General features: G+C 34.8%; 5 protein-coding genes and 2 long non-coding RNA genes across 16 annotated transcripts; 5 read left to right on the top strand and 2 right to left on the bottom strand.

Annotated features, from left to right (window-relative positions):
• The first annotated feature begins 812 nt into the window (after positions 1 to 812).
• LOC130048818 (uncharacterized) lies at positions 813 to 1,541 on the top strand. The gene has a single exon (XM_056145891.1). The coding sequence runs from the start codon at positions 813 to 815 to the stop codon at positions 1,539 to 1,541; it is 729 nt and encodes a 242-aa protein (XP_056001866.1).
• Positions 1,542 to 12,499: 10,958 nt separating this feature from the next.
• Positions 12,500 to 42,136, bottom strand: LOC125653397 (glutamine--tRNA ligase-like). The gene is made up of 22 exons (XM_048882837.2): positions 41,968 to 42,136; positions 40,916 to 41,069; positions 40,272 to 40,381; positions 39,545 to 39,620; positions 38,653 to 38,777; positions 37,190 to 37,259; positions 36,878 to 36,949; positions 35,115 to 35,200; positions 34,512 to 34,598; positions 34,081 to 34,180; positions 33,742 to 33,929; positions 33,384 to 33,514; positions 27,652 to 27,744; positions 25,468 to 25,605; positions 22,123 to 22,210; positions 21,640 to 21,725; positions 20,438 to 20,600; positions 19,380 to 19,472; positions 19,095 to 19,222; positions 15,084 to 15,150; positions 14,321 to 14,446; positions 12,500 to 12,738 (listed from the first exon to the last, which is right to left on the bottom strand). The coding sequence occupies exons 1-22, from the start codon at positions 42,079 to 42,081 to the stop codon at positions 12,688 to 12,690; spliced, it is 2,346 nt and encodes a 781-aa protein (XP_048738794.2). The 5' UTR covers positions 42,082 to 42,136; the 3' UTR covers positions 12,500 to 12,687.
• A 5,282-nt stretch (positions 42,137 to 47,418) lies between these two features.
• On the top strand, positions 47,419 to 48,126 carry LOC125653422 (uncharacterized). The gene is made up of 2 exons (XR_007361897.2): positions 47,419 to 47,587; positions 47,990 to 48,126. It is a non-coding gene; the product is annotated as an uncharacterized LOC125653422 (long non-coding RNA).
• Positions 48,127 to 50,099: 1,973 nt separating this feature from the next.
• LOC125653438 (uncharacterized) lies at positions 50,100 to 51,165 on the top strand. The gene is made up of 4 exons (XR_007361914.2): positions 50,100 to 50,225; positions 50,387 to 50,428; positions 50,697 to 50,729; positions 50,972 to 51,165. It is a non-coding gene; the product is annotated as an uncharacterized LOC125653438 (long non-coding RNA).
• Positions 51,166 to 55,825: 4,660 nt separating this feature from the next.
• On the top strand, positions 55,826 to 67,619 carry LOC125653404 (uncharacterized). 10 transcript variants are annotated; one of them, XM_056142856.1, is made up of 13 exons: positions 55,826 to 56,184; positions 57,606 to 57,849; positions 58,353 to 58,414; positions 58,840 to 58,974; positions 59,576 to 59,630; positions 59,719 to 59,780; positions 60,359 to 60,490; positions 61,304 to 61,962; positions 63,149 to 63,725; positions 64,380 to 64,478; positions 65,745 to 65,781; positions 66,677 to 66,797; positions 67,130 to 67,619. In XM_056142856.1, the coding sequence occupies exons 2-9, from the start codon at positions 57,818 to 57,820 to the stop codon at positions 63,230 to 63,232; spliced, it is 1,221 nt and encodes a 406-aa protein (XP_055998831.1). In that variant the 5' UTR covers positions 55,826 to 56,184; positions 57,606 to 57,817; the 3' UTR covers positions 63,233 to 63,725; positions 64,380 to 64,478; positions 65,745 to 65,781; positions 66,677 to 66,797; positions 67,130 to 67,619. The 10 variants fall into 10 exon arrangements, with proteins under 10 accessions (XP_055998831.1, XP_048738802.2, XP_055998834.1 ...); XM_056142859.1 differs by lacking the exons at positions 55,826 to 56,184; positions 57,606 to 57,849 and adding an exon at positions 58,153 to 58,260 and having other exon boundaries at positions 61,304 to 61,435; positions 61,724 to 61,962; XM_056142858.1 differs by lacking the exons at positions 55,826 to 56,184; positions 57,606 to 57,849 and adding an exon at positions 58,153 to 58,260 and having other exon boundaries at positions 61,304 to 61,435; positions 61,577 to 61,962.
• A 6,712-nt stretch (positions 67,620 to 74,331) lies between these two features.
• On the bottom strand, positions 74,332 to 75,768 carry LOC130048817 (uncharacterized). Its single transcript, XM_056145890.1, has 2 exons — positions 75,271 to 75,768; positions 74,332 to 74,403 (listed from the first exon to the last, which is right to left on the bottom strand). The coding sequence occupies exons 1-2, from the start codon at positions 75,766 to 75,768 to the stop codon at positions 74,332 to 74,334; spliced, it is 570 nt and encodes a 189-aa protein (XP_056001865.1).
• Positions 75,769 to 107,100: 31,332 nt separating this feature from the next.
• LOC125653408 (fibrinogen-like protein A) lies at positions 107,101 to 119,974 on the top strand. Its single transcript, XM_048882865.2, has 5 exons — positions 107,101 to 107,807; positions 108,405 to 108,547; positions 110,525 to 110,621; positions 114,180 to 114,341; positions 119,314 to 119,974. The coding sequence occupies exons 1-5, from the start codon at positions 107,507 to 107,509 to the stop codon at positions 119,559 to 119,561; spliced, it is 951 nt and encodes a 316-aa protein (XP_048738822.2). The 5' UTR covers positions 107,101 to 107,506; the 3' UTR covers positions 119,562 to 119,974.
• Positions 119,975 to 124,652: the final 4,678 nt, after the last annotated feature.

Here is a 124,652-nt window from a genome sequence, read left to right as displayed (position 1 = left end):
ACAGCACCGCTCGAGAGCTTTCCGTGTAATAAACCATATTCTTTTGAGACGAGGAACCTGATTCGACTACCGGTATTTTCAGCTCTGCGCAGAAACCTGCGCATGTACTCAAAATATGGCTGCTCTGGCAACTCATTCGACGTATCTTTAAGTATCCTTTCAAATCTTTTCACTTCAAATTATTTTCCCAACATCACTCGGATGAGACACATAAGAAATGGAGAGGGCGTTCTAAGTTTTAAAAAATTTGTTGTAAGCATCTTAACAATAAGATATGTTCAAACCAAGAATTGTCGAAATTTATGAAGCTGACTTTTTCAGAGAGACGTTTCGACAAAATGAGAAGTTTATTTTTGCTCCTGGTCCTATCTGTCTTCCTTGTTGAAGCCCTGGCGGCGCGTCGTAAGTATGACTTCAGAAAGGGGAGAGAAATGTCACGCTTTACTGCAATTTTGCCTTCTTTCTTGTTTGTATTATATCACTTTTTAAGAAATTCTGCTCATATTGCATTATGATTTAATTTCTTTGTGGGTTGATCATCATGGACTGTCAACATTGTTGTGTGCATGAAGGTCATTTTGCGGATCTAAGATTTGTATACAAATCTTAGATCCGCAAAATGACCTTACATAGAATCATTATAAAAAAAAATTGTATTTCTTGGACACTTGAGGTTACCCATATCATTCACGAAATTCACGCTTCCGACATCGATCTTTTGATCTCGCCCCTAACAAGTGTACTATGATGCATTTTGGCTTTTTATGCCAAGTCAAATATTTGAGAATCTGTTATAGTCTTTAAATGTTTTAATGCTTCCAAATGCAGGGGAGACAGGCTATAGAGGAAAATACGGAAGTACAAGAGGTTACGGAGAAGACAGGTATAGTGGGAAGCTATTTGGAAAAGGGTCAAACTTCCGGCCCAATGGTGGATCTGGAAGCGGGGAGAATGGAGATCACTCTGATGAGTACGGGAGTGGTGGGTCAGAGAGTAGCGAGGAGTCCGGGAGTGGAAAGGGTAAAAGGAGAAGAAATGTAGAGCGTTCTGATGAGTACGGAAGTGGTGATTCTGAAAGTAGCGAGGAGTCCGGAAGTGGGAAGGTTAAAACGAGGAAAAATGGAGAGGGATCTGATGAGAACGGAAGTGATGGGTCTGCAAGTAGCGAGGAGCCCAGAATTAGTGGGAAGGGTAAAAGGAGGAAAAATGGAAAAGGCTCTGGTAAGTACGGAAGCGGTGGTTCTAACAGTGTCAAGGAATCCGGAAGTGGGAAGGGTAAAAGGAGAAACCAATATGATTACGGATTAAGTTATTACTTCAACGACTTTGGTGTACCGGTATATGGGGACTACGGAGAGGGCGGCAATAGCGATAAATATGGCTTAGAGAACAGTTACGGAAATATATACGGTGACATTTACAATAATGCAAACGACTATGGCGAGGATGAATGGGCTAATTATGGATACGGTTATAATGAAAAGAGATACGGAGAGACTCGCAAAACCTTGAATGATGCCAACCTCTTGATCTATTCTTAAAACGGGGTAGGCTTGCTCCTGACTTTCTAGATGGATGTGCATTTATACTATAGGATTAAACATTCTTTTTGAAGAATTTATCGATGTGTAAACTCTGGACATTTTACTCACAAACTGAATAAAAGTGCGAAGCACTTTTATGTTAAGTTTGTGAGTAAAATGTCCGGAGTTTTACACATTGATAAATTCTTCTAAAAGAATGTTTAATTCTTATAATTCCAATTTATTCACTTTATTAACGATTGCAAAAATTTGAATAGTTTCCCTTCACTATGTTATTTGTTTTCAGGCGTGTATGAATACATCGCATTTTCGGATTTATTGATGTATAAACTCTTGTTCAGTTTTATTTTTGTCCAATCAATACAATTGTAATAAACAAAATTGGAATTATACTAAGATGAACAGCAACGGTGCCAAGTGGTATTACTGACCTATGCATCGGAAAATGTTATTTAAACTAATATTACAAATGTAAAATAAAAAAACCTATGTAGACACATCAAATAAAGGTACTGGATTATATATATTCTAGCAGTGTTTTTTTTTTTAGGGAGGGGGGGGTCTAATTGCTTTTTTTGTTGTTGGAAAGTTGAAATATTCCGCAAAAAAATATGGGTGAAACAACCGCTACTGCAGCTTAATTATCAGTTAATGTAGCGTGGAGACTGTGCCAGGGCCTTGTACATATGTAAACAATCATTCTCATTAAACATTTATAATTCTATTCTAATTTTATATGTACTCTTTCTGCTGTCCATAACCGTAATGTTCGATGAAGAAAAGAGTAATTTGTAATAAAAATGGAAATGGAAGCTTTTTATGCCTAGTTTTACAAGAACGAAGACACAGCACTACAAAGATTCGGCACCCGCGAGGAAACACCATCGTATTGAATGAGACGGATATCACATCCAGTCTCCGGTTCCTTAAAATATATTCCGGAATTTATGTTATCAAGAAATGTACTATAATTACACAATGTTTTTTCTATAGATCACATCTTGTAACTGTTTCATTTACACCAAAGTGTAACATTTTGCTAAATGAAAACCATGTTGTAAGAACAAACGACAACATGAAACTAAGAGAGAACCTTACAAAAGATGAAATATGAACGTTTAAACGCATAACGAAGGAAAGAAAGTAGTAAAGTAGTTGATATATTAATTCATTAATTGATTGGTTAACGTCCCTCTCGATATTTTTTCACTCATATTGAGACGTCACCATTGCCGGTGAAGGGCTGCAAAATTTATTCCTATGCTCGGCGCTTACGGTCTTTGAGCAGATAAGGATCTATATCGTGCCACACCTGCTGTGACGCGGAGCCTCGGTTTTTGCGGTATCCTCCGAAGGACCGCCTATTTAGTCGCCTCTTACGACTAGCAAAGGGGGGTACTGAGGACTTATTCTAACCCGGATCCCCACAGGATGAAAGAAAGTAGTAAGATATATCTACACTACGCAACAGAGACACATTAAGTTGACAAAGCAAACTTTCATTTGAAAGGCATTAAAAGCATAAAACATTTTTACAAAAACAAAATTGAGTGAGATATTCTTTTCTAGATACCACACATACTTAGTGCTGAGCGGGAAAACGATACGTTGTACATGAATACACATGTATCTAGTCACGTCGTTACATGTATAACATACATTCTGTATGATTTCAAAATTAATTCAATTACAATATGTATAAATGCTGTTTGATAACTCAAGTTTAATTTCTCTGACAGAAAATTAGATGTATATATAAATTGGATAACGACTACATGGCGGGGCTGTGATAGATCAAGTCCGCATGCATTCCCTTGATTTATATCCATGGAGATAGAGTGATGGCAGCTGAATTAATGGAATTTCTTATAATGAGAAAATTGTTCCGTCTCGGCGACGATTTCCTAGAAACTCATACGAACACCTGGTTACCTGTACACACTTTGTAATGAGAAAAAGAATGCATATAATTTTATAAATGTCCCTGTGTTCCGTGTAGTCCCTCTCGTTCCTTTGTTTGTTTGTTTATTAACTTGGTATAATATTATGCAGGAAACAAATTTACTTTGTGTACATTCCGACAATCTTATCACCTCGCACGCTAACTGATTGATTGATTGATTGATTTGCTGTTTTCCGCCAAACTGAACAATTGTTTAGTTATCTGGTGGCGCCCAGTTTTTATTGGTGGAAGGGAGAACCCAGATACAATGTACCCGGGAAGAGACCATCGACCTTTCAATCAATCAATTCTTTATTCTCCTTACCAATAGTACAAAGGTATTGAGAAATAGCAGAGGGTAAATTATAAGTATAGGCGTGTACCTGCACACAGTAATCTCGGTGGAGATTCGGCTTGGCTGGATATTTGGACTGACGCCTTCACCGAATCTCGGAGCAGTGCTTCATAATTCATGTCTGGAAATTTACTTTCAGCTTCGGTTGGTTCTAGCAATTAAAGTGCACTTAGGTGACACTGCTGTTCGTTTTAAATAAGTTAGTTGACTATTAAACCAAATCTGTATCACTATCAAGGCTGCATTACTTACCGTCTAAGTATCTAAATTCCATAAAATAAACTATCACTAAATATTTCGTTCAAATTATGACTTCCATGACGCAATAGTTTATCTCCCGAAATTGAAGAGTTCCTATAGTTTTTTTAAAGCTATGTACAAGTATGTGGAGATACTATGTATCAATAATTTGATAAAACATACTATAGGAACTCTTCAATTTCAGGAGATAAGATAAAAACGGAAAACTTAGTGACTGTTTTCATTTTGGGATTCTTATGCCTAAAAGTAAGCAATGCAAAATTAATAGTGATAGAGATTCATGTGAAATTTGACCTTCTTAAAAACAAAATTGTGCTGTTCTACACAACATTCCAGAATAAGCGGGAAATCACCAGTAAGTATATAGTACGACCATTTTCTCAGTGTAAAGGAGATACTGAAATTTACTGCCACACATGTGAACATGATCTGTGTACACGGTGTAAAGAGAAGCATATAACTGATATAGACACTCTAACTCACGATGTTGTAATTCATTGTGAAAAATCCAAATATCAGTTAATTGAAGAGCCCTGTATAAAGCATCGAAACAAGAAATACGAAAAGTTTTGTGACGATTGTAGCATTGCATTGTGTAAGAGATGTAGAGGTCACAGAACACATCACTTATTCGATCTTCAGTAAGTATATAGTACGACCATTTTCTCAGTGTAAAGGAGATACTGAAATTTACTGCCACACATGTGAACATGATCTGTGTACACGGTGTAAAGAGAAGCATATAACTGATATAGACACTCTAACTCACGATGTTGTAATTCATTGTGAAAAATCCAAATATCAGTTAATTGAAGAGCCCTGTATAAAGCATCGAAACAAGAAATACGAAAAGTTTTGTGACGATTGTAGCATTGCTTTGTGTAAGAGATGTAGAGGTCACAGAACACATCACTTATTCGATCTTAGAACAGCATACCTGAGAGAGCGGGAACGATACCGAGAAATCGTTCACAAAATTAGAAGCCAGACTATATACAGCAGCCAAGTTTTTCTGGCAGGAATCAAATCCGATATGAAATCTTGTCCGACAGAAATTCCCAGCTATCAGTGAAAAGTCAAGAAAGTAAAAGACTTCATGGAAACAGCCTTGTCAGAAAAGATACAACACATACATTATATTCACTTGCAACTGAAATCGTTAGCACGACAAGCGTCAAAACTCCTGGAGAAACGCATTGGATTTTTAGAAAAACTTGAACACAATTGTGAACAATTCACATGCAGGTTGACACAATATCTTATGTTTATAAAAAAGATCAAGAATATTCCCACCATTTGTGTCAAACTTCCGTTCCCACCATCTCCATTTCTAACTAATTAAAATCGTAGAGTTTATAATGTGGTTGATTTTTTGACACAAATCACGGGGGAAAGAAAATTACCTAATTGAACGTTTGCCTAGAGCGGTTTTGTGCACATCGTTTAGAGTGAGCGGTGTTGGGTCTGTTCGTCACATTTCGTGTGCCACCCCAGACCAAATCTGGGTCAGTGATTATAAGAGTCTTGTCCTGACAAACCAAATAGGCGATTTCATAAATGGAATACGAGATGTAAATAGTGTTTTGTGGGTACACTCAGTGAACAAAGATGGAAACGTTATATATATAGACAGGAATCTTATGGATAAGATTTTTTGTTCCGTTTTTGTTATTTCAAAAACCTTTCCGTAATATGCTTGGTGTAATGGAGGTATAAATTTTTCATGGCAAAGAAAATCTTATCCATAAGAGACAGAAGTATATCAGAATTTAATTATAAATTGTTAAATAATCTATTGTGTAACAGAGAATTGCTGAAGAAATGGAAGATAGTAGAAAATGATTTTTGTGTCTTTTGCAGATATGCTAAAGAAAACAATGAACATCTTATCTTAAAATGTAAAAATGTTTCTCATATATGGGACATTGTTAAACAAATTTTAAAATTTGATATATCGTGGAAAACAATTGTGATAGGATTTTACTATGAAAACAATGAAAAGACACTCTTTTTGAATAGCATAATATCTCTTATTGCCTGTAAAATATACAAGTATAAAATGTATTGTAGATTAGATAACAAAGACGAAAAACCTCAAGAAATATGTAATCACATAAAAAGTAAATTGAATTTTTATACAGAAGTGTACACAAAAATTCAGGATAAAAAATATGCTAAAGTTATGAAAGCAATTAAAGACAAATTGTAATTTATACACCTTTGCAGGTATGACTTTTTATAATATGAAACCTCTGACAAATATCTGTCTATGCACATTTTAACTATGCTTCAATGTGAGTTTATTTTGAACAATTTGAATTGATTACAAACAACTATATTTCTATATCAAATAAAATTTTGTAATAAACCTTTTATATATTGGTATTTTGCAAAAAGTTCCCACTATGAGGAGGGGTCCTGTCCTCCTATAGTGCTGCCATGGGGGTTGTGATATGAACTTTTGAATTGTTAACCCCGCATATGGCAGTTTCAGGTTCTTTATGTACATAATTGTATTGTTGTGTTGTTGGTTTTTCCGTAAAAATAATGAACCTTTTTTGCCATAACATGTTAATAAATTTTGTTATATAACAGTATATTATATGTGTGTGTGTTTGTATGTATGCATATATGTTTGTGTTTTCTATATGTAGAAATTTATATGTAGAAATTTATATATATGTATATGTATGCCTATATACATCTAATCCAAGGGGCCCCTGGCACCCTAGGTAAAGATTATAAGGGGGTCTCTGCGGAGACTTTACCCCGAAATAGTAATGTATTTTGGAATTAAAGACTGATATATGTGAAAAAAAAAATGAAAAAAATATAGACAGGAATCATATTCGTAAACTTAAACCAAGCACACAGGAAACAAGGAATTCGGTACATTTCCCATACAAAAAACCGAAAATTCCGCTGATGCCGGAAGCAGGAACATGGACACCTCGCTGCATTGACTGCTCCCTCTTGACTGAAGATCTGCTGGTAGGGATGTGGAACGATAAAAAGGGCAAGATAATCCAGTACGACAGCTTAGGACAAAAAGTCCAAACCATCCAACACACCAACGCAGGTCAGGAACTGTACAGTCGACTTAATTACATCACGGAGAATCGGAATGGTGATGTCATAGTGTCCGACATTCCTGGTATCCTCCATGGCACTGTAGTGGCGACAGACCGTGCTGGACATCATCGTTTCTCTTACAGGGGAGCACCATCTGAACGAGCATTAATACCAACGGTCACTCAGTACAGATGATAGATAAGAACGGTAACTTCCTCTCACTACTGCTCACGGAACAACAAGGGATAAAAGATCCGTGGAGTTTGGGCTACGATAATGTAAGACTCCTTCTTTGGGTCGGATCATGGAAATCCAACACCGTGTCGGTATAGAGATACATCAAGAGGAAGGGCTATACAATGACGGGTAATTGTAACTAAATGTTTATTACTTGCTATTATTTTTCTTTCTAGATACTAAGATTCACTCATTTAATACCGCATGGTAAAGAACAATTGATAATCCAAATGTTTTGTGCTGCATTTAACTTGGAGTTGTATAGGGTGATAGGTTATGAGCATGTCTGTTTTCCTCCTGTTCAAATTTACAAAGAGGATTTTAAAGAGGATTCATGACTTAGATCATCTGAGTAAACTCAGGTGACTTATTGCAATTGGTCTGCGTCCGTCGTCGTGGGTTAACAATTGAACAATTTTAACTTCTTTTTAATGACTATCATTCCCATTCTTTTAAGATTTGGCAAGAAACATCTTTGATACAAGGTGGAATTAATTTGTAAATTTCAGGACTCCTGCACCCCTGGGGCGTTAGGAGCTGAATAAAAACTGTCAGAAATTAACCCATTTTCACAAATCGTCTATACTATGCTATGCACATGTGTAAGAAAAAATAAATGAATAGTGATGTAGATCGGGAAGGCCTCTACTAAAATTGTAAATTTCATGATCCCTGGGGTAGTGTTTCTGATCCCAGGTTTGGGCCAAACTTGGTATATAGTGTTTTTTATGCCCCCGAAATCGAATATCGGGTAGCATATTGTTTCTGTCCTGTCTGTCATTTTGTAATTCCATCATTCTTTCTGAAACTTTAACTTTGCTAATGACTTTTGAACAGTAAGTGCTAGAGCTTTGATATTTCGCATGAGTATTCCTTGTGACAAGGCCTTTTCATGGGTACTAAATCTTTTGACCTTGACATATGCATTTTACCTACTTTTAAAAAAATGACATTGGTCATAACTTCTAAATGGTAAATATTAGAGCTTCCATATTGCACATGAGCATTTCTTGTGACAAAATCTTTCTACTGGTACCAAGATTTTTGTCCTTGTGACCTTGGTCATCTTTGGAATAGACCATTATAGTAAATTTTTGCCCCATCCCTAAAGCCCTGGGGGTGTAAGAGTCCTGAAATTTACGATTCATGTCTTCCTTGTCCCAAAGATGCTTCATACTTTTGAAAGGAATTGGAATAATTATCAAGAAGTTAAAACAGTTCTATTTTTCACACATTTAATAACTGACCATCCTGGCACCAAACCCCCACCCCTGGGATCATTAGATTTACATTTTGGTAAAGACTACCTATTCTTTCTAAATATTCATTTAGTATCAATAAAACTAAAGAGGGTGTTATGTTTTACACATCAACACTATATACCAAGTTTGATCCTAAGGATCGTGAAATTTACAATTTTCGTAGAGGCCTTCCTGTTCTACATCACTATTCATTTAGTTTTTCTTACACATATGTGGTTGTAGAGAAGATGATTTTTGAAAACTGGTCAATTTTTAGCAGTCCCTCTAGTCCCAAAGATGCACCATACCAAATTTGGGAAAAATTGGAATGGTAGTTATCAAGAAGTTAAAACTTCTCAATTGTTAACGCACGATGGACGACGCAAGTTGACGGACTCAGTCTAATTGTCATGAGTTTACTCAGGTGACCTAAGATGTGCAACATCTGTAATCTACCTATAAACATATTGACTTCTACATGTACAGCCATCTTGATCACCAGAGACATGTTATTTATACATATTGACCCACAGAGAGATGTTATTTATACATATTGACCTACAGAGACATGTTATTTATACATATTGACCCACAGAGACATGTTATTTATACATATTGACCTACAGAAACATGTTATTTATACATATTGACCCACAGAGACATGTTATTTATATATATTGACCCACAGAGACATGTTATTTACACATATTGACCCACAGAGACATGTTATTTATACATATTGACCTACAGAAACATGTTATTTATACATATTGACCCACAGAGACATGTTATTTATATATATTGACCCACAGAGACATGTTATTTACACATATTGACCCACAGAGACATGTTATTTATACATATATTGACCCACAGAGACATGCTATTTATACATATTGACCCACAGAGACATGTTATTTATACAGATTGACATGTTATTTATACATATTGACTTACAGAGACATGTTATTTATACATATTGACCTACAGAGACATGTTATTTATGCATATTGACCTGAGAGAAATCGGAATAGGTATCTATATTACGTAGAATAAGTATTGATTGTAACGCTACTTTCGTTTTATTTATGTTTTGATTATGATTGTCTTGATGTAGAAATTAACTATAAAGGATGAACCCCGTAAAAATACAATTTACCTTACAAGTTTGGCGATGATAAATTAAAATTCAAAACGTGCCTCTATTCAAAAGATTCATATCAAACAAGGGATACATAAAAAATAAATCGTCGGAGTGAACGCCAAACGCTGACGTGAACTTGATGTTTTAAAAATAGAACTCTCTCTCTCTGAATTTCAAGCAGCACTGTTAATGCTGACACTTTCTGTATACTGTAAATCTGATGTTCTTTTATAGAATCATCGTGTTCAGATCACTCAGACAGTGATGATGACGGGAAAGCGGAGCCTGAATGTGAAGAAAATGTTCCGTTACATGTATTGGGTGCAGCAGACGTGTATGAAGAATATCAGTCACGAGGAGAAAGCGAAGATGAATATCTCTATGCAGACGACACCATTTGCGATTTTGATTCAAGAGGAGAAAGCGAAGATGAATATCTCAATGTAGACGAAACCAATGGCGATTTTGATGCCAAAGAAAGCGAGCATGAAAATATCCATGAAGACGAAACCACTGGCGACTCTGATGCAAGAAGGGGAAGCCAAGATGAATACCTCTATGTAGCCGAAGCCATTCACGATGAATGTTGGTACAGGAATCTACCTGTATCTGCAGATGAAACCGATGAAGATTTTTATGTAGGAGATGAAGATGAATACTTTTATGCATTCAAAACCATTCGAGAAAGGAAAAAGCGAAAGCGAATGCATTGAAGATTTTGATTTGACAAGAGAAGGAAGCGATGGGAACCTTTGATCGATCTGATTCAAGAGAAGAGAGCGCTGAGGATCTCTATGTAGAAGGCATTATTTAATATCAACGAGTCTTAGACTCGCCCTGAATTATAGAATGTCTTGTTTTATTCGTGGTTATCATTGGTCCGTCTCAGGAGCCCATTCCTTTCTTCTGTCGTTCTTATTGAAATGAACATTACCCTTGCTTCTAAGATTCATGACGTCACACGATGGTGATTCAGATGTTTTGTGAGATTACTTGTATCGATCTATTTGTAGGTATATCTACGTAACTCTGTGGATGAAGACACAGGGGCTAAGCCCGTTTTGTGCCCGAATTCTGTGATACCATAAATGTATTTATAGTGTCACAAAGTTCGGACCCAAAACGGTCTTAAATATATTTATGGTATCACAGAGTTCGGGCCCAAAACAGGCTCAAATATATTTATGGTATCGCAAAGTTCGGGTCCAAAACGGGCTTAAATATATTTATAATATCAGAGTTCGGGTCCAAAACGGGCTTATCCCCTGTGTTTTTTGGTATCACAGAGTTTGGGCACAAAACGGGCTTACCCCTGTGGGTAAAGGTATCAGGTTACTGAACCGCAGATCCTGAGTTCACACCATCCAGTGTCTTGTTTTTATTATCAAAATAGTTTTTATAAATAATGTCTCCTTCTCCAATACTTAAAAAAGTTCTCATCTGGTTTTCGTTACAAGTCCCGACAAACCCTTGGTTCAGCTATCAGTCAGTGCCTCAGAGGTCTACCTAAATCAGTGTACCGTGACGCATTTCCGAAATGGATTCAGAGATCGAAATTATGTATTTCAAACCGCGGAGAATACTTTCAAGGAATGTAATGTTCATTTCAATATTTGAGTCGAATGCTTTTGAGACATCGTACAATACACATTATTTATCGAACAGCCCTCGTAGTGCCAGGGGCCCGCTAAAATTCGACAAAAAAATAATACGCATTTTTCCAAATTTATATCAGCATATCTTGGGAAGAATACGGAATTTCGGGATGAACTTTGGTAGTAATGTAGATTGATTGTGTATGGATATATTAGAATACAGAGTAGAATTCTATATCATTTGTTTTATTGGTTTTACGTCAGCGTACTTAGGTACCCTATATTTAGAAATATATAATACCTTTACTCTTTAATAGTAAATACAAACCCAAGCGATATAATTGCCTGTGGCCAAGATGACTCAGTTGAGAGATGTGACCCATGAGACTCTTGTTTAAATTTCCAGGAGACACAAGACTTGCCGAGTTTCTTAAACAATTACAAACCAGGGTCAACTCGCCCACTTTATTGGACCTGTTTCTTCCACAGGATTTGTTTGTTTGCATTCCTTCTTCTTCAGTGGATGTCAACCCTTTTATGTATCAGACAGATCTGTCTAAATGAAATATACAGGGGAAAAGTTCGAAAAACAATCCATCAGAATCAACCCAGGTCTTTCAGAACATGTTAGTAAAACCAAACAAAATGGCTATACTCCAAGATCATGGAGTCGACAATTTCGGTAAAAAAAAAAAAAAGGTCTTATCACAAGGAATACACAAGTGAAATATGAAAGCCCTATCACACCCATTCTCAAGGTATGCCCAAGGTTTTTTGCAAACAGACAGACAGACTAAAAACTAGATGCCCTCAGATCTCTGATTACGGGGGTGTAAAAAGAACAAGTGTACCAGAGTGATGAAATGAAGTTGATAATGAGAGAAGGGATCTTACATTTCACTCCCCTGTAGATCACAGTCTACTACACTGATTGGTTAATGTCCATCTTTCAGTTTATTTCGGATCTTGTAAATCCCATGAACTTATTTTCTGTAGTTGTAAATAATGAAACTACATGTACATATCATCTCGCTGTTCTTAAAAACCGAAGTGTGAAAGACATACCTCTCTTCACAGTACTTCACAACAAGTTTGAAATAAACAATTCTTTTTCATCCCCTCAGTGATATTTATTCCTCACTTGAATATACAGCTCTAGGACATTATCTGAATGTAATTGTCAATAAAAATAGAATGTGTGGAGTCCCCTCATTAAATCTCATTGTCAGCCTCTGTACGTGCGTATTACTGTCTCTAATTCTCATTGTCAGCCTCTGTACGTGCGTATAATAGTCTCTAATTCTTTCCAGGATCCTCTTTCAGAGTAACAGTCCTGTTGAATATCACCTGGAAAAAATTGCAAATTAGATAAATATACGTGTACATTATCACCCTATTAGTGAGTTTATATGTACAGTTAACAAATCACTGCATCATAATACACACAGATTTAGAAATATTTGATGGATGTCTGTGATAGAACCAGAGAGGTGAAACAAAGCTGACCGTAAAAAGTACAATACAACATTCAAACATTACACATATACTTTAACAAGGTATAGTAACCATAATCTTTAAAAATATGGCTATCATCAGCAAGACATGAAATAATGTCAACAAGAGATGTTTGTAAAACACATATGCCCCCCATGGTGCAAAATTGAAAAGGGTTATACACATGCATCATTTCATTGAGGTACATGTATCATCAATTCAAAATATTGAGCAGATGGTACTTTCCTATGTCAAGAGTGGATTGACCATGTGACCTAAAAATCAATAGGAGTCATCTACTCCTTATGCTGATGTTAATCAAGCAATAACATCCAAACATATAGAAGATAATATATCACCCTGTCCAGTTTAACCCTTGACCTTTGACCACATGACCTGCAAATCAGTAGGGGTCATCTACTTCTTAAGATGTACTAGTGTACCAAGTTTGATGTCTGTGGAGCAAAGGGTTTTCAAGATATTGAGATGATAGTATCTTCCTATGTCCAGTTTGACCCTTGACCTTTGACCTCAAAATCAATAGGGGTAATCTTCCCCAAAAGATGTACCAGTGTACCTAGCATGATGCTTGTAAAGCCAAAGGGTTCTCTAGCTATTGAGCGGTCAGTATATTACTATGTCCAGTTTGACCCTTGACCTTTGACTATGTGACCTCAAAATCTATAAGGGGAATCTACGCCTCACAATCAGTGTACCAAGTTTAGTATCTGTCAAGGAAAAGATTCTCAAGATATTGAGCGGACAGTATCTTTCTATGTCCAGAGTGGATTGACCCTTGATCTTTTGACCTGAAAAAAGATAGGGGTTCTCTTCTACTCATAACCAACCCACATATGAAATGTCATTACGATCAAGTGAATGGATCTATTGACCTGCAAAAAAGTCAGGGGTCATCTTTTACTCATAACCAACCCACATATGAAATATCATTACGATCAAGTGAATGGTTCTCAAGATATTGAGCAGACAACATGTGGTCTACCGACCTACCGATACCTACTGACCGACAGGTGCAAAGTAATAAATTGCCCCTCTTCTTTGAAGGGGGGCATAAAAATTAATTAGTTCAACCTGTCATAGTAAATCTGGAGTTATTTTTTACCTTGGTGGGACTGGAGACCTTGTCTTATCTGTAAATCTTGAGTTATTTTTACCTGGGTGGGACTGGAAACCTAGTCTTATCTGTAAATCTGGAGTTATTTTTACCTTGGTAGGGTTGGAGTCCCTGTCTTATCAGTAAATCTGGAGTTATATTTACCTTGGTAGGGTTGGAGTCCCTGTCTTATCAGTAAATCTGGAGTTATATTTACCTTGGTGGGACTGGAGTCCTTGTCTTATCTGTAAATCTGGAGTTATATTTACCTTGGTGGGGTTGGAGTCCCTGTCTTATCAGTAAATCTGGAGTTATATTTACCTTGGTGGGGTTGGAGTCTCTGTCTACGGTGAAGAATCCTAACCTCTCGAACTGGAACTGGTCACGGACTTTAGCGTCTTTAATGGTGGAGTCCACGTAAGCCTGGGGGATTATCTTCAAGGATTCCTGTTACATAAGACAGAAGACAACTGTCACAAAGTGAGGATTTTCCAGTCAGTCAGGATGACACATCAGTGTAGCACTGAATGTGAGGTTTTCCCAGTCACTCGGGACGACACATCGTTGTAGCACTGAATGCGAGGATTTCCCAGTCACTCGGGACGACACATCGTTGTAGCACTGAATGCGAGGATTTCCCAGTCACTCGGGTCCCAGTCACTCGGGACGACACATCAGTGTAGCACTGAATGTGAGGATTTCCCAGTCACTCGGGACGACACATCAGTGTAGCACTGAATGTGAGGATTTCCCAGTCACTCGGGACGACACATCAGTGTAGCACTGAATGTGAGGATTTCCCAGTCACTCGGGACGACACATCAGTGTAGCACTGAATGTGAGGATTTCCCAGTCACTCGGGACGACACATCAGTGTAGCACTGAATGTGAGGATTTCCCAGTCACTCGGGACGACACATCAGTGTAGCACTGAATGTGAGGATTTCCTAGTCACTCGGGACGACACATCAGTGTAGCACTGAATGGTGTACTATGATGGTGTCTCAGTATTTGGAATTTTCAGTGAAATATGCACATGTGGTAAATAATTTGATAACTACTGATGTCTCCATAGTGTACCTACCGGGTTTACATCCGATAAAAATCCACCGGGAACCTCCGAAGGATCTTCAGGGCTTTTGTGGAAAAATCTGCAAAATATCAAAATGAATAGAAAAACATGTATCATGACCAGATATCAAATTAGAATTAATTAAAATCATTGCTAAAATTAGACAGTTGTTCCAAGAATACAGACGTTACAACTTCATTATCACAACACTGTACACACAACACTGTACACACAACACTGTACACACAACACTGTACACACAACACTGTACACACAACACTGTACATACAACACTGTACACACAACACTGTACACACAACACTGTACACACAACACTGTACACACAACACTGTACACACAACACTGTACACACAACACTGTACACACAACACTGTACACACAACACTGTACACACAACACTGTACATACAATACTGTACACACAACACTGTACACACAACACTGTACATACAACACTGTACACACAACACTGTACATACAACACTGTACACACAATACTGTACATACAACACTGTACACACAATACTGTACACACAACACTGTACACACAACACTGTACATACAACACTGTACATACAACACTGTACACACAATACTGTACATACAATACTGTACACACAATACTGTACATACAACACTGTACACACAACACTGTACACACAACACTGTACATACAACACTGTACATACAATACTGTACATACAATACAACACTGTACATACAACACTGTACACACAACACTGTACACACAACACTGTACATACAACACTGTACATACAACACTGTACATACAATACTGTACATACAATACTGTACATACAATACTGTACATACAACACTGTACATACAATACTGTACATACAACACTGTACATACAACACTGTACACACAACACTGTACATACAACACTGTACATACAACACTGTACATACAATACTGTACATACAACACTGTACACACAATACTGTACACACAATACTGTACATACAACACTGTACACACAACACTGTACACACAATACTGTACATACAATACTGTACATACAACACTGTACATACAACACTGTACATACAATACTGTACATACAATACTGCCTACGTAATTGATTTATTTCTTGTCATATGAATAAAATTCATTATATTTGAATCAATACAGCCATTGCTTTATTACTTATCACTGATAGACAAACCAAAACTTCTCTCCCTGATTGTTGCATACCTGCCTATCTTGATGTTTATATTTTGTCAAAACACTCACTTACTCTGATCAATCCTGTCAATAGACCCACCTACTCCTGTCAGTCACTATCAATAGACTCACCTACTCCTGTCAGTCACTATTAATAGACCCACCTACTCTTGTCAGTCACTGTCAATAGACCCACCTACTCCTGTCAGTCACTATCAATAGACCCACCTACTCCTGTCAGTCACTGTCAATAGACTCACGTACTCCTGTCAGTCACTGTCAATAGACCCACCTACTCCTGTCAGTCACTGTCAATAGACCCACCTACTCCTGTCAGTCACTGTTAATAGCCCCATCTACTCCTGTCAGTAGACTCACCTACTCCTGTCAGTCACTGTCAATAGACTCACCTACTCCTGTCAGTCACTGTCAATAGACCCATCTACTCCTGTCAGTCACTATCAATAGACTTACCTACTCCTGTCAGTCACTGTCAATAAACTTACCTACTCCTGTCAGTCACTGTCAATAGACCCACCTACTCCTGTCAGTCACTGTTAATAGCCCCATCTACTCCTGTCAGTAGACTCACCTACTCCTGTCAGTCACTGTCAATAGACTCACCTACTCCTGTCAGTCACTGTTAATAGACCCACCTACTCCTGTCAGTAGACTCACCTACTCTTGTCAGTCACTGTCAATAAACTTACCTACTCCTATCAGTCACTGTCAGTAAACTCACCTACTCCTGTCAGTCACTGTCAATAAACTTACCTACTCCTGCCAGTCACTATCAATAGACTCACCTACTCCTGTCAGTAGACTCACCTACTCTTGTCAGTCAGTGTCAATAAACTTACCTACTCCTATCAGTCACTGTCAGTAAACTCACCTACTCCTGTCAGTCACTATCAATAGACCCATCTACTCCTGTCAGTCACTGTCAATAAACTTACCTACTCCTATCAGTCACTGTCAGTAAACTCACCTACTCCTGTCAGTCACTATCAATAGACCCATCTACTCCTGTCAGTCACTGTCAATAAACTTACCTACTCCTGTCAGTCACTGTCAATAAACTTACCTACTCCTATCAATCACTGTCAGTAAACTCACCTACTCCTGTCAGTCACTGTCAATAAACTTACCTACTCCTGTCAGTCACTGTCAATAGACCCACCTACTCCTGTCAGTCACTATCAATAGACTCACCTACTCCTGTCAGTCACTGTCAATAGACTTACCTACTCCTGTCAGTCACTGTCAATAGACCCACCTACTCCTGTCAGTCACTATCAATAGACTCACCTACTCCTGTCAGTCACTATCAATAGACCCATCTACTCCTGTCAGTCACTGTCAATAAACCTACCTACTCCTATCAATCACTGTCAGTAAACTCACCTACTCTTGTCAGTCACTGTCAATAAACTTACCTACTCCTGTCAGTCACTGTCAATAAACTTACCTACTCCTATCAATCACTGTCAGTAAACTCACCTATTCCTGTCAGTCACTGTCAATAAACTTACCTACTCCTGTCAGTCACTGTCAATAGACCCACCTACTCCTGTCAGTCACTATCAATAGACTCACCTACTCCTGTCAGTCACTATCAATAGACTCACCTACTCCTGTCAGTCACTGTCAATAGACTTACCTACTCCTGTCAGTAGACTCACCTACTCCTGTCAGTCACTATCAATAGACTCATCTACTCCTGTCAGTCACAGTCAATGTATACCTGTCTACATTTGTCAGTTACTGTTGGTCAGGAGAACTAATTGCCCCCTTGGATTACTATCTGATGTTTTCCTCACTTCACAGACTATCTTAGTTTGGTCTATGACTCACAATCTTGCATACAGCATGAATTTGCAGACTTATTGTTTTTATATATTACTCACAGGGTGACTTCAGAATTTTTGTGTTTTTTTTTTCATATTACTCACAACCATTCATAGAGCCAGACTATACAGACATTTCTCACATTATCACCAGTGTGAGATCGACTTTACCCATGCGAGACAGCCATGTGAGATTTCTCTGTCTCACACTGTTGTGACGTCTTTTGATTGTGACGTCATATATTTTCTATGATTTACGTTACACGGTGAATATTTACGTTACACGGTGAAGTAAAATATTTTGCATTGTTTTCTTTAAATTTTAATGTAGTATACTTTCTGATGGACAACCTTGGGTTTTTTAGTTTACACTTACAGTGTAAACCATTTTCGGGTATGATCTTTCTGCCTATCTAATTAGTTTTTGCATTGAAGTTCAAATGAGGATTTTCATAATTTAAAATTTTCTCATAGCTCATAAATCTACGCACTAAACTGTAGGTAAAATGTGAGAAAAATAATCCTTCATTATTTACTTGTGTGGGATAGGGAAATCCCACCTCTGGAACAAGATTTGCCATCTAGGACTCGGCACAGCTTCGTCCTAGACTGCGAATCTTGTCCCCTCGGTGGGATTTCCCTATCCCACACTCGTACTAATGAAGGATTCTATTATTCTCGTTTTAAGTTGTAATCGCAATCTTTCGTAGAGCCAGACTTCAGACTTTTTTTGTTTGAAATGATACTCACAATCTATCGTACCGCCGGAATTCACAGACTTTTTATGTTTTATATATTACTCATGATCTTTCGTAGAGCCAGAGTTCAGACTATATATTTTGTTTGATTTATAACTCACGATCTTTCGTAGAGCCAGAGTTCAGACTATATATTTTGTTTGATCTATTACTCACGATCTTTTGTAGAGCTTGACTTCAGAGACTATTTTTGTTTTTTATGGTACTCACAATCTTTCGTAGAGTCGGACTTCGCAGACTTTAGGATCTGACACCCAGTGGATGAAGCCCTTGGGTTTTTCCTTTTCGCTCGTTTTCTTACAGGTCGCCATCACTTCAATGACGTTTCCACTGCTGTCCTGAAATTAGGGAACACAAAACTCAAAACTTATCTATTGATTTAGATTGCTCCTTATGTTCTTTCAAAATAAACACAAACAAAAAACAATGTCTGCCTACAACATGCTTCTGCAGAATTTCCCATGTCATTATTCAATCATCATCTCGTTTCATTACCTTAATGACCTTTTCCACAGTGAGGATGAAACCTGCGTGCCGTAAGCCCACTGGCTGGTTCTCTGCAAATCTCTTGTAATTCTTGTCAGCACTCTACATAAAAATAGTTTGTGCAATAAACATTTCAACAGAATAACAAGGTGTCAAGCCACTTTTGGTCTAAAAAATATAGGATTATAGGAATTTTTATTTGCAGTTTATAGGGCAAATATAGGGATTTTTACAGCAGATTTATAGGAATAAATTGAGTTTTTATTAAAGAATTTGTATAAAAGTTTATTGTTTCTGCATAAAAATCTAGTAAGCATAGTATCTTACTGGGGAAGAAATAACATCAAACATAAACAAAGACAAAATCCTTTCAGATGTGGACAGTTTTCCATCCAATAGACAGATGTGGACAGTTTTCCATCCAATAGACAGATGTGGACAGTTTTCCATCCAATAGACAGATGTGGACAGTTTTCCATCCAATAGACAGATGTGGACAGTTTTCCATCCAATAGACAGATGTATACAGTTTTCCATCCAATAGACAGATGTGGACAGTTTTCCATCCAATAGACAGATGTGGACAGTTTTCCATTCAGTTCTTGTATACAATCATCATAGTTATTCTTTTCATAACAATCCAATTACTGTACATATCAATCAGGCATCAGGTCCTGGATTTTGGGGGGTTTTATCTTCTTTTTTTTTATCATTTTCAAAAATAGGACTGTCTTTTGTTTTGGATATATAGGGCTTTATAGGGATTTTAATGACTTATAGGGAAGATATAAGAACCTTGAATTTTATAGGAAAATGAATAAATAGGAACTTAACACCCTGGAATAAAAAACTGGTCTAACTCAATATAAGAACCTTGAATTTTATAGGAAAATGAATAAATAGGAACTTAACACCCTGGAATAAAAAACTGGTCTAACTCAATATAAGAACCTTGAATTTTATAGGAAAATATAGGAATAAATAGGAACTTGACACCCTGGAATAAAAAACTGGTCTAACTCATCATTATCCCCGAGACAAAACTTTATAATATTAATCTAATATACCTCTCTGAAGTCTGATTTCTCTATGTAAAGCACCGGTTTGAAGCTGATGCTATGAGATCCACGCTTCTCGTCGGCGGGGAAGTTAGGGACGGTCAGAGACACGGGTTGGTCTGGTGGGAAGTTTGTGATTGTCACTTTCAGAGGGTCAAGGACAGCCATTGCTCTGTAAATAGCAGCAACACAAATGACAAGTGGACAGTCGATGGAGTTTTTACCATTAAGAAAAACATCACACGATAACGTCTTTGTGCAGAGCATTATATCACGAAAACCTTCAACATGATGTTTGACATAAAGCTTCAATAATTAATTCAGTGAAAGATTACAAGAATTTTTTTAGTTGTACAAGAGAAAAAGATATCACAAAACATTTCACAACCATATTGAACTTTACAAACAGGATATCACAGAATACGGTTAAAAATTCTCGAGTAGTCAGCACAGTACGAAAAAGTACTCCTATACAAAGTGACTGTACATTTCTTATTTTACACAAGTACTTAATGCAAAATGACTCGAAGAGATCAAATCGCGAGAATGTGACTTCGTGAGTGATCTCTTTATCAAAAGTTTTTAGATGTATTTCATCAATATAAATTCAAAAGCGAGTCATTTTATTTTGAGTGATGCTTCTCGCGAAAATAAATTGCTTGTGTATATTTAAGAATCTACAGTAGTGATGTAGAAAGTGACATTGTTACACCCCAAGGTTACTTATGTAGAAAGTGGCATTGTTACACCCCAAGGTTACTGATGTACAAAGTGACAATGTTACAGCCCAAGGTTACTGATGTACAAAGTGACATTGTTACACCCCAAGGTTACTGATGTACAAAGCAACATTGTTACACCCCAAGGTTACTGATGTACAGTGACATTGTTACACCCCAAGGTTACTGATGTACAAAGTGACATTGTTACACCCCAAGGTTACTGATGTACAGTGACATTGTTACACCCCAAGGTTACTGATGTAGAAAGTAACATTGAACACACCTCTGACACATGATTGATATAGTGATGTACTGCCTTTAACACAGGACTGATATAGTGATGTACTGCCTCTGACACATGATTGAAATAATGATGTACTGCCTCTACCACAGGACTGATATAGTGATGTAATGCCTCTGTTTACACCCCTAGATGACTCTTTAATGCACAAAACTGATAAAGCTGCTTTGCACCCGTAGTTGACTGACCTTGGAGCAGTGACATTGAGCACATCCCTGACACAGGATTCCAACATGGAGGGATCGATGACAGTCTGTGCCATGGTAACGCCTACCTGTAACAGCCAATCAAAATCAAGATTGAATTATATGTAAGCAAGATCTATAAAAGTTTATCATCATAGGGTTGCCGCAAATAACATGTAGATAATAAGAAAATAATTGCAGTAATTGTACGAAACTGTCTCTGACCTACATGTATGTCTGTGATGAGAGATAGCCATGTTCATGGCTGTTTATTTAACATGTAGAATTCTTGAAGTCTGTTTAACATGCAGAATCATAGGTGTATCTTGTAAGACTGTGCCGGTATTGTGATCATTCATTTAAATTGTCAATATTGACACTTAAGTATTGCAACATTTTGTCTCTCCATTTACATACCTATTCCTCACATTTTGACACTTAAAGACATCAGTACTCGTGTAATCAAGAAAACTACATTACAAGTACCTTGGCACAGAAGAGGTTAATGGCTTCTGGGGGGAATCCCCTCCTCCTCAGGGCGGTCAATGTAAACAAACGAGGATCATCCCAGTCCCTGAAACACAACAAGGCAAACTATTCACGTGACATTTCTATGCAATTGAAATACATGAATGGTATCCTGAAACACACAAACCATCTGTTTGATAAACTATTGCCCCGGTCTCTGAAACATGAATTATTCATAAATTTATATTCATATCACTAAGTACCTACATACATGCCAACTTTCCCGATTTAGGCGGGATCTTCCCGATTTTACCCTCCGGTCCCGCTTTCCCGATCGGGAAAGCAAAATTACCCTAAAATCCCGATTTGAAATTTTTTCCGACCAAAATTTCCGATTTCATGATTGAAAACGAGTTTGAAAGCGGGATAATCGTGAAATCTCGTGACCAGAATTGGAAATCCCGCGTCATTTCTGAACTGGCCAATCAGAAATCGGGACAATAGTCAGCCATTGCTGTTTACCTGTGTCGCATGGTGTCGGGTTGGTCTGCCTGTGTCGGGGTGTTTATTGGACAGTACGAAGCATGTTTTGATAGTAATTAATCGGGAAGACAGATTTCAAATTGACCTATCCTTTACACAAACGTGAATGACAACGATGCTAGTGTCACCACCAAACAATCGGACATTCCGCCTCTCGCTGAAAGCATCCAAAATTTGCAATAAGGTACGTCAAGTATATATTTTTTCCAACTATAATAATATAGGCTATCCAAATCTATCCGTCTATAGCGATGTATTATATAGTCTATATAGTGTAGTATTCATTAAATATACTTTGTGATGCGTAATTCGCACAAGTCTGTACTGAATTTTTTATTTAGCAAGTAGCCTTAATTTACAAGTAAAACGGAATATGTTGATGTGGTTTTTTTTTCCTGGTAATTATTTCAGATGTCATGGGTGCAAAGGTTTTGTTCGAAAACTTCATAGCAAGGCAGATCACTCCTTTTTTGGTTGCAATGCAGATTATTCCACCAGTCTCTGCAAGCCCATGTTTACAGACAAGCAAGATCGCCTTTGCAGTTGTACCTAAATGCATGTGCTTTAATTTAAATTTTGATATATAGACCGGTCAATGTTTATTGTATGGTGTAAAAGGATGCAACCTTAAATATTATTTGATATTATGTATGTGACTTGTTGGAGAAGATTTTTTGCTGAATAGATGATTTTAATAAAATATTAATGTACATCTTTCAAAGTTTTTTTTATATAGTTAATGGTCAAACACATTTGATGTTGTGTTAATATATGATACATTAACAATGATTTGATTGATATTTTATTTGAAAGGACAAATATTTATTTTCATGCTAAAATGTCGTGAATTTTGAGCTTGAAAAAAGGTCGTCGCGCGCAAAATCCCCCATGGGGATTTTTAAAAGTTGGCATGTATGTACCTATTAAAATAAATGAACCACACAAAAAGAATATGATTAACAATGTATAGTATATTTCATATACAGTGGAGCCTCGGTAATCCGGACGCCATTAATCCGGACGCTTCACCTTCCGGACGATTTTTCTAGGGACGAAATTTTTATACATTATTTTGCATCATTAATCCGGAAATTCGCGTTCCGGATCCGGATGGTCACTTTTTACTACAAAACGTTATAATGCATTGAAAATTGTACCGTTAATCCGGACGGTAATTTTTGTAGGCAAGATCTGTTTTAGCTAGGCGTAAATTATAAAGAAAACAAGCCACACTGTCTAATTGAAGCGATTACCTGTACCCTGTCAACACCTCCCTCCAATTAGGTGGTGTGTGATGATAAATCCGTTAGATAGCATGTGTCGATCGAGACATTGTATTGCCAATTTTTGCACATAAGATCTTTATTGTGTGTAGTGTTGAATTTTGTAAATAAATCTGTAGCATATTATTTTATAGTCTTGATCAATAGCCTAATAGTATTAATAAATTAAACATCATGCCGTAATGATAATTTTTTGAACTGCTACACATATCAGTTGTACTAATTCGTAAATTGATATCGGTTTATTCAACTCTAAAGAGTGTAGATTATACTTCTAGATTCTGGATTTTATACTGTTGATTGGCGTGAAATATACATGTATGTCCATACACATGCATATGTAGTATAAGGTTTTAACGTTTAGAATGTCACGCATGTAGAATGTACCTGTGTACGATTGATTCTTGTTACGATGTTGTAGAGCTTTATTGCTTTCGAATTTTTAAACTCTGGGTAGATGTGAGAAAATTACCATTTTAAGGAAAATGACAATTAAATTCTGTATGTACCTGTAATATTAGTTTCAGCCGAGTTTTGTTCTGTTATTATCGCATCATGAAAATAATAGGTGCGCGTGACTAGATCAAAGCAGTAGTTGGTCTTGATATTACGAGCTTAAATGATTTTGTTCTCCCGATATTGTCTTGGATAATTATAGAGTAAGAAACATAAACTCTGGCAGATTGAATTTTGGTTAAAGAATGTTGTCAACTGACATGATAATCACGAAAATCTTATATCAACTTTGGACGATGAAGATTGTTTTAACAGACCGCCGAACCCGTGAATCGCGACAGATGGAAATTACCGGTCTCTTTAAGAAGTAAAAGTGTGATGAAATGTTTGAAGTGTAAATGATTATGTTAGTTACTAATGATTTATTTACTTATAGTTACATAAAGTGCTTCATTATTTGTTTTAGTGCATACGGTACACAGTTTTCTATATTTATTTGTAAGGATCATATGTATGTCCAATGTAAGCACAGGCAAATACACCGAACACGTACATTAAATTTTAGTGCTTTGAAATGCATGTAAATGCTAACATTATCATAATTTATTTACTAATGCAAATGGTCAAATCCAATGATAGAATGTGTTTAATTCACTATGCATCAATAAAGTAGGCACATATTGGTTACTTATGTAAAGATAGAAAATATGCGATTCAATTATCCGGACGCTTCATTTATCCGGACGATTTTGCTGGGAACCAAAGTGTCCTTATTAACGAGGCTCCACTGTACCATACTTTTCCATGCCACTTTTTAAAACTCAAATCATATTGTCTAACATACCATGTATATAACACCCCACTCCATAATTAATGTTTATATCACTCTAATTCCTGAAGCACACATGTTATTTGTATGATAAATGCCTAAAATGTAACATTTTTCCATTTTATAAATGATAAAGCTATGTTCATTTCACACTGGAGCTTGTATTAAGATGTCAGGACAATACATTACAAAGAATATGGAGATATTTTTCTTTCAAGTTTCCCATCGAACCTCTTTCAATTTCTAACATACCTCACATATCCTTCATTGATGAGTTTAGCAATCTTCCTTTTGGACACAACTGCATAGTTGAGATTCAGACGGCCATATTCCCACTGGACTGGGCAGTAAAGGTCCAGAGCATTGCATAGCCAGTAATAGGATGATCGTCTAAAACAAAAAATAGAATCAGGTTGTTACACAATCAGTGATAGGACGATTATCTACAACAGATATAAAATCAGGTTGTTATACAGACAGTGATAGGACGATTGTCTACAACAGATATAAAATCAGGTTGTTATACAGACAGTGATAGGACAATTGTCTACAACAGAAATAAAATCAGGTTGTTTCACAGTCAGTATTAGAATGATCATCGACAATGGAGGAAAAATTAGGCCATCACACAGCTAGTATTACAAACATTTAATCAATTCAATCAAAATATACTGGGGGTGTAATTAAAATATGGAGGGATTTTCCTATTCTAGCACAGCCATATATTAGAACGCTTCCTTTACTGCCAAAAAAAAAAAACCGACTAAAATAAGAATCCCACTAAAATATGTGCATGCACAGTATTTACGGTAAATTACTGTAAACTTACATGTACTTTTGAGTGGATTTAAAAATACATGTACTTTCTTACACATCACCACTATCTCTTCAGAATAAAACATTTGTAAAACACACTCATCTACATACATTCTGCGTGGAACTCTCTATTGTTGTACCTTGATTGGAACTCTTTTGTACACAGTGAGTGAGTGATGTTTTCTATGGAGTCACACAAGCAGTGAGTGTAATCGTACCTTGATTGGAACTCTTTTGTACACAGTGAGTGGGTGATGTTCTCTATGGAGTCACACAAGCAGTGAGTGTAATCGTACCTTGATTGGAACTCTTTTGTACACAGTGAGTGGGTGATGTTCTCTATGGAGTCACACAGGCAGTGAGTGTAATCGTACCTTGATTGGAACTCTTTTGTACACAGTGAGTGGGTGATGTTCTCTATGGAGTCACACAGGCAGTGAGTGTAATCGTACCTTGATTGGAACTCTTTTGTACACAGTGAGTGAGTGATGTTTTCTATGGAGTCACACAGGCAGTGAGTGTAATCGTACCTTGATTGGAACTCTTTTGTACACAGTGAGTGAGTGATGTTCTCTATGGAGTCACACAGGCAGTGAGTGTAATCGTACCTTGATTGGAACTCTTTTGTACACAGTGAGTGGGTGATGTTTTCTATGGAGTCACACAGGCAGTGAGTGTAATCGTACCTTGATTGGAACTCTTTTGTACACAGTGAGTGAGTGATGTTCTCTATGGAGTCACACAGGCAGTGAGTGTAATCGTACCTTGATTGGAACTCTTTTGTACACAGTGAATGAGTGATGTTCTCTATGGAGTCACACAAGCAGTGAGTGTAATCGTACCTTGATTGGAACTCTTTTGTACACAGTGAGTGGGTGATGTTCTCTATGGAATCACACAAGCAGTGAGTGTAATCGTACCTTGATTGGAACTCTTTTGTACACAGTGAGTGGGTGATGTTCTCTATGGAGTCACACAAGCAGTGAGTGTAATCGTACCTTGATTGGAACTCTTTTGTACACAGTGAGTGAGTGATGTTCTCTATGGAGTCACACAGGCAGTGAGTGTAATCGTACCTTGATTGGAACTCTTTTGTACACAGTGAGTGAGTGATGTTCTCTATGGAGTCACACAGGCAGTGAGTGTAATCGTACCTTGATTGGAACTCTTTTGTACACAGTGAGTGGGTGATGTTTTCTATGGAGTCACACAGGCAGTGAGTGTAATCGTACCTTGATTGGAACTCTTTTGTACACAGTGAGTGAGTGATGTTCTCTATGGAGTCATACAGGCAGTGAGTGTAATCGTACCTTGATTGGAACTCTTTTGTACACAGTGAGTGAGTGATGTTCTCTATGGAGTCACACAAGCAGTGAGTGTAATCGTACCTTGATTGGAACTCTTTTGTACAGTGAGTGGGTGATGTTCTCTATGGAGTCACACAAGCAGTGAGTGTAATCGTACCTTGATTGGAACTCTTTTGTACACAGTGAGTGGGTGATGTTTTCTATGGAGTCACACAAGCAGTGAGTGTAATCGTACCTTGATTGGAACTCTTTTGTACACAGTGAGTGGGTGATGTTTTCTATGGAGTCACACAAGCAGTGAGTGTAATCGTACCTTGATTGGAACTCTTTTGTACACAGTGAGTGGGTGATGTTTTCTATGGAGTCACACAGGCAGTGAGTGTAATCGTAGGTTGGGTAGATGCACCTGGAAACAACAGTAAACCTTTCTCCATAATCTGATACAAATGCAAACACGAAAAAAGAAACTAGAATATATTTCATTCTCCAAATTTTGGTTGAGGTGGTAACACAGGTGAACAGGTGTACAATGGCGCTTGTGACAAGTTTGTACGAAAGATACAACTACGTTCTTCAGCACATTTTTTATCTTTATATACATTAAATCGTATACTGTACTTCTCATATTTATATACATTAAATCATATACTGTACTTCTCATATTTATATACATTACATCATATACTTCTCATATTTATTAGGGCTGTGCGGTGCACCGAAAATTTCGGTGCACCGCGATTCATACCATTCGATTCGATGCACCGATTACAAATTCCGGATTTCGGTTCGGTTCGGTTTAGATTTTACTTACACCAAAACAACAAATATGGCGTCCGAGTGATGTTGAAAACGTGGATTTTTATGCAACAGAGATTTAAATCACTACTGTGTTGAGAGTTAGTATTTTCACCACTCATATACCAACAGAATATGGTCCGTAAGATCATTGCAGTTTATCTTTACATGACATATAACATTTCTGTCAGTGGTGGAATGAAATCAACACCGTAGGTAATGAAACAGATTTGACAGTTAATATGAGAGAAGTAAATCAATAAAGGAGAGATTTTCAAAGACTCTCAATTCATAGAATTATTGAATTTTTGCATATCAATGAAAGCAATATCATATACATTTTAGATTCACTATAGATTTGTTTAATAATCCAAAACTTATGTAGCATATTGATATAACAAATTTTGATAGACTGTCAGTGTTTTCTTTTTTCTATCAAAGTTATAAAATGTCATTATGAATAGATATGATCTTTACAAATGACGACATATAGTTATATAACTTGAATCAAATCAAATCAAATATGCTACTCATTAAAATTGTTAATTTTTGTGGTGTCATTAGATAAATTGGACCTAACATGAACCGAATCGAAAATAACCGAACCGTGCTGTTCTGAATCGAAACCGAACCGAATCGAGCTAACCCTGAATCGTCCCAGCCCTAATATTTATATACATTAAATCATATATTTCTCATATTAATACATTAAATCATATACTTCTCATATTTATATACATTAAATCATATACTTCTCATATTTATATACATTACATCATATACTTCTCATATTTATATACATTAAATCATATACTTCTCATATTTATATACATTAAATCATATACTTCTCATATTTACTTTTTTTTTTATCTTTATATACATTACATCATATACTTCTCATATTTACGTGTACTTTTTTTTTATCTTTATATACATTAAATCATATACTTCTCCTATTTACGTGTACCTTTTTTTATCTTTATAAACATTAAATCATATACTTCTCATATTTACGTGTACCTTTTTTATCTTTATATACATTAAATCGTATACTTCTCATATTTACTTTTTTTTATCTTTATAAACATTAAATCGTATACTTCTCATATTTACTTTTTTTTATCTTTATATACATTAAATCGTATACTTCTCATATTTACGTGTACCTTTTTTTATCTTTATATACATTAAATCGTATACTTCTCATATTTACGTGTACTTCTTTTATCTTTATATACATTAAATCATATACTTCTCATATTTACTTTTTTTTATCTTTATATACATTAAATCATATACTTCTCATATTTATATACATTAAATCATATACTTCTCATATTTACGTGTACCTTTTTTATCTTTATATACATTAAATCGTATACTTCTCATATTTACTTTTTTTTATCTTTATATACATTAAATCATATACTTCTCATATTTACGTGTACCTTTTTTTATCTTTATATACTTTAAATCATATACTTCTCATATTTACGTGTACTTTTTTTTTATCTTTATATACATTAAATCATATACTTCTCCTATTTACGTGTACCTTTTTTTATCTTTATAAACATTAAATCATATACTTCTCATATTTACGTGTACCTTTTTTATCTTTATATACATTAAATCGTATACTTCTCATATTTACTTTTTTTATCTTTATAAACATTAAATCGTATACTTCTCATATTTACTTTTTTTTATCTTTATATACATTAAATCGTATACTTCTCATATTTACGTGTACCTTTTTTTATCTTTATATACATTAAATCGTATACTTCTCATATTTACGTGTACTTTTTTTATCTTTATATACATTAAATCATATACTTCTCATATTTACTTTTTTTTATCTTTATATACATTAAATCATATACTTCTCATATTTATATACATTAAATCATATACTTCTCATATTTACGTGTACCTTTTTTATCTTTATATACATTAAATCGTATACTTCTCATATTTACTTTTTTTTATCTTTATATACATTAAATCGTATACTTCTCATATTTACGTGTACCTTTTTTATCTTTATATACATTAAATCGTATACTTCTCATATTTACTTTTTTTTATCTTTATATACATTAAATCATATACTTCTCCTATTTACGTGTACCTTTTTTTATCTTTATAAACATTAAATCATATACTTCTCATATTTACGTGTACCTTTTTTATCTTTATATACATTAAATCGTATACTTCTCATATTTACTTTTTTTATCTTTATAAACAATAAATCGTATACTTCTCATATTTACTTTTTTTTATCTTTATATACATTAAATCGTATACTTCTCATATTTACGTGTACCTTTTTTTATCTTTATATACATTAAATCGTATACTTCTCATATTTACGTGTACTTTTTTTATCTTTATATACATTAAATCATATACTTCTCATATTTACTTTTTTTTATCTTTATATACATTAAATCATATACTTCTCATATTTATATACATTAAATCATATACTTCTCATATTTACGTGTACCTTTTTTATCTTTATATACATTAAATCGTATACTTCTCATATTTACTTTTTTTTATCTTTATATACATTAAATCATATACTTCTCATATTTACGTGTACCTTTTTTTATCTTTATATACATTAAATCATATACTTCTCATATTTACGTGTACCTTTTTTATCTTTATATACATTAAATCTTATACTTCTCATATTTACGTGTACCTTTTTTATCTTTATATACTTTAAATCTTATACTTCTCATATTTACGTGTACCTTTTTTTATCTTTATATACATTAAATCATATACTTCTCCTATTTACGTGTACCTTTTTTTTATCTTTATATACATTAAATCGTATACTTCTCATATTTACGTGTACCTTTTTTTATCTTTATATACATTAAATCATATACTTCTCATATTTACGTGTACCTTTTTTATCTTTATATACATTAAATCATATACTTCTCCTATTTACGTGTACTTTTTTTATCTTTATATACATTAAATCGTATACTTCTCCTATTTACGTGTACTTTTTTTATCTTTATATACATTAAATCGTATACTTCTCCTATTTACGTGTACTTTTTTTATCTTTATATACATTAAATCGTATACTTCTCATATTTACGTGTACTTTTTTTTATCTTTATATACATTAAATCATATACTTCTCCTATTTACGTGTACCTTTTTTATCTTTATATACTTTAAATCGTATACTTCTCATATTTACGTGTACTTTTTTTATCTTTATATACATTAAATCGTATACTTCTCCTATTTACGTGTACTTTTTTTATCTTTATATACATTAAATCGTATACTTCTCCTATTTACGTGTACTTTTTTATCTTTATATACATTAAATCGTATACTTCTCCTATTTACGTGTACTTTTTAGGCTGCTTTCTACTAACACAATACTGTGTGATATTACATTCACGTTATTGTTCGTATTCACGATTATCTATTTCATAACTGAATGATTCGGAGCTTTCGTGATCAAATTATGAAATCTTACCAGCGTACTCTAAAGTACTCTAGCGTACTCTGTTTAGTAGTACCCATCCAGCAGTAAAGAAAAATGGCTGACCAGGTATAATATCGTAAGCCTAGTAGCCAGATCAGATGTTTTAAATCATTCAATCAATACATAAAATAAAACAATTATGGACATTTTCTTGGTCAACATGATATTTTATCTGCCTGAGAAGTACAATATTCTCTGATCCTGGAGGGCAAGGGGAATATTACATTTCTAAGGTAGCTAAAGTGTCATATTGACTTCAAATATGTCAATAATTGTATATCATCGATAAATTCAAACAAACATACATTTAGCATGCCTTTTTATTTACATGTAATTTTGAGCAGTGAAGAATGAGGGAAAGATTCATGGAAGGTAATATTTCCCATCCAACTTTTGTTTTTCATTTCTGTACATGGTTAAATAGGATTTTCTTATACTGTAAAAGTGCTTATTTACGCTGGGGGTACGTGTTTTCCCTCATCCAACATTACGCGTGGGCGAAAATATGCTGTAACGGAACATCAATGAAAACATATCAAATATTTATAACTATACACGGGGAAATTTATGCGCTTATTACGTGACTGCATACCGTATATACTCGCCTGTAAGTTGGCTTTTTGGGAGTCAATTTTTGGTCCAAAACTCTATGTCCGACTTATAGGCGTGTCCTAAGAAGATTGGTATTTTTCTGGGCGGCGTAATGTGGTGTTTTTTTAAACAACTCCGACTACCACACAAATGATTATTGTTCGCAAATATCTAGACATATCGTTTATGTATTTCAAAATTATGTATACAGTACAAGTATTTACATACCGGTAACTAATATTCTTTCAATTCAGCTAATCGATCATTTATCGGTAAAATTGAATTACGAACCCGATTTAATATTGAAATATTCAAATGTATACCGGCTGAAATATATTTCATAAAAGATTGAATATTGTTAACAGATAATTTAGATCATCATTCTTGACTCTTAAAATTGTTGATACAATGAATTACACCGGAACCCCACAATAACAGTTTTCGCTAGGCGCGTGCCACTAAGTAAACACAGTGTCAGGTACTGGTAATTAGGAGACCATAATTGCTTTGATAAACAAGTGATCATTGCCCATAATAGATCAAGGGTTGTATTGAAACCCCAAGCAGATATGGCTTGGATATGGAGCACCTCATAATTATTAATTTCTCAAAATATTTTTTGAAACATAGGTAAAAACACTAGAGCATTGACTTGAAATTGTCAACCGATTCTGACAAAAATTTGTACCGACTTACAAGCGGGTCAATGGAAAATTCCTGCAAAATAACCTTAAAAATTACAACCGACTTATAGGCGGACCGATCTATAGGCGAGTACAGTATCTAAGTAGTTAGTGTAAATTCCCCAGTGTCTAAATAACCACTTTTACAGATGTTAAAACATCCAAACCCCACCCCTTCTAACCCAAACCACCCCTTCATCTCAAAGCCCCACCCCTCTTTTCAATGACCCACCCCCTCCTCTCACCAATTGTCTCCTGTGCGGTGGTGGGCGGTGAACTTTATCCTGTACTCACCACTTGTCTCCTGTGCGGTGGTGGGGGGTGAACTTGATCCTGTACTCACCACTTGTCTCCTGTGCGGTGGTGGGGGGTGAACTTTATCCTGTACTCACCACTTGTCTCCTGTGCGGTGGTGGGGGGTGAACTTGATCCTGTACTCACCACTTGTCTCCTGTGCGGTGGTGGGGGGTGAACTTGATCCTGTAGGCTACTGGGTCCTTCTTTCCTTCCTCCAGAGTCGTCTTCATCCTCAGGGTCGCTTCCCCCTCCCCAATTTTACCGTTCTTCATGTCCTGAAACAAAATCAAAAAATGTCTATTGTAAAGTTCTTTAATAGTACCACTACATGTAGCTCTGTGCTTAGAATGTTATAAAATAAAAAAGCCCTTACTCAGTTTACATACCAAACAACACACACTCATGGAAAAATAGACATAGCAAGTGATTTCCCTTTGCTTAATGTTAGAGGTGGTGCAGTACAATTAGACATAGTGCCACATCCCCTGTAGTCTAAACCTACTTCAAACAGCTGTAGAGACTCTTCCACTGGTCGATCTCGCCAAGGAGAGTCTGGTGTATCGAATCCCTTCAGGTCCTCCGACTTCATGTGACAAACGTATGCGTGACCTCGTTTAATCAGTTCCACGGCATTCTCGTAAAGCTTGTCGAAATTATCAGAGGCATGCGTCACTCGGAAGGGCTTGTATCCTGTTCCAGTGAGAAATTGAAATTTAACCAGAAAGACAATTTTGGACATGAAAAGCTGGTCTAATTCAGAAAAACGATTTTGTTGAATAAGCTTAATATCACTTAATACTCGTGTGCGTGCGTGTGTGCGTTATAGAGAGAGGACTCTTACCCAACCACTCCACCATCTCTCTGATTGCTGTGAAAAATTTCTCCTCTTCCTTCTCCGGATTAGTGTCATCGTACCTCAGATACGTGTTGCCATTGTGTTTCTGAAAAATTAATTTCAATAATTTAAATTCATGAATGAAGAACATGATCCAACTGTATCACTCACTGTCAAAATGAATATACCTCAGGACGTAGTTCCCACTGAGGACTGGATTTTTTTAAAATCATGAGTCACTCTTACACATAACGAATGACCATAGAGACATACATGTTAATTCTAACTAACAATGCTTCATTTAACAGTAACTGTCCTTGTAATGTATTCTCGTGATGTATTCATGTAAGTTTCTGCTATCATATCTTTGTAATGTACATGTATTCTGGTAAGGTATCCCTGTAATGAATACTTTGTCGTAATTGATTCATGCCTACCTTTGCATAACCAAAATTGAAATTGATGGCTTTAGCATGTCCAATGTGTAAAATTCCATTTGGTTCTGGAGGAAATCGAGTGTGAACCTGAAAAATTAAACACATAAAACTTACTCTCCAAGGAAACTCTTAGCAATACAGTGAGTGTTGGTTGTTTTGTTGTTTCACAACAACTATATTAAATTTACTTCCATTCACTATATATTTCACGTCATCAATTAAGGATGACATGTCATACAGAGTGGATCATCTTCTTTAATCACATGATCATGATGTTGGAATCCAAATCATGCATAAACTTTTTCGTATCAGCACTTAGGAACAGTACTAGGTGCCTGTGTGTTCTATAAAATTATCATGATTATATGCCATTGTATAAAGCAACAACAAGCCTATGTGAGCAAACTTGACCCCGTTTACCTAAGAGTGCTTCATGACAAGCATGCATGCTATAAATTCAGTCTTCTGTATCAAGTCCTCCAGGCTCTGTCCCACATTAGGTGTTGTAGGTTTAATTATAACAATGTACCTTCACTCCAATCTCCTGGAGACGTGAGTTTACTAACAAATCACTGTTCTTCCCTTATTTATATATCAATATACCTTCCCTCCGATCTCCTGGAGATGCTTTTTTAATAAGTTCATGGTGTTGGGTGTTATTACATATCCATCTGTTTTGTAGTTCTCTCCTACAAGTACACAAAGTCAATAATTACAACTAACGACTACAACACAAAGTCAATAATTACAACTAACGACTACAACACAAAGTCAATAATTACAACTAACGACTACAACACAGAGTCAATAATTACAACTAACGACTACAACACAAAGTCAATAATTACAACTAACGACTACAACACAAAGTCAATAATTACAACTAACGACTACAACACAGAGTCAATAATTACAACCAACGACTACAACACAAAGTCAATAATTACAACCAACGACTACAACACAAAGTTAATAATTACAACTAACGACTACAACACAAAGTCAATAATTACAACTAACGACTACAATAACAAAGTCAATAATTACGACTAACGACTACAATAACAAAGTCAATAATTACGACTAACGACTACAACACAAAGTCAATAATTACAACTAACGACTACAACACAGAGTCAATAATTACAACGACTACAACACACAGTCAATAATTACAACTAACGACTACAACACACAGTCAATAATTACAACTAACGACTACAACACAGAGTCAATAATTACAACTAACGACTACAACACAAAGTCAATAATTACAACTAACGACTACAACACAAAGTCAATAATTACAACTAATGACTACAATAACAAAGTCAATAATTACAACTAACGACTACAATAACAAAGTCAATAATTACGACTAACGACTACAATAACAAAGTCAATAATTACGACTAACGACTACAACACAAAGTCAATAATTACAACTAACGACTACAACACAGAGTCAATAATTACAACGACTACAACACACAGTCAATAATTACAACTAACGACTACAACACACAGTCAATAATTACAACTAACGACTACAACACAGAGTCAATAATTACAACTAACGACTACAACACAAAGTCAATAATTACAACTAACGACTACAACACAAAGTCAATAATTACAACTAACGACTACAATAACAAAGTCAATAATTACAACTAACGACTACAATAACAAAGTCAATAATTACAACTAACGACTACAATAACAAAGTCAATAATTACAACTAACGACTACAATAACAAAGTCAATAATTACAACTAACGACTACAACACAAAGTCAATAATTACAACTAACGACTACAATAACAAAGTCAATAATTACAACTAACGACTACAATAACAAAGTCAATAATTACAACTAACGACTACAATAACAAAGTCAATAATTACAACTAACGACTACAACACAAAGTCAATAATTACAACTAACGACTACAATAACAAAGTGTTTACTAACTGTTCACTAAAATTTTTCTTTCCTCGAACAAGAGTCTTTCTGAAGGAAAATAGACCTAATCTACAGTGTAGATGAGATTGTGTAGATGCTTATTCTCTACCAGGAAGTGTATTTCAAACCTGGATGTGTATTCTATACCTGGATGTGTACTCTATACCTGGATGTGTACTTTATACCTGGATGTGTAGTCTATACCAGGATGTGTACTCTATACCTGGATGTGTACTCAGTACCTGGATGTGTATACCTGGATGTGTACTCGATACCTGGATGTGTACTCAGTACCTGGATGTGTACTTTATACCTGGATGTGTATACCTGGATGTGTACTCTATACCTGGATGTGTAATTTTATACCTGAAGTGTATACCTGGATATGTAGCCTATATACCTGTTTTGTGGAATTTCATAGCCTGGCCCATGATCTCCATGAAGCTTTTCACTTCCCCGTCTTCACCCACAACTGTGAAATAAGACAGGACATTTAATGACACTACCAACACAGCACAAAATTACAGACAGAAAATAGAGGCATAATTAACTCACACAAACAGAAGACTTATGGATGGACTTAATATCACACACAGCTCTCTGTGGACAGTACTTTTACAATTGTAGATGACTAATTCAGACTAACCATCCTATTTAATTAATTAATGACTTAATTAATGATTTAATTAATGACTTAATTAATGACACATACAGCTCTCTGAGGATGGTGCTTCTTTTTTCTCCCCTTGTTTGGCCCCACTGTTGCTCTGGTCTTTGGCAGCCTTCAAATATAAAAAATGTGCATTGACACACACACACAAATTATGTAAGGGCTGTTCCAGAAATGATCAAATGGGGGGGTCGGGCGGCAAACGATATTTTTTTGTATGGGTGGTCGTATTTTTTCATATTTTAATTGGTCCGTGGTTGGACTGTTAAAAAAATATTTATTATGGGTAGTGGGTAGTTTCTATTGTTTTATTTTGTGCCACGTGGGTGTTGAGTTTTCAGAATATTTTTATTGTCGCTCTTGTTGTGTTGGTTACAAAACGGAGGGAAAATTGAAAACGTGCTTTCGAAATGCTGCTTTCGAAATCGGAAATCGGAAGTAACATAGAACTATTCGAGTTGTCGCTCTTTGCAGCGCATAACTTTCCATTACAGCACTCTTCAAATTAGAGGCGCGTTTAGTAGGGTCCCTTTGGACGTGATGGCGGCGAACTCTGTTCAGTAGATTATTACAGTTTACAGTGCATCGATTTTGGGAATATTTTGAAACCAATAGGTATTCTGTTTTCTAATAAAAATAGGCAAACCTTAGTTGATTTATACGAGGGTACCGATGCGTTATATTTATCAGTCGGTGTGATGGTGATATAGAGGCCTCTGGGCGCAGGCTCCATTAGAAGACGAACGATTCGTGGAAAAACATATCCATATCCATTTCATGATAATAGCATCGTTTGGACTCCCAATCTTTCCAACATTCCCGCCACAGATGCCTTTGATTGTTGATGTGACATCGTTTCTTCAGAACTACTGTGATACAATGTCGCACAGGCATTACCGCGTCATTGACTAGAAGATTTGTACCGTTTTTCATTTTTAAAAATATTTTTGTGGTGGGTCTGGTTAGTTTTTTTTTTTCATTAGATGGGTCATTGTAAAATGAGTTTATTAATTTGATGGGTCATGGGGTAATTTTTTATTTTTTTTTTATGGGTGCTTGGTATATACAAAAGGTGCCTCCCGACCCCCCCCCCCCCCCCCCCCCCCCCCCCTGTATTTATTTCTGGAATAGCCCTAACTTTATTGTTTATTTACTTCAAATTATCTTATTTTCTTTAATAATCAGCTTTGAATGGGTAATCCTCAAATATGAACGGAACCTTTTACATGTAGACTGCTTTTTATGATTGGATATTACGATTAATTTTCGAAAAATCTCCAAAATGTTTCTTCAACGGTTACTAAAAGGTCTGCCTAGGTTTTAAGGACCAGTATGTCTTTTACTGATTGTTTAACTAGTTCCCATATTGTTCATTTGGATGATTTTTCTTGTTCAACCTTCCTTTGAGGATCTAGTAGTTCTCATACTCAATGTTTATCTCATTTGCATACAAGTACCTATTGTTTGGCTGGTTCTCCTACCTTTTCCTTAGCTGGTTCTCCTACCTTTTGCTTGGCTGGTTTCTCCAGGTCAGCCTCTGTTTTAGGACCAAGTAGATCCAGAACCTGCATATCAACCTCATTCTTCACGATCTTGCCATCAGCAAATTTTAGTTTCGACCTTGCTTCTCCTGAAAACCATAACAAATTATCTGTAATACAATTCAGAGGTACTAGTTTTTGATATCCTTAAACTGTCACCAAACTTCAGAGGACCTGAATGGATTAAGTGTCTCTATCAGGATAGGTCTGCTATTGAGATGAAAAGAACATTTTTCATTTTATAGCTGGGGGAAAAACACAAAATGATATTGCCTCATTTTATCAATTCCAAGCATTGTTTCCACACCATTTTTACTGAATACTGACTCCATGATTGAGAATAGGCTAACTAAGAATTAAATATTGTATCCCTGACTTGTTAAACTGAGGATAGGCTAAGTAAGAATTAGATATTGTATCCCCGACTTGTTAAACTGAGGATAGGCTAACTAAGAATTAAATATTGTACCCCTGACTTGTTAAAATCACACACTTATACTTGACTGATATTCTGAATCACATTCAAAATTAAATCTCATTATGACTTTATTACTCAAAAACATCAATCTTCTATCAATGGATTATATCTATTTGAAAATTTGAATGATGTCTATTCTCGATCAGTTTACCAGGTCATGAAGCCTAGGATCTTCATAGCATGCAGAACAGAGAGACTACAGAGTGAACTAGCTGCAATAATGTAGCACTCTTCGATGTCATTTTATTCTGACATTTTCTGGAGGAGGAAAAAAGTCGTAGAGGGCTACATTATTGCAGCTACAGAGTTAATGTTTATTTGTTTGTATCAACTCTCCATCATGGTGCTATAGTGAGACAGACTCAAGCAAAGCCTTACCCATTAACATCCCCATGTTAAATCTGTACCTCTTCTCCAGCAATGAAGACTTGTATTTTGCTATCACTTCCTCTACCTGGAAAATACAAGAGGTATGTAAATTATCAATTAATTAATTAGTGAAAAACAAAGGTCACAACAGGCATGTAAATTATTAATTACTGATAAACAAAGGTTACAGGTACCCTTTAAATTCACTTACAACACACATATGTAAATTGATCATGTTGATACAATGAATTAGTAATCTAAATGGTGTGGTTTCGTCAGTTAGAATTATTCTATATTGAATAGGAGTGTTGCAGTCTACCTAATGATACACATCATATCATGATACAAACACGCTATATGATACGCATCACAGAAGCACTATACACTTTTCATGACTAATACTATTTCTTAGATTTGTTGTTTATTTTGTAGTGGTGGTATATTTAACATTATTTCCAAAATGAAATTACAGTATTAATATGTAGTTCATTAAATGTATTCAAGATAATTACTAGAGGAATAAAGATTAAAAATACCTCTAGACTTACACCACACTCAGAATTATTCCTGATTAATGACAGATCCATGTAAGTTACAACTGTATCATACTGTCGATACACATATCATACAGACTTGCAACTAACACAGTCGACGTATTGTTACCCCTCTAATACTGAACAAATCTACACCAACTATAAACACCCCACCCCCCCTTCCTGTAGGTACTGAGTCTCACCGCTGCCTCCACTTGATCTGGTGTAATGACTATGCCCACTCCACTCTCCTCCTCAAACTTCACCTTGTCTACTGGGGGAAGGGGGTGATGTAATAGATAGTCCAAGGCAGCTGCAATAAAAAAGTTTACAAATAACTACACTGTACATGCAGTTTACCAGTATTTGTCTACCAGGGATAATGGGTAGTGTTAAAGGTAGTCCAAGTACCAGAACACATATAAAGTATCTGTATTCCTGGGTGTTTTAGTTGTAAAAAAAAAACCCCACCAACATTGAGGTGTATATATCTGTACATATAACAAAAAAAAAAACCATTGAGATGTATTTCTGTAAAAACCAATAAGCTGCAGTGGTGGATTTAGGAATGGGGTACAGGAGTTGCATCCTTCCTTTGGTTAATTACTTTTTACAAAAATGGTCATTTTTGCCATTTTGACACCCCCCCCCCCCCCCCCCCCCCCCCCCCACACACACACACTCTTCCCTCCTTCTTGAAGAGAGTGGAAAAGGTTAAAGATACAAACTTTCATTCCTCCCCCCCCTACCCCGAAACTTTTCTGGATCCGCCAGTGAGCTATATATATATATATATATCTGTGCATGTACTAATTCATTGAGCTGTGATTCTGTAAATGTCATGCACCATTGAGCTGTATCTCCGTGGTGATCTTGCGTGCGACGACGTACTCCACTAACATAGGCTGGTGGTTCTTTATCTGGGCCTTCAGCTTGGTGGCAATGTTATACAGCAATTTCCCGACGTCTTTGTCCATTTTCCCCTGGGCCACCTTCTCTGCCTGAAACAAAAAATCGTTATCCATAACAAATGGTTACACTTTCATAATCCTCAAAACTGTCAACAGGCCACATTAACACTTGAAGCATAAATGAGGCTTCTATAAATTGTCAATTCCCTCTTTTCATCAGATGGGATGTAAATAGTAGGAAACAAACATACTGTGGGAATAAATAATCTCCATTTTACAAATTCACTCTGTCAGAACTGTGCATTAATTTAACGTAGTACAGTTTAACAGCTTGTGGAAGCTTAGTGGTTACGGCTCTCGTTTTGTAATAGAGATCTCTACTGAGGTCCATATTTGCTTCTCAATCCTAGCGCCATGTCAAACCTAAATTGTTTCACACAGGTAGTAACTGTTACTTCAGTGACCTTCACCTTCACCCAACATTAAAAGTGGAAGTAGTGGGACTTTTGGATATGAGCAAAACAGCACTAGGATCCTTGTCACTGTAGGCGTTTATCATGAACCTTCACTAGAACATCCTTGAGCACCACACATAGGCCAAAATTAGTGGCACTTTACCTAAATCTGGCGACGTCACTATAAATTATGTAAAACTGTTTTGAATGGTATGTAAAACATACAAACAGTACTGTACATCAGGGATACGTACCACTGCTAGTACTTATTCATTTTTTTAATCATTATTTTCTTTTGAAACAAACTATAAATAAATAGGCTGTCAAAAATATAGCAGATCTCAGTTTCAATTCTACGTTTAAAAGTGATTCATTTGTAGATGTTGTTTGGTACATGAAGACCACTGGTTTGGGTTTATTTTTGAAGTTATCGCACTTTCATTTTCAGCACTTTGATTGCCCCGGTGTTGCGTCATGGGCCAGTGATGAAAAGTATATTCTCGTTAAATCCGCTCTAGATAGAATTAACTTACCTGCTCGATAGCAGATTTTAGATTCTGTGTGACAGTCTCATTCTTTAGAGTTTCTTTTGCCTTCTGTTCGCTCAGGCCAATCGCCACAAACGACGAAACAAGATCTGTAGACATTACGTTTCAGTTTCCCAAAAACGTGTTCTGTAATGATGAAATCTTCAGAGTGACTTCCCCTTTTAAAAGTTTGGGTGGGTGTAAATGTAGTCCTCATGACGCGTGCATCGATTGATTACGTCGACTTCGTGTAACTTTGTGAGTTGATTATATCAACATACGAATTATTTTAGAGGTGCCAACATGCTGTTATATTTACATATGGGTTTATAAATGATCAATCATTGTTAGTTTATAGTTTCACTTCGGTTAAAGTATTTACAGATTTATAATTGAAAACTAATATATTTTACTTTATTAAAGTTTGATCTTTAAGGAAAGCATTTTCACTCGTGATCGCAGTTCTCAACTTTGACTCCTCTTTACTGTTTCACGGTGGCAGTGGGAATTGATTTCTACTTTTTAAGGTAAGTTTTTGTTATTGTGTTTCTTCGGTGTTTTTTTTTTTTTTTTTTTTTTTTTTTTTTTTTTATTAAATAAATTAAATTAAATATACTTGTAAAAGTTTCGTTTAAAGCAGATTTTTCAATTTACAAGTGAATTCTGGACACAATTATACCGTTTCTTGTGTTTGTCACATATATTATCATTTGTTTTAAACATGATATTTTTTATGAAGCAATCTATATGGCACGAGCCTTGTAAACTTACATGTACATAACAAGGAATTGCGAGTGCCGTATCTCACTTGTAACTCAACAAATGACATTCATTTTTTTTTTTTACCATTCGAAATACTTTACTTAATAAGCATTGTAAACATTAAAAATGTGTAAAATGAAATTTCAAGAATTCTTTAATTCAATTGTTGAGATATCTCTAATTAGATATGTACTCTATTTAAAATAATTACTGCGCGCATTAATTGAATTAATATCATTAATTGAAGAGAGCAATAATTCAATTATTGCACGCATGAATTGAATCATTGAATGGTAGCGTGCATCAATTCCATTGTTGATATCATCAATTTATTTGACGAGAGCAGCAATTCAGTAGAATAATTAATGCTATCACCAATTAATTTACATGTGCGCAATCATTCAGAATTGTAGACATCATTATTTGAAGATATCCTCAATTGAATTCTAGGCGGTCATCAAATGAATTGACATCTTATAAATAAAGATACCTTCAGTTATTTTAGTTAATTCTAATTGGGGTCCGGGGCTGCCCTGTTTCAGATTTTGTATTCTTTATAGGGTGATGAGATTGATCACTCGGGGTTTTTAGGGTCTTGATTTCAAGGGCCTGGGTCTTTCCAATTGGGAAAAATAGCGGCATTTCCATGAAATTGGGAAAAAATATTCCATGGATAAAAGAAGTTGGGAAAACCAAACCAGTGCATTCCTGGAATAATTAAACTGTTGGATGGTTGTAAATGAGCAGGGGACCTTAGGTCCTAGTTGAGCATACGTTTTATCCTTCTTCGACTGACTTGTATTTTGGTCAAAGCTTATCTCATTTAAATACGTAGAGGTCAAAAATAGGTTTACTTAACAATTTTTGAAGCAAAAATTATGATTTGTGAGCGTTTGGTGATTTATGAGCAATAAGGCTATTCTGCATTGATTTGTATTCGTTTGGGAATTCTAAATAAAAATTGCGAAAAATACCTACCTTTTAGCATTGGGAATGGGGCCTTATTTCGGCCCCCTACACTCTTAAAAAACCCGACACTGTTCATAGCCTGTCCCCTTATCGAGAGAGCGTTCGCCCCGCATGCGGAAGGTCGGGATTCGAATCCCTGCCGCGACAGACCTAAGTCGTTAAAACAGATAGTGACAGTTCCATCGCCAAACACTCGGCATCAGGTGTGAATGTCACGAGTCCTCGGAGATGACCTTAAAAATGGACATCCCATGTCACAGTAGGTGAGGCACGCTAAAGAACCCTCACTGCTCAATCGCCGTAAGCGCCGGGTATAGGCATAGTGTTATCATTTGGACGGAGGTTAGATTATGTGGAACATAAAAAACCTGGAACTTCAACAAAGTGTCTCGTTTGTATCTAGCAAATTCGACAGCGACACTAAGAAACTGGAAATGTTGTCATCCGACATAATATTCAGACCAAACAGGAACAATATTTGAGAAAGCAATTGGTGAAATCAGCACCCAGTTACGTTTACTGAAGGGTAGTTCATGGAATAAGGATGTTATGAGGCGTTACAATACCGAACTCGAACACCACTCTATACAATGATATAATTTATGTCCAAGATTGTCGAAAACATAAGACGCGATTGATAAAATTACGGACCTCCAGTGCAGATCCATGAATATACTGTCTTACCGATATGTTTTAATTATCTAATTAGAGCATATTTTTTTCTAGTATTGATGCACCTTTAATTAATTCTATATTAAATATAATTTATAACCATAGTATTTGATTCATCTCGCATATACATTGCATCAATTTATGAACAGTCATGCATACTTGTAGGTACATACATGTAAGAATTAACTCATCCAAACATATTGATATGATAAATGGAACTGTATAATTAGATTTCTAATAATTCAGCATTACATTTTGATTTGAGACACACATCTGAGGTCAAATAATGACAATACAGTTACCAATAATCATTTTGGGGACGTTTTACGTCTAGGACCTAAAGGGTGTAATATTGTATGTACTTTCCATGATTAAACTCAAATATCGCCATTCAAAGTAATAAAATTGTGTATATATCTTACATATAGTCATAACGAACATAAAATAATTTGATTTCAGCTTAGAATTAGAAAATTTGTAAACGTATTTGTAGAATACTTACACGATTTAACATATAGGCACGTTTATGGGGGTGGGGTGGGGAAGAAGTGGGCTAGTATTGTCGACAAGCCAAACAAAACTCTAACAGGTGATCATGTGTTGTATTGACAAAATCCGGGAAAAATTAGGGCTCACTAAATAGATCTTGTTTTCGTGTAAAAATAAATAACTGCATGTAAAAATAATATAAAATGAACGTCCTCAATAAGGGCCGCAGGACTCTTACGTGTAAGCGAAATATGTAAAGTTGTGCATGATATCGGTTCGAAGTATGTGAAGAAATTCAGTAACACATATGGAATTAACGGCCAATTTTCCAGGTTGCATAGCAACAAAGGTTGAAAACCGAAACACACTCTTTCATTTCCGCATATGTAAGTGAAGAATGCGGATTTTCACTCCCTGCAGTATCCTATGTCAAGTTACAGCCCAAACCCCAGGTATCTTGCCAGCATCCTCGTAAAGAAATGATTTTTCACAAGATACAATTCTGTCTGTGAGGGGTGGATCTGTCGTAAGTCATGTTTTCATGAATGATTATATTGGAAAAGTTCTACAAATTTTAAGGAGTGATTACTTAACCAATCCCTTTACAAAGATGTTAGATGTACATGTACATATGTAAACTTTTGTCTTACTCAATTTGAATAAAAATGTGAAGCGTAAACAGCACATAATCATACGCAACCGCTACGGTTATTTCTTTTTACTATTGCATGGCTGGTGGTTATCGTAATGTAAAACATAGTAACTATATTCATAGAGCAAAATATGAGAGAAGGGTGGGACTGTCAACAAACTCGTGTCTTCCTTACCTTAATATCGCTTTCCTGAGATCTGATGTTTGTCATAAATGTGGATATATTCGATGCCGCGTGGTGAACGGCTGTCTCAGAGGAGGAAAAACTTACTATAAACGTCTAATGAAAATTTCTGAAGGTACAATCACAAAGCAAAGTAAAAAAAAAAACAACTTCAAACGCTTCTAAAGACATTCAAATTACCGCACCATATGTGACTTTGCTGTATTTCGATTCAGTTTGAATGTTTTTTATTCGCATAATATTAATCTATTCGATGCCGCGCGGTGGCCGCTATTTCAGAGGAGGAAAACTGACTGTAAACGTTTAAATGGACATTTCTGAAGGTACAGTCACACACCAAAGTAAAAACTTCTTTAAACGCTTCAAAAGACATTCAAATTACCAAACCATATGTGACTTTACCGCACTATGTGTAGCGATAGTAGATGAGCGGATCATAGGATCTAATTTTAATTAGATTGCATTTCAATATGAATGTTTTTTATTCACATGACTTTTTCTTGATCTGAAAAAGGGTTTCCAAGTATTACAAAGGACATCTTGCATGATAACGAATTGTATGTTTTTCAAATTAAAATATATTCTTAGGGATATGGAGTTCTAGATATATAAATGTTTCTGTACCTCAACAGACGAACATGCAATTTACTATGAATGTGTAAACCCCGCTAGAGAGAACATCATGTACATGAATACTTGCGCCATTCGATGGATTGCCCCTCGAGCTCAAACCAACTGTCTCGGGTTCAGTACGCCTTTGAATTTCTTCCAAATATTCATACACACACCCATCATTCTAGACAAGAGGACATCTCTAGTTCACGTCACCCCCAAACAATTCACCTTTTCGGGGCATGTATGGAAGGAGAAGTAAAACCGTACACTCACTACCTTATTGATGAAGACTACAAGATCGGCGTTGATGGTTAAAATGCCGCCCCATGGCCCTAACACGGTTTTACTTCTGCCACATCGAGTGGATGTCATATCTATTTGCAATAGTTGCGCATGTTAAGATATACCGATGTATATTTAATTGCTGTGATAAAATTTACAAATTCATTTCAAAATTAAGGATGATCTCCCTCATGCATAGCTCTTGTCTTTGGCACTCTGGTTTTCTTTTTAGTTCTTACAAGGTTATTGTTATTTCGGATTTCCAATATTTCGGCTTTGGCATCACTGAAGAGACATTAAATGCGAAATCCGCAGCTGGTGCATCAAACTTGGTACCGTATGAGTTTTACATTTTCCATATCATCGATAAACGCATTTTGCAAATAGAACATATACATATTTGGTGTTGGATAACGCTCTTTTGCATTAAGATTGATTCTTTTATATATATATATATATAAATCGCTACACTATGCCTCACTTTTGTTGCCGCATTTTGTTCGTGCCGTATAGAGATTTTATCTGCCTGACCATGTAAAAAGTCTAGCAGATACTGGATTCTCGTACATATAAATGTATTAATCTCTCTCAACGGCAATAGTTTTAATGCTTTATTTAGCCTGTCTTCTTTTATGAGTGTCTATAACGAATAGCTGAACAAAATTGAAATATAGTTTACATTTGGGACAATTATTCTCTTTCACACCGGTGTAGAAGTGAAAAGCACGGCGTAGTCGTCGTTGACAGAGCGTTCCTGCCGTGGTGTCACATTTACAGTGTTACATGTTTGTACAGAATGTTTTCAGTTGTCCTGTAGAGGACCCCTCTAGTCAAACACCCTTCATAGAACCCCTCGATACCTGTATTTATTCACCTGAGTTTAGGATTTCACTCTCTTCGGACCGTGTTCCACGAAATACAGTAGCACGAGTTCCTTCAAATTCTCTTTTTGTCAAATTCCTAAGTTAAAGTTAGAAATTCGTACAGACACGACTTCTGAGGTGAGTGAAGCATTTTACTTTTACATTTTCTCTTGTTAATTTTACGGTCCTGGGATAACTGTTGTTTCAAAGTGTTTAATGTTTGATAACTTATTTTGTTTGTATGGTGTGTATTTATTTAGGAAATAGTAGTGAGTGGAACGTATTCGTATGGCTCTCGTATTTTTAGTATCATAATGTGAATGTAATTCATACTGATTCTAAAGTGTGTAAGTTACAGTTAATGCAGTTTAGTTCGAGTGAACTAAGAGTGTAATTTGTGAAAAAAGCATCTTATGCAAGTTTAAGTAATGCAGCGCTGCCACGTGTAATTGCATAAGTTCCCCTAAGTATGGTAGACTATGCGAGTAATGACTTGTATTGATGTGTGTGTAACTTAATGTGTATTTATTGTGTATGTAGGTCGAGGTGTAATGAATCATGGTACTTGGTGTTCAACGTAAACTGGACCAAATGTGAACATTGTTAGTAACGAATACCCGAGCCCGCAGTGGAGAATGACTATGTACAATATATCTGTAATATAAAGTGAAATCTTCTGGTTTTTGATTGTCAAACCTGGAAGCCAACCCGGTCAACCTGTAACACGTGGGACTAGAATACTTTTGTTTCTGAAGAGTTTTGTCATCTGGCAGGTATTTTGAAGTATCATCATAATTATATTAATTTTATTGCAATGAATTCCGCTGTGATTTTTGTCAATGAAACGTCTGCTGATGACGAAAAGTTCATTACATTGTGTCGTGATTCAACTGTTGATTCATTCTCCAGGAGACTGCCTCGGGTTTTTGCTAAAAGGCTAAATAACTATATAGGCCTACATCTGATATTATACAAAATTGATTTAAGCAATGAACTTATAACTCATAAGACAAAAATATTTGTACCGTGAAGTAAGATCATTTGTAAATGACCCAGTCAAAAATGCACCATGCCTCGTTCTGACTGAGGAATGAATTGTCGCCGAGATGGAAGAGGGTCGTACATATTGGCCGTGATTTGCGACGATGGTATTGTCGCTGAACTATATTTATTTACTATTTATCCTTAACTCTATTCATTCATGCATGTATAATTGTGTTGAAAGTGAATTCTAAATATATAATATGTAAAATGATTGCGTAGATGTGAACTTAATCTGGAATGGTAAATTTGATGCTGTGTCATTTTCGTGCGAATTTACCAGTGTTCAGATTGTTTGAAATTGAAATGTTAACCATTTCTATAAAATGTATCTTTTTTTTCAACAATACAAGATCAAATATTTGTGTTTTAAATAAATATATGACAGTAATTGATTTCTTGGCGCGCAATATTCTCAACATATCTTATGTGATCTGATGCTACAATTTCATATCGCTGGCATATGTCAACCATGTCTGGATTCATCGCAGAAACTGGAAGCAGATCTTGCAGCTTGAGTAACAAGAACAAATGTAAAAAGTCTGCAACGAATGAGTTCTTTGTCATATTAAGAAAACAAGGTCTTCAACTTCCTAAAGATGCAAGAACTCTTTTAAAAACACCAAGAACAGTGGAAGTTGTTGAAAAGCGTGGTGGGAAGTATTTGTTTATGGGATTGGAAAGTGGCATTTCGAAGTTGATTCATCAGATTCAACAAATGAACAACTATATAACCTATTTCATTTAGTGTCCAGGACTTTGAACCTTTTGTTGTTTCAATTTTCTGTGGTAATCGTAAAACTAATTCTGTTGAGAAATATCTGAATGATTTCATTTTGAAACTGAATGAAATTATGCAAAATGGTATACAAGTACAGTGTATATGAAAACATTTACCAAGTTGAGGTATTTGTATTTGTTTGTGATGCACCTGCCAGAGCATTTGCGAAATGCATTAAAGGATATTACAGCTGTGAAAGATGTGTGGTGAAAGGAACTTGGAATGGTCGTGTCGTGTTCAATGGTGACATCACTGAGGCACCATGTACCGATGACAGATTTCAGAATTCGGAGTATGAAAATCACCAAATAGGAAGATCTCCCCCTTATTGATATTGGACAGTCATGGATGAAATTATTTCCATTAGACTGTATGCATCTTGTATCCTTAGGAGTTATCAAAAGAATGTTAACTATCTTGAAGCAAGGACCAAGGGAATGCAGACTATCACAACAACAGAGCACACTCCCAAACAATTTGTTGAATTTGAATGACAAGATGTCCAGAGAATTTGCAAGACAACCAAAATCTATTGAATATCTAAACAGGTGTAAAGCTACGGCATTACATTAATGTCTAAATACTGGACCAACAGTTTTGAAAATGCTACACATTCTTTTTCCTGATCATAAAACCACTTTCGGTTGTATTTTCTTAAACTTATTCAGCTGTTTGTCTGTCTGTCCAAAAGCCAGTGTTACGATTTTGTCTCAACAGTAAACCTTCGTATTTAGTGAACTAATCCCTATGATAGAAACATATTGATAAATCTTTAATGTGATTCATCATTCACGCAGAACTTGTCGTACACGTGTCTTTGTTTCCTTTGCAGCAAAGAAAAGAGTGTGAAAAATACGATTTAACTATAACAGTGGAGTTCACGTCAAGTGAGGAGGAGGATGAACCAGCAGGGCGTGTCTAGGAAGAGGAAGAATTTTGATGATTTTGTGACAGGTTAGATGTAATTGATTTATCAGAACTATTTTCATTTTGAACTTGGAACCAAGCTGGGGGGACATTTTAATCTTTAATCTTTGAGGAATATGTTAGACTCCTGGAATTGAATATACATATTGCAATAACATCTATTTATGAGCTTTTTGTTTTTCCTGTAGGGTGTGGTCTGGAACAGTTGAGTGGGAGGTATGCTAATGAAGGTATATTTTGTAAATCTGACTATTGGTATAATGTGCTGTGAGATGTGTGATTGAAATCTGAATATTGGTATAATGTGCTGTGAGAGGTGTGATTGAAATCTGAATATTGGTATAATGTGCTGTGAGATGTGTGATTGAAATCTGAATATTGGTATAATGTGCTGTGAGATGTGTGATGTAAATCTGACTATTGGTATAATGTATTGTGAAATGTGTAATTGAATTTCTTTCAAAGGCTGATCCGTTTCTGTACTGTTTTCATTTATAGAAAATTAAACCCAGAGGAAAACCCAAGCCGCAGGTACATTCATTTCTATTTAAAAAACCCAAACAATTTTCCTTTTTTTAAAGCAACACATGTTTAAATTCTATGATTTCAGTATGAAAAGGTATGGGTGAAATTAAATTTTTTATGAACATAAAACTCAGATTGATTATAAAGAATGTTATTTGAAAAATGTCATTTTCTGATTATACATTGATTATCTCTACAATTTTAATAATTATAACATGATAAATGATTCTAAAGATTATATTGCTAAGTTCGCGAGAAATCTCAAAACGACCACAACCACCCAAGAGAAGATTGACCCTGTCAACTGACATTGATGGAGGTGATGCCTACATTATTATACCCCCCGCAACAAGTTGTGGGGGGTATACTGGAATCGAGTTGTCCGTCTGTCTGTCTGTCTGTCTGTCTGTCCGTCCGTCTGTAGACGCAATGGTTTCCGGGCTCTAAAGCGTTATCCTTTCCACCTACAGTCACCATATCATACATAATTATGGACTACCCATGGGATGAAGATGTTCCCTATCAATTTTGGGGTCAAAAGGTCAAAGGTAACGCGCACTGGACATCGAAGTAGCAATATGGTTTCCATTTAAATTCTTTAACGGCTTTTTTCATCACATGGAAATGCTGTGTTCCTAGATAATCCATTTCTCCCTACAAACGAGAATACCCAAGGTTTGTCATGCCATTTGTTTTTTACACTCGGAAAAGAGATATTTTATACCTATTACCAACACCCTTTGGGAGATTGGGGTAAGCGGGGGGGGGGGGGGGGGGTATTCTTAGTGAGCATTGCTCACAGTACCTCTTGTTTTATTCTAAATTTTCTTTCATAAGTATTTAACAAATGTCGGAATACATTTTAATTTTCCAGGAATTTTCCATATGTAAAACTTATACGGTACCAATTTTGATGCACCAGATGCGCATTTCGACAAATAATGTCACCAGTGATGCTCAACCGAAATGTTTGAAATCCGAAATAACTATGAAGTTTTAGAGCTAAATATAGCCAAAAACAGCGTGCCAAAAAGTGGAGCCAAATTCGTCCAAGGATAAAATCTATGTATATATATATTCTAGTCCTCACGTTTTTAAAAAGTGTCAAAAATGTTCTTTTCTAGTAAATAAAATTTGAATAAATCTGAAATGAATTTTTTGAAAAATAATATTTTTCCTTTATGCATATGTTCTCACGTCATTTTAGAACATATGAACCAAAATAAAATGATATTCATCTTCTATTTCGGTACATGTGATTAGGAGAGCGATGTGATAATAAAAGACGATGGTAATGTTATATCACACCATATGTCTATACTATTTACTTTATTCATTATGTATTATTACATCACGGACATTGAAAATAATTATTTATCTATGTATGTGTTAAGGAAGCATTCTAAACAAACCCAGTCATTTACATTATAAACAAAAACAACAAGAATTTGAACAAACAACTTTCACAAACACTTGACTGAACTTGAGTTGTTTGTTGTATAAATGCAATTTGGAATTGACCATTGACATCTGCAAAATGTATGTATCCTTATATTGAGGGAAAACTAATACACGATTATTCACTTGAAATTTATATTTAGAAAGCATATGAACGAATCTATAAATCTAATCAAATCATCATACTATGATTCATTTTGTAATAATTAATTAATAAAAGCTTTATTGCAAACAAACTTGATATCATCATTATATATAACCACGTATTTACGGAAATGCATGTAAAATATTTCATATTTCCTCGAAATATGTCAAAAATTGATAAACATCAGTAATTGCTTCAATGAATGTAAAACAAACATCTGGACATAGAATGTTTTTGCTATTTTGTACTCCAGAATCTTTTTAACATCAATATTGATATACATGTATCTTATTAACATATTCTTAATATAATAACTTTTAATAGTAATGGGTTGATTAATTTTGACTATGGATAAAGATATAGGACTTACGGTGGGTGTGACCGATCCACAAGGATGCTTACTCCTCCCGGGTACCTGATCCCACCTCTGGTGTATTCAGAAATCCGTGTTTGCCCAACTCTTTATTTTGTATTGCTTAAGGGAGTTATGGGATTGATCACTATTCGTTATCTTCATCTTTCATCAAACTAATAAATGAATTTTTCATTTTCAAAAAGCAACTGTTTCTGGTGTCAAAACAGTCTTTAGTTTGCCATGACGAATGTTCATGTAAAGTGTTTAAAAATTATACATTTTGATTTTGTTGATTTCAGAAAAGTTTTGTGGTTTTAAATTTACCAAAAGGTTTTTAGTACCCACATTCGATTTACACCACTTCTGGTATTTGTTGTTGCACAGTACGTTTGAAGTTTCTCCTTCACAGCAGTTGATATTTTTGTTCCCATCGAGCGTCAAGACTAAACTGAACTAATCAGTCCTACGCTGGATCAAGTCAAAAACAAAGAACGAGTTAACTAATCAGTATGCTTCAGCCGTATGTTAACTCGTTCTAATGACATATCGGTCCAGTGAGTATTATGGTCAATAATGTGGAGAAAAAAAAACCAAGGAGAAATTCTGGATGCATAGATTGGGGTCATTCCGGCCCCAATGGAATGAATAAACCCAATAACTTCACCAGAATTAATGTGGCCTAGCTTCCCCTAGTTATTACTCACTTACACTTTTGCCGTCTTTTTGTCACGGCTTCATCAACAATACAGGGTGTCCGTAGTCCATGTTTACGCCTGAAAGTTCCATTGCAACCTATTGTCTAGATACACAATTTAGCAATACAAACATATGGTACTCTGAAGTTAAAATAAAAAGTATGATGGAGTTCCTCATAGACAATATCTTCGTGGTCTTTGGTGATCAGGTCTTCAAACAGTCTGTTGGAATCCCCAATGGGCACGAAGTGTGCTCCTTTGTTGGCCGACCTGTTTTTATATTCCTATGAAGCAGATTGGGGTTTTTTAAATGTGAGAAGACAAAAATCTCTTGCTGTGGCCTTCAATTCGATATTCAGATGTATCGAAGATGTATTATCTATTAACGATAGTAATTTTCATTCATATGTCGATTCAATATTTCCCAGTGAACTTGAAATAAGACATCAGTGTCGTCCACTTCTGCTTCATATTTGGATATCTTATTGAAAGTAAATATTAATGGCAAACTAACAACTCAACTTTATGACAAACAGGATGATTTCAACTTCTCCATCGCCAACTTCCCATATTTATGTAGCAATATTCCATTACCACCTGCATATGGTGTTTAGATCTCTCAACTGATTCGATAAGCAAGAGCTTGTTCTTCATATGATCAGTTTTTAAATCGAAGCAGGCTACTAACAAACAAGTTGAGGGCGTAGGGGTTCCAACAGTCGCGTTTAAAATAAGCATTTCGCAAATTCTATGGTTGTTATAACGATTTAGTTTGTCAATACAACCTATCATGGGGTCAAATGTTCTCTGACGTGTTTCATGCCGATTGCTAGGCCGTTCGTGGCACACTGATTGTGATTACGGATAACTCCATTTACCTGATCAAGATATAGGGCTCATTGGGGGTGTGACTGGTCGACAGGGAATGCTTATTCCTCCTAGCCACCTGATCCCACCTCTGGTATATCCAGGGGTCCGTGTATGCCCAACTCTCTTTTCTGTATTGCTTATAGGAGTTATGAGATTGATCACTGTTCGTTATCTTCGCCTTTCATACGTAAAAGAGAAATTTATATATGTTTTTTTTTTTTTATACTTTTCATAGTACAGTTCGTCAATACAACCTCGCATTGGGTCAAATGCTGTCTGACGTGTTTCATACCGATTGTTAAGCCGTTCTTGACACACTAATTTTGACTGCGGATAACTCCGTTTACCTGATCAGGATATGGGGCTCACGTCGGGTGTGACCGGTCAACAGGGGATGCTTACTCCTCCTAGGCACCTGATCCCACCTCTGGTGTGTCCAGGGGTCCGTGTTTGCCCAACTATCTATTTTGTATTGTTTGTAGGAGTTATGAGATTGATCACTGTTCGTTATCTTCACCTTGCATGTTACTCATTCTCACCGTCAAATATAGGTGTAATCTTGGCTTGGTGTGATAAATAACCCTTGTAGGTGCTTGGATAAAGTATCCCACCATCATATTTACACGCACTATCATTTTCATTACTCTATTTTTAACTGTACAGATGAGACATTTATATTTGTGATATACTAAAACATATACTAATGGGATTTATGAGATTAATCAATCCAGCAAAATGTGACCCGTAAGGCGTTTATAAGCTCATCATTTCGCGCGTTCACATATAGACACCCGATACCATTTGTGTTTTTTCAGGAGTTCTTGTTTGTTCTACTCTCAGTTTTGTATACTGTAAAGTTTTCATGGGATTGATCACTATTCGATGCCTTCAGTTGTCATGTAAAGAAATACAAATCTATCAAATCGTTGAAACGATAGAAATATATCGTAGAAATGATTGGTCAATCGTATGAACAATTGAATCCTACAAAGGATATCGTATGATGGAGTGAAAATGTCATTTAATCAAATGACGTAAAAAGACAACATATAAAACAAAATCTAAAAATAATAATTGGCTGAGATATACAGGCAAGCAAACAAGGTAAAATCTGACTAGATTCGATGAGAAACATAATGACTAACAATTATAAAAATTACAGCCAAAAAAATGGTGCAAAAAAGAGCCACAAGCAAACATACGTGCTGATTAAAGTATGTGTGCTGCTGCACCACCCAAGAATTGCCAGCAAAAAGACAAATTGTATGGAGTAATTGACTCATTTTCTAATGTGACTCTCTATAAATCAGAGATTAACAATTGAATGATTTGTGATTAACGAAGAAACATGTATGCAAGGTGAAGATAACGAACAGTGATCAATCTCATAACTCATAACTCCTACAAGCAATACAAAATAGATAGTTGAGCAAACACGGACCCCTGGACACACCAGAGGTGGGATCAGGTGCCTAGGAGGAGTAAGCATCCCCTGTTGACCGGTCACACCCGCCATGAGGAATGGTAAAACAAATATCATCGAAGTATTAGAAAACATGAACACTTTTTTGCTACAATTTTTATAATTATGATTGGTAAAAATTATTTTCAGTTAATGTAGTTAGTTTTCTTGAAATTGTATTGGCTGGGATATCTTCTGTATGACTTGTCATTATGTTTCTCATTCAATCTAGTCACATTTTACCTTGTTTGCTTGCCTGTATATCTCAGCCAATTATTATTTTTAGATTTTCTTTTATATGTTGTCTTTTTACGTCATTTATTTGATTAAATGACATTTTCACTCATATAATGTTGTTCCTCTTATTTTATGATATATGAGATCCAGCAAAAAACTAGCTGCGAATCGTCAGTTTTGACATGAGTTGCACTTAACAAAATTTGTGGATATGAATGGTATGATGGACTGACAATATGGTAAGAACGATACATTCTTAGTTTTTTCTATTATATTCGTATCAATATATGATTTTGAAGATACCATTTTAGAAAACTGCGTTATGTTAATGAGTCATTAATATTTAATGCTCACAGTTCATCCCATTCGTTAAAATAATTCTTATCATTTCATACGATCAATTATAAATTTATATCGAATATTTAACACAGCAGACTGTAGTATGATAATCATCAGCCTGGCGTTACACGTTATGTGGCACGACTAAAACGTCGTTTTATTTTATCCTAAGTAGAGCTCTCAATCTTTTCCATTGCGTTGGTAGAAATATTACTCCGTTTACCTGATCAAGATATAGAGCTCACGATGGATGTGACCGGTCAACGAGGAATGCTTACTCCTCCTATGCACATCAACCCACCTCTGAAATAGCATGGGGTTGTCCTCAGTACCACTTGTTTGTCGTAAGAGGCGACTAAATGGGGCGGTCCTTCGGATGAGACTACAAAAAATAAACGAGGCCCCATGTCACAGCAGATGTGGTACGATAACGATCCCTTTCTGCTCAAAGGGCGTAAGCGCCGAGCATAGACCTAAATTGTGCAGCCCTTCATTGCCAATTGTGACGTCTCCATATAAGTGAAAACTTTTTGAGCGGGATGTTAAACAATGTCCTATCGATCAATCAATCTAACAGCGATTTCTCGTTGTAACGTCATAACATTGGTTGATCGAACATTACATCAGAGAATTGGAAATGCATAGAATTCTCGGAGATTTTATAATGATGTATCAACTCGTATTGTGTTGGTTTATGTAGCAGTCACAAGCATACATACATGCACTGAATACTTCTATACATGTATATCAATACATATCTAACAATCTTCAAAGCAAATAGTATATACATTATTTAGTGTATGTTTTATTTGAAAAAGTTGCACATTAAGCAGTACATACATGCAAGGTGAAGATAACGAACAGTGATCAATCTCATAACTCCTACATACATGTGTCATTGAGTGTATGTTTGGAGAATTCCACACGTGTAGTAGATATATTAAATGTATGATAGTAGAACGGGCTAACATATATATTTTTTTATCTTTTCACAAATTTATAGATGAAACTTGAATAATCATCTAATTATTGTACTTTCTACCTGTTAATTAGTATCTCGCATGGCGTATTGTGATATTTTAGGAGAGGAAATAGTAAGTGGTTAGAAATTTTTTCCAGTCCTTTTGAGTTGATCAAAATGGTATGTTCAAAACAAGAAATATCTATTAAACGTATGTTTGGATGTTGGTAAAGTAGATATAATAAGTGTATGTTTGGATAATTTTTCGAATTATGTTAAATCAATATGCAATATATACTTTAGTATGTTAATCCGAGTCACCTGTAACTAAATCTAATGTGATCTGATCTTTTATTTTAGATCTTACTGGCATAATTGAAACAACAAAACAAAGGTGTAATTAACATTACATGTACATAAAAAGGTGCATGGATAGCGTAATGCACTCGCTTCTCACCTCTGCGACCCGCGTTCAATCCCAGTAATCGGCAGTGGTTGTATGATTACATGCGTCATGATCGCCCGCTCGGACACGAGGGTTTCCTTTAGGTACTACGGTTTCCTCCCACAATATGACCCCTAGCGCCAACATCCGCGCAAGTAGGTAAATAGTTGTAAATAGTAATAATTGAATACACGTAGATGGGTTTCACTGTTATTAGTATTTCCGACTTAAAAATAAGGACTTTAAAAATATAAAGATAAAGGTACATGTTATTGATTGATAGGTTTCTCTTACATATGTTATTTTTTCCCTTTACTGCCTCACTTGTTTGCCACAACTTATCATACTTTTATACTAATCAATTAACACGGAAGAGAGTACACACAAATCATAAAATCAAGTCAATACATATATAGTGTGTATTTGCTGCATGCGTGATACAGTTCTAATTGCTTTCACGAACAATTCACTACGTTGTCCATTCGTAATGCATTTTCAGCAAACTGGAACTTTATTTGCGATTGTGATCATTGCATTAAAGCTATCTGCTTACAGCGCCTGTTCCACAGGGTAGGTCATCGTTATGTATCCACACCTGTATACTGTATAATTGTATTCTGATTATAAAGAAAATATTTTGGACATTGCCTTTAATTTTGAAGGGTTATAAATGGATATGAAAGATGCTGCACAAACTACATCAAAGTTGGTTCCACCTGTCAAGGTGATTGTTATTTTATGATATAAATGAGAACACAGTAATCAGAATTTGAATTTTATATTGGAAGATGGAAGAAGGATTTTGGATACTAAAGTCTATTTTGAAATATGAAATGATTTACACTGGCTGTTTTATTGCTAAACCACATGCATGCTCAACTTGAAGCTATCCGATATTCTGACATTCAATGAAAAGCTGAAGTATTGTTCTATTCCCACTTTCGTTATATGATGCAGGTATTTTTCTCTCCCTTGATTTTGTGTGAATCCACCAATGTTAATGCAATAGGATAAATAAGGTACAATAGCAAAAGATGGATAGAAAAATTCGGAGTGTTGCGCAATTCAGAGGTTTCTCTCTCTAAGTTTCTCTTGCTCTCTCCCCTCTCTCTATAAATATGCTACATTCATGCATTGTGCATATTTTAGTTTGTCCATCTGGATATTTCGGAGAAAACTGTTCATCGCCATGCAACTATCCTGCCTTTGGATTCCGTTGCTTAAGTAATTGCCCATGTTCACCTACCAACTGCAACCATGTAACTGGATGTGTTTTTACTACAGGTATATACTTATGTACGCTGTTGAAATTTACATTTATCCTATGCATATGGTAAAATTTGCAAATTCAAGTATGATTTCCGTAACAATTTACAGAACAAATAATAAACTACTTGTTTCCTAACTTTTGTTGGAAAACCGAGCAAATATATCTTTTCTTGATACGTGAATAAATATTGTCAGTATTTAATGTTCATCATTGCCATGTATCAATCTTGACAAAGCTCCATATTTGGTAATGCTTATGCTGACAGGTGGTACTAAAAAACGGATCAAACTAGTTTGTAACAAACATGTATTCATTTTGTATGACGAAAGCAATATCAATTAAAAAATGTATAAGAGGAATGTTTCAGTGAATGTAAATATTGCTCGTTAAAATGAGAGACTTCAAGACAATCGAAATATATAGGAGAAAATTTTGGTAAAGTTATCATCGGTATTATTGTGTAAATTGTCATCAAAAACAAAGAAATCAATGCATTGGTATGCATCATCAATAATAACAAGTTCGAAACAATAAGCCTGTTTGCAGTGAGAGAGATGAAGATCGTGAACGAAATTGTCTTAGATTTAATGAATCGATTTGGAATTTCTTTGATAGAGTATCCTCTACGACGACGAACCAAGACAAAATCACCAAATGACTGCGCAACTGGGTAAGTCCCTGCTGGTTTGATATACATAAACCGCAGAAACGATTAATGTATTGATCTAAAGACATTTTTCGTTGAATGTTGATTAAAGGGAGACAAGTGAACATGGAAAATGCTGCACAAACTACTACAGAACAAAGAATGTATGCCTAGGTAATGTATTATTTTGCATCGGAAATTAAAAAGGTACGTTCATTAAACAATGTACATGTATCAATTAACTTAAATATGTACTAATAAGATATCAATTTGTAGATAATCCACCTTCGCTGTTTGGCATTGGCACAACTGGAAATTGTAATAATTCAATCAAATTCAATAATATGCTCTCTTGATATCTCAATTAATTTAAATCTGTGAGAGACGACAGAATGAATTTCAAATATATTCGCTGAACATATTAATGATAAAGAGTGGGGATAACGACCAATCTCGTAATTTCTATTAGTAATACAAAATAGAGACTTGGGTAAACACGGACAGAGGTGATGTTAGGAGGAGTAATCACCCCTTGTGAACCTGTCCAACCCATGATGGGTCCTATATCTCGACCAGAGAAACGGGGTAATCGGTAATTGAAGTCGGTGCGTAAAGTACAACCTAACAATTGTCATGAAACGCGTCTTCCTAATGTCAGGTTGCAATTACAAATAAGATCATTTTAACTACCATAGTATTTGCGAAATGCTGCACAGTCATATATATATGGTGTCGATTACATAATATTTCAGAATGCCCTCTCGGACATTTTGGTGATAATTGCTCATCCACCTGCATCTATCCATCGTTTGGATTCACTTGTCGAGAGCAGTGCAATTGTTCAATTAATAAGTGCAATTACAGATACGGCTGTGGGGCAACGGGTAATTAGTTATTTTGTAATTGAGAAGTATTTATACAAAATGAATACAAGCTTCCATGATATCAATTGATTACTGATTGCTTCTCTCTTCTGACTTTGGACATACATGTATTCGAAAACTAATGCCATTTGGGTTTTTCCCTCAATTTTGATTCAATAATTAGAATGACTTAATATCGTCATACTGAACCATCATGTTGGCACTGATAAACCAATTACATTACAGAGAGTAACCGTGGATCTTTTAAAGCCTCAATCTTTTGTCTGACGAGGGCAGATATTTTTAAGCCTTAAAACGGAATAAAAATTTTAATTCAATTTTATAAACGAATTTAGATTGAAATACCCGAGTACTTGCTAACTTTCATCTTTTATCAGTGCTCTTTTGCATAATATTAGACTTTTAAGAGTATTTAAATGTACGTTTCTGGCGAATTGACGTTGAATAGTGATCACAACATATAAAGTATTCGAAGGGTAGAAAGAATTTACGGGATGCAATTATAGCTAGATCATTTCAGCTGTGAATCAGCTATAAAAGATGTATGTAAATTAATTCATGAAAGCTCTCTGGATTTTTGAAATTTAGAACTGATTAAAATTTAGATGTTAATGTTATTGTGATGTCCTGGAATTGCATTAAAATGTAAATGCACTCTGCATTAACATTGCCTCTGCTGCAAATAAATAAAGCAGGGTTCAAAAAAGGAATATAAGGCACTTTTAATGAAAATGTATAAAAGTTAGAACATCTTGGGGATCGGCATTCAAGGAAGTAACACTTTGAATTTAATCACTTTTTGTGCATTTCAAGAGAGACCGGAAGTATGGCCGACAACTGGATCAACACCGGAATACAAATCAACACCGAAGTACAAATCAACACCGGAATACAATCAACAGCCTGGAACCGAAATTGTACAAATCCTTGTACCATCTGAAAGTGGTAACAGTGCTACAAATATTGATTCAAGTTCTAATAATTTACCTATAGTCATAGGAATAGGGTCGCTGATAGTATGTGTCATAGTTATGATCATTATACACGCATTATTGAAATATCTAAGACGTATCGTTACTGTTCAAGATGATACTGAAGCTTCAGTTGATGTCTATATGGAAATCTCTGATAATATGGTCTTAGGGCAGGGGGGTGTTTCTAACGCAGCAAATGTTCGCGAAGCTCTTGAAATACCTGTTATTGAACAGTCTGGGCCTTCTAATAATGGTCTAGCATCTGTGGTCATTGCGGATGAAGATATGAAAGACTACGTCTACAGCGAAGTGAAAAAGAAACCGAAGCACGAAGTGACATGTGACAACAAGCCCATTGAAAGCGAGGAACAGGATATGAACCTCATTGACATTCATGACACGTACTGCAACGTTCAGGAAATGGACGAGTGTGACGAAAATGGCTTCCACGATGCACCACTTGTCCAAGGCGTAGATGGAGAGGAAACATCACAGGGAGTAACTATTAGCAATGAGTAATAATATCTTCTCCATGTTGGAGTTTTATTTTAAACATATTTTCAAAATTGACTCTCCTCCCGAAAGGGGACCAACAATGAAAATTTCTCTCTCTCTCTCTCTCTCTCTCTCTCTCTCTCTCTCTCTCTCTCTCAAGAAAGTGAGTGAATTGTTGGTGTGTGTCTATAAAAATAGTGTAAATACTAATCATTTTAAATTGCACTACTCTATATGTATACATATTTACGAATGTTGTCATTTCGCGTCTTAGATTTTATAGCAATGTTTGGGGATTGTGTAAATATGAAAGGCATATTATCTGACGCTTTTACGTCGGGTTTCTGTCTAAATTTGAAAATTGCTGTAAATAAAGTATGTGATTAATTGAAATACTTTGAGGCGACATTAAATAACGCACGGGTTGCCTGTTTAGAAGAATTATTTCCAGGATGTGAACTGTTAACACTAAATATTTGGTTGATTGCCAAATGATTCAGGAGATGTCCATTTCCCTATTTTAAGCCACTAACATTCAATATCTGGTATTAAACCTGTGTGAATGCCTCGAAGTTGAAGATTGTTTGTAAATCCGAAATCACACATTGAATATAATATGTGACTAATAATGTACAATATTGAAAACCAACACTGTACTTTTTATATGTAATTTCTGATTCACTATGGAAACATTACAAAATAGAAATTACTCCCAATCTTCGTCCTCGACACATGACGTTTAATTGACCAAAATTGTTCGAGAGTGGTTATGCACGCAGTTCATTTATTAAATGATATTATTAGAAGGACTGTATTAGAAAACTACTGAGTCACAATGAAAATCGATACATGTAGTTTACTTGTAAAATATTTCGGTGACACATACCCTCGAACGGTAGATTCCCGGTTATCATTACCCAGTGATACAACCACATTTGTTCGCTACATTTGCGATGTCGAGACCTGTAGACATTAATCTACTTCACACGTCATGCGAATTTTGAATCGGTGAAACATAGTTAGGGAGAAATATGAATTCCCTTGAAACGTACGGTCTAAAATGACGGTAATAGTTCATGTGCTACAATGAGTTGTTGAATCGTCGTAGGACTAGTTATGGGAATTTGGATACAACGTCACTAGCGATATTGATAGGTTGGTCCAATATATTCGTTTCAACCTTGACTAGAGTTTGCTAAAAGACGACAGTGGATGTCTTACTCAATGCCAGATCCATGCAGATTCGAAGGCGGGAATGTCATGGAATAGGTAGGGGTATGTAGAATAGAACGATCCCAGTTGGTATTCCTAAGGTTTCAATGATAACGAATTATATATATGTGATTCTATAGCCTGTAATGATGTTCTAGCTACATAATAACGATCATTATTTAAACTGCCTGTTACAAGCAAACGTGCTTATATATATATGATGAACGAATGTCTGGAAACCGTCATCTATATGTATATCTATAGGTACTTGCAAGAGCAGGTAAGAATAATATTTGTTGATTTTATTTAGCAACGATCGCATGCATTTCGATCACTCAAATTCATTGCAATAAACTTTATTTCGCAATAATCATAAAATTTAAGAACATAGTCTGGCTTATAATATTAGTACTTAGTGATTTGACTTGTTAAGATAAATCAGACATGAAGATAAAATGATGAATGAAAACCAGAATGTAGCAAACTACTTAATCAACATATAATTTGAATCTTACAGCTTACGGAAAACTCGATATATAAAAGGAGCACTTAAGGTAAATATATGTTTTCAAACATATGATTAACATTTGTTTATAGTATGAATAGCATATGTTTGTATCACTTTATGATAAACATACATTTTGTTCATATGATATTCACATATTCTCCTTATCATTTTCATATTATCTACATGCAAACTTTTAACACTATGTTTATATCACTCATATGTTTAACATGCATTACACACAATTATAATATTTAACACGCATTGAACATATAACTAGGATACGTTAAACATATATTCAAAATGTTTTGAAACCCGACAATCGTGACGAGACACACAACATATATGTTTTTGAACATTTGTTTAGTATATCTGCTGATAATACACAGTAGATAAAATGTTGGTATTACTCCGTTATAAATAAATATGTATTTTGTTTACATGATTTTCATTTTTTTTTATATATACATGGAGAGTTATGAGATTGATCACTGTTCGTTATCTTCACTTTGCATGCAATCAACGTTTACCCTCTTTTGGTCATACAGGCGATTTCGAAGTACCTTTCCAGAAAAAAGAAAACAATTCATGTCGAAATGAACTAGCAGTTATTTATGTCTCCGAGTACACACTTATTATTCAGTTTGCGCTGCACCTGAAATGAAAGCAGGGACAATCAATACTTTTTTTTTTACAAACACAGACCCTGGATATACCAGTGATGGGGTCAGGTGCCTAGGACGGAACTTGCATCTCCTGTTGATCGGTCAACATGTCATGAACCCTATATCTTTATCAACTGGTAAATGGAGTAATTCATAGTAAAGTTTAGAATATAAAGAACGACTAAATATTTGTACGAAACAAGTCAGACAACATGCGACCAAATGACCGGTTTTGTTTGTAAAATGACCATAGAAATTGTAAAATGCTGACTTTTTAAACGAGAATGTTGGAACCCATATAAAATCAACTTATTGATCATCAGCCTCGATTTAAAAACTGGTTATACGCGTAGAGCATGCCTTTGTGTAACAAATCAATTGAAAGACATAACCACCATATGCAAGTGATGTGTTGTGTTATGTTCCACTTTATATATATATATATATATATATATATATATATATATATATATATATATATATATGCAAGATGAAGATAACGAACAGTGATCAATCTCATAACTCCTACAAGCAATACAAAATAGATAGTTGGGCAAACACGGACCCCTGGACACACCAGAGGTGGGATCAGGTGCCTAGGAGGATTAAGCATCCCCTGTTGACCGGTCACACCCGCCGTGAGCCCCATATCCTGATCAGGTAAACGGAGGTATCCGCAGTCAAAATCAGTGTGTCAAGAACGGCCTAACAATCGGTATGAAACACGTCAGACAGCATTTGACTCAATGCGAGGTTGTATTGACGAACTAGATCGTTATAACGACCATAGAATTTGCGAAATGCTGACTTCAATCGAGACTGTTGAAATCCCTGTACCATCAACTTGTTTGTCAGTAGCTTACCTCGATTTAAAAACTGACTATACCCAGAACAAGCTCTTGCATATCGAATCAGTTGAGATATATAAACACCATATGCAGGTGATAATGGAATATTGCTCCATAAATATGGGAAGTTGACGATGGAGAAGCTGAAATCATCCCGTTTGTCATACAGTTGAGTTGTCAGTTTGCCGTTAATGTCTACTTTCAATAAAATATCTAAGCATGAAGCAGAAGTGGACGACTCTGTGGTGTCCTTTATTTCGAGCTCACAGGGATATATTAAATCGACATATGAATGAAAGCTATCATTGTTAATAGACAAAACGTCATCGATATATCTAAAAGTCGAATTGAAGGTCCCAGCGAGAGATTTTTTCTTCTCATGTAGAAGTTTTTGAATAAATTCTGCTTCATATGAATATAAAAACAGGTCAGCTAACAAAGGAGCACAATTCGTGCCCATGGGAATTCCATCAGACTGTTGGAAGACCTGATCACCAAAGACCACGAAGATATTGTCATTGAGGAACTCTAGCATATTTCTTATTTCAACTTCAGAGTACTTGTGCGTGGAATCAGAGTGGTGTTTAACAAAGTAAGTTTTTGAATGACTGATCACCAGATATGAATATTTCCGTTTTCCGTTTTTGTTGAAGAAGCAACTGTCTATGATGTCAAAAAGTTTAGTCTTTAATTTATGATGAGGAATGGTCGTGTATAGTGTTGAAAAGTCATAGGTTGTAATGCTATTGATTTGGGAAAAAATCTGTAATTTCAAGTTTACTAAACGTTCTTAAGAATTTTTTAGAATCCACATTTGATTAACACCACTTCTGGTATATGTAGTCGCACAGTAAGTTTGAAGTTTCTCCTTCACAGCTGTTAACATTTTAGTGAGGGGCAAAGGTAGGGGCTTGGTAGAGCACTTACTGGATCCAGCAATGTATCTTCGTTTGTATGGGTTTTTATGTAGTTTAGGAATCCAGTATAGGTACGGTAACTCATATTCATTCGACCCATGGACTGGAATATCAAATTTGTCTAAAACTGAAGCATAGTTTTGAAGAATTTCATCTTTTGAAAGGGCAGTTGGAGTATAAGTATGATTACCAAAAGTGGAATTAATGCCAAGTTCGTTTGAAATACAGTTGTAATAATGAGCCTTACAAACAAAGACAATGTTGTTACTAGCTTTGTCAGCTGGAACCAAAACATATTCCTCATGTAACCTATCTAATTATTTTATTCCTTCTGGTTTACTAAACACAGAAGGATAGGTGGTACGTACTTTTGTTTTCATGCAAACCGATCAAAGGTACAAGTAATCATAATTGAAATTAAATTTATCATTTTAATTTTACAAAGTTCAGCTTAGTCAGTGAAATATCTTTCTGTTCATGAAAAGGAAGCAGGTATCTACTAAATCAATTTATTGTGCAACCATTTGAAATATAATGTGTTTAATTTATTTCATATGATACAATTTTTAGAGAGCGTCATCATTCAGAGACACCGTGATACCACACAAAGAAAGATATATGATGAAATGGGACGTATTCTAAAGTATGCACCTGAAAGTATTGGTGGAGGTGGAAGAGGAAAGGAATAATGGTAAATGAATATGTAATCAAATATCATGATATTTGTGATCAGTGTGATTTGTTTGAATAATTTTCATTTGAATATCAGGTATCTTGATATCAGAAATGGGTATGTATCCATGGACACTTTCTTAAGTGAATTTATTATTTGAATAGATACATGTATTTTCATTCGCTTTTCTTCTGAGCTATAAGGTCACTAAAATGAAATCTTGTTTATATTGCAATTTTGCCTTTCTTGCGAAAGTTAACCAAATATGAAATAAAGTTGATTTAAATCAGTACCATACATCATACAGATAAACATTGGAAATGTCTCAGATATTTTATCTTTTTTTACAGTTGCAATTTTACAGGATTTGGATGAAGGGAAACTTCTTCTTTTGGAATTTCGATACCGGATCAAGATATAGGGCTCACGGCGAGTGTGACAAGTCGACAGGGGATGATTTCTACTCCTAGGCACCTGATCCCGCCTCTGGTATATCCAGGGGTCCGTGTTTGCCCAACTCTTTATTTTGTATTGCTTATAGGTGTTAAGAGATTGATCACTGTTCGTTAGATTCACCTTTCATAAGGAGAAAACGTTTCTTGTGAAGTTTGTTTTATCCATTTCAACTTTTATTTCTTCATCTTATAAACAATCTTCTCGAGACCAGCAGTAACCAATCAGTTGTGCGGACTTGTGGATAAATCAATGGTTTATTTTGCCTTTAATAAGGACATACATGTACATGTAGTTTGCAATGTGAAAGATGCTTTTGTTACACATATCGGTTTGTCTTTATAACATGATTAATTCTTGAATAAATGTAATTGCTATTGATCTCAATTTTGTGTAATATTATGATTCCCATGGTATTTTGATTTGGTTAATAGTCACATTACAATATTTGTTCACCTATCTTGCCAGAAAGTTATTTCATTGATTGGAAGTGTAGGAGAATGTATTTAAACATTTGACATCAAGTAATTCATTTTCAATCATGAATGCAATGATATTTTGTGAAGTTTTCTTCAATCATTTAATGTCTTATTATATGATAAGGTTAAAATTCAATGTATTTTCAGCCAGTTAACAATGTTGCTTCAACCAAATATCAACGTCTATCAAGCTTTAAAAGGACGTCAAAATGTCATGTTGATTCAACTTTATGTGCAACCAATATTCAATGTTGGAGAGAAACGTTGATACCTGACATTGCGTAACCTGTCATACGCATTTAAAATTCAACGTAGAAGAGCAACGTTATCATGTGACGTTGAATCAACGTTGATATCTGACGTTGCTTCACATTTTATATGCAACCAAAATTCAACGTTGATTCAACGTTACAGAGTGAGGTTGTTTCAACGTTTAAGTGCCTGCCAGGTTAGTTCTGAATTTAACCTGAGAATAATAAATCTGTTTTATCTATATCTCTATCACAAAGATCTTCCTCCCCGTGTGTTACATTGTGTAGATATGTTTATGAAATAAACAGGAATTTCATTTACTTAGTTAAATTGTTAAAGACATTTAAAGGTGTGAATCCGTCCTTTAAAACACGAAATCAACTACTTTCTAAATTGTGTATCATAATATCCATAGATAAAGGGGCTGATAACGTGGTACAATAACACCATGTGGGGAACATATATCCATATCGGGCCTTCTGTTTTCGACAGCGTAATAAAATTAAAGTCTTCAATGCTGTAGGATAATATCATAAACACAAGGGGAGGAATGTATGCTATTATGTAAACAAAAACCAGTAAGAAAAACATCATCGTCAGTCTCCTGTGTACTGCTTCTCAGTTTGGTCTTATTTTTTACTCTAGTAAATGTATCATGTGAACACAGCCCCTGTGCATGAGAAGGATGATCGTATCACAAGTTTTCAGAGTATGAGACACTACGCACATGTTGGGTGAGACACTACGCACAGGTTGGGTAAGACACTACGCACAGGTTGGATGAGACACTACGCACAGGTTGGTCTTGTGATGCTTTCGGATCTGGAAGTTGAATGGCTGAAACATCAGTGGCCGCCAAATTCTTCATTTCTATCCGTTCAGAATTAGAGAGGGTCATAGATTTCATTTTTTGCGACCACCGTACCCGCCATCACAATGCCACAGACTGACGCAAACTATAATCCTTTCCGAAACAATGTCATTTTGGGTGCAAATGATTTGCAAACCAGTAGATATCTGTTTACGAATATATGAGAAGGAATGCAGCTGCCGAGATTCCCAGCAAAACAATCGTAGCATACAATATATTCGGCAAACAAATTCGCTCGGATAGTTATAATTGAAAGTATTGTCCATGACAAGGTTAGTCATGTCATGTAGAGGCAAATTTTGACTCCCATAGAATAATGACCAGGGGCCATTTTTCGACGTCGAAAAATGACCCCCTAGCCGTAGAAAAATTGGATGATTTTTTAGAAAGAAGACCCAGGGGTCATTATTTTGCGTGTCATACCTGAAAAATAATGACCCCCGTAGAAAAATGACCCCCTCCCTTTCTTAGCAGATTGATTTATTTTAAAGGAGTTGATACGGGTTTTCAGGTCATTATTTACCCAGAGTTATCGTTCCTGCTGCTCCTCTTATCAAATTTATTCCATGTGTATTTTTTTTTTCACGGTTAGTAGAATAAAAGTAAGAACTAGTTCATTAAATTTAAGGAAAACCCACTGTAGGTTCCATGACCAATTACAACTGGAAAAAACATATCACAGTACTATATCACAGCATATGATTCAATATCATGATATGATTAAATGGAATAGCATTATATGTATCAATATAACAATTTATTACAAATAACATTACATAATTTCATGCCATAATGGTATCATAAGATGTGCCATATATCCACAATCACATCAGCCAAGCAAGTGTGAATGAGATAGGATCAGTAGATCTTCCATATGCATAAACCGCTAAGAATAGTCTCGGAGAAAATCCAAAAACAGGTTACATGTAGCTCTATTCTATACATGGATATCCATAACAACATTAAGAATTCAAGTCTGATAAGAACTGTCCTTGACGAGTATTTGTTTGCATTCTTAGGCAAAGTCTTGACGAGTATTTGTCTGCATTCTTAAGCAAAGTCTGACATTTTGATATCATTCTCCATATTCTTTGTAAAATATTTATAGCTACATTGACTATATGCAATTCTGAATGGGTTAGCATAACGCTCTAACCTTAATAACACATGGGGACAAGGATTTCACAATTATGGTAGTAGCTACTCTGTGTATATCAAATCAATTACACACTCTGTTTGCATGTTATGGTCCTTAGCATAGATTAAACTAATGCATGTTTACAAATGTAACTATAGAGCCCCCTTCCACGCCTGAACCCATATTCCCTTTATGGCAAGACGATTGCATGTATCTCGATATAACTATGCATGTATTTACTCGTAATAACGAATATAACTCGTTGTGCCTAGACACTTATTTGGTACGAGTCACTATTTTGTTAAAACAAGTAAATTCTGATTTTTGAAACAAAATTACAATTCCTACTATGTTTTAATCTGGTTACGTTTCATATGAATGATAGATTTACTTATAATATGACAAAGTTGGACTACCTGCCTTAGGCATTACCAGAGAAATAATCTTTAATAAAATTTACAAGGGGTCATTATTCTACGGGGGTCATTTTTCTAAACGTGAAATGGACTGCTTTTTTTAAAAAGACATTTTTCTACGGGCAAAAGGGGTCATTATTCTATGGAAGTCAAAATTTGCCTCTACACCGGATTGAAATAACGATTTCCTCTATTTTTTATTCGGAAGAAGTAAAATGATATAATTGAAATGTTTCCGATCACACCAATGGTACTCACTATGACAATAAGCACTGTACAACCAAATGCAAGATTAAAGTAGGAATTTTGTAACAAGTATTCGTAATGCGTGGAGTTCTCCATTGCAAAGATATAAGCTATCAAATGCCCATGTACAGTGTATGTACAATTCAAGTGCACACACTGATAAAGAAAGGATAAAAACGAATTCTTATATAAATAAATCTTCCTGCTTCCTTTTTTGCTTCTTGTTTACGGAAACTATCGCAGAAAGAGAGATAAAAGATGTTTGTAGCCCAGTCTGATTAAAAACAAACCCCTCACTTTGCTCGATATAGGGAAGATAACTACGTGGGAGGGTAGAAGAAACCTCATGTGCGACACATGTGAATGACCGACTGATTAGCATAATGTCGCATTCTTTTCTAACCAATTGCGCGTGTATTAGATAATTATTGTTTTCCTAACAGAGTGTGTTTTCTTTTCAAAGAAAGATTTTTTTTATATATAAACATAGAAAAAGTCGTATCGAGGGGGGGGGGGGGTATGGCCTTGCGACAAAGCGTTGCGTCATATTTAGACAAAACCATCTTTCACTTTAAATGATTTTATTAATTTAATGGCTTTATTCACTTAACTGATTTTGATATAGTTGAAACATAGAGAAAATGTCCAAAAATATGATATATAGATCATATATCTTATGACCGTAGTTTCAAAGATTTAAAGGCACTCCTTTTGCGTTGTCCTGCTTTTACGCAACCGGTAGAGAAAGGGTTAAATTTAGTGATTGAAAGTAAATACTTCAACATTCGTATACATTGAACTCGGGGAGGACAAATGGGGCAGTACTTTTTCATAACATTTGTTATCTTAATGGTGTTGTTGCTTAGCGACCAAATATATTTGAATACAAAAAAAATCATTTTAGATTAACAATAAAATCTTTGTTTCAATGATGCAACATTTATTCTATTCTGTAGAACATAATGGCAAATCGTCATATCATATTATTAAAAAATGATGGACGTGTATATAAAGTACGAAATTTTCATTTTATGACCTTTGACCTTAATTCTCTCCATTATATTTTTTGTTAAAAATCTTTTTAAATGATTAAGATCTAGTTAAAAGATTATATTCTTAAAATAATGTGATCATGGATCTATCGGCCTAACTTAGGAAATGCCATGTTTCTTAAATTGGGAAGATTTCACGGACAATTTGATGGTATTTGGAACAAAATAACAAATTAAGTTATATTATGTTTCAAATTCAGGTTGATTTTTATTGGATTGCCATAAATTCATAGTATTATAAGAGTGAAATCAAAACGATTCAATTCATTTCATACTATTATTCTCGGAGTTTTCACAAGCAAACTGAGAGAAATGGGGCTATACTTATCCGGAATGTGGCCTTTTTGGGCCTCTGAGAAGCCGTACTGATAAAACCCCTGTTAAAGGAGGACATATAGTGACAGAGCAATCTGATATTTATAATAAACATATATATGAACACATAACACATTTATATATAGATCTCGAGTTTGCTATTACATGTATGTAAACTTGCATATTTAGAAGATCCTTGAATCATGTAACTGCCATGTGCCCCATGATACCATCGCCGATGATACGATGATGCAATTGTACGATAGTAGAATCGTACCGGAGCATCGTAGTGATGATACAATGCAGAACAATTAAAGCAGCAACTGGATTCCATTAAAGATAAACCAAAAGTGAAAGTACATATACGTCAAAGTAGTGAATGCACATGTACAGGCCTGAGGTCAATTATATAGCAATGTAATGCATTACATTACCATTACTTTAGAAAATATGACATTACCATTACCCATTTTTGAAATGTAATGCATTACATTACACATTACTATAAATATGTGCATTACAGTATGTGTATTACATTACCATAACTTGTAATGTAAAAATGGCCCATTACACATTACACCTCCATTACATTGAAATTGGCTGTCATTACATAACCATTTCTCCAGGCCTGCATATATAACAGCTGCAATAGATGGAAAGGTGAGGATAACAAACAGTGATCAATCTCATAACTAGGAATATAAATTAAGAATTGGGCAAACATGGACCCCTGGAGGTACCAGAGGTGGGATCAGGTGCCTGGGATTCCGATCATGTGTGATGTAGATATATGTAAAAATGATTTGCTCAATGATCAAGTTACTGTGTTCAATGACAACAATAATGAGAGTGATGGGTTTGATTCACTGTACACCGAATGTTGTGAGGGTTGTAGGGGCCGAAATAAGTCACACATTGAATTGTGAGTCACAAGGAGTCTAATGATGCCTTGATGCACTGGTTTAGTGTTTTACCTGTGTATGAAATGTTTCCCTAATTCTTCTTGCAAAACTTTAGCTATTAATTATAGTGTTTTATTTTGATAATTTTACAGATATAAGATCTTATGCCCTTTCATTTCATGTAATTGTGTTTTATCCCTCCCCCTCTAGGACAATACTGGTTAATGAATCATTATGAGATCATCACTTCGAGAGGCATTCCTCACAACACTCATTTAATGTAATTCAATGACTGATGTATCAAAACTGTATAATTACATTGTAAGAGAAATTGTTGAATGTACGAACTTTTACAGATATACCATGTATACGAAAACAAGCTTTCTAGGAGTATACATGTCCCCTCCTGATGTCACCTTTATGGACTAATGAAGTATTTGAGAGAATACATTTGCACATTTAATGTTATTTGACCCTGAACTGTGACCTAGAACTCACAATGTTTACCAGTATTGAATTAGCATAATCATGTTTCGTTGTTTATACAGTTGGCGTATAATTTTTATAATAGAACATAACACAAAAAAAGTCTGGATAACCAATGGGACAGACAGAGAAGAAAGCTATAGCCCCCTTCCGTTTTACAAACCGGTAGGGACTAATAAGAAACTTATAGTAAGAGGAAATGAAAAAAAGAAGTTATTTTGTCTACATCAGCATTATTTTATAGGTATAGGTGTCGTGGAACACAATTCCTTTACATGTATTCTATATGGACCTCCAAGAAATGTAGTTGATTTGATACAACCAATAGGTAGGATAGGAAGGGATGGTGAACAATTCATTACAATAAGGAATTATTCGAATAAAACAACGAAAATAATTCTCACTTCCCCATGTACGCCTTTTTACACATTCACCAATAGATTGCCGCTCCTGCGGTGATACTGTGCATTTCACATCAATCTAGACATGCAATGTCGTTGAAAGAATTCAATGAGCAATTCCAATTCTGACACAGATTTACTTGATAAATATATGAATGTTCATATTGGCTGTGACATAGATGTGCAAATGTTTTAGTGTTCTCTTTCTGCAATCCCGGGGGGATCCGGACTAGAATAGGTCCTCAGGAGCCCTTGCTTGTCATAAGAAGCAACTTAGTGGCCAAATGCCCCATCTGGCCACTAAGTTGCCTCTTCGGATGAGACCACAAAATCTGAGGCTCCGTGTCGCATCAGATATGGCAATATAAAGATCCCTCCCTGCTTAAAGGTCGTAAGCGCCGAGCATAGTCCTAAATTTTACAACCCTTTACCGGCAATGGTGACGTCTCTACATGAGTGAAAAATTCTCAAGAGGGCCGTTAAACAATATACAATTAATCAATCTTTTTTCTACAATTAGAAAAGTTGTGTAGCAATCCCGTTAGTTCCACTGTAGATTTTCCAATGGCAACTGCTTTGAACAGTGATAATGAAACTTGTAAACCTTTGCAGCCTGTGATGTAGAATAAGGTTAGTCTTTGTTACTATTCTGGAAATACCGGTATATTGTATACTATGGAATTCTTTGACCTGTGTTAATTTTTCTGCATTTTAACTTAAAAAAAAACCCAGTGTCATTTGAAATATATCTACTCGTATACAAGTCCAAGTTTTCTTCTATCTTGTTTCATTTAATTAAGAGAGCAAATTGGGCAACATAAGGACAAATCATATTACAGTATACATTACATTCATGCAAGGAACAAAAACGTGCATGTACACGCATAAACAAAAAAAACCCAAACAAACAATATTACTATTAGTTAAATATATCATTCTCGACATTATTTGTCGAAATGCGCATCTGGTGCATCAAAATTGGTACTGTACAAGTTTTACATTATGACCCCTGGGTCGAGGCCTCTGCTGGTGGACTGTTAGTCCCCGAGGGTCTCTACAGCCCAGTAGCTAAGTACTTCGTTACTAGCTTGAAAATACGGATGTATATTTAAATGCTGTTATAAAATTTAGAAATTCATTTCAAACTTAAGGATGATCTCCCTCATGCATAGCTCTTATCCTTGGACGAATTTGGCTCCACTTGTTTGGCACGCTGTTTTTGGCTATATTTAGCTCTAAAACTTCATAGTTATTTCGGACTTCAAACATTTCGGTTGAGCATCACTGAAGAGACATTATTTGTCGAAATGCGCATCTGGTGCATCAAAATTGGTACCGTATAAGTTTTACATCAGAAAGTTTTAATCCGTCCTTTAAAACAAGACATCAACGCCTCTCTAAATTTTGTATCATAATATCCATAGATAAATGGGTTGATCACGTGGTTTAAAAACACCAAACGAGGAACATATATCCATACCAGGGCTTCTGTTTTCGACAGCGTAATAAAATTAAAGTCTTCAATGCTGTACGTTAATATCAAAAACACAAGGGGAGGAATGTACGATATTATGTACGCCAGGATAAGGACGAAAAACATCACGGTCAGTCTCCTCTGTACAGAGCCTTGTTTTGGTTTGGCTCCCCCTTTGCTTTCGGTATTATTTTTATCTCCTGGTTTATCTTGGCCTCTTGGAGTTGTAGAATTTAAGGTCTCGGAGGATGAGGCATTGGTTTGCACAATATCAGCTTCTGAGGAATTCGCATGGGGAAGTTGAATTCTTGAAGCATTTGAAGCATCATTGACCCCCATGACCTTCATTTCTATCTCTTCAGATTTTGAGGTTACAACAGATTCTGTTTCTGTGACCGCTGTCTCCTCGCGTTCTCCCTCAATGTTCGGCAGCTTAGATCGAAAGGACCGGAAGGAAATCTTCACTTGTTTTAGAACCGGGATGTAAAAGGACGCTGTTGCCATGATATTACCGACAATGATGAGTGATAATATGCCAAAATAAACTGTAATTTTTAAGGAGGAATCTACGGAAAACTTACAAATATGCACTGTAATGTTGGTATTCATATATATTTCCCCAGAGGTTAAAATACCAGATGTTCCCAGGATTGGCGCAGAATACACCAACGTAATTCCACAGACTAACGCAAAAGATAACCGCTTCCAAAATAAAGTCATCTTAGGTCCAAAAGGTTTGCAGACCAATACATATCTTTGAATGGATATCAGGAGCAGTATATGTGCGGAGATCCCTGGTACACAAACTTGTAACATGCACAATAGTCGGCAAGCAACTTCGCTCGGATAGTTAAAGAAGTAAGTATTGTCCATGATATTGTACGCAGAACTTGTAACACAAGCCAACATATCCACGATGGCAAGTAACGGAATGAAATAGCGCTCTCCTCTATCTTTTAATCGAAAGAAGTAGAAGAAAATAATCAAAAAGTTTCCCATCACACCAATGATTGCCGCTATAACTATAAGCACTGTACAACCGAATGCAAGGTTAAAGTATGAATTTTGTAACAAGTATTCGTAATACGTGGCGTTTTCCATTGTAAATTATAAAAAATGCGATATGCATGTACATGTATATTTATATATACACACAAGTCGAATGAATACATTGATAAAGAAGGAAAACTATTGATCAATCTTCCTGTTTCTTGTGGAAACTGTGCAGCGGAAACAGTGATAGGATGTGTTTGTCCCGAATTTTGACTATACTTCAACGTTGCAAAATAATCCGAGGATAATTTATACAAACATGTATTTATATGCACATATTTAAAACATCTCTCCATATGGACGAACTATTCGCGAAATGGACATTAAACGGTATACAATAAATTAGCATACAAGTATATTCACAAATTGTCAATTGTTACGGTTAAGTTGAATCAATTCTATTATTACTACTTCGTACAGTGTGGATCAGCTCTTTGGACGAATGGGACATGTTCTAATTCGCTCCGTATTTAACATTGATTGGCAAGCCTAAAAACCAAAAACATGTAGTCTGCGGTGTAAAATATTTGTAGATTAGTGTACATGTAGTTGTAGTGCTATATGTATTTATATGTAGTTTATATTATGTTGTTTTTATTCTATGTTGATATTGGCCACATTATGTAGTTATTTTCGTTTGTCCTGAAGAAGGGAGCGGTCGTCTCGCAAAGACAATTTGGTTGTTAATTTCGTTACTCATTTTAGTGCTTTGTATAAGTTTTTGTATTTGACGTTGTATCCACATTGTGGATCCGACACTTCTAGGCTATCGGGTATATATATATATTATATATATATATATATATATATATATATATATATATATATATATATATATATATATATATATATCCAATAATAAAAGTCAAAAAGTCAAGAAACACAAAAGTCGAATAACATTTCACTGTTAGCGTTTTCGGCTTTAATGCCTCTTCAGCCAGTTATAAAATGAAAAAATATTGGTAAGTAACGTCACCATATCACGACGTAAGTAATTGTCCTTTTTGACGTCATAATAAAATTACACTGGTAGCGGTATAATACACACAGTATTATACAGTTATTGACTGGGTTCGAGGACAACAGCTGTTTTGTTTGACCCGAGAACGGGTCTGTTGTCCGAAACCGTAGGCTGAGGGCAACCAATCCGTTCGAGGGTCAAACAAAACAGTTGTTGTCCGAGGACCCACTTAATAATTGTTTTGTTATACACCTTCACTTTTTAGATTGTTTTTACTAGGTGCACATGGTTTTTTGACTTTAAACGGGACAGTGTGATTGCGTACATTTATCACTGATTCCACTAGTTTAAAAGAAAACATACCCAATATTCTAATTGATAATTATATTTTTTGTGTATCTGTACTACGTTTCATCTAATAAATGTGAAGGATGGCATGCATGGAAATCCAAATATTGATGTGAATATGTTTCTTTGCAATAAAGATCCGTGATTATATTGGTATCATCCTTAATGATTCGGAGATCCAAAAATGTCAGTTCTTTATCATCCACATCCATAGTAAATTGAATTGATTGATGTAATTGATTGATTTCAGCACGGAATTTTTGTGAATCATCTGTAGTTTTATTCCAAAAGATGAAAATATCATTTGATGCCTTACAAGATGTTGAATTACCATAGCACTGCGATAGCTGCCGCGTTTGTTTTTTTTTTTGTTTTTTTTTTATCACTCGTACGGACGTTGAACTCCGTCGTGATACTGAAGACTGTAATGATGAACAGTCGAAGTTTTCCTGTTCTGCAACAAATAATTAGCAAGACCATATCATATATTTTATCACTACCCCCAGTGTTATTTTTTAACAGCACTGTAAGAGCTGTATGTAAGAGCACTAAGTATATAAAAATAATCACAAATTAAAAGCTAATCTAAAAAGATGCGTTTTGTGGTCCACTTTAAAACTAGACAGTGAAGTACATTGTCCAAGTTTAAAAGGCAGAGAGTTCCAGAGACTCGATGCAGTTTTGTCCAAACGTCGATCCGATATGTTTTCGTACGTGTCCGAGGTACCTGGAAAAGATGCAGAGATTCGGATCTTAGTGATCGTGTGGGATTGTAAACTGTAAGGATATCCTTTATGTAAACTGGAGATAGGTTGTTGAGAGATTTGAAAGTATGAAGAAGTATCTTATATTGAATTCTGTATTCAACTGGGAGCCAGTGAAGATCTATTAGAACAGGAGTAATATGGTCGGATTTTTTTTAGCGTGTTACTAATCTTGCAGCTGTGTGTTGTGCCCTCTGAAGTTTGCTGGTGTGTTGAGAATGAACACCATAAAACAATGCATTTACATAATCTAATATGGATGTAACTAGCGAGTTTACTAGAGTTTTACATGCTTCATCATTGATAAATGAACAGATACAGCCAATTCTGTGAATGTTCACATATACTGAGCGGGAAATAGAGAGACGGTGTTTTTCCATGGTAAGGGATTTGTCAAAAAATACGCCTAATTATTTTTACTAAAGATGAATCACTTACAGCACAGTCACCAAATTCAAGATGAAAACTGCTTATATCTGAAAGTCTGTGTTTTGGTGCGAAGACTACAAGTTCACTTTTATCTTCATAGAGTTTGAAGAGGTTAATACTCATCCACATACGTATGTCCGACAAACAACTTGAGAGTCTTTGAGCCATATCAGTCCAATTGTCACCAGGTTCAACGATGATATAGATCTGTGTGTCATCGGCATATATATGATACGTCATATCATGACGTCTGCATACTTCCCCTAAGGGTTTTGAAAAAAGACAGTAGAGTCTCGGACCCAGAACTGAATCTTGCGGTACACCACATTCGAGGAGACAAGCATCAGACAACGATGAACCGACGGCAATACGTTGATATCTATCACTAACATAGGATTTAATCCATTTCAATGTATATTCAGTGATACCAAAGATGTTTTCCATACGTTGCAATAGGATATTGTGGTCTATGACATCGAAAGCCGCAGAGAGATCGAGCAATACAAGGATAGCGCAACTGTTATTGTCAAGTGCACATACGATATCATGATGTACCGTCATTAGTGCAGTTTCTGGAGAGTGTCCTGTTCTGTACGCGGACCGAACATTCTCATGCAGTTGATGCATATCCAGATGGGCCTCGATTCGTTTTACAATAACATTTTCAAGAATCTTCGAAACGAACGAGAGATTTGACACAGGACGATAGTTTTTGAAAATTTCTTTGTCAAGCCCTGACTTTTTCAGTAATGGTCGAACTATTGTCTGCTTAAAGTCACTAGGAACAATAAATTCCAACAGCGACTTGCTTATGATTAAAGTGATGGATGACAAGAAACTACCAATGCATTGTTTCAATAGATGCACAGGAACTGGGTCCAATTCACAAGATTTGGGTGCTGAGTTCATAAGGAGTTTTTGAATTTCTCTTGTAGTTGCAGGTGCATATTTTCTGAGGTGTTCACCATCAAATGGAATATCAGAGCAAAAAGGATCTTTTGCGCCATTGTTCGAGGCACTAGATTTGCAAACTGATAAACGGATATTGCTTATTTTTTCATGAAAATATTTAGCAAAGTTTTGCGATAATTCCTTTCCCTCAGAAGATGAAGGTAAAATGGGTTCGGATGTGTTATCCATGAGCCGATTCGTCAGACAATAGAGTTTCTTAGAGTTCCTGCCACACTCGGTTATTTTGTGTGAATAATATTCCTTTGTACATTGAATTAAGGATTTGCTGTATGTTCGAACTGACTCCTTATATATTTGATGGTGTACAGTCAAACGTGTTTGTCGCCATGTACGTTCTGTTTTTCGCTTAGTTCGTTTTACCATATGAAGTTCCTCTGTTAGCATATGAAGTCCCTACCTTTATTTATGTTCAAATTCCCAGTACTTAAATAGACAGACTATATTTACCTCTATTCATACTCAAATCGCATGCATGAGGAAATGACATTCATTACAATTTGTAAATATATTAAAGGCGCATACATTGGAAATGTAAATATTATCCAATAACAATATATGCAACATATTTTCTTTTAGATCAATACACATGGATATATGAATACATCCTTTGCAAGCTAAAGCTCCAGGGTTATTTTATCTGTGATTTTCCAATACCGGATACAATCATACCTAAGCTTGAAAGGTGAAGATAACAAATAGTGATCAATCCCATAACTCTTATAAGCAATACGAAATAGATAGTAGGACAAACACAGACCCCTGGAAACACGAGAGGTGGGATCAGGTGCCTAGGAGGAGTAAGCATCCCCTGTTGACCGGTCACACCCGCCGTTAGACCTATATCAGGTAAACGGAGTCATCCGTAGTCAACATCAGTGTGCCAAGAACGGTCTAACAATCGGTATGAAACACGTCAGAGAGCATAAGATCCAATGATGACTTCTATTGACGAACTAGATCGTAATAACGATCATAGAATCACTTCAATCGGGAATGTTAAAACCCCTGTACCATCAACTTGTTTGTCAGTAGCTTGCCTTGATTTAAAAACTGACTATACACAGAGCAAGTTCTTGCTTATCGAATCAGTTGAGATATATAAACACCATATGCAGGTGATGATGGAATATTGCTACATAAATATGGGAAGTTGACGATGGAGAGGTTGAAATCGTCCCGTTTGTCATACAGTTGGGTTGTCAGTTTGCCGTTCATGTCTACTTTCAATAAAATATCTATGTGGACAACTCTGTGTTTGTGTTTTATTTCGAGCTCACTGGGATACATCGAATTGACATATGAAATAAAAGTTATTATTGTTACTAAACAAAACGTCGTCGATATATCTAAATGTCGAATTGAAGGTCACAGCAAAAGATTTTTTTTCTTTTCATGTAGAAGTTTTTGAAATAATTCTGTTCCATAGATATATAAACACAGGTCAGCTAACAAAGGAGCACAATTCGTACCCATAGGAATTCCAACAGACTGTTGGAAGACCAGATAACAGAAGACCACGAAGATATTGTCAATGAGGAACTCTAGCATATTTTTTTACTTCAACTTCAGAGTATTTGTGCATGGAATAAGAGAGGTGTTTAACAAAGTGATTTTTTGGATGACTGATCACTAGATATGAATACTTCCGTTTTCCATTTTGGTTGAAGATGATATTGTCTATGATGTCAAAACGTCTAGTCCTTAATTTATCGTGAGGAATGGTCGTGTAAAGTGTTGAAGTCATAGGTGAAGTCAAGTTTACTCAAGTGTGTATTATTTCTTTTCTTAACATCACACATATCAAATGACTGTCAAAATACCACGCTCAACATTCTCAAGGTTCTTATCCTACTCCTATACATTAACTCTCACTGCTACGGTAAGCCTATGTCTAAATTTCACTATCTCAAACTGAATGAACATTTTCGATGGGATTTAAAACAAACAACTGCACTATTCTTTGTGCTAAACTTTTATTAAGTAAGTAGAATGTGACATATTGGTGACTAAAGTATACACTTGCGCTTACCAAAGTAAGTTTTAATTTTTGCGTAACCTCTATGCTACTGGGATACCCCGGTTGGTAGGCTATAACACCTGCAATTTTGTTTCGATGAAATAGTAAAACTTTAGAAAGTGCTGTTGAGTTGACACATCTCTTGTAACAGCCGATCATACAAATTGAACGATCCTGAATTCAGCCATTACATGACATCATTATTACACAAACTGTGTGCACATGTGTAATAGCGGGAAACAAAAAGTTTACATGAACCCAAACACTTCTACAGTAGAGCAGTGAAGATTCATCGGAACATCGACGCTTCATATAATTGCACAGAATACAAAGCCCTAAGAACGCCTAGTGCATTGCATATCGAATATACGCCAGTTTTATATATAGCAGCTTGAGTTATCTGTCCCTCATTGGTGTTTTAATGTGTTTGTTTTGAAACGCCAAGTAAGCATGCCTGGAAGTCAAGAGGCATCAACAACCCATAGATTCAAAACGACAGAGAATCAGGTAATCTGAGCTTGGTTTCAAGTCCTGTTGGAAAGTTCTCCTTTTTCAATCTTCTACTGGGCAAAATCCGACCATCACACTTTCAAAGCTTTTCTTAGGTTTTTTGAAAACCAACATGAATATCCAATCTGTAGTTTGACAGTACCATTTTATTACTATTTCAATTGCATGTGAAACATGAATTCATTGTTTATAAATTTCATCAAAATGTCCCGACATTTTCGATTAGTGTACCAAGCCTCCTTAAAATGTCTGTGTTCATACATTTCCAACTTCATTTACAAATGTCAGTTGACTTCCATCACAATTATCCCTAAATCAATAACAACATGAGTATGTGATATTTATTGACATGATTGATTGTGTTACATACCGTATGGATAAAAAAGACTACATTTTTTCAATATCTATAGTTAACTAAGACGGCCTCGAATACAAACCCAACGCATAGGAATAAGCCTGTTAAATCAACACAGTATCCCAATTTAGGATGTTCTAGAGATAGTCCATTTATTGTATAAACATTCATTTTCATTTTAAACAAATCTGTAAATAGTTATATCTTGAATAAGAAGCTAATTTTGATTAGATTGTGATATAGGTCGTCTTCAAACATGCAACCTTTTAGATAAATCATGCCTTCAATACACCTCTAATACTCTTCAAATACCAAGATACAGAGTAGAATAACGTGACACAAGATAAAGATAGATGGAGACATTTCTATATCTAAACTATGTGAAGAAGACCGATAACTGTGAACTACGTTTGTCTACTATAAGTAAAGAATTATATCTAAAAAGTTAACAGCTATTCACAATGTGTTTGATATATTGATACATTTATTGAGTCATAGGGGTTACAGGTCCCGTCCCTACCATACGATTTTGAAATATCCGCCCATAAGCTACAGATCCGCGCCTTTCTCAAATATTTCCAGAGAGTACCTTACTCTCTTAAATTACTTGTTATATGTTGTTTTATGTCTTATCAGACAATTTTCTTTCATATTCAAGCATTACCAGCTTTAAGTAAAGTACCGCATGATCTCACCATACTCCGAACACTAATACTAGGGATTTGTCACGGAACTTCCGTTTTTAAGATCATCAACCTTAAAGACCAGCAATTTCTACTGTTAACCCCGGACATTTGCAGGATCAGCCACTACCCATGTTAAACGTCTTCATTTTGACGCCATGTCAGGATTGGATATGGGGCCTGGGCTTTTCGGTTGCGACTCAGACGCCCTAATCAGTATAAATTACGGTTGACGGTTATTCAATTATTTGCTGAAACAGGTTTTAAAATAAATAATGAATTTTCACTCTCTGAGCAATGAACCCCATCCCAGCACTAGAACCCATGAAATTTACAACTTCGGTACGTGTATTACATATCCAACGGGAAATAAAAAATCTAGAGATTTTATCCGATTCTGGTCCCGTCCCTCTCCCTCTATGTTCAAATTATCCAAATATTAACGCACTGCGATTGCCGACATCAAAGGACCCAGACGACAAAATGTTACCTAAGTGGATGGAAACAAAAATGCATTCATTTCATGTGCATTACTCGTAACAACTTCCCGAGTTGTCTCGCATTGTCCCTGTTCAGTTGCAAGCAACACGAACGTTCAACATTCATTCGCATCAATATTAATTGAGAACTTTGATTAAATTGGAACCATAAACAGGGTATAAACCTAGCACTCGTCCACTCGCCAAATGCGAGTAAAACTTTGTGTGGGCGCCTAAATTCACTTTCTCACTCGCCCACATGGCGAATGATTTTTGTGAACTGGAATCGGTCATAATTGTATCGGATTCGGTAAATAATATATCTTTCGCGACCAGACGCTTTTCCGAGAGTTATTTACATGCTTAATTTAAAGCGTTTTAGAGACCTCTTCTAAAACAAAAGTAAACCATGCACAGTTTTACCTTAAGTCGATCGGCATGATCAATATCAAAACAGCTGGAAGGTTTTAAGCTTGCAGAAAAAAGAGCACGATTGCAGTCTTCATAATGAAAGGTGAAGATAACGAACAGTGATCAATCTCATAACTCCTATAAAGGTGAAGATAACGAACAGTGATCAATCTCATAACTCCTATAAAGGTGAAGATGACGAACAGTGATCAATCTCATAACTCCTACAAGCAATACAAAATAGATTAATAATGATTATGACATAGTGGTATGAAAAAAATATAGAAAGGTACAGTTAGTACAGATAAAGCAACGTCAACTGTTGGATTGATTGATTGTACATTGTTTAATGTCCCTCTCGAGAATTTTTCACTCATATGGAGGCGTCACCAATACCGGTGGAGGGCTTCAAATTTAGGTCTATGCTCGGTGCTTACGGCCATTGAGCAGTGAGGGTTCTTTAGCATGCCACACCTACTGTGACATGGGACACCCGTTTTTAAGGTCATTTCCGAGGACTCGTGACATTCACACCTGATGCCACGCGTTTCAATGGCGGTGGAAATGTCACTACCTGTTTTAACGATTTAGGTCTGTCGCGGCCGGGATTCGAACCCCGACCTTCCGCTCGCGGGCGAACGTTCTATCTTTAGATTGGAGTAGGAATACAAATAATGTAATAAATGCTTTGTGGTAGAGTATATTTATGCGTATTATACGGTCTCTGCTGGTGAACTGTTAGTCCCCGAGGATCTCTACAGTCCAATAGCTAAGTACTTCGTTACTAGCGTGAAAATACGGATGTTTATTTCATTGCTGGGATAACATTTAGAAATTCACTTCAAAATTAAGGATGATCTCCCTCATGCATACCTCTTATCTTTGGACGAATTTGGCGCCAGTTTTTGGCACTGTAGTTTTCCTTTTAGCTCTGACAAGTTTATTGTTTTTTCGAATTTCCAAAATTTCGGCTTGAACATCACTGAAAAGACATTATTTGTCGAAATGCGCATCTGGTGCATCAAAATTGGTAGCGTTTAAATTTTACAGTATGACCCCTGGGTCGAGGCCTCTGCCGGTGGACTGTTATTCCCCAAGGGTCTCTACAGCCTAGTAGCTAAATACTTCGTTACTAGCTTGAAAATACGAATGTATATTACATTGCTAGGATAAAATTTAGAAATTCATTTCAAATTTAAGGATGATCTCCCTCATGCATAGCTCTTATCCTTGGTCGAATTTGGCTCCAGATTTTGGCACTCTAGTTTTCCTTTTAGCTCTTCCAAGTTTATTGTTATTTCGAATTTCCAAAATTTCGGCTTGGGCATCACTGAAGGGACATTATTTGTCGAAATGTGCATCTGGTGGGTATTTTTACCGTTTAAAATGTACGTATATAAAAAAAAATTAAAAAGTGTAGAAATCTATTTTCAACTTATTTAGATATTACTATTCATTCAAATGGTATAATGAAACAAAACATACAAAATCATCCATTCGGGAACACGTCTCATGGAATTCTTGCATTATATCAGATATGGGCTAGCATGTTTTGTCGTGGGCTCCCAGAAATGATATTTCAGGAGCCCACAAGGCTCCTGAAAATTTTTGTTAAGTTTCACCCCTCAGTTTTAAGGTGTACAATTCCCAATGTCATTGAAAAGGTTGATGATGATGCACTACCGTCTAGCTTATGAGCGGGATTTTTTTCACCGTTGTAACGACAACTACGAGTATAAGGTTTCATCGCTGATATAGACGCACCTCAATAAAATAATACGAAACATTTATTCAGCAAGGATAATTGAATTAATGAAACCGATGTTGCTGATAAAAGCGGCACCTACCTTATTTATCTGCTTCCATAGCGTTTTATGAAAGCAATAGAAAAAAATGGTAATTTATAAGAGACGTTACACAAAAAACTATAAAAACAAGTTTATTCGCAAGGCGTCATTTCAGCAATATTACAAACTGGAAGTTATCATAACATTGTGTTTTACATGTAAATTTCATTGGCTCACCTGAGCAATAAGCTACTGGGCCAATTTCAACTAAATTTGGCACAAACTATCTTTCGGTAAAGGGGATTCAAAATTGTTCAAATTAAGGGGTACAATTCTTTCCAAGGGGAGATAATAACAATAAGCTCACAGACCTTATCAGTCACCGAAGTATTAATTTAAAGTATCAGTATAATCCCAAGAGCTTTGAAATCTAGAAAAAAATGTCCTGTTCATTAATTCTAAAATTCAGCAACAGTATAAAACAGGATGTGTTTTTAAAATTTAAATGCCCCCATCTGAAAATGCCTAAACTGATAACAGACTATACATAACATAATGTATGTAACATTAACACGAATTGTCTAATCTGGACTCGTCTTAGAGTCAAAACCCCGAGGTTGCGAAATTCACAAAGTTTGTCTATTCTTTTCTGATTCTCCTAAATAGGCATTTAGTTTTTATACAGAATCAGCAAACTTATAGAAGTCTTTTAAATGATGGTCTTACCCTTGAACCAAAACTCAGGTCACAAAATGGTTGATAGTGTATATGGTTATAGATGTCTTTTCTAAAAAAAAAAACAAAACCTTGGGGCAATAATAGTGTGTAATCATCCTCAGGCAGTACAAATTCGAGTTTGTTTGAATCTGGTCCAGGGACGCAGGGGATCAATTCATTATGTGGTAATATGTATCCGGTATATAAAAGTCCTTCAGATATCTTCTTCTCAATAACTTGTCTACTATTCACCATAAGTCATGTAGTCTGCAAGCATTGTAATTTAGTTAAGATTCATTTTTGAAGTGCTTGGTGATGGGGTGGGACTTAAGTAGGGATTCCAAGTTTTACATGAAAATATTGCATTAAAAAATCAAGAATAGGGGGGTCACACTAAAGAATGTCAATATACAAAGTTTCACCAATGCGTGTCTATTCAAGTATTTTTCATAGACTCTGGGGTTATGGTGGACATAAAATCAGGAAATCAAATCTTACATACACATGAATATAGAGGACATAAATTTTAACAAATCTTCTCTAAATAGCATCTTCTGAAGAACGGCAGGACCAAGGTGACTAAATTGAGCAATGTGGCACATGAACCTCTTGTTATAATATCAACAACCAGTAAAATGTTGTATCCTTAGACAAATCTTGATCATATGATAATGCGGATTATTGCAGTCAAACAATGCAACCAGAGACTACCGTGTCAACCACCAGCAAAAATGTTATTCTTATCACATGCTGATGAGAGTTATACTCATACAGACACGTTAATTCTACGAGTGGCAGTAGCCCAAGATTAATCTTGATCACATATTCATGAGGGTCTTATCCATGCAAACCGTTAATTTTACGGTAAAACCATGCAATCACAGAATGAAATTATGGAAAGGTGTGAATCATCTGTTGTCTGAATTGGTAGTTATCATACACATCCCACACAGGGTTTTGCTTACAAGTATAATCGAAAGATTAAAAAGGGTTGTGATTGAATTCCTTAGAAATCAGAAGAAAATTGGCCAAAAGGGGAGGAAAACATCTCACCCTAACTGTAAGAATGTCATTTTCTGTCACATTAGATCAAACCCAGAGTAATTCATTTGATCAAAAATTTAACAAATCAGAGGATTTCCTCTGAAAAGAAGAAAAACCATAGCCCTGATTAAAACACGGTGAGGTATTTTAACAATATTCGTTTCACAGTTTTATGGATAATAATTTCCCATTGCAGTTATCATGAGGTAGACAATTTTCTATAAATCACCTTCTCTATTAAAAGCATGTTTGAATTCCTCGTAACAATGTATGTCATCAATCTTCTCACATTTCAGAGCGACAACAAGCCTAGCTTTATCTGTCTCATGCGTATCTTTTCTCGAAAAGTCGTTATACTGCATACCGACGTATAAACAATCAGAGTTGTGCCCCTTTCTGTGCTCTAAAATGGCATTTAATACGAAGCCATATTACAAGTTTCGAAATAGTAATTTAATCTGTTCCAACTTTACCTTAAAATAGCATTTTGATGTTGAAAGTTTGACTTGATGACATTTTTTAATTAAGCTTCATCATACCATGTACACAGATGTACATTATGTAAGAACACACATAAATTGCATTTAGTCCTAGAATCCAACAGAAATCGGAATCTCCAAGAGAGAAATCTTTATATTATCTGTAACATAAAACTGCTTGATGCCCAGACCTCAAGGCTATGAATCAAGAACTGACTAAATTTCAAATCTAACTTTTGAAATAATTTTCATAAAAACGAATTTTTATAGTATGTTTCAATTTGATTTTTATAAACCAGCAGTTCTTTTCAACATTTGCTCAACACAAATCTTTAGATATAAGTAATCAAATTTTGATATAGGTTTATTCTCAGTTTATTGACTTTGAGGCTATAAAACTCTGGGTATAGATAGTAAGAGTTCCTACCTCAAGAGACACTAGCTGAACTATAGTATTTCCTACTCCAGGGTCAAAACACAAGGCTGTAAGAAAAAATAAACTTCAATAGATAAAGTCATCACAAGGCTGTATAAAGAAAACAAAACCTTCTATAGATAAATTCATCACAAAGCTGTAACAAAACACAAACTTCTATAGATAGAGTCATGACAAGGCTCTATGAAAACACACCCTTCTATAGATAAACTCATCACAAGGCTGTAAAAGAACTCGATCTCCTATAGATAAACTCATCACAAGGCTGTAAGGAAACACAGACTTCTATAGATAAACTCATCACAAGGCTGTAAGAAAACACAAGCCTCTATAGATAAAATTATCACAAGGTTGTAAGAAGACACAAAATTCTATAGATAAACTCATCACAAGGCTGTACGAAAATACAAGGTTCTATAGATAAAGTCATCAAAAGGCTGTAACAATACACAAACTTATATAGATAAAGTCATCACAAGGCTGTAAGAGAACACATACTTCTATAGATAAAGTCCTCACAAGGCTATAATAACACAACACAAGCTTCTATAGGTGAACTTATCACAAGGCTGTAGCAAAACACAAACTTCAATAGATAAAGTCGTCACAAGGCTCTAAGAAAACACACACTTATATAGATAATATCTTCACAAGGCTGTAATAAAGCACAAACTTCTCCAGATAAACTCATCGCAAGGCTGTAAGAAAACACATACTTCTATAGAGAAAGTCAACACAAGGCTGTCGGAAAATACGAACTTCTATAGATAACCTCATCACTAGGCTGTAAGAAAACACAAACTTCTATAGATAAAGTCTTCACAAGGCTGTAGGAAAACACAAACTTCTATAGATTAAGTCATCACAAGGCTGTAAGAAAACACAACCTTCTATAGATTAAGTCATCACAAGGCTGTAAGAAAGCACAACCTTCTATAGATAAAGTCATCACAAGGCTGTAAGAAAACACAACCTTCTATAGATAAAGTCATCACAAGGCTGTAAAAAAAACCCACAAACGTCAATAGATAAAGTCTTCAAAAGTTTGTTGGAACACACAAACTTATATGGATAATGTCTTCACAAGGTTGTAATAAAGCACAAACTTCTCCAGATAAACTCATCACAAGGCTGTAAGAAAACACAAAATTCTATCGATAAAATCATGACAAGCCTTTAAGAAAACACAAGCTTCTATAGATAAAATTATCGCAAGGCTGTAAGAAGACACAAAATTCTATAGATAAAGTCATCACAAGGCTGTAAGAAAACACAAACTTCTATAGATAAAATCATCACAAGGCTGTAAGAAAACACAAAATTCTATAGATAAAGTCATCACAAGGCTGTAAGAAAACAAAAACTTCTATAGATAAAGTCTTCATATGGCATATTTTCCAAACATCCCTCTATCAAATCTCTTGTTAGTGGCTCTATCATATACATTCCCCGGGGGGGGGGGGGGGGGGGGGGGGGTCGCCAAAGGGTTTTGTCAAAAATAGAACTTTTGACTCATTTTGGTAATTCTTAAGTTATTGCCTTTACCAAACAACGCGTTGGAAGTGGAAATTCAGATTAAATTATTTGACACATTAGAAATATTTTTTTAACACGAACATGTTATTGATTAAGAATATTTGACAGTTACTTTAAGGTCTTTGAGATTATTGAAATGGTGTTGTTTCTATAGATACTTCCGTGGTTCAGTTGATAAATAGGAATGAGGAATATAATACATTTTTTCCAAACAGAAAATCATTTTGAAACATCCATATGAATTTTATATCAAATTTGATAGTATTTCACCTGTATTTAAAAAAATATGTATAGCCCTCAACTTTGTAAATTACTATTTTGAATAATAAATCAAGACTTTCTAACTTATATGATATTTTAAAAATGGCAATGTTCCTATATGTAAACGTTTTATTGAACTCTCAGATGCAAGGTGAAGATAACGAACAGTGATCAATCTAATAACTCCTATAAGCAATACAAAATAGATAGTTGGGCAAACACGGACCCCTGGGCACACCAGAGGTGGGATCAGGTGCCTAGGAGGAGTAAGCATCCCCTGTTGATAGAAAGTCTATCTGACGAATTTTCCGTATCTTAGGTTATTTTTTTATTACTGTGTTTTCAAAATAAAAACCCTGTCAGAAAGATGGGGTTTTATTAGCATCTTACCGTTTTGTAAAACTTTTGTATACAATACTCTAGGAATGTTTGTTTGTTAAAACGGTGGGTTTTAATTCGTTTTTATCTTGGAAGTTATTAATCCGACTCAAATCATGTCTACTTTTTAATCATAGACAAAAATTATTAACAAAAAAAACCAACCCATTAAGAAGTTCGCAAACATTTCGTATTTCTAAAGTTTGAAATTGGGCTGTAAACTATAAACGCATTAGGTGTTCCGGTTAGGAGTTTAAAAACTCGCTAACTTCCTGTTAGAATGTAAGTCGTGTGGTAAAGTATTTTTCATTATATATACTAGCATGTAAACTATTGTCATGTGCCTTGTATATACAGAAATCGTGGTTTGACAATACTTACTTCAATGATACATCTTTAAACTTTACAGGTCAATGTATACTCTAATTTCCTTGGACGAAGGCGTGGTCTTATAATTTTGAAAGATATTTGATTTGATTCCTTATTATCTCGGGGTTAATCATTTTCAAAATACCATTTGCTCAGTCTAACTTCATTTAGTACTGTATGTGTTGATGCCTTTAAATTGATGTGCAAGTCCAAACAAGAGGTATGGACACCGCTAACATCACAACATATGTATTCTAATAAACTAATTGTTTACGTGTACATGTTAATCATATGTTTCAAGCTATCAATTGGTCAGTCTAACTCTCAGTAGTATCATGTTTAATATCTCTGTAGTTCGATCATGTACATAGATGGATATGGGAGTCCAAACAATGTATAAAGGGCCCCGCTATAATCAAAGCATATCAATTTTTAATGCATTCAATTTTGTTAGCGAGATACATAAATCGGCTGCACACCAGAATAGAACTGTTACAGATATTGTGGACTCATTTTAATTCGTGGGAGCCAATGTTCAATGGTAAGCAAAGTTTTCCTGGTTTGTGGGGACTTAATTTCGTGGGTAAGCGATACGATATCACTAGAAGAGATAACTTTACTTGGTTTTAAATATGTTCGAGGACACGTAAATTCGTGGATAAGAGTGACCCACGAAATCCACGAACATCAATCGACCACGAACAACGATGATTGCACGGTACTTCAGATCATCTAATTTCTACTAATAGTTGAAATAAACAGGACTGTCATTTGTTTACGAAATAAAAATTCTACAGATATGAACATACTCCCACGAAACTTGAAATATTTGTAAAAAGAAGACAGAAGCTGAATGTTGTCCAGATTTTACTCATTTACAAAAACGCCTAAAAGAAACCTACCATGTAAACGAAATAAAAGACATCGATGGATCTTTCAAATATATTTCTTAAAATAATATGAACCTATTTGAAATATCCCTCAAATAAAATCAACGTTTACAGAATATTTTCAATTATTATTGATATTAACAGATATGTTTATAACAAAGTCATTTCAAATAAAATTTTGAATGCTTCAGATATTTTCTAATTCATAGTATATATTGGATTAATGCCAAAGAAATGCATCCAAAAACATCGACACATTGATGGCAAACTTTGAATTGAAATATCTTTCTTTTATACTTATCATTTCCATTAGTGGAACTCTTCAAATTAAAGGTGCGTAAAGTCGTGCTACCGGGACAACATACGTAAACATTACTTAGGCATACATAATATAAATTATGGTATCGGATACATATTATATATAACCGACTGCAAACCACAACACTGATTAAAATTCTAAAGTCAAATTTAGGAATTGATTATTATTACAAGAAAACAGACGAACTTATTAAACTATGTGAGGGAGTGCAGGTACTAAATCTGCCAAATCTGACCGATATAAAGCATCAATAGCAAGAAGATCTGTGAAGGGAAAAACCTATATGCACATCCAACACAAGAACTTTTCTTGTATTAATGTGATTAATATGTTTTTAAAGTTATTCTATCAGACTATGAAGACATTCTATTTTATCATACAATTAGGACAGGTTCATATGGCAATGACTTGGTAATCGAACACGAACACGCATCCCCCTCCCCAATTTCCATATTTTAGAACAAGTTATATATATGCCAAACTGCATTTTTTAAGACGTTTATAACACTAATTAACACAACTAATGCGTTTCCAAACTGCATTTAAGCTATTTTGAAAATTACAAAATATTGATGGATTTAGGACAGAGAACTTCATTGTTTGGAATTTTTGAAAATAGGTGTGGTGGAGTTTAAAAACATGTAACATTTTTAATAAGATTGTGTTAGAATATTTGAAAAATGCAGTTTGACCAATGGTTATTTTATTTAAAAATACACCATGTATTTTAACTCTCAAAAGGGGGGGGGGGTGCTATGACCGTTTCGTTTATGTCCCAGTAATCTCGCACTTGCTCGCGAGACTTGTGCATTTTCTTACCAATGACGCACAAGAGTCATCAAAGAGCGATAACTCTAACGAGCTGGTAATGAGTATTGAAACCTTTTATGCATTATCAACTAAACCTGATTAGAAACATATTAAAAGTTGTACTTAATTCAGAACATGCAAAGTCAGGATATATTCTTTACCAAAAGTATATATTCAACTACAATTCATCAAGATTTTCCAATATTCGTTATCGATGGCAATCTTCTAAACTTTCCTGAAGGCTGTGACTCGAACTAAGAGTCAATTTACAGAGGATTTTGTGAAATATGGTGACGAATATTACAGTAACGAACGTTTCGAAACAATGCAATCATTCCCCTAAGTTAGTTTTTTTTTAATTTAACGGGAATGTATAGTGTAAAATTTATACGGTACTAATTTTGATGCACCAGATGCGCATTTCGACAAATAATGTCTCTTCAGTGATGCTCAACCGAAATGTTTGAAATCCGAAATAAAAGTAAACTTGTAGGCCCTAAGAGCTATTCTAGGGGAAAACAGAGTGCCAGAAAAGTGGAGTCAAATTCATCTAAGGATAAGAGCTATGCATGAGGGAGATAATCCTTAATTTTGAAATGAAATTCTAAATTTTATCACAGCAGTTAAATATATGTATTTTCAAGCTAGTAACGAAGTACTTAGCTACTAGGCTGTAGAGACCCTCGGGGACTAACAGTCCACCAGCAGAGGCCTCGACCCAGGGTCATAATGTAAAACTTATATGGCACCAATTTTGATGCACCAGATGCGCATTCGACAAATAATATTTCCTCAGTGATGCTCACGAAGAGAGTCTTAGATTATTTCACACAATTATTAGTTTAAATGAATTAAAACTTTTTAAAACCTTAAATGTCAACATTATGTTTTCATTATTTTGCATTGGGGTGACCGATCTTACCATAAACGGTAAAATACCAGTATGTAAGGTTGGTCGTAAGTTGTCAGTTCTTTTGTAATGTATATGTATGATATGTATATGGATGTAATGTATATGTATATGTATGATATGTACATGGATGTAATGTATATGTATATGTATGATATGTATATGGATGTAATGTATATGTATATGTATGATATGTATATGTATGATATGTATATGTATGATATGTATATGGATGTAATGTATATGTATATGTATGATATGTATATGGATGTAATGTATATGTATATGTATGATATGTATATGGATGTAATGTATATGTATATGTATGATATGTACATGTATGTAATGTATATGTATGATATGTATATGTATGATATGTATATGTATGATGTGTATATGTATGATATGTATATGTATGATATGTATATGTATGATATGTATATGTATGATATGTATATGTATGATATGTATATGTATGATATGTATATGTATGATATGTATATGTATGATATGTATATGTTTATGTATGATATGTATATGTATGATATGTATGATATGTATATGTAAGATATGTATATGTATGATATGTATATGTATGATATGTATGATATGTATATGTAAGATATGTATATGTATGATATGTATATGAATGATATGTATATGTATGATATGTATATGTATGATATGTATGATATGTATATGTATGTTATGTATATGTATATGTATGATATGTATATGTATATGTATGATATGTATATGGATGATATGTATATGTATGATATGTATATGTATGATATGTATATGGATGATATGTATATGTATGATATGTCTATGTATGATATGTATATGTATGATATGTATGATATGTATATGTATGATATGTACATGGATGTAATGTATATGTATATGTATGATATGTATATGGATGTAATGTATATGTATATGTATGATATGTATATGGATGTAATGTATATGTATATGTATGATATGTATATGGATGTAATGTATATGTATATGTATGATATGTATATGGATGTAATGTATATGTATATGTATGATATGTATATGGATGCACTAGTTTTTTCATACTTGACAGTAACAGATATTACACTCATTTACGCTCAAGATCTTTGTTTTTGGTTTGCATAGTCATACGACTAGATGAAAATAATTATGTTCAATATATCGACATTTATCCATACAAAATAGCCTAACAATGTATTATTTCAGTTTGGTTAACAGATTAAAGAATTTACAACTCTTTTGGCAATGTATTGCTAGTGTAATGAACATTACTTTGAAACTGGCTGTGGCAGCAAAAGGTCTGAAGCTGAGATAAAATGTGGATGGCCCCAGGAAAGATATATTTTGAAGAAGGACAGAGAGGGTTCTCGATTGTGTACAGTGTTTAAATCCTTTCACGATGTGATGATATGTGGATGGTGCGGGTTAACACTAATGAAAGAGAATCAAAACAAGAAAGGGAAAGTATTAACCTAAATGGGAAGTTTATAATAATAATAATACAATATTTATATAGCACCCTTTTCATACACTATGTACGCTCAAAGGTGCTTTACAATGCATATATACCTTACAACAGAATGTTATACACATAATACATAGAAAATAAATAAAGCATTAAAAGCTGTACCTATCCTGATTGCACATATAAAACATGAAAACACAAGATACCATGAATATGCTAGATAAGAACCAACATCAGTTTCAGGGCGTATTAAAATAATAATAATAATGAAATACACACACGCTCACACAGTATGTAATGTCTCAGGTATAATACATTAAAACATAGAATATTTTTTTAATAAAACATCACAAAATGGTACTCGAAAACTAAGACACACAGTCTTTAGTTTGCACAGTTTTTCACAGAATCTAACCTACACGAATGACTGAAATGATAGAAACTAGTCCTGGAAAACTTGATGGAAAAATTGTGTTTTCAGTGACTTCTTGAACGCACACAGTGTTCTACAGTCCCTTACATGTTCTGGAAGAGCATTCCACAGTTTTGGAGCTATTGCTCTGAAACACCGATCCCCGTACGTTACGGTTCGACTTTTTGGAACAACTAAAGTGACTGATTGTTTTATAGACCTAAGATTCCGGGTAGGCTTATATACCTTTAGTAATTGTTTGATATAAGTTGGGCACTCATCATGTAAGGCTTTGTAAGTATAAGTAAATATCTTATATTGTGTCCTATACTGCACAGGTCACCAGTGTAGTTCTCTTAGTATTGGAGTGATATGGCTGTAACGAGAGGTCCTGGATATGAGACGTGCGGCAGTGTTCTGAATATGTTGCAGCTTGCTTAGGACTTTCTTTGGAACACCGACCGAAAGAGCGTTACCGTAATCTAACCTTGATGTAACTCGGGAGTTCACAACATATTTAGTTGCTTCTGTTGTTGAATATTTTCTGATGTGGCCTATTTGCCGCAACTGTGCATAACAAGATCTGCTGACAGAGTTCACTTGTTTCTCCATATCCATCTTGGGGTCATGCATGACACCAAGATTTCGAACGCAGGTTGAAGGATTAATTTGTGAGTCACCTACTGTCACTGAAATGTTTCTAATGAGGTTTGCATTACGATCAGATTCAAACACGATGACCTCGGTCTTATCTGTGTTGAGTTTCAACATACTGCCATGCATCCAAAACACGATGTCATATAGACAAACCTCAATACGATGTAATTTATTTGCCTGTGTAACTATGCCCCTAGGTTTAAAAGACAGATAAAGCTGAGAGTCATCAGCGTAAAAATGGTGATCAAGTCCATGATATCTACAAATGGAACCAATTGGTTTTGTGTATATTGTATAGAATTTGGGACCCAGCACTGATCCTTACGGCACACTGAAATTCATTTTCACTGGCCTTGACTTGGCACCATCTATGCAGACCGTTTGGTGACGGTCACTGAGGTAAGATGATATCCATCCTAGTGATTTGCCTGTTATTCCGAACAGATGTTCAAGTTGGTGCAACAGGGTAGTGTGTTCGATAGTGTCAAATGCAACGGAAAGATCCAGCATCACAAGTATAGTGACATCATTTTGGTCAAAAGATTGTAGTATATCAGTCTGTACCTTCAGTAGTGCAGATTCCGTGAAATGGAACTGCCTATATGCTAACTGGTGTTCTTCATGAAGGTTATTTAATGTCAAATGGTCTTCAATACGGGAGTTCACTACCTTTTCCAAAACCTTTGAAACAAAAGGCAAATTGGACACAGGTCTATAGTTCTTAAGAGTAATTGGTTCAAGATTTGCTTTTTTCAGAAGAGGTCTTATGTGTGCTTTTTTGAATGCTGCTAGTACACTTGCAAATTTAAGCGATAGGTTTATAATGTTTGTCAGAATTGGTAGAAGTTCTTGCAAACAACAGAAGTTTATATTTCATTAATTTGTTCATAATCTGATTTTGATGTATACTCCCTACGCACATGTTTCAGAACCATACAAACTACCCCGTGCCACCCCAGTGTGTCTGTAGACGCCGGTGTAGAGAGTTCGTACCATCATCGGCTCGGGGTAGAGAGTTCGTACCATCATCGGCTCGGGATGAAAATATATTTTGTCTCCAATTGATACAAAATAAGCAAAATAAGAGAGAGAAATTACAAAACAATGGACTTGTGAAATGATTATAATGGAAGTATAATAATTCAAAGTAATCAAGGTTTGAAAAGGTTATTAGCTAATCTGTACCATTGTGGATTTGGGTTGATGAACAGTGCCGACAAAAACGAACGAAAATAAAATTACTGTTAAAAATAAGATTAGATTCAAGATTAACACAATCAATTGACAAACAAATGAAGCTGGTACTAAACTCCCCAACCTAAACGATAAGTAGGAAGGGTGTCTATGATAAAGATGATGTACAAGTTTTTAAGATCAACATATTATTAAAGATCAAAATATATTTTCCTCTTTGAAGGTAAAACAAATAGAAACTACAGTCTTTAAACTACGCTGTATAAAATAAAAAGGTGGCTATATAAATCTGTACTGTTAATCATTTCTAATAACAAATCAACAGAAAACTTTAAACTAATTCGAATCCTTGGAAGGTCAAAAAATAGCCGAAAATTTGGGAATATACAATTTGACTAAAACAATGATTTCAAGAACACGACGATAATTAGTCAATTTCTATTAATTATACAACAGGAAATGTCTCAGTGGGCGAGCCTAGCGCTGGGAAATCTGATTTGGCTGACAATTTGTCCAGCAACATTTCAAAGCATCCCGGAAGGAGATCAGTTGTTTCAAAACAATAATTTATTATGCTCCAAAACACGATCAATTGATCTAATTTAAAATGCACATCTACCAATGTTATATTTTTCGAATTTCAACTTTAGTATGTTATATAATATCCCCCACTGATTCCGAGAACCAATGGGTAAAATATTAGAAATGAAAGTCAATAAAAAAATGAATGGGACCGTTTGAAAGACCTTTACAAGTGAACAGGAACGAAACCATTAAATATCATATTAATCTGTGTTTCCTTGCCTGGCAGTCCCACGATACCGTGAACGTGACACCAGACTACATAGATACAGTACCTGCCCTTATTATGTAATATCTATTTCAGCTCAATATTCTTTTATTTACTGTAATTTTCTGTACGGAATCGACAACAAACCGTTTACAATTACCACAGCACAATTCTTCTCTTGCATTTTACATGTAATATTTAGAATCCGCCACTGTTACTTGCTTACTCATAAAGTATATGTCTAGCAAATATCCATACGACAAAATCAATGCCCATCTTTTCTCGATGACATTTCAATATTAATTCATCTCCTGAATTTTCTTCAAAAATAGTATGAAAAGCAATGAGGAATTTATCTTTGTACCAAAGTTTTCCTCTTCACAGGAGATCGGTGATTCGTCACCCGTGACTGAAACCTCTAACTTTTGAGCCTCTGGCTACCTAGAGGGACTTCAATTCGAACTCGGGTTTGAACGAGGCTACCCGAGTTGTAATCTAGCGGAGAGAGCTTCAAATCTTATGACACATTGTGACATTTGAACTCTACACAGCGCTAACTCTGCCTTCCACGAGAGTTAGTGTGGTAGCAATATGGCTGTCTTATAATGATACTGCGCATGCGTTAATTTTCAAACGATGAATGTGTTCGGCTGATATATTTTACATGGGTGTAAGAAAGGACATTGGAATAATTACCCTACATACTAGGTACGTACACCGGTACGAATCAAAGTCATCCCTGATTAAATGAAAATCCTGTACAGTCACATAGAACTCGAACAAGTGTCAAAACTTTGATTTAAGAGATAATGACTCTTCTGTCAATATCACGTGCTTAAATGGATGCAAATATTGAAGTTTACATGTGAGTAAAGAAATCCAGGTAGAAAAATATTTGGAACAAGAGTAACGGAAACGGTGTAAAACACACCTGCCACAATCTCATGTTGGGCGTTTTCTTGAACTTAACTGAGGAAGTATCAGCCATAATCAAGTTCCAACATACGTTTTTACATTGCATTAATGAAATGACTTGGCTTAAAAACTGGGACATAAGGTAGATATGCTAACCAACAGACGTCTTTATAAAATATGTCCTCAAAATTGCTTAACCTCAGCAACTTCTCATTAATTCAACCATGAAAGAAAATGAGATAATTGTTCACAATTAAAATACTTGCAATATGCACAACTTCAAGTTGTTTTCAAAAGCTTTAGCTGTAAAAGTGTAAGAGGTGTTAAATGGATAAACCATGCATTAATCTTGCAATATTTCCTTAATGCTCAATGAGTTCAACATCCTGGAATATTTTCCTTCCCACATGCACATTTTCAATATGTAGACAAACACTGTGTAAAATAAGATCCTCCCTTGAAAACTCTGGTAGGAATTAGACATATTTTTACAAGATTTATGAGATTGGTTACTATTTGTTATCTTCATTTCTTCACACAAAAATCCTGTACTCTTTATGTAAAATTCCCTCAACGTTGATTAAATCAACAACTTGCCAGTGTATTTTCTCCGAATTGGAAGAAAATCAAAAGTTTGTCATATGTACATTTTCAATACCCATATAAAGACTGTGTAAAATAAGAAGATCCCCACAAAACTGCCTCCACAGAACATCAAATTTCAATTAAAACTAAAACAAAATAGCAAAGCCCCACTTAAATTAGTTGCAGACATATTCAAAAGGTTATGTATTCATAAATGTAGGTCAAAATCCTAATTCAATGTCACAAGGACAAAGACCATGATATGAAATGAAAGATCTTGTCATAAGAAAATTATATACAAGATATAAATGATTTATCTTAATTATCTCATGACATATTAAATAGGTCACTTTTTTGTTAAAAGTAGGCCAAACTTCTGGGACAAGGTTACAAGATCTCACATCATTGCACCTGTATTTGAATACTGTGCGACTCGGAGAGAAAAGTGAACTATATTCCACTATGTGAAAATGTAACTGCTATCATTTCAATAACAGTATGATACTTTGCCTGATCGAAAGTACAAAGTAGATTCCAATGAAACAGGTTTTCTTCTTATTCTCAGAGACCAATCCTATTGAAAGAATGGCATTGCGTTACCATCCAAACTCACTTTTATTGAAACAATCCAGCCAATCAATGAGTGAAAATTGCAGGCTTGATTAGGCGATGTGACACTCTGTTATTGGAACGATAGTAAAACTGTATGCCTACTTCAAAAGCCACATAAACACTGCAAGAGAAGACAGGAATAGTTTGTCTTAACGTCATCACTGGTATTCGTCTGTACATTCCCTTATTTGGTGTGTTCTCTCGTGAAGTCTTCTAATTCCTTCTTCAAGACAATGTTCTCTTGTAGCAGATAATTAGGGTTATATCATATGCATTTACATAAAAGACGAGGCGTTGAAGAGAGAGATCAGACAGATTGGTTTCTGATGATAAATATAAATTGGAAACGTTTTTGGCAAAAGAAGAAAAGGGAGTTAACAGCCCCCAAAGCTACCCAACATAGATCAGTATACACATAAAAGTGTGTGGTTACTCATGCACATTGCTGTATTGCTATTTGAAATGTTTCCTTCATGAAAGAGAGCTTTTGATACGATAATTTGTGTCAACATTTCATTTCTTTCGGTCTAATTTGGGTAAGTGGTTTAAAAGTTTTGACAAAAATAATAATATAACTTATTTTATGTTAGACATTGCATTTTTATGGAAGCCGGTCGGTGTCAGGGTAAAATATTGCTGATTTAAATGGCGACCGCTATTTACATCATGTGGCGGCTGTCAATTCAAAACCCAATTACTCCGTACAGCTGAGTTCTTAACCTTATACCCCTTTGAAAAAAGAGAGGCCATATCTTTGCTCTTGTCGGTCGGTCGTTCCATATACCAAGTCTTCTCCGCTCAATATCTTGAAAACCCTTTGTTTGACAGATATCAAACTTAGCGCACTGGTATATCTCAAAGCGTAGTTGACTGCTATTGATTATGAGGTCACAGAGTCAAATATCATGGGTCAATCCACTCTGGACATAGGAAGATAAAGTCCGCTCAATATCTTCAATTGTATTCTCACGTTTATCAATGAAATGAAATATGTGTATAACCTTTTTTCCATTTTGTGTCAGGGGGCATACATGTTTCTAATACAATTGTCCTTTAGAAAGATGTTAGGTTAGTATGCAGACAATAAGGAGGTTCTATGTAAAGTGTGGAGAAGAGGGAAGAGAAATTGTTTATAAAAGTCTCAACATGCAGAACATAAAAACCTAACAAAATATCTTCTGCCCAAACGTCATGTTTTTAAGGCGGGGAGTCTTCAACCTACAGTTTATCACTTCATTCAAGTTCCCATGCTTTCCTTTCATTACGACCACCAAAACAGTGGGGTGCGGACAATGTTATTTTACATGAAAAAAAACCCTGAATTTGCATTTAAAAATACCGGACAATCAATGTTCTGAAAGGAGGCAGCGACTGGTAATTTGGTATGTTTAGTACACATCAAGTTTATTTTTACGTACACATCGATCTGTCGACATTTGATACCATGGAGATTCCTATAACTTTGCAAATTAAGAACTGGTCTGCAAACAATGATGTTCTTAACTGTACAACACGTGTGTAATTACTAACTCATTATTGTAGTGGGGATTTATAGGAGTTACTCCTCATGTTATTTTGGTTAAGAGAGAAGATCGAGATTAACGGAACGTTTAACAAACCATACCCTAACTGATCCTGGTTTGTCGCAAAAATAAACTTATAATGGAAAACGGATTTTTCCGTCCGTTCATACATTATAAAAATTACGTTATAAATGATACGTTATAAATTGCGAAACAGTCTTGGTTTACAACGGTAAATTAATGAGTTCTTAAGTATTGTCTACACTGAGAAGAAAAACTAATTTAATGACAGCAGGTGTTGTATAATAAATATGCCTAATAAAAGGTGAAGATAACGAACAGTGATCAATCTCATAACTCCTATAAACAATACAAAATAGAGAGTTGGGTAAATACGGACCCCAGATATACCAGAGGTGGGATCAACCGGTCATACCCACCGTGAGCCCTATATCTTGATCAGGTAAATGGAGACATTCGTAGTCAAAGTCCGGGTGTTAAGAACGGCCTAACAATCGGTATGAAACACGTCAGACAGCATATGACCCAATGATAGGTTGTATTGACGAACTACATCGTTATAACCATCATAGAATTTGCGAAATGCTGACTTTAAACGAGACTTTTGGAACCCCTGCGCCAGATTTGCCTGTTCCGATTTATAAAACTGACCATCAGTAGAACAAGCTCTTGCGCATCTAATCACTTAAGAGATATAAACACCATATGCAGGTGATAATGGAATATTGCTATATACATATGGGAAGTTGACGATGGAGAAGCTGATTTCATCCCATTTCTCATTAAATTGAGTTGTTAGTTTGCCGTTAATATCTACGTTCAATAAAATATCTAAGTATGAAGCAGAAGTGGACGACTCTGTGGTGTATTTTATTGCGAGTTCAGTGGGATATATCGAATCGACATATTATTGAAAATTATTATAGCAAGAGATTTTTTCTCTCGTAAAAGTTTTTGAATAAATTCTGCTTCATAGAAATATAAAAACTGGTCAGCTAACAAAGGAACAAAATTCGTGCACATGGGAATTCCAACATACAGTTGGAAGACTTGATCACCAAAGACCACGAAGATATTGTCAACGAGGAACTCTAACATATTTTTTTATTTCAACTTCAGAGTACTTGTGCGTGGAATCAGAGTGGTGTTTAACAAAGTAATCTTTTGAATGACTGATCCCTAAATCTGAATATTTCCGTTTTCCATTTTTGCTGAAGAAGCAACCGTCTGTGATATCAAAAGTCTAGCCTTTATTTTATCGTGAGGAATGGTTGTGTAAAGTGTTGAAAAGTCATTAGTTCTGATGTTGTTGATTTGAAAACAGTTTTGCAATTTCAAGTTTACTAAAAGTTCTTTAAAATGTCTTAGAATCCACGTTTGATTTACACCACTTTTGGCATATAGTCGTTCAGTACCTTTGACGTTTTTCCTTCACAACTGTTAATATTTTCGTGAGGAGCAAAGATAGGGACTTGGTAGAACATTTACTGGATTTAGCAATACATCTTTGTTTGTAAGGGTTTCTATGAAGTTTAGGAATCCAGTATAGGTATGGTAATTTATATTCATCCGACCCATTGACTGGAGTATCAAATATGTCTAAAACTGAATCATGGTTTTTGAGAATTTCGTCTTTTGAATGGGCAGTTGGAGTAAACGTATGATTACCAAAAGTGGAATCCATGCCAAGTTCGTTTAAAATACAGTTGTAATTATGAGCCTTACAAACACAATGTTATTAAAAGCTTTGTCAGCTGGAACCAACACATATTCCTCATGTAATCTATCTAATTATTTAATCGCTTCTGGTTTACTAAACACAGAAGGATAGATGGTACGCAGTTTTGTTTTAATATACGGGATTTTGATATACTTCTTATACTTTTAATCCATTCTGACAATGTATCAAGTACATGTATTTCTTTTTCATATTTAGCTCATCGTCTGGCATAATCCTCGAAAAAATTCATAATGGATATGAAGTTCTGTTGCAAATTGAAAGACCGAGGTTCTCTGTATTTAGTACCTTTTAGAATAAGTGATTTTGGGGTCCTCATTTTCAACTACACTGTATATCAACATCACCAGTAATGGCATGTCCAGCTGGACTATAGTTGAAAGAAAATGAAGAACACGTAGGTGGATTAAGCATAAGATGGTATATATCCAGGCACTGCAATGTTTGTTTATAATTAAAAAGTTTGGATGCAAAAGTAGAAGTATATTTGTAGGAAATATTGGGTGTAGACTTGAACTTGAAATAAGTTGGAATACACGACTAAATCCTTTTACGACGACGAATGTTGCTGATGTTGACGGCATCTATTCCTTTGTTTGTAAATGTCAGCTTAAGGAACTGGCAGCATGATTTCGAAGGAATGTCATCCATGACCCGTGGTGGTTTAAAGAACCTGTGATTGGCAACATCCATAATCATAGCATTCAGTTTATATTCAGGTGTTGAAAAATCCAAGTATAGATCAGCTGTGTTATGAGCGATGTCTATGACTGCGTTTCCATGAAAGGTGAAGATAACGAACAGTGATCAATCTCATAGCTTCCACCTTTGAATATTCGAAAAGAGTCCCACCACATTCACGTTATTTTCTTGTGGACTAGTCAAATATCCTATATCATATACATTATCATTGTATTCATATGGAAATTCAGTACCTAGCTATAGAGTCCTGATCCAGTGATCTTGTTTTCTACGTACCCCACCTAATGTTGGACTATTTGTGTAATGGTAATTTTTTTTCCAAAATCCTTACCTTCATGGACAAGATGAAGTGGTCCGGTGAATCAAAATGCTTGTAAAGAAGTTGGTTACCACCATTATTTTTTTTTTTTAAATCTGTGCACCAATATTCTTATATTGAGTGAAATATAAGTACTAAATTTTTTTCTCAAATCAATATATAAGCACAGTGAAACATAAAATGAAAGTGATCTTTCATAACATTCTCATGCCCGTTTTTTTCCTCAATATTCAAAAAATGTGAAGATGACCCGAAAATAGTGACATTTTTTTCCATTTATAAAGTTGATTGGTCTTTAAAGATTTGATTTAAAACAAATCTTGATATCGAACACCCTTTGATGCACATAAAAGAAACGATAGTGTGGGTTACTTCAAATAATATCAAATATTCTAAAGAAGTAGGTACAGTTTCTACTGTCATCTGGCCCAGAAAATAGATGATTTTTGCAGGGGTCCCAAAATCTGGCATTCAAATAAGGAATATATAAGCAAATCAAAACTACGTTTGATTTGATCCGAAATTGCTTTGTGTTGTATGACAGGAGCGTGAAGTTCGCATAAAATTGACAAAAATGACAAAATCAATGAAAAATTTCATAAATTCAGGGTGTTTTCCTTTCAGAAAACATACAGCCCATGCGTCGAGCAAATTCATATTCAAATACATTTTTCGTCTTCTCTTAATACACAATATATATTAATTGCATTTTGCTCAACGGATGGGCACATCTTTTCCTAATGTAAAACTTATACGGTACCAATTTTGATGCACCAGATGCGCATTTCGACAAATAATGTCTCTTCAGTAATGCTCAACCTAAGTAATAATCTGGATCAAATTTAACAGTTATCAAACTCTTTTTGAAAAAAGACGGGAAAAATTCTTATAATAATGCTATACAATTAGAAATAACTTTGATTTAAGTTGAGATAGTATTCTTGGAATGTATTTAACTTATTCAAAACACAGATCAAGCTTCATTCAAAACACATTTAAATCAGAGAAATTTTTGGGGCCTTTTTATGTACACAATTGTACCTTGTTCTTTATTGATTGATTTACATTTTCTAACCAAGACGCTCGAGAATTTGTCACTCAAATGGAGACATCATCATTGCCAGAGAAGGCTGCAAACGATTGGCCTATGCTCGGCGGCTACGGTCTTTGAGCAGAGAGGGATCCTTTTCATGCCATGCCTACTGTGACAATGGACTTCGTTGTAATTCAAAGGACTGTCCCATTTAGTCTCCTCGGAGTACTAAGGACCTATTCTGAGCCCGTTCCCCACGGGATTTCTAAACTCAAAAACATCTTGTAATATATAAGTTGACTCACACAGGACTCCTCAAACAAACATTCTATACCAATGCTTGACAGGTCATGTTTGACATTAACGAACCAGATGTCATTTTTTGCGATTATAAGTTAGTAACGTTCTTTTAGAATAAGATTATTTATGGTTTAAATTTTCAACCAGTGGTCATTTGCACAAAAAAGGTATGACTAAGATAATAAGTTTGTATCTGCTTTATACTACAAAATAAGAATGGATATCTATAGAATATGCCACGAAGTTCTAAAACTAATTAATGTTGAATTTTGGGATGATGAACAAACTGAAAATTCATTAGCATAACATATTATATCATTATGGTTAACATGACCAATGACCATTTGTTTATCACGTGACTGTAAATGATTTCGCCATTACTGTATGAATTGTGCAATTTACAGAAATGTCCAAAAGCTTTAAACATTGTAAACCTGCTTCCCCTTCTGCAATTTCTAAACTGAGATAATTCATATCAAAATTGTATGGAAAATATGCACGTCATATTGATTGATATGTCAATTGTAACATATTAACTTTGATAATAAATGTAAACGTACGTCACAAAAGAATAGAGACAGTAAAAGTAACCGTGCATGTTTGCTTATTGATGTGTAAACCCAAGAGGATGTCTTTTATCATTTTGCCTGTGTCAGATACGCAAACTTCAATTGGCCCAATAGTATCCTGATTTGTTTAAATATTCCTTGCGTCAGGGTATCATGCTAAACAATGGGAATAACAAGCAACAATATTAGAAGTCGTGAATAATACTACAATCGTGCATGTATAGAAAGCGACTGTAAGTCAGACAGGAGTAGTGAGGACTTCTGTAAGTCAGACAGGAGATAGTGAGGACTTCTGTAAGTCAGACAGGAGATAGTGAGGACTTCTGTAAGTCAGACAGGAGATAGGGAGGACTTCTGTAAGTCAGACAGGAGATAGTGAGGACGTCAGTCTTTGATTGTGATGTTTTCTGGTCATTACTTTATTTGATCTGTGCAAATAACTGAGTTGGATCGCTTGTTGACAAAATGAAAGTCATCACTATATTCACTCGCTGTTTCCTGTACACTATTTTGTGTACTTTGTCAAAAGCAGATGTAAAACCCCAGTGCTACACGATGGAAGTTTCACTTGACAACAAGATGTCGAATGTCAGCCTCATGGCAATACATCATTCGGAATATTTCACTAAATGTTCCGCTATGTGTGGTCAACTTTGCGCATGCTTTGGCTTTAATCCCCAACAAAAGAAGTGTCGCATTCATCAGTCATGCGACCCAGCAGACATGACCATTAATGAAAAAGGTTGGAGGAATTTTTATCCTGACGGTATGTTGTTTTAAAACCTTCATTTTTGGGAGCTGAACTTCCCGAGGTCATTACATACTGTGCTCATGAATATATTGCATGGGACTTTGGTGTATGTTCCTTCACATTCTCGTTTTGAAATACACCAGACACACAAACATTAACACGCAAGTAGTGTATATATATATATATATATATTATATATATATATATATATATATATATATATATATATATATATATAAGTAGTGACTGGACTGATCGGTAGTATAAATGTTTGTACCAATATATTTCACCTTGTACCTTTGGTTCCTTAGAACGTTTACGATAATTTGTTCTGTCAACTCTCTGTTTGTCAAGATTTTTCAGGCAATTTAGAAATTTACGTCTTCTCATGGTGGCCCCTTGTGTTTAAAAAACGATGGTACATGCCGGAAAAGTTCTTCTTCAGTTGTCTAGCAAATCTTGCAGAACCTTTACCTTTTTATATGTTATACAAAATATTGTATGAGTCGACAATCGCATCGAAATACGTATATCAGTCTGTGCATTAATGAGTATTACAACCTTATACCATTACTAGCAATTTTAAAATAGCTGATCATGTCTTTCTTCCAGTGCGTTATCTGCATAAAAGTTGCATGGAGATTCTACAAAATGACGCAGACGTGAAAGACAAAGATGGGGTATATTCGATAAATGTCAATAATCAGAAAAAGAGTGTGTACTGTGATATGACTACCGATGGAGGGGGTTGGACGGTGAGTACATGTAAAACTTATACGGTACCAATTTTGATGCACCAGATGCGCATTTCGACAAATAATGTCTCTTCAGTGATGCTCAAGCCGAAATTTTCGAATAAAAATAAACTTGTAAGAGCTAAAAGAAAAACTAGAGTGCTAAACACTGGAACCAAATTCGTCCAAGGATAAGAGCTATGCATGAGGGAGACAATCCTTAATTTTGAAACGAATTTCTAAATTTTATCCTAACAATTAAATATACATCCGTATTTTCAAGCTAGTAACGAAGTACTTGGCTACTGGAAATCAGAAATACAAACCGTAAGAATTTCTATGGAAAGTGATGATAACGCTGTAATTTATTGTAGTCTCTGTGGATCACCATTTGCCCGTTCTATAGCATCGATCTGTGATCGAAATATTGTGTAATTGATATTGAAAGAAAATATAAAGAATGAATAATTCTAAAAATAGTATAGTAACCTGAATCGATGGTTTTATTTACATCCATTATAAATACGAATAGTCAGTGATGTCACCGATACATGACGGTAACATATCCTATAGTAGAGTGGTCAACTTATCGGCAATATTAGAAACAGAAAACTGAATCCCCAAGAAAGAAACTTTGTGGGAAAGTGCACTTAGATGGAAAAATTAATTGTATCAAGGCGTACGGTTCCATAACAGACAGCGACGATTAGGATACTAAACACAATGTGTTCAAATTGTGTTGAGTTGTACAGTTACACACAACATCGCCATGGGTCGGAATCACACTTTCAAGTCAGCAAATTCATTTACACACGATTCAAAGATTTAGCAATCTATATACGAATATTTACAGTAAAATATATCAAAGAATAAATACTAACATACAGTAGGAATAATCAAAGTTCATAAAACAATGTCTGATGTTGATTTACCACCTACAATGAATTCGAACACGCGGTTAAGGCTGTTTGAAACGCAGTCGTATATCGGTCATTAAGCCCAGTACCCAGTTATTTAGAACATAATGTATAATTGTACCATGGTCGTCTATTTCACGATTAAACATTTTTATCGATGTGTAAACCCAGAACATTTTACTCAGAAACTGAATAAAAGTGCAAACTTTTGCAATTCAAAACAAGGTTTATTACGTCACCGCAACTGATACAAGGTTACATGTGTCAATATCTAGTAGAAGAGTATTACACATTATTTTTCAAATTAAGTTTACTTGTACCAACGGTAACTAATTGGTACATATAGATCGTTCGTTTTGTAACCAGGAGGTCGTGAGTGCGACCCCCGCTCGAGCCGTGGCCACATCAAGCCTAAGACGTTAAAATATGAAGCGATGATTCCTTCGTCAAACGCTCGGTATTTAGAAATGAGAATGCCGAGTGTTTCGAATAATAACATTTTGCTGAATTTTGTGATTAGTTTGATATGCTGTGATATCATGGTTAGTAAAGAGAAGACAGTCATGATCATGACGTGGAGACTGAACATAGCACATTTCAGTCACGTGATCAGTGGCCTGCCTGTCTACAATATGCAGATGAGCCTCCTACGCAAAGTAAATAAAAATCCAGAGAGTATATATTTTGAACAACTTTCAACATGGTCAGAAATAGAAGACAATAATTCGTACTAAGTGACGATGGCTTAGTATTTTCTAGAACACTATAAAACTGAGAAGTAATGCGGTATTTTACTATTTGCATTGATGCATACATATCGTAAAATGAACTTTGAATACATTCGGTTACCTTACACAATATGAAATTTGTTGATTATATATTATATAGGTTATATATGTTGTAGGTTATATATTTTGTAAGTTATATATTTTGTAGGTTATATATTTTGTAGACTATATATTTTGTACGTTATATATTTTGTAAGTTATATATTTTGTAGGTTATATATTTTTGTGGGTTATATATGTTATAGGTTATACATTCTGTAAGTTATATATTTTGTAGGTTATATATTTTGTAGGCTATCCAAAAACGGCAGGATGGATCTACTGAATTTTATAGGACTTGGGCAGATTACAAGAGGGGTTTTGGACATCCATCCAAAAACTACTGGATTGGTAGGGTTACTATTTATGTTACATAAAGACCGATTGAGATAAAACAGTTTCAATTTAATATACCATTGGGTCAATGTCGCCAACCATGATCAATAAGTTAATATAAGTATCCTTGCGATATCGTGAATATATCGATAAACATGCATCTCCCCAAGACTGGTAAATTCAAGATGGATCTCACCATATACATCCAGCATGGTGCATGCAAATATGTGTTCCTGTATCTATGGTATACTGGAAAGTAAGTCATTTCTCATACAGGAAATGACCTAATGAAAGTGAAATATTGCAGGGATCAGGACAGGGGGATATGATTGCATTCTACGTTTCACGTAAACACTGTCTCCTTCTATGTCTACATTTCGCAAATTATATAGTTAATGTTACAATCTAATTTACAAATTCTCGAGAGGGACGTAAAACAAGATACAATCAATCAATCAAGTTCAACACATCATTAGGTCGAGTACTGTCCGACGTACTACACACCAAATGTTACGTCTTCCTTTACATAATAAGTTTTACTACGGATTCCATCATTTACATAATCAAGATATGGGGGTCACTGCAGGTGAGACCGGGAAACGGGGATGTTTAGTCCTTCTTGATGCTTGACCTCGCCTCTAGCATATCCAGGGGTTCATGTTTGCCAAACCATTAATTTTGTATAGGATTGATGACATGTATCGATGTTCGTTATATTCACCATTTCAAGGCATTAGTACGTTCCCAGGTAAAATCTCCATTCCCTATTGTGACCCAAATGAACCAAAAGGAACCACAGTTCAATCAATTTGACTCTTGACTACCCGAGGATATAATACCACTAATCACGGCCTTGTTACTATAAACATATGTATGTCCAGAAACTTCCCTATACGGATATACCAGCATAAAACTTAAATCCCACCCTAACCATTGCTTAAACCTAAACGTACATTGCTTGGAGATACATGCATATTGATATGACTAATTAAGGTCCTGTTGTTATTAAGAAATACAATTTAAAAGATTTTCCTCTCTATCCCCATTTAAAAGTTTGATCCCCTATCCTGCCCCCATTCATTTCCAGGGAGTCATCACCGGTAAAATATTTAATCTACACTCTTAACGGAAGCTTTCACATACGAGTTGTTTTTCCTGGTCCAGCGTTTCTTCAAAAGATCTTTAAAAGATTTTATCATATTTTCAAAATTTCTTAACAGTATTCCCTTTGGAAAGGGTAGACTCTTCCATTGAAAAATTTAGGATCCCTTTTCCCAAAATGATTCTTTATGACAAATCTCTTGGAATAGGCCCAGTGGTTCCTAGGAGGAGTAAAAAATAAATAAAGTTGACAGACAGCGGGAGAACAGGTGATCAAAAAAGTTCACTTGTGCTTTTGGCTCAGATGTGCAAAAAGCATATTAACGCAGTTCCACAGGCCTGTGACGTCATAGGATGTTGCAAAGTCAATGATTTAATGGCTGGAACATAAATTTTGTTGGAGTCTTTTTCAGTAGTTATTGTAAAAAGATCTTGTTAGCCATAACATGTTTAAAAAGTCTTAGTTATATTTGAATAGTCAATGATATGTTTCAAAATATTGAATCCAATGACAATAACTCTGTTTTCATTAAATTATTTATAAAGTCAATTATGCGATAAATTTCCTTTATTTTTCACAAACATTTTACCAAGGTGATAAGGAATCATTGTCTGTGTCTTTTCATGAAATTGCATAAAATTTTAATCCACGAGTGATTTTGAATAGCTGAGCTGTATGGTGCCAGGCTTCGGTTTTTTATGGGGTATACATACTCTGGAAGCTATAGATTTGAAAGTATTAAGGACAGGTATGGATTGTTTTTGATAAATAACTATAACAGATGTACATCTACTAATATAAACAGAAAAAATGATATGTAAACTATGCTATAAGGAAAATATGTTCATATTTGTTTGTTTTTTAACATTTTGGAGAATAATGCCAATTCAATAATATTGCACATGTCATTCTAAAACTTGATGAACAAATTGAAAATGACATGTGTTTTAGCTATTGACATGTTTCCCGATAACTAAATACAATTCTATCAATATTTTGTTGTTTTTATTTTAAAATAACAACATATAACTGTTTCCAATGAATTTCATAAAAATCTACATAGGGGTAAATGACTTTAGTAGTGTCTGTAATGAATATTAATATGGAAATCCTTAACTGTTTTGTCTTTTTGCATTTCTCTGAATGCTAGTTTATTGATTCCAAACAAATAAATGCTACCTAAACCGCAACAATCCAGGACTAAGGACCCACCTTAAAAATTAATGATATCAGTAGATATGATTTTTTAAAAAGTAGAATTCCGATACACTATTACTGTTTTACTCAGGAAAAACTAACATTGTTCCGTAGTAACCACTTCATACATGATATCAATAAAAATGTTGCAATAATACTATTTTATTTCAAAAAGGTGACCTGCGGTAAAATTCTTCCTCTGGGCCTCCAGTTGACACATACAAGTATATATAAAGATAATTACTTAATGATAACGATAACGATATAATTTATATAGCGCCTTGCACGTACATAAAACAAATTAATCTAAGGCACTTTACAAGGATATGAAAAATGCAACACTAAAACAAATGAAATTAAATGACAAGATGACATAAAATCTAGTATCTCTAAAATTATCAAAATAAACCATTATAATTAAGATCGATTTTCCTATGTAGAGCACTATGCGAAGTGTTACAAATCAACGAAATAAAACAATAAAAAGATTTAGATATTTGAACTAAAAATGGCTACTTCAAACAACGTGTACTGTTTAAGAAGCTTAAATGTCAAGAAAAGCAATTCAAAAAATATTTTAACAGTCTCTGAATCATGAACACAATACCATGTAACAACATTAAGTCTGTATCACTATAGTTGAGTATTGGTAATAAACAATCACAAATCTAATATTCCAGATTGCAGCTAAGACATAATTGCGTAGAATTTATTAAGGATTATCTCCCTCATGCATAGCTCTTATCCTTGGACGAATTTGGCTCCACTTTTTGGGCACGCTGTTTTTGTCTATATTTAGCTCTAAAACTTCATAGTTATTTCGGATTTCAAACATTTCGGCTGAGCATCACTGAAGAGACATTATTTGTCGAAATGCGCATCTGGTACATCAAAATTGGTACCGTGTAAGTTCTACATACAAGAAGACAAAAATTACGCTTGCTTGCATGCAGCCGTTATTAACGAATATTCGACGATGCCCTAACATTTTTGAAGAAAAATAAAAACATTTCATCTCTGTAAAAAGTATATCTTACATGTCTCTATAGCAAACTGAATATACATGAAAGGCGAAGATAAAGAACAGTGATCGATCTTATAACTCCTATAAGCAATACAAAATACAGTTGGGCAAACACGGACCCCTTCACACTAGGAGTGGGATCAGGTGCTTATGAGGAGTAAGCATCCCCTTTCGACCGGTCACACCCGCCGTGAGCCCTATATAATTTCTTTCCATGCACCAATATTCTTTTTCATTTCTTAATGAACAGGAAACGATGCAATTCACAATTTGACAAAGACAAATCAGGAACTACGAGTGGAGCTGTTGAGTTTTGATGACGAGAAAGCGTACGCCCTGTACTCCACATTTCAAGTTGGAGACGAGAGCAGTAAATACCTGCTAACAGTGTCGGGGTATAATGGAACAGCGGGTAAGAATGTTTTACATATCATCATGCTAACTCACCACAATATAAAACACATTCAAATCACACAGACAATATAATAAAAAATAAACTTAATATGAAATTTAAATGGTCAATGATTATGCGCCCTAATTGGTCTTTAGGAATCATTGCATTAGATGATAGATATATTGGTATAGCCATGATACATAATTCATCGTTTCATTGATCACTGTTCATTATCGTCACCGATAGCATTAGCTCAGTGGTAGAACGTTCGCTTCATAATGTAAAAATAAGGAATCTACAGTATTGAAATTATGTACTCATCTTCACGATATCAATTTCTAATTACCCGTACATACAAGATCAAAACATTACTGGTTCAATTTCATGTTAAGGCATCATAGGAACTAATGAAACAGGTAAGAGAGAATTTGAGGGATGGACACAGTGATACAATAATATACTAAAAGCAAACCGCTCAGAGTAATATTAGCTTAAAATCTGAAAATTTTAGTTTGTCTACGTAACTTTCATTATAGTCGTTGAGAAAATTAAAACGAAGTTTAAGATTTTATCAAAATAAAGGTTTTGGTACTATTCAATATATAGCATTTACCTTATCAGGATATAGGGCTCACGAGATTTACTTTCATTGTACTTTTTTAAAATGACTTTGAAGCATTTCTCAGATTCCATACTTCAACATTTTCTTCCACAATCAAACTTGCCATGCCTTGTCAAATCCTGCCTCAAAATCTATAAAAAAACACAAAATTTTCTTTTGGCCCATTTGATGTAAATATATTAAACAATGTAAAGCAAAAAATGGGATCAAGGGTAGAATATTTTGCTCTAAATCCAGCTTGATTTTATAAACTCGTTAACAATGTTATCCACAACACCTAAATTGCCATTCTTAAGTGTGCTGATACAATGCCTGATTTGTTATCTTTTCTCTATACATCCAATATTTCATCAACTATATTTACATCATTTGTTTCTAAGTCAACATCAAGCTGAACATCATCATCATTATCATTTGCATTATGTCTTTAAGATATCTAAAAAAATCAGAGATATGTACAGGATAATTTTTCTTTGTTTTTTTATTTACAATTTTCCAGTACTCTTTCGGATTTCATGTTTTTAATTTCCGAATGTTTTGCTTCACAACATGTTTGTAATTTAAGAGACTTATCTAAAGTAGATTTATTTCTTTCAGCTGTGCAAAGTGCATCTTTAAAAATTCTAAAATCATACTTTCTATACATTCTTTTTGGCTATCAGAAAAAGTTTTATGAGCATTATAGCAATCAGAGTTCAACCAAATTTTATTTCGAGTACTTTTATCTTTGTTTGGTGTGTTGTAAATGCTTACATTTTGTATACAAAATGTTTTTCGAAAGAATTACTAGCGTATTTATTTTCTATCAAGTATGAATATTTCCTGTTAATTCAGATTTACAAACGTATCATTTGTTTATTTTTTTTTCATCATTGAATTCAAAGATCATCACAACCACTATCGCCCTCATATGTTTCTCATTAAATATAGTTCCACATTTCCAATTTCCAATTTAATAGCTCTAAAACTTCATTGTTATTTCGGATTTCAAATATTTCGGTTGAGCTTCACTGAAAAGACATTATTTGTCGAAATGCGCATCTGGTGCATCAAAATTGGTACCGTATAAAATTTACATTATGACCCCTGGGTCGAAGCCTCTGCTGGTGGACTGTTAGTCCCCAAGGGTCTCTACAGCCCAGTAGCTAAGTACTTCGTTACTAGCTTGAAAATACGGATGTATATTTAATTGCTGTTATAAAATTTAGAAATTCCTTTCAAAATTAAAGATTATCTCCCTCACGCATAGATCTTATCCTTAGACGAATTTGACTGCACTTTTTTGGCACACTGTTTTCCCTATGATAGCTCTAAAACTTCATTGTTATTTCGGATTTCAAACATTTCGGTTGAGCATCACTGAAGAGACATTGTTTGTCGAAATGCGCATCTGGTGTATCAAAATTGGTACCGTATAAGGTTTACATGCAGAAAAGACGAGTAGTTTTCAAGAGTATTTTTTATCTATGTCGTATACAATCGATGGTGGACGAGCAATGCATACCTCGATTGACTCACGCTGAAACTTTTACATTTAATCTTTCATATTCCTATTTACCACAATGATTTCCAAAAACGAAAGATACGTCAATCCACTGTTACGTAGTTTGCTGCATTTTGACTCAGTTTCGGGACGCATCATATTTATTGTAATGTGGTATCACTCTACAAACATATTTTTGAAAAGATTGACAAATGAGAAAAGTTTGACGTTGTTATTTTAGTGTCGATTCTATAGCATTTTTAATCGTTAGTGAGTATTTAGTATCAGTAAGTATATATCTGTATGTGTCACTAAATATTATCAATATGTGTCAGTATTATCAGAATATGTCAGCAACTATCTTCAGTATGTGAATGAATATTCAACAAATGTATTAATTAATGTATAATTAATCAAAATCAGACGTTATGAACTATACAATAAACTCGATGTTTCACAACAAAATGCTGTTTAACGCAATAAGTAATATCAATAGAAGCCTCGGAACGTAATCACATATATCATCAAAATGTAATGTTAAAGATTGTCATTGATTGTCATTTTTCATGTTCACAATATAGTTATGGATACTCTGTTGTAGGAGACAGTTAATGTTTATAACAGTTATCAGTACTCTGTTGTATGAGACAGTTGATGTTTATAACAGTTATCAGTACTCTGTTGTAGGAGACAGTTGATGTTTATAACAGTTATCAGTACTCTGTTGTAGGAGATAGTTGATGTTTATAACAGTTATCAGTACTCTGTTGTATGAGACAGTTGATGTTTATAACAGTTATCAGTACTCTGTTGTAGGAGACAGTTGATGTTTATAACAGTTATCAGTACTCTGTTGTAGGAGATAGTTGATGTTTATAACAGTTATCAGTACTCTGTTGTATGAGACAGTTGATGTTTATAACAGTTATCAATACTCTATATTGTAGGAGACAGTTGATGTTTATAACAGTTATCAATACTCTGTTGTAGGAGACAGTTGATGTTTATAACAGTTATCAGTACTCTGTTGTAGGAGACAGTTGATGTTTATAACAGTTATCAATACTCTGTTGTAGGAGAAAGTTGATGTTTAAAACAGTTATCAATACTCTGTTGTAGGAGACAGTTAATATTTCTAACAGTTATTGATAATCTGTTTTAGGAGACAGATGATATTTATAACAGTTATCAATACTGTGTTGTATGAGACAGTTGATGTTGATAACAGTTATCAAAACTCTGTTGTGGGAGACAGTTGATGTTTATAACAGTTATCAGTACTCTGTTGTAGGAGACAGTTGATGTTTATAACAGTTATCAGTACTCTTTTGTATGAGACAGTTGATGTTTATAACAGTTATCTATACTCTGTTGTATGAGACAGTTGATGTTTATAACAGTTATCTATACTCTGTTGTAGGAGACAGTTGATGTTGATAACAGTTATCAAAACTCTGTTGTATGAGACAGTTGATGTTTATAACAGTTATCAGTACTCTGTTGTAGGGGACAGTTGATGTTGATAACAGTTATCAGTACTCTGTTGTATGAGACAGTTGATGTTTATAACAGTTATCTATACTTTGTTGTATGAGACAGTTGATGTTTATAACAGTTATCAATACTCTGTTGTAGGAGACAGTTGATGTTTATAACAGTTATCAGTACTCTGTTGTATGAGACAGTTGATGTTTATAACAGTTACCAATACTCTATTGTAGGAGACAGTTGATGTTTTGTAACAGTTATCAATACTCTGTAGTAGGAGAAAGGTGATGTTTAAAACAGTTATCAATACTTTGTTGTAGGAGACAGTTGATGTTTATAACAGTTATCGATACTATCTTGTAGGAGAAAATTGATGTTTATAACAGTTATCAATACTCTATTGTAGTAGAAAGTTGATGTTTATAACAGTTATAAATACTCTGTTGTAGGAGACAGTTGATATTTATAACAGTTATCAATATTCTGTTGTAAGATACAATTGATGTTTAAAACATTTATCAATACTCTGTTGTAGGAGACAGATGATATTCATAACAGTTACCAATACTCTGTTGTATGAGAGAGTTGATGTTTTAAAACATTTATCAATACTGTGTTGTAAGAGACAGTTGATGTTTATAGCAGTTGTCAATACTCTGTTGTAGGAGACAGTTAATGTTTATAACATTTATTAATACTCTGTTGTAGGAGACAGTTGATGTTTGTAACAGTTATCAATACTCTGTTGTAGGAGACAGCTGATGTTTATAACAGTTATCAATACTCTGTTGTAGGAGACAGCTGGTGTTTATAACAGTTATCAATACCCTGTTGTAGGAGACAGTTGATGTTTATAACAGTTATTAATACTCAGTTGTAGGAGACAATTGATGTTAATAACAGTTATCTATACTCTGTTGTAAGAGATAGTTGATGTTTATAACAGTTATGAATACTCTATGGTAGGGGACAATTGATCTTTATAACAGTTATCAAAACTCTGTTGTGGGAGACAGTTGATGTTGATAACAGTTATCAAAACTCTGTTGTGGGAGACAGTTGATGTTTATAACAGTTATCAGTACTCTGTTGTAGAAGACAGTTGATGTTGATAACAGTTATATATACTCTGTTGTAAGAGATAGTTGATCTTTATAACAGTTATGAATACTCTGTTATTGGAGACAGTTTGGTGTTTATAACAGTTATCAATACTCTGTTGTAGGATACAGTTGATGTTGATAACAGATATCAATACTCTGTTATAGGAGACAGTTGATGTTTATAACAGTTATCAATATTCTGTTGTAGGAGAAAGTTGATGTTGATAACAGTTATCAATACTCTGTTGTAGGAGACATTTGATATTTATAACAGTTATGAATACTCTGTTGTAGGAGACAGTTTGGAGTACCACAATGGAAATATGTTCACTACACATGATGAGGACAATGACGGGTGGAGCGGTGGTAACTGTGCGGTATACTACCACGGAACCTGGTGGTACGGTTACACTGCGTACTCCAACCTGAACGGTCAGTACGCCGGATCCGCTGTGTCTGTTCGCAAATACCCGCTATGGTATCATTGGAAATCCTCTATCGCATTAAAGGGGACAGCAATGCTGATTAGACACAAGAATTAACATCAATATATACCGTGTTTGACAAAATGACTAAATCATGTCCTGGTGGTATGGTATCTGTGCTGAATCCAACCTGAACGGACAGTACGCCGGGTCCGCTGTGCCTGGTCTTCAATACCCGGTCTGGTCTCTTTGGAAAGTTGACACAGCGTTAAAAGGGACAACAATGCAGAGTAGACCCAATTAAATGAATCATGTCATGGATATACTTATGTATCTATGACAAAGAGAGAATAATTACGGACGCTTTATGAATATCAAAATCAATGTAATTGTTTCTTCAGTGATGAACTGTATCACTTTGTGTAAAATGATTGAGTTGTGTTCCATTTATTAGTATAAGTCACTGATTGTTAAACAAATGATTGTTCGTTATCTTCACCTTGCATGATCAATATATTATATGCACTACATGATCTGTATTATTTTGATCAACACGTGGTTTGTTGTATATGGTTAATTGTCGTGGTAATGGATTGTACACATTGTAATATATATATATATATATATATATATATATATATATATATATATATCATCACCAATATATATATATCATCAATACTCATCAATATATATATATATATATATATATATATATATTTATATATATATATATATCTTTGAATATCTTCTTAAAGATAACGTTTGTATTCCAGCAAATAGCCATCATAAAGACATCTTATTTTGATACACAGAAATACTCATGATAAATAGATCTTATTCTGATACACAGAAATACTCATCATAAATAGATCTTATTCTGATACACAGAAATACTCATCATAAATAGATCTTATTCTGATACAAACAAATACTCATCATAAAAAGCATTCTGATACGCAGAAATACTCATCATGAAAACATCTTATTCTGATACACAGAAATACTCATCATGAAAACATCTTATTCTGATACAAACAAATACTCATCATAAAAAACATTCTGATACGCAGAAATACTCATCATGAAAACATCTTATTCTGATACAAACAAATACTCATCATAAAGACGGGCATTTGAGACCCATACATTATTACTCTTAATATTGTCACGTGATCATATCAGTCTCGTATTCCTAGCACTGACTCATTATTATCAAAAATTATATTACAATAGATTTGAAAATGAACACACTAGAGGTCCAACAATTATGCCTTAAAGCAGCATCATTAAGTCAAAGAGCACAATATATCATCTCAATAAGACAAAACACAAGAGAACATTCTGAACTCAGATAATATACATACACGTATTTATCTCATACATGTGGTGTATATTGAAAGTGAGATAAAGCATTAGCTTTATCACACGCCTGTTTGATAAAGCACTTCCGGTCCGAACTACTTTTGACACTGTCCCCGCTTGGATAACATATTTTTTGTGTTTATGCATATCCATGCATGAAATAAAGCGTAAAACCTATTATTCTGTATCTATTTAGAATTTCTTCTATAACAAAATTAAATGATGTTGCTCCTACTGACATATAATGCAAGTTACTGGCCACAAAAATGCCAACTCGGTCTGTATCTACTTAAAAATTACAATCAGAAAACAAAAATATGTGCACACTAGGCCTATTATCATCGACAAGGAATAGACCGTCTACTGGACAAGCCTAATCGAAAGCACCTCGACATGCTGCGGTACCAAGTATTCACAAGCACAGTCTCTTTTTTCTGGAGTATATTAAATGTAACAAATCTCAACAGCTTTACTTACTAGGGTAGGCCTATTTAAAGTGCCTCAATTCGTTATTACAATTGTTTATTTCAAAACGACGACGACATTAAACTTTTATCAGAAGGTCAAGCCTACGTCAAAAAATAAATACTCGGCCAATAGTTGTTACTTTGTTGGAATGGCAAAACCATTATAAATTATAAACTATAATCCCTAAAACAATTTTCATCAATGGTTTCTTTTATAAAAATGCCCTTTTGTACTGTATATTCAGCTGTTTCTACCATACTGGGGATAATCTCAAAATTAAGTGAAAAGAAGACGCAACAGGGGATGCTTACTCCTCCTAGGCACCTCATTCCACCTCTGGTGTGTCCAGAGGTCCGTGTTTACCCTACTCTCTATTTTGTATTGCTTATAGGAGTTATGCGATTGATCACTGTTCGTTATCTTCACCGTGCATGAGATAAATAGAACATCTATAATTGCGTATTTTGATATTTGTTTAATCCAACTCGTTGATATGGTGTATTTATTCGCTCGACAAGCCTCGTGAATAAATACACCATATCAACGAGTTGGATAATCCAAATATCAAAACACGCAATATAGATATCCTCTACAAATTAAACTGTAGTGGTCATTTATCAACATATTTTCAAAACAAGAGAAAATATAATTGGCAGTAATGCTCACATGAGATAATCATATAAAAACTAGACGAAAATCCTATTACAATACACAGTTCAAACAACAGACCGCTCAGTCCGATTGCATGGCATATATTATGAACATGGCAAACCAGGATTTACCTTTTATATGTATACCAAAACCAATGACAGTGTATAGTTTGTGATCATTTAAACTGCATTTCTCTGAAGAAAATTTTAAACAAAACATGTCAACAGAATATAGGTTATAAATATTCAAAATGGTAATCATGGAAATGATTCGTTTGTACCTTCCAGTTTCAGACCAATTTTTAAATTGGTAATGATGATAGGCTTTAAAAAAACAGTGTAAAAATATCTTCTGTATACATAAATTCCATGATATAAGCACTACATATGTCATTTCTATTCATTATTTACTTCAGATATATATTGCTTTTGAAAAAATATAAGGTCCTTGGGGTAATTTTTCAAAAATGCATACATGTGTTGGAGATTTAATTTGCCTGAAAAATCATAAGAGGCTAGATTTATCAAGATATTGGACTAAGAACTGTTAAAGTGTTAAATAACCAACATTTGAATTTCCACTTTTCCATATTCACAAGAATCGATCCGAGGCAACCAGAATGGATATCATAGCACCTGTGTCCAAACACACTGAAGATTTTATAAATTTCCAGAAATGTTCTCCTTCTTTTGTTCTTGTCTTTGTCAGAGGTCTTTCTTCCTGTAATATGATATACTACATTGATCACACCTAAGTGTGTGTACAATATGCTTAGCACTTAAAACAACGACTTCCCCGGAATCTGAATTGATATAACTGCATTACATAATCTATATGTTATTTAATTGATATAACTACATTACATAATCTATATGTTATTGAATTGATATAACTACATTACATAATCTATATGTTATTTAATTGATATAACTACATTGCATAATCTATATGTTATTTAATTGATATAACTACATTGCATAATCTATATGTTATTTAATTGATATAACTACATTACATAATCTATATGTTATTGAATTGATATAACTACATTACATAATCTATATGTTATTGAATTGATATAACTACATTACATAATCTATATGTTATTGAATTGATATAACTGCATTACATAATCTATATGTTATTGAATTGATATAACTGCATTACATAATCTATATGTTATTGAATTGATATAACTGCATTACATAATCTATATGTTATTGAATTGATATAACTGCATTACATAATCTATATGTTATTGAATTGATATAACTACATTACATAATCTATATGTTATTTAATTGATATAACTACATTACATAATCTACATGTTATTTGATTGATATAACTACATTACATAATCTACATGTTATTTGATTGATATAACTACATTACATAATCTACATGTTATTTGATTGATATAACTACATTACATAATCTACATGTTATTTGATTGATATAACTACATTACATAATCTATATGTTATTTAAAGGTAAATACGGGATATCGGAACTAGAAAAGTTTGGAACTCTTCAGAAAAAGAAGTTACGAAAATTATGCGTCTCTTGGGCAACTCTTGTATATAAATTAGCGATTTTTAAAGACGACTCATTTCTGATATAAAAATATATGCCTGGTTTAAAGATTATTTTTCAGAATGTTGCAAGTGAATGCCCTTGTACTACAGCATGAGTTATTGGATTAAATTTCTGATGTTTGGTAGCAGAGATAAAACAAAAGAAAAAGTATATTTCCTACACCTTACGCACTTGTATGGATATTTACTTCATGAGATATTCTTGAGTCAGTACAACCGAGCGCTATTAAATGATATAATTAATCACAATGAATTATTTATAAATCGATCTCCAGAAACGTACGTATACATGCAGGAACATGTACCCCCCCCCCCCCTGTTTTCCAGAGATTGCGTTAAATTATCACATACAACATTAAAGTTTGTTATTAGTACATCCAAAGATCGATTCATTAGCTGGTCACTTGATATAGTAGCGGCGATGGTACTGGAAATGCAAGGTTAGATCGATGAGTTCAACTCATGAACTGAATAATACCCCCCCCCCCCCCACACACCCCCACCCACCCCTTACGATTTAGCGGTTTGAGCAGAACTGCTTTCCTTGCTAACTAAGATTTTTCATATTAATACCGAGCGAAGCTCGGAAGGCCCGTCCGCGAAGCAAGGCTCTAAAGGTAACACGTATGTAAAAGAAAAAAGTCAAAATCAGCAAAAGAAAAAGAGACAATCTCTATCTACGTTCACTGAAATTTTCGTGATCCATATGGACGCCGTCATTTATTTTTTCATTACCTGCTTCAACAGTTATTCGTGTTTTATTTTGAATGCCAATAATAGAAGACTCTGACGTGCAATTCGTAATTTGAACACTCAGTTTGTTCAAAGTGAATAGTATAATTATCATTCTAACAGGTTTTAGCAAATAATTACATATAAAACCGTAATACGACTAAATAGATGAACGAGTTCATGAGTTTCTTTAAATAAGAATATACGATAAAATTACGGTTACAAAAGTTGGTAAAAAACCAGTTTGAATTGATTGGTTAATTTTGTTTAGTTTTATAACGGCCTTTTTCATTGCATACGGAATGTTTTATTGTTGTTTATAATTGTTTGCTTTGAAAAAGAGAAAAAAGGTTGAAGCTAAATGTGACGTCACAATACACAGTTTACGTCGCCT

The sequence above is a fragment of the Ostrea edulis genome, chromosome 7 (genome assembly GCF_947568905.1).
Source record: "Ostrea edulis chromosome 7, xbOstEdul1.1, whole genome shotgun sequence".
Classification (NCBI taxonomy): domain Eukaryota; kingdom Metazoa; phylum Mollusca; class Bivalvia; order Ostreida; family Ostreidae; genus Ostrea; species Ostrea edulis.
This window is presented reverse-complemented; position numbering and strand designations above follow the sequence as displayed.

Excerpts from the sequence above, each read along its gene's own strand:
- LOC130048818 (XM_056145891.1), top strand. The coding sequence starts at position 813 with ATGCTTCCAAATGCAGGGGAGACAGGCTATAGAGGAAAATACGGAAGT.
- LOC130048817 (XM_056145890.1), bottom strand. The coding sequence starts at position 75,768 with ATGGCAACAGCGTCCTTTTACATCCCGGTTCTAAAACAAGTGAAGATT. Across the intron at positions 74,404-75,270 it reads TGTCGAAAACAGAAGCCCTG|GCTGCAAAGGTTTACAAGTT; the intron begins GTATGGATATAT and ends TCTACATCACAG.
- LOC125653397 (XM_048882837.2), bottom strand. The coding sequence starts at position 42,081 with ATGTCTACAGATCTTGTTTCGTCGTTTGTGGCGATTGGCCTGAGCGAA. Across the intron at positions 39,621-40,271 it reads CAGATCAAGTGGAGGCAGCG|GTAGAGGAAGTGATAGCAAA; the intron begins GTGAGACTCAGT and ends TGTATTTTCCAG. Across the intron at positions 21,726-22,122 it reads TTAACCTCTTCTGTGCCAAG|GTAGGCGTTACCATGGCACA; the intron begins GTACTTGTAATG and ends TGGCTGTTACAG.
- LOC125653408 (XM_048882865.2), top strand. The coding sequence starts at position 107,507 with ATGAAAGTCATCACTATATTCACTCGCTGTTTCCTGTACACTATTTTG. Across the intron at positions 108,548-110,524 it reads CCGATGGAGGGGGTTGGACG|GCTATCCAAAAACGGCAGGA; the intron begins GTGAGTACATGT and ends TATATTTTGTAG. Across the intron at positions 110,622-114,179 it reads ATCCAAAAACTACTGGATTG|GAAACGATGCAATTCACAAT; the intron begins GTAGGGTTACTA and ends CTTAATGAACAG.
- LOC125653404 (XM_048882845.2), top strand. The coding sequence starts at position 58,178 with ATGCATTTTCAGCAAACTGGAACTTTATTTGCGATTGTGATCATTGCA. Across the intron at positions 58,415-58,839 it reads AGTTGGTTCCACCTGTCAAG|TTTGTCCATCTGGATATTTC; the intron begins GTGATTGTTATT and ends TGCATATTTTAG. Across the intron at positions 59,781-60,358 it reads AACAAAGAATGTATGCCTAG|AATGCCCTCTCGGACATTTT; the intron begins GTAATGTATTAT and ends ATAATATTTCAG.